This window comes from Xenopus tropicalis, chromosome 7 (genome assembly GCF_000004195.4).
Source record: "Xenopus tropicalis strain Nigerian chromosome 7, UCB_Xtro_10.0, whole genome shotgun sequence".
NCBI lineage: Eukaryota > Metazoa > Chordata > Amphibia > Anura > Pipidae > Xenopus > Xenopus tropicalis.
The window spans coordinates 461,132-601,831 of NC_030683.2; the positions used below are offsets into that span (position 1 = coordinate 461,132).

The 140,700-nt window shown below is 46.5% G+C and overlaps 10 protein-coding genes and 1 gene segment (V, D, J or C); 1 reads left to right on the plus strand and 10 right to left on the minus strand.

Annotated features, from left to right (window-relative positions):
* Positions 1–301, minus strand: part of LOC116406450 (trypsin-like) — a 1,914-nt gene extending 1,613 nt beyond the window's left edge. Inside the window, exon 1 of the mRNA XM_004919930.4 lies at positions 202–301. Within this exon, the coding sequence (XP_004919987.1) occupies positions 202–241 (40 nt within the window). The 5' untranslated portion in view covers positions 242–301. The remainder of the gene's footprint in view (positions 1–201) is intronic.
* A 6,091-nt stretch (positions 302–6,392) lies between these two features.
* LOC116412106 (trypsin-like) lies at positions 6,393–9,155 on the minus strand. Its single transcript, XM_031905657.1, has 5 exons — positions 9,050–9,155; positions 8,205–8,355; positions 7,728–7,981; positions 7,506–7,642; positions 6,393–6,626 (listed from the first exon to the last, which is right to left on the minus strand). Exons 1-5 carry the CDS (start codon positions 9,087–9,089, stop codon positions 6,477–6,479), a joined length of 732 nt encoding a protein of 243 aa, XP_031761517.1. The 5' UTR covers positions 9,090–9,155; the 3' UTR covers positions 6,393–6,476.
* A 7,362-nt stretch (positions 9,156–16,517) lies between these two features.
* Positions 16,518–60,213, minus strand: LOC496623 (uncharacterized). 3 transcript variants are annotated; one of them, XM_031905032.1, is made up of 5 exons: positions 59,719–59,893; positions 18,230–18,380; positions 17,649–17,902; positions 17,427–17,563; positions 16,518–16,706 (listed from the first exon to the last, which is right to left on the minus strand). In XM_031905032.1, exons 1-5 carry the CDS (start codon positions 59,756–59,758, stop codon positions 16,557–16,559), a joined length of 732 nt encoding a protein of 243 aa, XP_031760892.1. In that variant the 5' UTR covers positions 59,759–59,893; the 3' UTR covers positions 16,518–16,556.
* try10 (trypsin 10) lies at positions 25,049–29,202 on the minus strand. Its single transcript, NM_001011209.1, is given in 5 exon segments — positions 25,049–25,252; positions 26,558–26,694; positions 28,121–28,374; positions 28,514–28,664; positions 29,142–29,202. Coding segments are annotated over 5 exon segments (732 nt in total). The 5' UTR covers positions 29,182–29,202; the 3' UTR covers positions 25,049–25,102.
* On the minus strand, positions 37,693–40,419 carry prss1 (serine protease 1). The gene is made up of 5 exons (NM_001015792.1): positions 40,376–40,419; positions 39,551–39,704; positions 39,148–39,401; positions 38,569–38,705; positions 37,693–37,954 (listed from the first exon to the last, which is right to left on the minus strand). Exons 1-5 carry the CDS (start codon positions 40,413–40,415, stop codon positions 37,805–37,807), a joined length of 735 nt encoding a protein of 244 aa, NP_001015792.1. The 5' UTR covers positions 40,416–40,419; the 3' UTR covers positions 37,693–37,804.
* On the minus strand, positions 48,426–54,314 carry LOC105945797 (trypsin). Its single transcript, XM_031905658.1, has 5 exons — positions 54,229–54,314; positions 52,374–52,524; positions 50,032–50,285; positions 49,571–49,707; positions 48,426–48,657 (listed from the first exon to the last, which is right to left on the minus strand). The coding sequence occupies exons 1-5, from the start codon at positions 54,266–54,268 to the stop codon at positions 48,508–48,510; spliced, it is 732 nt and encodes a 243-aa protein (XP_031761518.1). The 5' UTR covers positions 54,269–54,314; the 3' UTR covers positions 48,426–48,507.
* Positions 60,214–77,161: 16,948 nt separating the features above from the next.
* Positions 77,162–79,450, minus strand: LOC100498083 (trypsin). Its single transcript, XM_012954619.2, has 5 exons — positions 79,351–79,450; positions 79,011–79,161; positions 78,561–78,814; positions 77,592–77,728; positions 77,162–77,405 (listed from the first exon to the last, which is right to left on the minus strand). The coding sequence occupies exons 1-5, from the start codon at positions 79,388–79,390 to the stop codon at positions 77,256–77,258; spliced, it is 732 nt and encodes a 243-aa protein (XP_012810073.2). The 5' UTR covers positions 79,391–79,450; the 3' UTR covers positions 77,162–77,255.
* A 5,867-nt stretch (positions 79,451–85,317) lies between these two features.
* Positions 85,318–120,421, minus strand: LOC101730988 (trypsin). Of its 4 annotated transcripts, none has more exons than XM_018090273.2 (5): positions 120,339–120,392; positions 87,202–87,352; positions 86,837–87,090; positions 85,739–85,875; positions 85,318–85,558 (listed from the first exon to the last, which is right to left on the minus strand). In XM_018090273.2, exons 1-5 carry the CDS (start codon positions 120,376–120,378, stop codon positions 85,409–85,411), a joined length of 732 nt encoding a protein of 243 aa, XP_017945762.1. In that variant the 5' UTR covers positions 120,379–120,392; the 3' UTR covers positions 85,318–85,408. The 4 variants fall into 4 exon arrangements, with proteins under 4 accessions (XP_017945762.1, XP_031761514.1, XP_012810074.1 ...); XM_031905654.1 differs by lacking the exons at positions 87,202–87,352; positions 120,339–120,392 and adding exons at positions 106,351–106,501; positions 106,717–106,793; XM_012954620.3 differs by lacking the exon at positions 120,339–120,392 and adding an exon at positions 87,542–87,636.
* LOC116412105 (trypsin-like) lies at positions 99,692–101,567 on the plus strand. The gene is made up of 5 exons (XM_031905656.1): positions 99,692–99,783; positions 99,999–100,149; positions 100,308–100,561; positions 101,091–101,227; positions 101,336–101,567. Exons 1-5 carry the CDS (start codon positions 99,744–99,746, stop codon positions 101,483–101,485), a joined length of 732 nt encoding a protein of 243 aa, XP_031761516.1. The 5' UTR covers positions 99,692–99,743; the 3' UTR covers positions 101,486–101,567.
* A 10,518-nt stretch (positions 120,422–130,939) lies between the features above and the next one.
* Positions 130,940–134,038, minus strand: LOC101730924 (trypsin). Its single transcript, XM_031905653.1, has 5 exons — positions 133,933–134,038; positions 132,496–132,646; positions 132,023–132,276; positions 131,801–131,937; positions 130,940–131,117 (listed from the first exon to the last, which is right to left on the minus strand). The coding sequence occupies exons 1-5, from the start codon at positions 133,970–133,972 to the stop codon at positions 130,968–130,970; spliced, it is 732 nt and encodes a 243-aa protein (XP_031761513.1). The 5' UTR covers positions 133,973–134,038; the 3' UTR covers positions 130,940–130,967.
* Positions 134,039–136,544: 2,506 nt separating this feature from the next.
* The window catches only part of LOC116412121, a 27,680-nt gene continuing 23,524 nt past the window's right edge, over positions 136,545–140,700 (minus strand). Inside the window, 1 exon segment of the V gene segment in view lies at positions 136,545–136,614. Within this exon segment, the coding sequence occupies positions 136,545–136,614 (70 nt within the window).

Genomic DNA, 140,700 nt, shown 5'->3' on the forward strand with positions numbered 1-140,700 from the left:
GGACATTCATTCAGACTCCCAGTAGGAAATCAAATGGTGCAAGAGTGGGTAAGATACATGTTTGCATCAACAGGCGGCTAAAAGCTCTGACCTGATGTAAGGACTTTCCCCCTAAGATACAACAGGAAAGAGCTGTACCATATAATATAAAGAAGAGAGAAGAGACTCATTAAGGAGGAGGCACTTGGCAAGAGGACTCACCGGCGGCTCCCAGGAGCACACAGATCAGGAGAAGTTTCATGGTGGAGATGTGTCCAAAGTAGATGTTCTGCAGTAGGAACTCCTGGTATTTATACCCAAACCTACAGAGCGGCCCTCACCTCTCACCTATTTATATATATATATAGCAGTGCAGAGTATGAAGTATGAATATGAGTGGCCTTGGGGAGTGATGGGAATTACACAGAGGGGCCACAATCTTGCATTTTCCAGACAGTTTCAGGCTTATCAGGACTCTGTGATGAAATTCCTTTTCCATACAAGGAACAGATTGCACAAGGGCCGTTACACCCCTCTCACTGTTTTTCTCATTAAATATATTTCACTATTCTGTTCCATTTTGCACAGGGGCTCAGTATAAGAGATACAAATATTTGACTTTATTCTTATTTTACCAGATAAGCTCTGTACCTGAGAATTTGATGCTTGTAGAAGAAAGAAGAAAAAGTTCCAATTTCTCCTAAATAACTTGCTTGGGATTATTATCATTAAATAGGGAAATTGTTTGATTATATTATATCTCGTGGATCGTAGGTGCTTGGGCTGAGGGTTTTGGGTGAGTGGGAGCACATTGAGCCCATTGGGTTCCATTAGTTACAAAAGAAGAAGCTGATTAGTAGCCTTGTTGTATATTCACTTGAAGGAAGGGATTCCATGTATCCCATAGAGAGTTCTGTGCAATTCCTTCTCTGGACCAAAGACAGAAGCAGTGAAGGTGATCGCTCACCCCGTAATCTCATTGGGCTCTATACCCCCCATTTGGCTAAGAGAATCCAGTATGTAGGAAGCGTTAGCAAAGTGTCTACTGAAACTCATTATTCCCAGCCAACAACCAAAACATGGATATTTCCCTCCAAGCTCAGCTAAGTGCTGGGTTGTTCTGATAAATGTGTTGGGACCTCACAAGAAAGGACTTAGAAGAAGCAAAACTACAGTATAATTGCCCCACCACAGCCTGAGATCCATGATGATTTCAATGATGGCAAAGGGGAAGCTCAATACAAAGTAGAAGTAAGATCCAGAAAATGAGGAAAAAGTCTCTTTATGATTCTTCTTGTGGCCAAGTCTCATGCAACTGCTGAATCCCATGCCTGGGACCCTCCTCTTCCTCTCTGTGCCCCCTTCCCCCCTCCTCTTCCTCTCTCTGTGTCCCCTTCCCCCCACCCACTTCCTCTCTCTGTGTCCCCTTCCCCCCTCCTCTTCCTCTCTCTGTGTCCCCTTCCCCCCTCCTCTTCCTCTCTGTGCCCCTTCCCCCCTCCTCTTCCTCTCTCTGTGTCCCCTTCCCCCCTCCTCTTCCTCTCTGCGCCCCCTTCCCCCCTCCTCTTCCTCTCTGTGCCCCCTTCCCTCCTCCTCTTCCTCTCTGTGCCCCCTTCCCTCCTCCTCTTCCTCTCCGTGCCCCCTTCCCTCCTCCTCTTCCTCTCCGTGCCCCCTTTCCTCCTCCTCTTCCTCTCTGTGCCCCCTTCCCTCCTCCTCTTCCTCTCCGTGCCCCCTTCCCTCCTCCTCTTCCTCTCCGTGCCCCCTTCCCCCCTCCTCTTCCTCTTTGTGCCCCCTTCCCTCCTCCTCTTCCTCTCTGTGCCTCCTTCCCCCCTCCTCTTCCTCTCTGTGCCCCTTCCCCCCTCCTCTTCCTCTCTGTGCCCCCTTCCCCCCTCCTCTTCCTCTCTGTGCCCCCTTCCCCCCCTCCTCTTCCTCTCTGTGCCCCCTTCCCCCCTCCTCTTCCTCTCTGTGCCCCCTTCCCCCCCTCCTCTTCCTCTCTGTGCCCCTTCCCCCCTCCTCTTCCTCTCTCTGTGTCCCCTTCCCCCCACCCACTTCCTCTCTCTGTGTCCCCTTCCCCCCTCCTCTTCCTCTCTCTGTGTCCCCTTCCCCCCTCCTCTTCCTCTCTGTGCCCCCTTCCCCCCTCCTCTTCCTCTCTCTGTGTCCCCTTCCCCCTCCTCTTCCTCTCTGCGCCCCCTTCCCCCCTCCTCTTCCTCTCTGTGCCCCCTTCCCTCCTCCTCTTCCTCTCTGTGCCCCCTTCCCTCCTCCTCTTCCTCTCCGTGCCCCCTTCCCTCCTCCTCTTCCTCTCCGTGCCCCCTTCCCTCCTCCTCTTCCTCTCTGTGCCCCCTTCCCTCCTCCTCTTCCTCTCCGTGCCCCCTTCCCTCCTCCTCTTCCTCTCCGTGCCCCCTTCCCCCTCCTCTTCCTCTTGTGCCCCTTCCCTCCTCCTCTTCCTCTCTGTGCCTCCTTCCCCCTCCTCTTCCTCTCTGTGCCCCCTTCCCCCCTCCTCTTCCTCTCTGTGCCCCCTTCCCCCCTCCTCTTTCTCTCTGTGCCCCCTTCCCCCCCTCCTCTTCCTCTCTGTGCCCCCTTCCCCCCTCCTCTTCCTCTCTGTGCCCCCTTCCCTGGTTGAGTATCAATGGCTGAAGCATCTCTAGAGGAACATGGCTTCATGCTGGTTCTTCCCATCACTTGCACTTCTTATTTCTTGGTTCCTCGTTACTCCATTGGGTTGGGCACCAATCCATTACATGACGTCCCTTATTGAGTTTAAGCTGCACAGACACCCAGTTATATTCTGCCTTTATTTCCTGCCATGATTGGTTATGGCTCGTTAGTTAACCCCTGAGAGACTTTTCCTTGGTAATAAACAAAATACGGTGAAAACGTTCACTTTTATGAAGTAACTGGATGCGAAGTTATAATCTGTGGAATTTATTTGCTTTGAATTCAAGGGTAAATGTGACTATAAAATGTTAAAAACAATTTGCCATTTTATTTTAACCTGGAATTGAAACTGCGTGAACAAGAAACTGTCTCAAACCAACATCATCTGGTTACTAAGGTCACAGACCCTAACAACTGGCCACCTATCAATACCAAGCTATAACAAATACATAAAGAACCCATTTTTTCAGTGAAATCTATTCATAAACTGTTTGTAGAAAAGGGGTAAAGGGCACAAAAAGCAAGGAACCGTGCCTGGGGTAATACACATGATACAATGAGGGATGCTCAACGCAGAGAGGGACCTTGATTGGTGTATATTATATGAAGGATAAAGATATGTTTACCCTAATAAACTGACCCAATAGTGTAGGTAGGTAATCACTATATACCATCTCATAGCTTGTAACATATATAGTGAATAATGTACCCCCTATTGTAAAACATAAGGATTGTATATTGAAAAAGATAAATCACGAGGAGTTCCATGACCATATAGGCACAAGGTGCAATCCTGAATGGGGCAGTTGGGGGTTTAGTAGCTACTCAAGTAAAGAATCGTAAAGATCTTCTTAAGAATCAGTCATCTCAAGTATTCCTTACTCTCCAGGGCCCCATACACCGGGCACATAATGATAATCAAGAGCATGTTTGTACCTTTTATTACTCTACCCCCAAAATGGGAAAATGCAAAAAGATCATCAGAATGCCCCACGCTGCCCTGCAATAATGCCCCAAGCTGGATGGATTCAGTAGTTTTGTGCCATTAGGGAACACACATTCATTCCTGTCACTGCCCCCCCAGGTCATTAATGAGCAGGTTAAATAAAAGTGCCACAAACACAGAACCCAGCAGAACCACTAAGAACTATTTTTAGTCCAAAATCATTTAGAATCATTTCTTTTGAAGGACAGTTATTTGGTTTTGATCAATGACATTTCTAAGGCATTCGATGCTGTAGAAGATTGCAAGGGTCTTCATTTTATGGCAATTCCATGTATAATACCCCCAGAACTCATAGCAGGATAGCCCTGTGATTGCCAAACCTCTTCCCTTAATTTCCCAGGATTCATTGGGGTTTGGCATGGTGCCGAGAGACTGGCGGATTGCTAATGTGGTTCCACTGTTCAAAAGGGGATCCTGGTCTCAGCCTGAGAACTATAGGCCTGTTAGTCTGACATCAGGGGTAGGAAAGCTTTAGGGAGGGGTAATAAGGGATAGGGTACTTGAATACATTGCAGGTCACAATACTATAAGTTGGTGCCACATTGGTTTTTTGGGTAACAGATCCTGCCGCTTTGCAGAGCGATCCGACTAAATTGGAAAACTGGGCAACAAACGAGCAAGGTTATGCATTTGGGTAGAAATAACATAAATTAAAGTTATACACTTAATGGGAGTGTGTTGGGGGCATCCTTAACTGGAAGGGATTGGGGGGTTTTTATTGATAACAAGTTGTCTAATTCCAGGCAGTGTCATTCTGTGGCTACTAAAGCAAATAAAGTGCTGTCTTGTATAAACAGGGCATTGACTCAAGGGATGAGAACATAATGTAGATGTAGAACTGTCTCATTATACAGAATGGGAGGAAAGTGGAACATTTTCAAATTGGTCCCAGGTAAGGCTTCACCTTGACTATGGGGGGCAGTTTTGGGCCCCAGTCAGTAAGAAGGAGATTAATGAGCTGAAGAGCTTAACTGGGAAAAGGGAGAGAACAATGAAACTATAAGGGGAGACTGTCAAGGTTAGGGTTGCTTCTCTGGAGAAAGGTGCATATAAGGGACAAGTCCTAACTGGTAATCTGTAGGTTCTGGCAAGTTCCAGCCAGTCATTACTTTTGGGCTTGTGGGGGTCTGCTTGGGCCTCTATGTACTTGAGATACCAAGGTCTACTTGGAATCTCATTCCAGATTTGGTGAGCAGACAAAACACTCTTTACAAGGGCTTTTAGCCTTATGAAATTTAACTTTCTTTTGAAGCACTGTAAATGGTTCACAGAGAAGGCAGTGAGGTTGGAGAATGCCCTGCTGGGGGGTGTTGGGTAGGGGGTTCCTCACGGTGAGGGGGTTGGGGAATGCCCTGCCAGGGGATGTTGGGTAGGGGGTTCCTCACGGTGAGGGCAGTGAGGGGGTTGGGGGAATGCCCTGCCGGGGGATGTTGGTGGGGGTTCCTCACGGTGAGGGCAGTGAGGGGGTTGGGGAATGCCCTGCCGGGGGATGTTTGGGTTTCCTCACGGTGAGGCAGTGAGCGGGGTTGGGGAATGCGCCTGCCCGGGGGATTGTTGGGTAGGGGGTACCTCACGGTGAGGGCAGTGAGGGGGGTTGGGGAATGCCCTGCCGGGGGATGTTGGGTAGGGGGTTCCTCACGGTGAGGGCAGTGAGGGGGTTGGGGAATGCCCTGCCGGGGGATTGTTGGGTAGGGGGTTCCTCACGGTGAGGGCAGTGAGGGAGTTGGGGAAGGCCCGCCGGGGATGTTGGCGTAGGGGGTTCCTCACGGTGAGGGCAGTGAGGGGTTGGGGAATGCCCTGCCGGGGGATATTGGGTAGGGGGTTCCCTCACGGTGAGGCAGTGAGGGGTGGGAATGCCCTGCCGGGGGATGTTGGGTAGGGGGTTCCTCACGGTGAGGGCAGTGAGGGGGTTGGGGAAATGCCCTGCCGGGGGATGTTGGGTAGGGGGGTTTCTCACGGTGAGGGCAGTGAGGGGGTTGGGGAAATGCCCTGCCGGGGATGTTGGGTAAGGGGTTTCCTCACGGTGAGGGGCAGTGAGGAGGTTGGGGAATGCCCTGCCGGGGGATGTTGGGTAGGGGGTTCTTCACCGGTGAGGGCAGTGAGGAGGTTGGGATGCCCTGCCGGGGGATGTTGGGTAGGGGGTTCCTCACGGTGAGGGCAGTGAGGGGGTTTGGGGAATGCCCTGCTGGGGGATGTTGGGTAGGGGGTTCCTCACAGTGAGGGCAGTGAGGGGATTGGGGAATGCCCTGCCGGGGATGTTGGGTAGGGGGTTCCTCACGGTGAGGGCAGTGAGGGGGTTTGGGGAATGCCCGCCGGGGAATGTTGGGTAGGGGGTTCCTCACGGTGAGGGCAGTGAGGAGGTTGGGGAATGCCCTGCCGGGGGATGTTGGGTAGGGGGTTCCTCACGGTGAGGGCAGTGAGGGGGTTGGGGAATGCCCTGCCGGGGGATGTTGGGTAGGGGGTTCCTCACGGTGAGGGCAGTGAGGGGGTTGGGGAATGCCCTGCTGGGGGATGAGGATAATATCACCTAATCAGCACCTATTAAAGGAACATTAAGAGAATACGGTTGGTGGGAAAGTGTGTGGTGCCTCGTGGCTTTTTTGTGCCCCCGGCTACAGCTCCAACCAGAAGAGAGATACAGAAATGAACATGACTTGTCCCCATTAATGTCAGTACAAATGGACATTCCTGGAGGCTCTGGGTGATGCCCCCGATTATCTAGCAAAGACCCAACAGTAAAGGAGATGACACTCACTTATATAAATAAAATATTTATTTGCAAGTTCTATTTGTTCCACAGAAACAGAAACAAAACGAGAGTTTCCAAACAGTAAAAGGATTAGTTGGCAGCAATGGTGCTCTGGATCCAGGAGTTGTAGTTGCAGACCTTGGTGTAGACTCCGGGGTAGTTCCTCTGGGCACAGCCATAGCCCCAGGACACCACTCCCTGCAGTTGCCCATTGCACACCACGGGGCCACCAGAGTCACCCTGAGGGAATAAGAGAGGTTGTTATGGATAATGAAATGCTGTCAATAAAGCACACAGATCCTTTCATTGCTTTACAAGATGGAGGGATTACATCCAGGATGAACATGTGATGTGCAGTAGTAACAGGATTTGGTTGAGAGAGCATTAATATTTCTCACATGGGTGTTTGTTAGGGTTAGGGTTATTAGAGCGAGGGTTAGGGTTATTAGAGCGAGGGTTAGGGTTATTAGGGCTAGGGTTATTAGAGCAAGGGTTAGGGTTATTAGGGCTAGGGTTATGGTTAGGGTTATGGTTAGGGTTATTAGGGCTAGAGTTATGGTTATGGTTATTAGGGCTAGGGTTATGGTTAGGGTTATTAGGGCTAGGGTTATGGTTATGGTTATTAGGGCTAGGGTTATGGTTAGGGTTATTAGGGCTAGGGTTATGGTTATGGTTATTAGGGCTAGGGTTATGGTTAGGGTTATTAGGGCTAGGGTTATGGTTAGGGTTATTAGGGCTAGGGTTATGATTAGGGTTAGAGTTATTAGAGGTAGAGTTAGGGTTATGGTTAGGGTTATAAGGGTTAGGGTTATAAGGGTTATGGTGAGGGTTATTAGGGCTAGAGTTAGGGTTATGGTTAGGGTTACAAGGGTTCGGGTTAGGATTATAAAGGTTAGGGTTAGGGTTATTAGGGCTAGAGTTAGGGTTATGGTTAGGGTTATTAGGGCTAGAGTTAGGGTTATAAGGGTTAGGGTTACAAGGGTTCAGGTTAGGATTATAAGGGTTATGGTTATTAGGGTTAGGGAACATCAGCCTTAGGAGAGCAGGACCTGCAATAGTTTGGTGCATTTTGTGAAGGGTCCTATGTTAAAAGCTGATATTCCTAACACCATCATTTACCTGGCAGGAATCCTTGCCGCCTTCCAGGTAGCCAAGACAGATCATGTTATTGGTGATCTCCCCAGGGTAGGCATTGTTACACTGGGCATCAGTCAGGATTGGGGCATACAGGCACTGCAGGAGGTCGGGGTAGTTGCCTAAATGTAGGACAGATTTATTAGAAGATGCAGCTCTTTAATTTTACTGCTTCCCCGTTGACTTACCCCTTCCCCGGTGACTTACTGCCACTGCTGAGGGTGTTGCCCCAGCCAGAGATCAGGCAGCTGGTACCAGCGGCGGCACAACCAGAGGGCAGTGCCACGGCATTGACGGCAGCATTGAGGGAGGCAGCAGAGGAGAGCTTGATCAGCATGATATCATTGTCCAGGGTCCGGGAGTTGTAGCCAGAATGTCTAATGACCTTGGAAGAGCTGATAAACTGCTCGGTTCCCTCACTGAGAGCGATGTTGTGTTCCCCCAGCCTGACCTGGATGCTCCTACAGGAAAGAGTTAATAGATTGTTACAGATATTTATCAATCAACTCCATAGAAACCCAAAAATTCCCAATAGGATGTGGCCCCATCAGAGCTGAGCCAGAGAGGGATGAGTAGAAGAATCCACTCCTCCCAATAATGTTCTGAGGAACATTTCAATCTAGAACATTTCTAAAGGGCTCCAGTCTCAAAAGGAATCTGATGTCCATGATGTCTATGACTTACGCCTTGTAGCAGTGAGCGGCAGACACAACCCACTGGTTGGAGATCAGGGACCCCCCACAGAAATGGTAGCCAGAGTTCAGGGAGACGATGTAGGGCACAGAGTTCCTGGCACAGGTGGCACCTCCAATGATCTTATCATCATCAAAGGCAGCTGGGAAGGGAAAGCAAAGTCTATGAATGGCACATAGGGCACAGGGTACTTAGGGTCAGTGAAGTCAATAAAGAACCCCTTCCTATGCTGATGGTGAGATCTCCTTTCTTCTCCACCATTGAATCACTTATTCCCCCTCTCTTGGTAGGGAATCCCATAACCTGACTGCCCTTACAGTAAGGAACCCCTTCCTATGCTGATAGTGAGATCCCCTTTCCTCCCCACCCCCAATGTATCACTCATTCCCCCTCTCTTGGTAGGGAATACCATAATCTGACTGCCCTTACAGTAAGGAACCCCTTCCTATGCTGATGGTGAGATCCCCTTTCCTCCCCACCCCCAATGAATCACTTATTCCCCCTCTCTTGGTAGGGAATCCCATAACCTGACTGCCCTTACAGTAAGGAACCCCTTCCTATGCTGATGGTGAGATCCCCTTTTCCTCCCACCCCCAATGTATCACTCATTCCCCCTCTCTTGGTAGGGAACCCCATAACCTGACTGCCCTTACAGTAAGGAACCCCTCCCTATGCTGATGGTGAGATCTCCTTTCCTCCCCACGTCCAATGAATTATTCATTCCCCCTCTCTGGGTAGGGAATCCCATTACCTGACTGCCCTTACAGTAAAGACCCCCTTCCTATGCTCCACCACCATCCCCACCAGTCAATTCACTCAATGGACTGAGAACTCACCAGCTGCCCCCAGCAGGACACAGAGCAGAAAGAGCTTCATGGTGGAGATCTGTAGCAGAAGTGAGTGCTACGGCAGAGAAACGTCGGCTATTTATACCTGAACCTGAGCAGATCTATTGATCCAATCACCTTTCACCTCTATCATTTCCCAACATGCTGCCACATTTAAAACATAAATATGTATTAGCCAATCAGTGACCATCTGGTCATGGAACCTGCACAGATAAAGTCGGCTCTTTGCCAGCTGCTAATTATCCCGTCCATTCTACAGAATTTCCGTATGTTTTTATCTATGTGAATTCATGGAGGCAAACGTTGTCCTTGCTGATCTTATTTTTAGCCTTTGGGAAGTTCTCATATCCTTCCATTAAACTGAGAAAAATGTGAAAGAGACGAGAATTTCTGCCCCATATTGTTATTGCGATGGTGTAGTAATGTGGTTCTGCTGCTGTACCCCCACTTATATACTGTACCCCTTAGGGGCATTGCCAGCATTGGGCAATTAATGTCTCTGGGGCTGAACCTGTACCATAAAGGGCCCCAGAAGTCACCCAAGGCCGGGAGTGGCAGGGGCTGTTCTCTGTTGCCTCATGTACCCAGGTGTTGGCTTTCCAAGTAGAGAGGATAATGGACCTCAATGAACCCGGTTGCATGAGAGAGCAAAGGGGATGTGTCAGGTGTTTTTCAAGTAAAAAAGTAAAGAGGAAAGAAATAGGAGTCTGGGAGTTTCTGCAAAGAGGTTGTAAAGACCAGCGCCCCATAATGGCAACCAGAAAGGGGTCAGCGGCCCCAGTGGAGGATTCAGGTCATGAGCTTTGAAATGAGCAAATAAAGTTGGTTTTGTTCCCCAAACTCACTGCCCTCACCATGAGGAACCCCCTACCCAACATCCCCCGGCAGGGCATTCCCCAACCCCCTCACTGCCCTCACCATGAGGAACCCCTACCCAACATCCCCCGGCAGGGCATTCCCCAACCCCCTCACTGCCCTCACCATGAGGAACCCCCTACCCAACATCCCCCAGCAGGGCATTCCCAAACCCCCTCACTGCCCTCACCGTGAGGAACCCCCTACCCAACACCCCCCGGCAGGGCATTCCCCAACCCTTCACTGCCCTCACCATGAGGAACCCCCTACCCAACATCCCCCGGCAGGGCATTCCCCAACCCTCACTGCCCTCACCGTGAGGAACCCCCTACCCAACACCCCCCAGCAGGGCATTCCCCAACCTCACTGCCCTCACCGTGAGGAACCCCCTACCCAACATCCCCCGGCAGGGCATTCCCCAACCCCCTCACTGCCCTCACCGTGAGGAACCCCCTACCCAACATCCCCCGGCAGGGCATTTCCCAACCCCCTCACTGTGAGGAATTCCCTACCCAACATCCCCAGGCCAGGGCATTCCCCAACCCCCTCACTGTGAGGAACCCCCTACCCAACATCCCCCAGCAGGGCATTCCCAACCTCCTCACTGCCCTCACCGTGAGGAACCCCCCTACCCAAACACCCCCGCGGCAGGGCATTCCCAACCCCCTCACTGCCCTCACCGTGAGGAACCCCCTACCCAACATCCCCCGGCAGGGCATTCCCCAACCTCACTGCCTCACCGTGAGGAACCCCCTACCCAACATCCCCCGGCAGGGCATTCCCCAACCCCCTCACTGCCCTCACCGTGAGGAACCCCTACCCAACATCCCCGGCAGGGCATTCCCCAACCCCCTCACTGCCCTCACCGTGAGGAACCCCCTACCCAACATCCCCCCCGGCAGGGCATTCCCCAACCCCCTCACTGCCCTCACCGTGAGGAACCCCCTACCCAACACCCCCCCGGCAGGGCATTCCCCCAACCCCCTCACTGCCCTCACCGTGAGGAACCCCCCTACCCAACATCCCCGGCAGGGCATTCCCCAACCCCCTCACTGTCCTCACCGTGAGGAACCCCCTACCCAACACCCCCCGGCAGGGCATTCCCCAACCTCACTGCCCTCACCGTGAGGAACCCCCTACCCAACATCCCCGGCAGGGCATTCCCCAACCCCCTCACTGCCCTCACCGTGAGGAACCCCCTACCCAACACCCCCCCGGCAGGGCATTCCCCAACCTCCTCACTGCCCTCACCGTGAGGAACCCCCTACCCAACATCCCCCAGCAGGGCATTCCCCAGCCCAGTCTGCTAATACCCCCAGAAAGCTGGTCCCAGCTACCTAACCCCTGACATATGGTGGAGGATGCGGGTACAAAATAAGGCAACAAAAGGCAGTATTCATTTTGTTTTGAGAGACTGTGCATTAAAGGGGCGGTGATCCTTTAAGACGTTTGCAGCATGGATGAAATTGTGAAACAGTTAATTCTCTCTAATGCTGAACAGAAAGCAACAAATGCCGCCCAGCAACAGTAACAGCAGCAGACGGTGGCCGTGTTTCAAAAGCTGGCTGAAGCTGCAGAGGCAGACCGGCAGGTACTAATGGGTTTGGTCCAACAATTGGCAGAGAGACTCCGGAAGCCACCCGCAGTCACCCATAGCAACAGGACCAAAATCAACGTGAGCTGTTTCCTCCAAAAGATGACATCAGATGATGACCCGGAGGCATATCTCACTACTTTTAGGCCAAGAGAGAAGAATGGCCTAAAGAGCAGTGGGCAGGATTGTTAACAGGTGATGTGCAAAGAGCATATTTTGATCTTGATCCTGTGGCTGCCAAAGAGTATGAGAATCTAAAAAAAAAGATTCTGGTTCGACTTGGTGTTACCCTGGCTCTTCGTGCCCAGCGGGGGTATCACTGGCCTTATTACCCAGACAAGCCTCCATGCTCTCAAATGTTTGACCTGATTCACCTGGTGAGAAAGTGGCTGCAGCCTGAGTCCCTGACTGGCCCTGAGATGGTGGAGAGGGTCGTGCTGGATCATTACCTAAGGTCCCTTCCTGTTGCCATTCGGAAGTGGGTGACCCATTCGGACCCCAAAACAGCCGACCAGCTTGTGGAGATGGTGGAAAGATACTTTACAGCAGGGAACTTCACCTCTCCCTCGTCCCTCCGGGCTCCACCCTTGAAAGGGAAATACACCCTGGCACCCATGTCTTGGGGACGTGGGTGGTAATAAAATGAAGTCACCCTTAAGGGGAGAGAATTTTGGCCCAAAGCCAGGAGGCTGGCAATTTAAGACTGGAAAGTGTGAGACTCTTAAGGGTAATTCAGAGACTGTAAAATGTTTCCGTTTCCATAGTTTTGTTCGTATTGCTGCAAATTGCCCTTTACGTCATGAGGCCATGCAATGTGATTTCTCCTCCGGGAATAGACGCAAGTCTTTGTTTGCAACTGTTGCATGCACGGCAGGAAAAACAAATGTGTAATGTGAGTGTGAATGGGAAACAAATGCTGGCTTTGCTCGACTCAGGTAGTCTAGTCACTTTGGTGAAATTAGATTCAATAGGCCAAAAAAGGTTGCTATGGTTTGTATCCATGGTGATACGCGGGAGTATCCCGTAGCAACCTTGAAGTTTAGAACGGACCTGGGGACACGTTCACACTCTGCAGGGGGGGTACAACACTTGCTGCATGATGCTATAATTGGAAGGGATTTTCCCCAATTTTGGGATCTCTGGAATCAATCCGTTTCTCTCCACTCTAAAGGTCCCCATACACGGGCCAATTCTAGCTGCTGATATGGGTCCCTTAGACTGATTCGGCGGATAATCGGCCTGCCTGACCCATATTTGGCCTGAAATCGGGCAGATATTGATAGGGCAGGTTAAAAAATCTAGTCGGATCGGGGATCACATTGGCTCGTAGATGCGGTCCCCGGACCGACTTTGCCTATACCCGTCGTTATAATTCAATCATTTGGCCCCAGGGCTAAGCAATTGAATTAGCCTGCATTCTCCCAATATCACCCACCCATAGGTGGGGATATCGGGAGAAGATCCGCTCACTTTGCAACATCGCCAAGCGAGCGGATCTGAAGGTGTATGGCCACCTTTACTCAGTGGTAGAAGCTCAGGTACCTATAGAAAGTTCTGAGGTACCAGGTTCAGAGGATCCTCCCCAGGAAACCCCAGCTTTCCCTTTCTCTGTGTTGGCGGAAGAGTTCTTTGGGCCTGAAGATGTTCCTCCCCCTAGTGGGGAAAACCATGAGTCAGCCCTTAGTGAGAATGTGGTGGACTTGCAGGTACACAAAGGAAATTGTGGTACAGAACAGTTAAAGGACAATACCCTCATCAAAGCCAGAGAAAACACAAAAGTGGTTAATGGACAACCTGTTGAACCAGGACTCAGGGCAATCCTCATATGGCTTAAAGGGGGATCTGTAGTACCAAGTGTCAAAAATGTCAGATGAGGTGATTGAACAGTTAGTGGTCCCTAAACCCTACAGGAAAATGGTGTTGGATCTTGCCCATAGTCATGTAATGGGGGGACACCTGGGTGTTGAGAAAACTACTGAGAGAATTTTGCAGATGTTTTTCTGGCCTGGAGTGTATCGGGAGGTAAAAGATTACTGTGGGTCCTGCCCGGTCTGTCAGATTTCTGCTCCAAAGTCACATTTTCGTAGTCCTCTAATCCCATTACCCATTATTGAAGTGCCCTTTGAGAGGATAGCCATGGATCTGGTGGGCCCTTTGGTAAAGTCTGCACGGGGCCATCAATATATTTTAGTGATCATGGACTATTCCACTCGCTACCCGGAAGCTTTACCTTTGCGCAATACTTCTGCTAAAACCATTGCCAAAGAGTTGCTCCATGTCTTCAGTAGAGTTGGGATCCCCCCAAAAATACTTACAGATCAGGGAACCCCTTTAATGTCCAGAGTAACCAAGGAACTCTGTCAATTGTTTAAAATTTCACACTTGCGAACCTCTGTATATACCATCCTCAAACAGATGGGCTTGTGGAACGGTTCAACAAGACCCTAAAAAAGTAAAAAGTTAAAAAAGGTGGTGGACAAAGATGGAAAAGATTGGGATTGCCTATTGCCGTATCTTATGTTAGGGAAGTTCCCCAGTCCTCCACAGGTTATTCTCCATTTGAGTTACTCTATGGGAGACTCTTAGACGTAGCTAAGGAAACTTGGGAAGGGACAGTTACACCTCATAGGAGTGTAATTGAACACGTGTCCCAGATGCAAGATAGAATTGCTTCAGTTATGCCCTTTGTAAAAGAACACCTAGCCCAGGCCCAAGCAGCCCAACAAAGAATATCCAACCGTAATGCTAAAATACAGGTTTTCTCACCTGGAGACCGAGTGCTGGTTCTGGTCCCCACAGTGGAGAGTAAGTTCCTTGCAAAGTGGCAGGGGCCCTTTGAAGTCATTGAGCGAGTTGGGGAGGTAAATTACAAGGTACACCAACCTGGCAAAAGGAAGCCAGAACAAATATATCACGTAAATCCTAGGAAGACAGGATGTCTCTGGCTGTATTCCAGCCTTTGCTGTCTCTAATGTAAAACGTGAGACCCCTCTGGTCCCTGAAGTTACCATTGCGGAAACTTTGTCCATCTCCCAAAGGCAAGTGGTAAAAGAATTCCTTATGAGAAATAGGGATATTTTCTCTGACCTCCCAGGAAAGACCCCTATTGTTGAACATGATATTGTCACTGAGCCAGGGGTTAGAGTTAAACTCAAACCCTATAGAATTCCTGAAGCGAGATGGGAAGCTATTGCTGAGGAAGTGGAAAAAATGCTTAAGTTGGGGGTAATTGAAGAATCCAGTAGTGACTGGTCTAGCCCAATTGTCCTTGTGCCCAAACCAGATGGTAGCTGGGGGTTTTGTAATGACTTTCACAAGCTTAACTCTGTGTCGAAGTTTGATACTTACCCAATGCCTAGGGTAGATGAACTCATCGATAGGCTAGGCACTGCTTGGTATCTGACGACATTGGATTTGACTAAAGGGTATTGGCAGATGCCATTAACTGAACAAGCCAAGGAAAAAACTGCTTTTGTCGCTCCTGATGGTTCTTTCAAGAACAAAGTTAGGCCCTTTGGTTTACAGAATGCTCCAGAACCCTTTCAAAAGGCTATGGATAGAATCTTAAGGCCTCACCAACAGATGATGTAGTGATACATAGTACAGATTGGGATTCCCATCTCCCTAGAGTTCAGGCTGTGTTGGATGCCCTCAGTAAAGCTGGCCTTACTGCCAACCCCCAGAAATGTGCCATTGGGTTAGAAGAAGCTAAATATTTGGGTTACACTATCGGCAGAGGTGTGATAAAACAGCACAGGTAAACAAAACAGCAGCCATTCAACAGTGGCCGTGACCCCTTAATAAAAAGCAAGTTCAAGCCTTTTTGGGTATCACTGGGTACTACAGGAGGTTTATTCCTCATTTTGCCACAGTGGCAGCTCCCTTAACAGACTTGACAAGTGGTTCCCTGAGGCAGAAAAACCTTTCAGGTCCTTAAAGATGCATTATGTGCGCAGCCAAATCTGTATTCCCCAGATTTCTCTAAGGACTTTGTGCATCCGATGTGGGTGTAGGAGCAGTATTGTCACAGCTTCATAATGGGGAAGAGCATCCAGTGGTGTACTTAAGCAGAAAGCTAAATGATTGTGAGAGAACGTATGCTACGATTGTGTTTGGCTATAAAGTGGGCGCTAGAGGCCCTAAGATATTAACTCTTGGGGAGACACTTTGACCTTGTTACTGACCATTCACCCCTAAAGTGGATGGCCCAAAAGAAAGAGTTTACCAATGGGTAAATCATTGGTTCCTCTCACTGCAGGATACTGTTTCACACTAAGACACAGGCCTGGGTCAGAGATGGGCAATGTTGATGCCCTGTCCCGGGTTCATTCCTGCTGGGCCTCAGGTGTTCCAACCACTGGGTTAAAAAAAGGGGGGGGGTATGTGGTAAGGTCACTGTCAGGATACTGGAAAAGTCCAGGACGGAGCTTATATATGTCCCAGGTTCCTAAAAGAATGGTTCCACGACTGCTAGTCCAGCCCAGGTATTGCGGGTCTATCTGAGGCATCTCAGCTGGCTAATTATAAGGCAGCCTGGGCCAATGTAGAGGGCTACAGTCTAGGGGAAAGACACAGGGAAGCTGTCTATGTGAGTTTACTGAGAGTTTTGAAATCACTACAAGGTTTTCCTTTCTCTGTGTGGGAGACAGGCGGTAGGCCTGCTCCTGGTTAGTTAGGACAACTAACCTGTGTTAGTTAGAGACCATTAATTGGCAGGGATTTTATTTTTGAACTGTTTGTTTTGCCATTTTTGATGCCAAGTGAAAAATAAACTGCCTAAAGGAGACTGCACTCTCGTGTGTTGTGATTGTGTCACGGGCTACTTTACCCCCAGGAAGCTGGTCCCAACTACCTAACCCCTGACTGTGGCTACAAATAGCACCATGGTCCATTGCCCCTAATGCTGCTCGTTAGATTATAGATACATCGGCAATGTTCAGAAATATCTCCTTCTGCTTGTTGGTTCCTTTAAGACTCTTTAGAAAACAAACGGCATTGTGCACAAGATATGGGAAATAATGAGTTTATTTAAAAAAGGTCAAGAATTTAGTTGGCAGCAATGGTGCTCTGGATCCAGGAGTTGTAGTTGCAGACCTTGGTGTAGACTCCGGGGTAGTTCCTCTGGGCACAGCCGTAGCCCCAGGACACCACTCCCTGCAGCTCCCCATTACACACAACGGGGCCACCAGAGTCACCCTGAGGGAATAAGAGAGGTTGTTATGGATAATGAAATACTAAAAGAAAACTCCAAGAATTAAAAACAAACACCGCTCCTTCAGTTACTTTACAATATGGGGCACTTGCACCCAGGATGAGCTTTTGATGAGTTCTTGGTACCTTGGTTGATATATGTTTAAGCAAGAGTGGCACCTTCAGCTTCAGGAGAGAAGAACCTGCAATGCATTCCCTGTGCTGGGTCCTAGCTTAGAAGATAATATTCCTAACTGGATCTTTCATGGATCTTCCTTGGCTGAAGTCTACTCAACCTGAACCTGAGCTCCTCTTTGGGGCCCTAAGCTCCCCTGTAATTGCAGCACAATACTCGCTTCTGTCCGTACTAGTGAATGGGACCCTTGGCAAGATCCTGCTTTCTCTGCTCATGGTGCTATAAGTGATCAGAGATTCCCATTTGTATAACACTGGGAAAGGACCTTCTCAATATCTGCTGACCAGAGAATCCATAGCTCAATAGTTTCAGGCAAGATCCTGTGAAATCTGTTGGAATTGTTAGAAACATATGGAACAGGATACATTGAAAGGGACCCAGCACATCTTTTGGAGAAACACATTTCTGGTTCAAGTCCCTCTGCCATTTACATCCATGGGCTTCAATCAGGAGCCTCAAGAGGGGGTAACCATGTAAATCATAAATCAAGGATTATGGGCAATCAGTGCTGCAGGGATGGGGGGATTTACCTGGCAGGAATCCTTGCCGCCTTCCAGGAAGCCAAGACAGATCATGTTATTGGTGATCTCCCCGGGGTAGGCATTGTTACACTGGGCATCAGTCAGGATTGGGGCATACAGGCACTGCAGGAGGTCGGGGTAGTTGCCTAAATGTAAGACAGATTTATTAGAAGATGCAGCTCTTTAATCTTACTGTTTCCCTGATGATTTACCCCTTCCCAGGTGACTTACTGCCACTGCTGAGGGTGTTGCCCCAGCCGGAGATCAGGCAGCTGGCACCAGCGGCGGCACAACCAGAGGGCAGTGCCACAGCGTTGACGGCAGCATTGAGGGAGGCAGCAGAGGAGAGCTTGATCAGCATGATATCATTGTCCAGGGTCCAAGAGTTGTAGCCAGAATGTCTAATGACCTTGGAAGAGCTGATAAACTGCTCGGTTCCCTCGCTGAGAGCGATGTTGTGTTCCCCCAGTCTGACCTGGATGCTCCTACAGGAAAGAGTTAATAGATTGTTACAGATATTTATCAATCTATTTATAGACAAAGCAGATCAGTAGATGAACCAACAATACAGAGCATTATGGTATTTCCAGATAAAGAGTTTGTTTCCTTCAAACCCTTTGTCTACAGCCCCTGCAGTCAACTCCAACCCAAAATTCCCAATAGGACGTGGCCCCATCAGAGCTGAGCCAGAGAGGGATGAGCAGAAGAACCCACTCCTCCCAATAATGTTCTGAGGAACATTTCAATCTAGAACATTTTTAAAGGGCTCCAGTCTCAAAAGGAGTTTGATGTCCATGATGTCTATAACTTACGCCTTGTAGCAGTGAGCAGCAGACACGACCCACTGGTTATTGATCAGGGACCCCCCACAGAAATGGTAGCCAGAGTTCAGGGAGACGATGTAGGGCACAGAGTTCTTGGCGCAGGTGGCACCTCCAATGATCTTATCATCATCAAAGGCAGCTGGGAAGGGAAAGGAAAGTCTATGAATGGCACATAGGGCACAGGTACATGGCACAGTCAGTGAGGCCAATATAGAACCCCTATGTTGAGGGTGAGATCCACTTTCCTCCCCACCCCCAATGTATCACTCATTCCCACTATCTTGGTAGGGAATCCCATAACCTGACTGCCCTTACAGTAAAGACCCCCTTCCTATGCACCACCACCCTCCCCACCACTGAATTCACTCAATGGACTAAGGACTCACCAGCTGCCCCCAGCAGGACACAGAGCAGAAAGAGCTTCATGGTGGAGATCTGTAGCAGAAGTGAGTGCTACGGCAGAGAAACGTCGGCTATTTATACCTGAACCTGAGCAGATCTATTGATCCAATCACCTTTCACCTCTCTCATTTCCCAACATGCTGCCACATTTAGAACATAGATATGTATAAGCCATTCAGTGACCTTGTTCTGGTCACGGAACCTGCACCGATAAAGTTGACTCTTTGCCAGCTGCTAATTATCCCGTCCATTCTACAGAATTTCCGTATGTTTTTATCTATGTGAATTCATGGAGGCAAACGTTGTCCTTGCTGATCTTATTTTTAGCCTTTGGGAAGTTCTCATATCCTTCCATTAAACTGAGAAAAATGTGAAAGAGACGAGAATTTCTGCCCCATATTGTTATTGCGATGGTGTAGTAATGTGGTTCTGCTGCTGTACCCCCACTTATATACTGTACCCCTTAGGGCATTGCCAGCATTGGGCAATTAATGTCTCTGGGGCTGAACCTGTACCATAAAGGGCCCCCAGAAGTCACCCCAAGGCCGGGAGTGGCAGGGGCTGTTCTCTGTTGCCTCATGTACCCAGGTGTTGGCTTTCCAAGTAGAGAGGATAATGGACCTCAATGAACCCGGTTGCATGAGAGAGCAAAGGGGATGTGTCAGGTGTTTTTCAAGTAAAAAAGTAAAGAGGAAAGATATAGGAGTCTGGGAGTTTCTGCAAAGAGGTTGTAAAGACCAGCGCCCCATAATGGCAACCAGAAAGGGGTCAGCGGCCCCAGTGGAGGATTCAGGTCATGAGCTTTGAAATCAGCAAATAAAGTTGGTTTTGTTCCCCAAACTCACTGCCCTCACCGTGAGGAACCCCCTACCCAACATCCCCCGGCAGGGCATTCCCCAACCCCCTCACTGCCCTCACCGTGAGGAACCCCCTACCCAACATCCCCTGGCAGGGCATTCCCCAACCCCCTCACTGCCCTCACCGTGAGGAACCCCCTACCCAACATCCCCCGGCAGGGCATTCCCCAACCCCCTCACTGCCCTCACCGTGAGGAACCCCCTACCCAACATCCCCCGGCAGGGCATTCCCCAACCTCACTGCCCTCACCGTGAGGAACCCCCTACCCAACATCCCCCGGCAGGGTATTCCCCAACCCCCTCACTGCCCTCACCGTGAGGAACCCCCTACCCAACATCCCCGGCAGGGCATTCCCCAACCCCCTCACTGCCCTCACCGTGAGGAACCCCCTACCCAACATCCCCCAGCAGGGCATTCCCCAACCCCCTCACTGCCCTCACCGTGAGGAACCCCCTACCCAACATCCCCCAGCAGGGCATTCCCCAACCCCCTCACTGCCCTCACCGTGAGGAACCCCTACCCAACATCCCCCGGCAGGGCATTCCCCAACCCCCTCACTGCCCTCACCGTGAGGAACCCCCTACCCAACATCCCCCAGCAGGGCATTCCCCAACCCCCTCACTGCCCTCACCGTGAGGAACCCCCTACCCAACATCCCCCAGCAGGGCATTCCCCAACCCCCTCACTGCCCTCACCGTGAGGAACCCCCTACCCAACATCCCCCGGCAGGGCATTCCCCAACCCCCTCACTGCCCTCACCGTGAGGAACCCCCTACCCAACATCCCCCGGCAGGGCATTCCCCAACCCCCTCGCTGCCCTCACCGTGAGGAACCCCCTACCCAACATCCCCCGGCAGGGCATTCCCCAACCCCCTCACTGCCCTCACCCTAAGGGGTGCCTTCCAACTTTTTTCACCGAAGTCACCTGTGGCCCAAATTAACCTGGTCTGGATTGATCTGGAAAGCTAAGCAGGGCTTGCCCTGGTCAGTGCTTGGAAGGGAGACCGCTGCGTACAGCAGGTCTCTAAACATTTTGACTTTAGCTTGCCGCCTTTCTCATTTTTGATTCATTCTCCGGACTTTTGCATTTTGCTAAAGTATTTAAACTGTTTTCAAAAAAGTCACCTGTGGCCCAAGTGAGCCTGATCTCGACTTTTCTGGAAAGCTAAGCAGGGCTTGCTTGGTTTGTAGTTGGAAGGGAGACCGCGACTGGAAACAAATTGGAATACTTTAGCAAATGTAAAATTTTGGAGAAAGAATCAAAATTGAAAAAGGCGGCAAGATAAAGTCAAAGAGTTAATAGACCTGCTGTACGCAGCGGTCTCCCTTCCAAGCACTGACCAGGGCAAGCCCTGCTTAGCTTTCCAGATCTATCAAGATCAGGTTCATTTGGGCCACAGGTGACTTGGTTGAAAAAATTGAAATATAGCAGATGAGGGCGGGGTTTGTGCAATCACAGGTAAAGAGTGATGTACCAGGATTGGGGACTCACCTGACCCAACTGAGGCCCACGGAAACCTTTCCCATGGATGGGAAGCTCAGGGACTTGGTTATCAAATTTTTAAAGTTTCTATGGATCTTATAATGTGTGGGATTGCTATAGGCCTTGTGTTTAATATTAAAACATGGTGGATTTTGTTTTGCTTCAAATACAGTATTTCATCCGGAGGTTACATGGAGGGGCAGCTGAAGGGAGGCACCCATTTTGTGTTTGGCCGACCTTATCCATAGCAGGATCCCCTTCCTAAGGAAGAACCTGTTATTAAGAAGTAGGTGAGAGGAGGAGAAGTCTGGGTAAGGAGAGTATTTATGTTCAGGTTTAAACAACAGGGAGGAGATGTGAAAGAAAACAGAAACCATCTTGTTTCTTAACTCCATCTTGTTCATATCATTTAACCTTTTTACTGCCAACGACGTATGGGATATGTCGTGGCAGTAAAAGGGCTTAAAAGCCAACAACGTGTCCCATACGTCGTCGGCATTTAAAGTCTTCTAGCGATGACAGCCCCCCTGGGCAACAAGCCAGGGGGGCTGTCATGAGGGTCCTGCGAAGCGATCGTCACAGGACCCTTCTGGAAGCAGCAGACGCGATTGCATCGCATCTGCTGCTTCCTACTTCCCCCTGATGCCGCCGCCCACTGGAGCCTGGAGGACCTGGAGGCGATTGGGTGCTTCAGGACAGGTAGGTGTTTGTTTGTTTTTTTTTAACTTACACACTTACACACACTTACATACATTTACACACACTTACAGCACACAATTTAGCAGTTTTGGTTTTTTTTTCATTTTTCACACTTTTATACACTTATTTACACTCATATACACACTTACACACTGTCACACAATTTCTACACATGTACACACAAACACTTTGGTTTTTTTTTTGTTTCTTTTTTTTCAATTTACCACTTTGTTTTTAGTTTCTTTTACCTAAAAACTGTTTATTTTGACAGCGTGACTATTGGATCAGATATTCTGACCACTAATTACACTGTCATGTGACTTATTTTGTTGTTTCACTGATTTGCACAATTTTTGTGGTTTTATCGCATTTTATCCCTTTATAAGTGTTCCTGATCTGTTTTAGCTTTGCCAGGTGTAACTTTGGTGTACAAAAATAACTTTACCTATTTTGAATTCATCAGAATGTGTACTTTCCAAAAATATATGGTTTTGTGGGGGTCACTGTATGGTTAGGGGAAGTTTCGGCACATAATACGCTGACAGGGGGCTCTGTATAGTTAGGGGGGTTACGGCACATAATACACTGACAGGGGGCTCTGTATAGTTAGGGGGGTTACGGCACATAATACACTGACAGGGGTATCTGTATAGTTAGGGGGGTTACGGCACATAATACACTGACAGGGGGCTCTGTGTGCAAAAGCTGAGTTGGCAGGCGAGAAATCCATATGCGCTATTTTCATTTTGGGTTCAGTACATACTGCAGACTTTGGTATATCAATGCATATTGGGCATCAAACTGTTCAGTAGACCTTAGGTGTTCCTATTTGGGGTAACTTGCCTTTGTACGCAAGAAATTGTGTGAGATAAATGCGGCAAATTGCAACATTTTTAGGCGATTTTCTGATGTCATAAAAACCAATAAATTTAGGAAAGCTTTGCAGATAGGTACTTTGGTGTAGAAAGGACTCTTTACCCTTGTTGGATTTATCAGAATGTGTACTTTCTAAAAATATATGGTTTTGTGGGGGTCTCGGTATATTTAGGGGGGGTTACTGCACATAATACGCTGACAGGGGGCTCTGTGTGCAAAAGCTGAGTTGGCAGGCGAGAAATCCTTATGCGCTATTTTCATTTTGGGGTCAGTACATACCGCAGTCTTTGTTATATCTATGCATATTGGGCATCAAACTGTTCAGTAGGCCTCTGGTGTTCCTATTTGGGGTGACTTGCCTTTATCTGATCTTTATCAAGAAATTGTGAGAGATAAATGCGGCAAATTGCAACATTTTTATGCGATTTTCTAAATTTCATATAAATCTGCAAACTTAGGAAAGCATTACAGCTTGGTACTTTGGAGCAAAAAGAAATGTTTACCCATTATAGATTCGGGGGAATATGTACTTTCCAAAAATATATGGCTTTCTGGGGTGAGTGAACTTTTTTTTGTAGCGTTATCCCACATAAAGGATGTAAATGTGTTGATTTTGCTGGAGCTAAAATAACAGAAATGACGCATCATATGGGGGTATGATCACATTGGGGCCCCTACATGCCACATACTTAGCTAAACCTATACATATTGGGCATCAAACTGTTCAGTGGACCCCTGGCATTCATATTTAGGGGGTTTTATCTTGGTACCTAATGCTATGTGGGAGATAAGATGCTGCAAAGTGGAAGCTTTGAGGGGATTTTTGGAAATGTCATCAAAATTGCTAACTTTAGAAAAGCAGTGCGGCTTGGTACTTTGGAGTAGAAAGACATGGGTACCCATTTTAGATTCGGGGGAATGTGTACTTTCCAAAAATATATGACTTTCTGGGGTGAGCGTACTTTTTACTAGCTTTATCCCACATATAATGATGTAAATGTGTTGATTTTGCAGGAGCTGAAATGACAGAAATGACAGTACATATGGGGGTTCACATTGGGGCCCCTACATGCCACATACTTAGCTAAACCTATACATATTGGGCATCAAACTGTTCAGGGGACCCCTGGCGTTCATATTTAGGGTGTTTTATTTGGTTACTTTATGACCTGTAGGAGATAAGATACCATAGACTGGAAGCTTTGAAGCAATTTTTTTTAAAAATCACAAATTTTGATAAAAACCAATAAGTTTAGGAAAGCATTGCGACTTGGTAGTTTGGAGCAGACAGACAGTTGTGCCTATTCTGGTTTCCCCACAATCTGTTCTTTCCAAAAATGTACAATTTTCTGGGATAAACCTTCTGTTAGTGGAATTTTTGGCCTTGAAATCTAAAGTATGCAGCTTTCTGGCGCAGTGTTTTGGGAATTTGGTAGTGTCCTGCCGGGAGTTTTTGACCTATACAAGTGAGACATCTCCTTAAAACTATATATATTTGGTATTGGCTCGTTCAGGAGACATGGGACTTTCCAAGTCAGTTGTATATTCGTGCATAAAATAATTTTTGTTTCTAGTATGTGTGTTTATATTATGGAAATTTTTTTTTTTTTTGCATTTTTAGACATTTAGAAGCCTGTATCTTGTTACAGAATTGGAATTACACAAAAATTCTACCATATTTTGAAAGCTTAGGTTGTTGTGAAAAAAACGATATATTGTTTTCCTGGGTAAACTAAAAGTCCCCCTGAGGAAAGGCCCCTAAAGTGAAACAGTGCAAAATGTTCAAAAACTGTCTGGCAATACACGTTCCGCTTTGACCAAAATGGCTGGCAGTAAAAAGGTTAATATTAGAGGGTTTCGAAATATGATTAAGTTATTTTTCTGTTAAAAAGATGAGTTTTGCTGATTCCGCCTGACAGAGGGTTCTCAAATGTACTTAAGGCTCCTCCACCCTTTGTGTTTGTGCAACTGAGGGGCCTTGTTGGCCAACTGGGCCCCGCTGCCTGTTCTGCTTTAGAGACAACAGAGCTACTGTAACTACTGATAAGAGTGTTTCAGAGCAAACTGTATTAGGAGCATATCTTGTGACAGTCATCAGAGTATCATATCGGAGACAGCTCCGTTAGGACTGTCTGTATACTCTCTTAGTACGAATAAACGTATCTACAATCAAACTGGGTGTCCAACAGTCTCACTTTAACATGATAAAATAATTCCCTGTACTTTCTCTGTTTCAGTTATACCCCATGTGAGCACTGGAACCCACAACTGTACATTATATTCTATATGGGGCATAACCAGTTTATACCCTTTGTACCTTTCTGGCCCTTTCTGCCAGTTTCTCTGACTGCCATGTATATTGCTGGAGGAGCATTGATATGAGTGGGGGGGGGGAGGCAGATGATAAATGAATCAGTATTATTGTTACCTGGAACACAATACACAATGTAGAACACACAATACACAACACACAATACACAACACACAGCTCAGGTTACATTTGCCATTTATTGTGTGGGAGCAGAGCCCCCCAGTACAGATAATTAATTGTTGGCGATGGTGTCGCGGATCCAGGACAGGTAGTTACACACCTTGGTATAGACCCCCGGGTACCCCGGCAGGGCACAGCCCCTCCCCCAGGAGACGACTCCCTGTAACTCCCTGTCACACACCACCGGGCCGCCCGAGTCTCCCTTGGGGCACAAACATAATGTCATTGCATTGTACCAAGAACATGGTGGCAGCGATACCCCCAAACATGGCCGCTCCCCCTTCTATGGAAACCCAAGGGGTAAGGCAGAACATTCCCCCGGCCCAGTAGAACTCTCTGGGGCCCATTCACTTACCTACATGCAGTGAGCAAAGTGCAATTTTGAGTGTAATCAGGTGATTGAGTTACATATGTGTCCCATTCTGCCGGGCCCTAGTTCTGGGGGTATTAGGGTTTATGGGGTGACTCTGGCCCTAGGGCCAAATGATGAGATTACAACAACGGGCATCGTCGGACCAAGGATCCCATCAATAAGCCAATGGGGCCCCCGATCTTACGGAAACACAAACCTGCCCGATTTTCAGCCAGATATTCATTAGAGAGACCCATTGGGGGGCCAAATCAGCCTATAGGATCGAATCGGCAGCTAAAATCTGCCCCTCAACAGGCAGCAGCACTTCCTAGAATATATAGGGAATACTGCAGTGCATTGTGGGAGCTCTGACTCCTATAAAAGGCTGGGGGGCCGCACAAGCACAGAGGGAGGTGCCGCAGTATGTTGGGAACCAAAGTCTCTCACAAGAGGCACATTTATTTGTTTTATGGGCCAATGGGGGCCCCGGGGCAAACGCCTTAGATTTAATAGACAAGAATTCCCCTGTCACATGGTTATGGGCCAAGGGGGGCCCCGGGGCAAACGCCTTAGATTTAATAGACAAGAATTCCCCTTTAATATGGTTATGGCCCAAGGGGGGCCCCGGGGCAAACGCCTTAGATTTAATAGACAAGAATTCCCCTGTCACATGGTTATGGGCCAAGGGGGGCCCCGGGGCAAACGCCTTAGATTTAATAGACAAGAATTCCCCTGTCACATGGTTATGGGCCAAGGGGGGCCCCGGGGCAAACGCTTTAGATTTAATAGACAAGAATGCCCCTGTCACATGGTTATGGGCCAAGGGGGGCCCCGGGGCAAACGCCTTAGATTTAATAGACAAGAATGCCCCTGTCACATGGTTATGGGCCAAGGGGGGCCCTGGGGCAAACGCCTTAGATTTAATAGATAAGAATGCCCCTGTCACATGGTTATGGGCCAAGGGGGGCCCCGGGGCAAACGCCTTAAATTTAATAGACAAGAATTCGGCTCCTACTGGCCTTGGGGGAGATGGAACATCGCGGTCTGTGTGTTGGGTTGTGGGGTTTCCATAGAGTAGATTAGGGTTTCTCTCCTCACATTTAACCCTGTGGCTCCCCCCCCCATCAGTACTGAATATTAGTATAGTACCCTCACCTGGCAGGAGTCGATGCCCCCCTCCAGGTAGCCCACGCAGATCATGTTGTCGGTGATGCTCCCGGGGTAGGACTGGCGGCACTCCTGGTCGCTGAGGATCGGAGCTTCAATGCACTGCAGCAGGTCTGGATAGTTTACTGTTGGGGGAAAACCCATTAACTGGTGGAACCAATGGTAACGACTTGGTAATCAGTGACCCCCCGGCCATTGCCATAAGCAAATCCAACACATATAATATACACTTAATGTGCCAACTATGACGGTGGCACAACACTATAACAAGGTCCAAACAATATACAGTAGAACACACCAGAACCTAAAGCCATTTCCTTTGGTTCTGGTTCTTAGTTCCTACTCAAACCAACCCATTCATTGTGATTAGTGTAATTCAAATAATGCAGCAAACATCTGATTGGTTGCTCTGGATTAAGTCAGCCATATACAGAACAAGGTCAGCTGGTAGGAAGTAGAGGAGTCATCAGCAGATCATCAATAGGGTCAGATTGGTATTACTGGGACAGAGCGGCCAAACTTCTGCCCCATCGCTGTGTGTTTATGGCAACCTTTAGTGTCCTGGGGCTAACGAGGCCTCTGTACTTATATGTAGGGATATGGAAAGGGAGACCCACTAATAGAGATACAGTTGAGTAGATATTCCAGCAGATAATGATGGAGAAAGAGAAGATAGAGAAGGTACTAGGGCGAGGCACTGACCTCCATTGCTCAGGGTGTTTCCCCAGGGAGACCCACTAATAGAGATACAGTTGAGTAGATGTTCCAGCAGATAATGATGGCTGAAGAGCAGATAGAGAAGGTACTAGGGCGAGACACTGACCTCCATTGCTCAGGGTGTTTCCCCAGGGAGACCCACTAATAGAGATACAGTTGAGTAGATGTTCCAGCAGATAATGATGGCTGAAGAGCAGATAGAGAAGGTACTAGGGCGAGGCACTGACCTCCATTGCTCAGGGTGTTTCCCCAGGGAGACCCACTAATAGAGATACAGTTGAGTAGATGTTCCAGCAGATAATGATGGAGAAGGAGAAGATTAGAGAAGGTACTAGGGCGAGACACTGACCTCCATTGCTCAGGGTGTTTCCCCAGGGAGACCCACTAATAGAGATACAGTTGAGTAGATGTTCCAGCAGATAATGATGGAGAAAGAGAAGATAGAGAAGGTACTAGGGCGAGACACTGACCTCCATTGCTCAGGGTATTTCCCCAGGGAGACCCACTAATAGAGATACAGTTGAGTAGATGTTCCAGCAGATAATGATGGAGAAGGAGAAGATAGAGAAGGTACTAGGGCGAGACACTGACCTCCATTGCTCAGGGTGTTTCCCCAGGGAGACCCACTAATAGAGATACAGTTGAGTAGATGTTCCAGCAGATAATGATGGAGAAGGAGAAGATTAGAGAAGGTACTAGGGCGAGACACTGACCTCCATTGCTCAGGGTGTTTCCCCAGGGAGACCCACTAATAGAGATACAGTTGAGTAGATGTTCCAGCAGATAATGATGGAGAAGGAGAAGATAGAGAAGGTACTAGGGCGAGACACTGACCTCCATTGCTCAGGGTGTTTCCCCAGCCGGAGATGAGGCAGATGGAGCCCACAGGGGGACACTCAGTGGGGAGCGGGATGGGTTGGACCTCATTGTTCAGTTGGGCCGGTTCCTGCAGTTGAATTAACATGATGTCATTATCAATGGTCCAACTGTTATACTGGGGGTGGCGAATGATCTTGGCAGATTGGATGAATTGTTCTGTCCCCTCCAGCAGCTCAATGTTATTTTCTCCGATCCTGAGCTCCATTTTTCTGCAAGAGAAGGAAAATAATTGTATTTGCCCCGGGGTCTGTAAATCTAAATGCACCCCAGTTTGTCCTGTCCCCTGGTTCTCATGGGAGCCCAGTCCTTGGCATTTGGTGCCCCCCCATCTCCGTGGCTGGTACTTACGATTGGTAGCAGTGAGCGGCAGACACCACCCAATGTTCATTGATCAGCGACCCCCCACAGAAATGGTACCCCGCGTTCAGGGACACTTGATAGGGAACCGAGCAATGGTAACCGCCAACGATTTTATCATCATCTTCAATGGGCTGGGCCACTGCCAATAAAGAGGAAGATTTAGCCAATAATAATAATAATAGCACCCCCAGAATCCAAGGGCTGAGAAAACTGGGGATGTCACTGAATCATTCTTTCTGACCCCAGTAGCCCCAGATGTACCTACTGCCCCCTAACTTACAAACCCCCAGGCAGCCCTGAAGCCAGAACCCTTGGAGAAGACCCAATGAGATGCATCGTTAGCCGCTGTTCAGGAAAGCGATGCCAGTTATTGGCTACCAAATTGTAAAAATGGCGGATTTCAGGAATTATTTGTGTTTCTTCATCAGGAATAATGTCTGGAGGATTAGGGCAACGTGCTGACTATCAATGGCCCAATGAGCTCCCTTCATGTACAAAGCAGTTGGCCAATGGGCTCAGGTTTCTGCCCTTCCTTAATGACTAATTCTCGCTGCAATAACTAATTAGTGTGGGAAATTCATGCGCTAATTGGAGGCACAGGGAAAGGAGTCAATACCAGCGAGTCCCAGAAGGGAGAACAGCAGGAGGGTCTTCATACTGATCTGGAGATGGACAACACTGCTGTTGGTTGGTGGCCCATTTGGAGAGGGTTTTATACCCTTTTGTACTGACCCCCAAGCCAACCCTGTGGCAATTCCAAGGATTTTGTTATCAAACCCAGCAGTAATCTCATTGGGGAAGTTCAGCAGGAGGCCCAGTTGGCATTCGTTTGATGACTTTGGCTGGTGTTTTTGTTTTTCACCATGTTAATTACCCCCCTTCCCGCTCCCAGCTGTAAATTCCCTTGTGACCACCAACAGATTCCTACTTGGACCTCCCACGCTTAACCCCACGTGACTCCATGTTTACCCCTTGGGGCAGAGCTTGTAGGACCTTCACAGTTCAGGCCCCTCCCTTGGCCAGGAGACCCTTTGGCACATAACAAGGTTTATCAGTCATTCAATAACAGTAAATATATTTTCACCCCATAACTGACCTTCCAGCCTGACGTTAGGTGCAACTTGAAGAGGAAAACAGACATTTTCCCCAAGTTTCTCCCTCTGTAGCCTCCAGGCTGAGCCCCCTGCCAACGTTCTAGGACCCCCTGGGGAACCACGGCCATCATGTAACACACAGCGGGGCTTATTACTCACATGGTGTAAACTGATTAAAGCCAGAAAAATGGTGTAAAAAGCTGTTTAATTAAATGGTGAATTTACCAAGGTGTATTTTTGGATTTAGGCCCCTAATTTCCGGATTTAATGTCTGTATTTTACCCCATTACGGACTCACGGAATCCATTAGAGTCAATGGGAATTAAGTGGCAAGTAAGTTCTGCTGCTAGTACCTCTGGGAAATACACCAACCCCCCCCCCCCACGGTGGCGCATAAACTGCCCCATTGGGACTCCCAGCAGCTTCTCCCTTTACACCAGATTTACACAGAGGTGGGAAAGTGCCGGGAACCAATAGGGTGTCTTGGTCGCTTTGTTTGTTAATAATTTAAGAAGGAAAACTCATCTAAATAAAAAACTCAAATTTTTGGAATTTACAAAGTCGAAAACTCGAGAATACGGCGTGACTTTGCCTAGAACAATCCCATTGGCTCCAATAGAAACTCACAAGCTTTTACATGGTGGATTTTTACATTCGAGTTTTCGGGTTTTTTGCACTTAATAAATAACAGATATTTAAGTGTTTGAACCATAATTTACATTTTTTTTAATTGAAAAAAATGTCAACTTTAACGTTTAATTACAAAATGAAAATCACCGTATTTAATCCCATATCCATTAAAACTCGTGTAGGGTACAGAATATTCCTCCATTAGGGGAAACCAACGGAGGGGAATTGCCCGGCACAGATATTATTATTCTCACTAATTCACCTCCTTTGGTTTCCCCTAATGGAAGAATATTCTGTACCCTACACAAGTTTTAATGGATATGGGATTAAATACGGTGATTTTCATTTTAGAATTAAAAGTTAAGTCTTAATTTATATCGGGGAACTTATTTACCCATTGGGCGTTTGTGGGAATGGGGCAGATGGCTGCTAATGTTACACTAGTTGGGATCTTATTTTTCTTTTTGTATATTGCACGTTTGCCAAAGTATTTCAATTTTTTTCAGCCAAATCACCTGCGGCCTCACCATTCACTATCAGCCCATTGCAGTGAGTGTGAGTGTGAGTGTGCCTGTTTATGCTGGGTCTCTTAACTCTTTGTATTCTCTCATGGCCCTTTTGACTTTAGCTTGCCGCCTTTCTCAACTTTGATTCTCTCTCTTGAGATTTACACTTTGCCAAAGTATTTCAAACACTTTCAACCAAGTCACCTGTGGCCCAAATGAACCTGATCTTGATAGATCTGGAAAGCTAAGCAGGGCTGGCAAAGCCCAATAATTTTATATTGCTATGTTTTTGAAACAAGGACAAATTTATTATAGGATAAATACATTTAAGTTTAGAGGAGCATGTTTTTTAGATGAAAAATATTGAATACCACTTTTTTCCATTTGGTATATTCAAAGGCACAAGGCAGGGGTGCCCTCTATCACCTTTGCTATTTCATTTATCTCTATAACCTCTCATTGGAGTTTTAAATTAATCAAATTTATTTAAGGGATTAAAGGAGAAGGAAAGGTAAAAATTAAATAAGCTTTATCAGAAAGGTCTATGTATGTAAATACAGCCATAAGCACTCCCACAAACGCTGCACTGAGTCCTCTGTCAAAAGATTAGTTGTATCTGTTTTCCTCTGCCAGAGACACGCAGCTCTTTGCTTTCTGCTCTCTCCTGCTCCCCCCTCCCTCAAGAATGCTAAGAACTCACTCCCCTCCCTTAGGAATGTGGATCTGAGCCAATCAGCAAGAAGCTGACTCATAGTCTAACTGAGCATGTTCACTTGGTCTGGGTGTCAGTGCAGGAGTGAGGCATTATGGGAACTTTCTTTACACAGCTCAGTGGTTTTTTTTTCCTATGAGGCTTCTGATTATCTGAATGGGAGAAATAAGGGCACTATTGGGAGAACTGAAGGTATGTCTGCAGCTTGGGATTAACTCTTTATTAGCCTTTCCTTCTCATTTTTATGATTATCGATTCTTATATCAAAATATTGTTTTTTGTAGCTGATTTATTATTCGTTTTTAAAAATCCTAATTGTTTGTTTAATAATTTTCTTTTGTTTCTAATTTTTGGTCTCCTGGAAATATTCGGGAACGCTTCGGTTTATAAAATAAACATGCAGAAAATATTTGCAATATTTCTGATTAGTGATGAGTGAATCTGTCCCGTTTCGCTTCACCATAAAATTCGCAAAACGGCGAGAAAATTGGTCGCATTATTACTTAAAAAACAAATATTGCTTTATCTAAATTAAGATTTCCCGCTTGTAAGGGTGGTTTGGGTTTCTGGCTTCCATATTAATGAATGTGAATGGATACATGGAGGGTACAGATACATTACCCTGGATATTGGCCAACATGGCCGCACAGTATTTCATAAACAACGGTGGGACATTCCTTGTTTTTGTCCAAACACTTCCTGTTTATAGAGATTCCATTGTTTGTGAGGAAATTCCCCTTCACTAAACATTTATTCATCATTTAACTCCTCTTACTCCGTTACAAAACATGGGTAGGTTTGTTCTTCCACACAAGTATTCCCCCCCAATCCAATCAGAAAATGGGAAACATATTATTGGATCTCACAGATCTCGTAGATGGCAACGTTAATACATGGTCAGAACTGAAGGAGAAGTACAATTATTGTAGAAAGAACAACCTTTTTTAAAATAAAAGGACACAGAAGTTTATTTGGCTCATTTAAGGGGCAGATTTATCAAAGTGTGAGATTAGAGCTCAATACAGAAGAACCCGCCCACTTTCCATTTTTTCCTGATTAGGTATCAAATAGTTAACTCTAACTTTCACCCATTGATCAGTTTGCTTCTAAAAATCCTATAGGAGAGTGGGTGAGTTTCCTCTTAGCAATAAAATTAATTGTATCTCTAATAACTCTAATAAACTGTTGGATGCTTGGCCTCCAGATGGTCCAGATGCTCCAAATACTTGGTTAACCAGTAACCTTTATACTTCTTATTGGTTCTTGAAATAATGTTTTTACTGAAAAATGGAGGTTACAACACTTCCAACCTTTCCTACTCGGGAGCCACAGTCAGATGGAAAAAGACTTGGGGAGCAACACAAGCACCATAAAGGTTCATGGAGGAGCCAAATAAGGGCTGTGATTGGCTATTAGGAGCCTCTATGCACCCTATCAGCTTACAGGGGCTTTATTTGGTAGGAAATCTTGTTTTTATTCAACCAAAACTTGCCCCCAAGTCAGGAATTCAAAAATAACTCCCTGGTTTGGGGGCACTGAGAGCAACATCCAAGGGGTTGGGGGCAACATGTTACCCCAGAGCCACTGGTTGGGGATCACTGATCCAGGTTAAAACTGTTATTACAGGAAAATGGGAGAATTTGGATTCTTTTTGTCCTAAATGTAAGGGAGAAAATGACTTTTTTCATGGGTTTGGGTCGGGTCCAGTTATTTTTCAACAGTGGAATAAACTGGAGATTTTCCTTTCTTTTTTTTTTTTTAACAATTTAATTAATTGTTTATAGATTAGACAAATACAATAACCATTGGGAAACAAGCAAAATCCCAACAGGGATTAATAATGTACATAATATAAGCAGATTGGTAAAGTGAACATTTCAGAACAATTTTACAGTTGGCGATGAATGAAAAAGTAATAATGGAAAAACATAGATTAGTATTATACAATTGAGTAAGATTTATACTACATTTAGCATTTCTTTTTGTTACAATTAGACAGGCTAGTAAGAGTGTGTAAGCATTCATGGAACTATGGTTAGTACTGAGTCCCAATGAGATCTATCCTTGGGAGAAAGGGTGTTCATGGGGGATTGCCATTTAGTTAAGAATCTTGTGTGATTTTTTGTATTACTAAATTTTAAAGCAATGGCTTCATTTGTACAGAGAACTTGTAGCTCCGAGATGACCTCCACTAGTAATGGGGGATTTGGATCTATCCAAAATAATCCTCTTTGCTGCTGCCAAAATAAGGTTTAAGTAATTTATGGAGTAGGAAACGTTCCCGAATGTAGGCTGAAGTAGGCGAGACACTTGCGTTGAGTCTTCTGAAAAGTTTAATAAGGCGGATTTTGGCGTCAGGTTGTATTTAGAGTCCAATGTAGATTTTAAATGGCTCTCAATGACTTTCCAAAAACTATTAATATGAGGACAATCCCATAGTAGGGGAATTATATTTGGAAGCGCTGTGCTACATTTTGGACATTTATTGAGGAAATTTGTTTTCTTGGAGTCAAAGTTAAAACCTTTATAGGCTAGATGGGTAAGTCTATAGTTTTGCTCCCTCCAGACTTCTGTGTGAATGAGTTTGTCAAAACACTTTATACAATTGGTTAATCTTCTGTATGAAGATAGGTGGACCATTTTTTTGCAGTCGAATCCAGAGGGTGAGCTTTAAGAATCTGGTTGCTCCATACTGAAGTTTATATACTCCTGATGTTATTATGGGATTGAGAAGCCGTAAGATTATCTAGAGCAGTAGAAAGCAGTGGATTATAGACTAATAAGGAGTCTAGATGGTTGTGGTATTGAGACCAATGAGAGATTTGGAAATAATGTCATTTTTCTTTTTCTGAAATTTGATATTTACTGCTGAATTCTGACCAATCCAGAATTTTATCAGAAGATGGTGAAATAAAGTCTTTTATATATTGTATTCCTTTTTGTTTCCAAATGGTAGACAATGCTGTAAAGGGTTTCAGGGAATTCAGTGTACATTTGTAATTGTGTTCAGAATGAAATCTTACAGGGACTTTTTAAAGAACCAAATGCAACTAAAATGACATCAATTGTTTTTGTAATACAGTATTAAATGTTTTTTTTGTGATTTCTTCATTGACACAATTATTCAACCCCTTAAAGACTACCACCCTTAAGAAAAGAGGTTCATTCACGTGTTTTCCATCAGGTATTGAAAACACTTGTGGATGTCAACGAGCAGCAATCAAGCATAATAAGGACAAAATTAGGCAGATTTATAATGACTGTGATACTCAGCTCCATCTAGACATTTACTGGTGAGTTTACAAACATGGTGAAGTCAAGAGAATGGGCCAGGGAGACAAGAGAATGGGCCAGGGAGACAAGAGAATGGGCCAGGGAGACAAGAGAATGGGCCAGGGAGACAAGAGAATGGGCCAGGGAGACAAGAGAAGAGGTGATTTCTCTTCACAGGAAGGGCAATGGCTATAAGAAGATTGCAAAGATGTTAAACATACCAAGAGACACCATAGGAAGCATCATTCGCAAATTCAAGGCAAAGGGCACTGTTGAAACGCTACCTGGTCATGGCAGAAAGAAGATGCTGACTGCTGTGCGCTACCTGAAGCGCAAAGTGGAGAAAAGTCCCCGTGTGACTGCTGAGGAACTGAAAAAAGATTTGTCAGATGCGGGTACTGAAGCTTCCGCTCAGACAATAAGGCGCACACTGCGTAATGAAGGCCTCCATGCCAGAACTCCCAGGCGCACCCCTTTGCTGTCTCCAAAGAATAAGTAGAGTCGACTGCAGTATGCCAAAAGTCATGTGGACAAACCACAAAAGTTTTGGGATAGTGTTCTGTGGACTGATGAAACAAAATTAGAACTGTTTGGGCCCATGGATCAACACTATGTTTGGAGGAGGCCTATGAAGAAAAGAACACCTTGCCTACTGTGAAGCATGGTGGGGGTTCAATCATGCTTTGGGGCTGTTTTGCTTGTGCAGGTACAGGGAAGCTTCAGCGTGTGCAAGGTACCATGAATTCTCTTCAGTACCAGGAGATATTGGAAGAAAATGTGATGCAGTCCGTCACAAACCTGACGCTTGGGAGACGTTGGGCCTTTCAACAGGACAATGATCCCAAGCATACCTCCAAGTCCACTAGAGCATGGTTGCAGATTAAAGGCTGGAACATTTTGGAGTGGCCATCGCAGTCACCAGACTTAAATCCGATTGAGAACCTCTGGTGGGACTTAAAGAAAGCAGTTGCAGCGCGCAAGCCTAAGAATGTGACTGAACTGGAGGCTTTTGCCCATGAAGAATGGGCTCAGATACCCGTAGATCGATGCAAGACACTTGTGTCAAGCTATGCTTCACGTTTAAAAGCTGTTATAACTGGAAAAGGATGTTGTACTAAGTACTAAGAATGATTGTCACTGGGGGGTTGAATAAAACTGATAATGATGTGAACACAGAAAAGACACTTGTGGTTATTTCATTATAAATGTTATGTTATATTTGTCTGACTTACAAGTGCCTCTTTGATTTAATTGTAAACAAGATGACTGAAATGATCAAAATCAATGTCAAACTGGTCAAAACACTCAATTTCAGTGGGGCTTGAATAATTTTGAACACAACTGTAGCAGTAAATCATCAGCAAAAGCAGTTAATTGAACGTTTATTTTATTTATTGATAATTTGTGCAATGAATCAGCAATTTTTAGTGTTCTAATTAAAGGTTCCAAGGATGGGTCATATAATAGGGGTGATAAAGGACAACCCTGTCTAGTTCCTCTTTTCATATAGATTCGTTTTGAGAGTTCTCCTGCTGCCAATATCTGAGTAGTTGGGACTGAATATAATAAGTGAATTAAATCAATGAAAGGGCTTTGAAAACCAAAAGCTTCTAGAGAGTCTAATAGATGGTCCCAGCAAATGTTGTTGAAAGCTTTCTCTGCATCTATACCCACCAATGAGATTGGGATTTTATTAGTTTTAGCTGAGTATATGACTTTAATTAAGCTTCTTAAATTTTTAGTTCCTGATCTCCCCTTGACGAATCCACACTGTTCTGGGGAGATGGAGATTTTCCTTTCTCATAATCTAAACCCAAAATAAAACCTAAACCCATGTTTGCTTTACTGGATTTGGTAGATGAAGATCTACTTTTGGAAAACATAACATTGGCCCATAATAGAGAGTTATGAAATATATCTATTCGTGGTGTCTCTGAGAAACCTCATTCTTCTTTGGTGGATTGAGAAGGATGAGAAGGATCTCTGGAAAAAAAAAGGTTTCTTCATTCAATCAAATGAGTCTGCAGGAAGCTCTTCATTACAGTTTTAAAAATAGAAAGTCCAACCTTTTTTTTAATTCTCTCTGGTCCAAATATTTGTGATCCCTCAAAACATGAGATGTTTTAACCTTTAGGGCAGGGGTCCCCGATCTTTTTTTACCCGTGAGTAACATTTAAATATAAAAAAAGTTGGGGGCAACACAAGCATGAAAAAAGTTCCTAGAGGGACCTAGAGGGCTGAAGGGCTGTGATTGGCTATTGGGTAGCCCACGGGACTCTCATTAAAGCAGCTGAACCAGCTCAGGGGGGTACAAGTGAATGGAATGAGGTCCCTCTGCCCATTTATCTTGCTGTTTCATCATGCGCCCTGTATTTATAGCAGTTGGTCACTTCCCATTAGAGTGCAGCTACTGACTAATAATAATAGTGCCTTATAAAATAAAAGCGATTACTGGGTGAGGATTACGGATTTGTTGATGGTTTAATGGAGCCTCTATTCTGTATGATGAACCTTTACCCAAGACTACAAGGGAAACATCACCCATTCTCTGCCGAATAAGGGGTTGTGAGGTATTTTGCCCCATTTTAGCTGCAGTTCAGTCAACAGACAGCTGTCGGGTCCAATTATAAAGGAACCAGTAGTGTAATGTAACCCAACCCTATATTCTCTGCCTTCTAACCTCTGACCTCCCCCACCCAATGGAACATTTCATTAATGGATTATAACCCATGGCAATAACATCTGTAGTTCTTATAGGTTTGTGCTTTTGTATTTGCCAATATTGTTTAATCCCTAGTAAAACCCAACACAGATTTTTCATTGTGACCGACCCTCATCATCCTCAGCACAAAGGCTCTTACCATATAAATGCCTGTATAATGAGAGATATGCTCTGTTTGCGCTATAGTTAGACAACTCTATATAGGAACACAAACTACACAAACCACAATATAGTGAAATGATCACTTTATTTGCTCTTGAGAAACCTTTATTGAGTATCTAGACTCTACATCAGGACTGAAAAGGTTCCTCGGGGGAGGGAGAAAGAATAGAGGGCAGGGATTTAGTTGGCAGCAATGGTGTTCTGGATCCAAGACACATAGTTGCAGACCTTGGTGTAGACACCGGGGTAGTTCCTCTGGGCACAGCCATAGCCCCAGGACACCACTCCCTGCAGTTGCCCATTGCACACAACGGGGCCACCAGAGTCACCCTGTAAAAGAAGAGAGATGAATCAGTTGGTTTCCCATTTCCCTGAGCTCTGGGGTATGGGAGAGAGAATATGGGGTACGGGAGAGGGAATATGGGGTCGGGGAGAGGGAATATGGGGTCTGGAAGAGAGAATATGGGCTACAGGTGAGAAAATATGGGGTATGTGAGAGAGAATATGGGGTCCGGAAGAGAGAATATGGGGTACGGGAGAGAGAATATGGAGTCTTGGAGAAGAATATGGGGTCCAGGAGAGAGAATATGGGGTCCGGGAGAAGAATATGGGCTCCAGGAGAGAGAATATAATGTCCAGAAGAGAGAATATGGGCTCCAGGAGAGAGAATATAATGTCCGGAAGAGAGAATATGGGGTCCAGGAGAGAGAATATGGGGCCCAAAAGAGAGAATAAGGGGTACGGGAGAGAGAATATGGGGTCTGGGAGAAGAATATGGGGTCCAGGAGAGAGAATGTGGGGTCAGGGGGAAGATTATTGCGTCCAGGAGAGAGAATATGGGGTCCGGAAGAGAGAATATGGGGTACTAGAGAGAGAATATATGGTCCTGGAGAGAGAATATGGGGTCCAGGAGAGAGATTATGGGGTACGGGAGAGGGAAATACCTGACAAGAGTCTTTGCCACCAGCCAAGAAGCCGGCACAGAACATGTTGTTGGTGATCTCCCCGGGGTAGGAGTTACTGCACTCACTGGCAGTCAGGATGGGGGCATTCAGGCACTGCAGGAGGTCGGGGTAGTTGGCTGCATATGAAAGAAATGACATGGAATTCAAAATAAACCTCTATAAATCTATTTTTGGTTCTATAAAGTTGTTTCTGGCACCTCCCAATGTCCTCCCTCTTGAGTAGGGTTAAGAGGCCTACAATGAACATGGAACATGGACTTGTCCTGATAACAGGTATTTGTGCCTGGGGATGTGACTAGTTGCTCATCGTTGCCATATATATTGCCTTGTACTGGCCACGAATAAAGTCATGAAATAGACAACATTATATGGGACAATATGGCTATGGTTGCTATGGGTAACCATTCCCTAGTGGTACCTGTGTGAATATACAGTTCCCTGGGGTTCTTGTACCCTTTGTGCCTATATAAGTACAATGCACTTGGCTGTATGGCTGGGAGTTGTGGGAGTCTATTAATACAATGTGAGGGTTGGTCCCCAGGGGGTTGGCCGACTTACTGCCGCTGCTCAGGGTGTTCCCCCAGCCGGAGATCAGGCAGTTGGTGCCGGCAGAAGCGCAGGCCGAGGGCAGAGGCACCGATTGGATGTTGGAGCTGAGTCTGGCGGTGGTGGAAAGTTTGATCAACATAATGTCGTTGTCCAGGTTCCGGGAGTTGTAGCTCGGGTGCTTGATGACTTTCTGGGACTCAATGAATTGTTCTGTCCCTTCATTTACAGCAATGTTGTGCTCCCCGAGTCGGACCTGGATACGACTAAAGGCAACACAAAGAGTCTTACATAGAGTAAATATAGACAGCCCAGGAATAGACTGCACAGACAGCTACAGCCCTACAGCCTACTCACTGAGACCGTCCAGTAAGAACAATAGGAATTCAGCCACAGAGGGAATAGTGGGACTTACGATTTGTAGCAGTGAGCGGCAGAGACCACCCATTGGCTGTTAATCAGGGACCCCCCACAGAAATGGTATCCAGCATTCAGGGACACTTGGTAAGGAACGGCGTTCTTGGTGCAGGTGAAACCCCCTACGATCTTATCATCATCTTCAAAGGCAACTGAAGAGAGAAAAGGGACATCAAACGTCAGCAGATGGGCAGGGGCTGATGGGAATGGAATAGGGACCTTAGATTGTAAGCTCACTGGGGCAGGGAATGATGGGAATGGAATAGGGACCTTAGATTGTAAGCTCACTGGGGCAGGGGCTGATGGGAATGGGATAGGGACCTTAGAGTGTAAGCTCACTGGGGCAGGGACTGATGGGAATGGGATAGGGACCTTAGATTGTAAGCTCACTGGGGCAGGGACTGATGGGAATGGGATAGGTACCTTAGATTGTAAGCTCACTGGGGCAGGGACTGATGGGAATGGGATAGGGACCTTAGATTGTAAGCTCACTGGGGCAGGGGCTGATGGGAATGGGATAGGGACATTAGATTGTAAGCTCACTGGGGCAGGGGCTGATGGGAATGGGATAGGGACCTTAGATTGTAAGCTCACTGGGGCAGGGGCTGATGGGAATGGGATAGGGACCTTAGAGTGTAAGCTCACTGGGGCAGGGACAGATGGGAATATGATAGGGACCTTAGATTGTAAGCTCACTGGGGCAGGGACTGATGGGAATGTGATAGGGACCAATGAGTGCTTATTCTGACAAATCATGGGGTTCTGGGGATACAATGTACCCAGTATTGTCCCTTATGACCCTTGGGCCCCCCAATATACTCACCGGCTGCTCCCAACAAGACCAGGACGATGAGGAACTTCATGGTTGATCTCGTTCTGCGAGTTCTGCACTTGGGGACTTGTGGGACCCACATTTATACCGTCCCCGGGGGGGGGCAAACATTGCCCAGCCGAGGGCTCCTGAGGTCACCAAGGACAACTTCACAGGCGCCCGACAGATGGGGGAGAACTTGTTAAACAAAAAGATGGACCTCTGCCCTGACCCACAGCTGTCACCTGCCCTCGGCTTCCCACGTCCCATGATGCACCTGAGATACAGAGTCGTCTGACAGCAGAACCTTCCATTACTGGTCAGAGAGATGCAGAAAGTCATAGAAAATGTGTTTGGGTTAAATACTGACAAATGCCCCTCTGGGCAGAATAACCAGGGGTTGGTGAGGAACCCCCTACCCAACATTCCCCGGCAGGGCATTCCCCAACCCCCTCACTGGAGGAACCCCCTACCCAACATCCCCCGGCAGGGCATTCCCCAACCTTACTGCCCTCACTGTGAGGAACCCCCTACCCAACATCGCCCGGCAGGGCATTCCCCAACCCCCTCACTGCCCTCACCATGAGGAACCCCCTACCCAACATCCCCCGGCAGGGCATTCCCCAACCCCCCTCACTGCCCTCACCGTGGAGGAACCCCCTAACCCAACATCGCCCGGCAGGGGCATTCCCCAACCCCCTCACTGCCCTCACCGTGAGGAACCCCCTACCCAACATCCCCCAGGCAGGGCATTCCCCAACCCCCTCACTGCCCTCACCCGTGAGGAACCCCCTACCCAACATCCCCCGGCACGGGCATTCCCCCAACCCCCTCCACCGTGAGGAACCCCCTACCCACATCCCCCGGCACAGGGGCATTCCCCCAACCCCCTCCTGCCCTCACTGTGAGGAACCCCCTACCCAACTTCCCCGGCAGGGCAATTCCCCAACCCCCTCACGGAACCCACCCAACATCCCCGGCAGGCATCCCCAACACCTCACCGTGAGGGAACTCCCTACCCAACATCCCCCGGCAAGGGCATTCCCCCCAACCCCCTCACTGCTCTCACCGGTGAGGAACCCCCTACCCAACATCCCCCGCAGGCATTCCGCAACCCCCTCACTGGCCCTCAGCCGTGAGGAACCCCCACCCAACATCCCCGGCAGGGCATTCCCCAACCCCCTCACTGCCCTCCCGTGAGAACCCCCTACCCAACATCCCCCGGCAGGGCATTCCCCCAACCCCTCACTGCCTCCCCGTGAGGAACCCCCTACCAACATCCCCCGGCAGGGCATTCCCCAACCCCCTCACTGCCCTCCCCGTGAGGAACCCCCTACCCAACATCCCCCGGCAGGGCATTCCCCAACCCCCTCACTGCCCTCACCATGAGGAACTCCCCCTACCCAACACCCCCCGGCAGGGCATTCCCCAACCCCCTCACTGCCCTCACCGTGAGGTACCCCCTACCCAACACCCCCCGGCTAGGGCATTCCCCAACCCCCTCACTGCCCTCACCGTGAGAACCCCTACCCCAACATCCCCCAGCAGGGCATTCCCAACCCCCTCACTGCCCTCACCGTGAGGAACCCCCTACCCAACATCCCCCAGCAGGGCATTCCCCAACCCCCCTCACTGCCCTCACCGTGAGGTACCCCTACCAACACCCCCCGGCAGGGCATTCCCCAACCCCTCACTGCCCTCACCGTGAGGAACCCCTACCCAACATCCCCGGCAGGGCATTCCCCAACCCCCTCACTGCCCTCACCGTGAGGAACCCCCTACCCAACATCCCCCGGCAGGGCATTCCCCAACCCCCTCACTGCCCTCACCGTGAGGAACCCCCTACCCAACATCCCCCGGCAGGGCATTCCCCAACCCCTCACTGCCCTCACCGTGAGGAACCCCCTACCCAACATCCCCCGGCAGGGCATTCCCCAACCCCCTCACTGCCCTCACCGTGAGGAACCCCCTACCCAACATCCCCGGCAGGGCATTCCCCAACCCCCTCACTGCCCTCACCGTGAGGAACCCCCTACCCAACATCCCCCGGCAGGGCATTCCCCAACCTCACTGCCCTCACCGTGAGGAACCCCCCTACCCAACATCCCCCGGCAGGGCATTGCCCAACCCCCTCACTGCCCTCACCGTGAGGAACCCCCTACCCAACATCCCCCGGCAGGGCATTGCCCAACCCCCTCACTGCCCTCACCGTGAGGAACCCCCTACCCAACAAACCCCGGCAGGGCATTCCCCAACCCCTCACTGCCCTCACCGTGAGGTACCCCCTACCCAACACCCCCGGCAGGGCATTCCCCACCCCCTCACTGCCCTCACCGTGAGGAACCCCCTACCCAACATCCCCCGGCAGGGCATTCCCCAACCCCCTCACTGCCCTCACCGTGAGGAACCCCCTACCCAACATCCCCCGGCAGGGCATTCCCCAACCTCACTGCCCTCACCGTGAGGAACCCCCTACCCAACAACCCCCGGCAGGGCATTCCCCAACCTCACTGCCCTCACCGTGAGGAACCCCCTACCCAACATCCCCCGGCAGGGCATTGCCCAACCCCCTCACTGCCCTCACCGTGAGGAACCCCCTACCCAACATCCCCCGGCAGGGCATTGCCCAACCCCCTCACTGCCCTCTCCGTGAGGAACCCCCCACCCAACATCCCCCGGCAGGGCATTCCCCAACCCCCTCACTGCCCTAACCGTGAGGTACCCCCTACCCAACACCACCCGGCAGGGCATTCCCCAACCCCCTCACTGCCCTCACCGTGAGGAACCCCCTACCCAACATTCCCCGGCAGGGCATTCCCCAACCCCCTCACTGCCCTCACCCTGAGGAACCCCCTACCCAACATCCCCCGGCAGGGCATTGCCCAACCCCCTCACTGCCCTCACCGTGAGGAACCCCCTACCCAACATCCCCCGGCAGGGCATTGCCCAACCCCCTCACTGCCCTCACCGTGAGGAACCCCCTACCCAACAAACCCCGGCAGGGCATTCCCCAACCCCCTCACTGCCCTCACCGTGAGGTACCCCCTACCCAACACCCCCCGGCAGGGCATTCCCCAACCCCCTCACTGCCCTCACCGTGAGGAACCCCCTACCCAACATCCCCCGGCAGGGCATTCCCCAACCCCCTCACTGCCCTCACCGTGAGGAACCCCCTACCCAACATCCCCCGGCAGGGCATTCCCCAACCTCACTGCCCTCACCGTGAGGAACCCCCTACCCAACACCCCCCGGCAGGGCATTCCCCAACCCCCTCACTGCCCTCACCGTGAGGAACCCCCTACCCAACAACCCCCGGCAGGGCATTCCCCAACCTCACTGCCCTCACCGTGAGGAACCCCCTACCCAACATCCCCCGGCAGGGCATTGCCCAACCCCCTCACTGCCCTCACCGTGAGGAACCCCCTACCCAACATCCCCCGGCAGGGCATTGCCCAACCCCCTCACTGCCCTCACCGTGAGGAACCCCCTACCCAACAAACCCCGGCAGGGCATTCCCCAACCCCCTCACTGCCCTCACCGTGAGGAACCCCCTACCCAACATCCCCCGGCAGGGCATTCCCCAACCCCTCACCGTGAGGAACCCCCTACCCAACATCCCCCGGCAGGGCATTCCCCAACCCCCTCACTGCCCTCACCGTGAGGAACCCCCTACCCAACATCCCCCGGCAGGGCATTCCCCAACCCCTCACCGTGAGGAACCCCCTACCCAACATCCCCCGGCAGGGCATTCCCCAACCCCCTTCCCTTGGGGAACCCCAACCCAACACCCCCCGGCAGGGCATTCCCCAACCCCCTCACTGCCCTCACCGTGAGGAACCCCCTACCCAACACCCCCCGGCAGGGCATTCCCCAACCCCCTCACCGTGAGGAACCCCCTACCCAACACCCCCCGGCAGGGTATTCTGGGGGCATCCCGCTGGTATGTTTATGGGGCTCACTTTCTGGGGTGTCACCTCTAGTGATATAAAGTCCTACTGGCCCCTCAGTCTGGCAGTTTGCTTTGCCCCTCAACCTCTATACCAGGGACCCCCAACCAGTGACTCAGGGGGAACATGTTGCCCCCCAACCCCTTGGATGTTGCTCCCAGTGGCCTCAAATAGGGGCTCATTTTTACATTTCTGGCTTGGGGGCCAGTGATGGGTTTGTGTGCATAAAAAAAAGTAACACAAGTTAACAAAAAAGTGTCAGATTCGCTCATCCCAATTGGGGCAACACAGAGTCACAACTTTACACCTCCTACAGGCCAACGGTCACATGGCCTACCAAACAGCCAATCACAGCCCTTACTTGGCTCCCCCAAAGAAGTTTTTTCATGCTTGTGTGGCCCCCCCAAAACTGTATATCTGAGTGTGGCTCACAGGTAAAAAAGGCTGGGGATCCCTGCCCTGTATAATGTATATAGTATAAAGTCTGTACTACAGGATTTCTATTATCTTTGTAGACTTCCCTGTTGCTGGGGTTCCATCATCGATTGTGCTTCTCATTGTGGGTTTCTCCCATTCGCCCATTGCCCTCCCATTGGGGCAGAGTATACATTACAGCCATATACACTGACCAACGTTGGGATATCGGCCGTAGGTTTAACCGCAATTGAAACTCACATTCAGCCTGGAACTATAGGATAAAGCCCCAATAATAACCAATGGGAGGGGGTTCTGTACAGGAAATAGTTACAGGGACCAATCGTATGACTCCATTGTGGCCCCCAAGGGTATCGGCAGATACACAATGAGCAGGTTTTATCCTTATCCAACCGGAATTCTCTAACCCGTCCCATAGAATAAATGGCCAACCGCCATGGTATGAAAATGAGCGGGATGGTAATGTCCCCCACACACGGGGCTGTCCCATTGGTTCGTATGGGCAGCTCTACTGTGATCAACTTCCTCTCTGGGCGGAGCTCCATGTTAGTAACGCCCCCTCCCTCCCTATCCCAGTAGGAGCTCATTACAGAGACGCAGGGAGGTGGGTGGGGTTTGGTCTTTTAAAATTTGGGGAGGGGCCTTGTGACGGGAGCAGGAGGGATCCCATTGGATACACAGGGTATAGTTTGTGCCTCTAACTATAGGGGCTATATTTATATTTATAATATATTTAGTAGAATTAACCCTAAAGCAACTGGACTTTCTGAGTTTCACCCTCATCCGAGTGGCTTCTTCAGTTCAACTGAGTGGGAGGGAACCCCAACCCCCCCCCCCCCGGCATTTATACCCCCGAGGGTAGTACAGTCACAGGCATCCAATCACAATGGTTCCAGTTGGGTGTTGGCTGGAACCCACAGAGGGGTAAAAGTGAGATCCAGGCACAACGGGACCGTGATTCTCAGTGAGGAAGGGGTTAAGGTTCCAATGTACATGAGTGGGAGTGGGAATTGTTGTGAAACCGCGGGTTTGGGTGGCAAAGTGCCACTGTAAATAATGAAAAGCGGTGACGCAGCTCCCCCCTCTGTCCAGCAATGGTATATTCCAGTTTGGCATCAATGGCCCCTTTCCCTCCCCCTGTCCTCTCTGCCCAACATATGCCCATTGCTGCCCCTTTCCCTAGAGAGGTACAGAGACTGCTGAATCCTGGGGGGTTACCCCCCTATATTGGGCCATTTGGTCTCCCCAATGTACAGATCAGAGCACCCCTCACTACACTGGGGGGCACGGACCCCATTACTGCCCCTTTCCCTAGAGAGGTACAGAGACTGAGGGGTTACCCCCCTATATTGGGCCATTCCCTTACTGAGTGCTTCTTTGGTCTCCCCAATGTATGGATCAGAGCACCCCCCACTACACTGGGGGGCACAGACCCCATTACTGCCCCTTTCCCTAGAGAGGTACAGAGACTGAGGGGTTACCCCCCAATATTGGGCCATTCGCTTACTGAGTGCTTCTTTGGTCTCCCCAATGTACGGATCAGAGCACCCCTCACTACACTGGGACACTGGGGGGCATAGACCCCATTACTGCCCCTTTCCCTAGAGAGGTACAGAGACTGAGGGGTTACCCCCCTATATTGGGCCATTTGGTCTCCCCAATGTACGGATCAGAGCACCCCCCACTACACTGGGGGGCACAGACCCCATTACTGCCCCTTTCCCTAGAGAGGTACAGAGACTGAGGGGTTACCCCCCAATATTGGGCCATTCGCTTACTGAGTGCTTCTTTGGTCTCCCCAATGTACGGATCAGAGCATCCCTCACTACACTGGGGGGCACGGACCCCATTACTGCCCCTTTCCCTAGAGAGGTAGAGAGACTGAGGGGTTACCCCCCTATATTGGGCCATTCGCTTACTGAGTGCTTCTTTGGTCTCCCCAATGTACGGATCAGAGCACCCCTCACTACACTGGGGGGCACGGACCCCATTACTGCCCCTTTCCCTAGAGAGGTACAGAGACTGAGGGGTTACCCCCCTATATTGGGCCATTCACTTACTGAGTGCTTCTTTGGTCTCCCCAATGTACGGATCAGAGCACCCCTCACTACACTGGGGGGCACGGACCCCATTACTGCCCCTTTCCCTAGAGAGGTACAGAGACTGAGGGGTTACCCCCCTATATTGGGCCATTCGCTTACTGAGTGCTTCTTTGGTCTCCCCAATGTACGGATCAGAGCACCCCTCACTACACTGGGGGGCACAGACCCCATTACTGCCCTTTCCCTAGAGAGGTACAGAGACTGAGGGGTTACCCCCCTATATTGGGCCATTTGGTCTCCCCAATGTACGGATCAGAGCACCCCCCACTACACTGGGGGGCACAGACCCCATTACTGCCCCTTTCCCTAGAGAGGTACAGAGACTGAGGGGTTACCCCCCAATATTGGGCCATTCGCTTACTGAGTGCTTCTTTGGTCTCCCCAATGTACGGATCAGAGCACCCCTCACTACACTGGGGGGCACGGACCCCATTTCTGCCCCTTTCCCTAGAGAGGTACAGAGACTGAAAGGTTACCCCCCAATATTGGGCCAATCGCTTACTGAGTGCTTCTTTGGTCTCCCCAATGTACGGATCAGAGCACCCCCCACTACACTGGGGGGCACAGACCCCATTACTGCCCTTTCCCTAGAGAGGTACAGAGACTGAGGGGTTACCCCCCTATATTGGGCCATTCGCTTACTGAGTGCTTCTTTGGTCTCCCCAATGTACGGATCAGAGCACCCCTCACTACACTGGGGGGCACAGACCCCATTACTGCCCTTTCCCTAGAGAGGTACAGAGACTGAGGGGTTACCCCCCAATATTGGGCCATTCGCTTACTGAGTGCTTCTTTGGTCTCCCCAATGTACGGATCAGAGCACCCCTCACTACACTGGGGGGCACGGACCTCATTACTGCCCCTTTCCCTAGAGAGGTACAGAGACTGCTGAGTCCTGGGGGGTTACCCCCCTATATTGGGCCATTTGGACCCCATTACTGTTCTTGTGCTTTGGGGCTGGGTCTTTAAGGTTTGAAAACACAGGAATGTGACGTTTATTGAAAAGTGTTTGATGTTCCAGCCCTTATGGGATGTTGCTCCGCCTGCTAAGCTCCTCCCCTCTGTGTGTTGGGCGGGTCTTTTTGCCCTGAATTACCCCGGCGCCGTGTACACTGAAAGATTAACCCCTGCCTCACTGAGAATCACGGTACCATTGTGTATCTATAGGGAGACCCCAAGGGGCACATTATACCCCGGGGCTGCAATATTCTGATTATGATTGGTGCCTCACACTGCCATGGGATTGGTCGTTATTTGGTGATTTTCATGTATTTACCTTAAACACTCATAAATCATGTAATGTGTCTATGGCACCATAAAGCCCCCCCGGCATTCCCAGTACCCACAGATTGCCAGTCCGGCCTATAATCACTGTTCCATTACACCCAGTACATTACAGTGTATAGGGGGATGGGCTGGTTGCACTATAGATGCCAGTGGGGCAGTTACAAGGGCTCGGGCTCATTACATCCAACCTTAATAAAGCCAAGAATCCGTATCATGGCCGCCGGGCCCTTTGCCAGCAGGTATCAGTACCTCAAGGCCGCGCCGGCTGATACAACACAAGTTACACAAGTAGATATTTATTATTAATGGTATTTATTGTCCCAAAGTGTCACGTACAGAACAGTTTCTCCCCCCAATACAATGTGGATAAATCTCAGTTTGCTGCCACCGTGCTCTCGATCCAGGCATTGTAGTTGCAGACCTTGGTGTAGACCCCGGGGTAGTTCTTTTCGGCACAGCCGTAGCCCCAGGAGACAATGCCCTGCAGCTCCCCGTTACACACCACGGGGCCACCGGAGTCACCCTGAGGGGAGAGGAATTGGGTGAAATTGTTATAAATACAACCTGCAACAACCTATCAGATACACCCAGTCCCTCAGGGGCAATGTGGTCTCTGCTCATCCAGTACTGGAACCTGTGAGGGACATTTCCCTGGAGTTGTTTGTACCCACAGGGCCTTCCATGTATTGGTCTCTACAGCCTGAGCTTGATTTACTCAACTGAGCTTTGGAACATAAATATATGGTCCAGGAGCCCCTTTATTCCAGAAGCCCCTTTATTCCAGGAGCCCCTTTATTCCAGAAGCCCCTTTATTCCAGGAGCCCCTTTATTCCAGGAGCCCCTTTATTCCAGGAGCCCCTTTATTCCAGAAGCCCCTTTATTCCAGAAGCCCCTTTATTCCAGGAGCCCCTTTATTCCAGGGCCCCCTTTATTCCAGGAGCCCCTTTAGATTCATATTTATATATTTACTGTGTCCCTTTGCTGCTCACCATCCCACCCAACTCTCCCATTGTCGGCCATTCTCTGCTGCTGGACTTTCCTCCTTCTCCCCCCAGAACCAAACCAGCTTTAGCCTCCGTGTATTCCAGAACTACAGCTCTAATTGGGTCAGTGAGTGGCCTGAGCAGCCGGTTGGGAGGCTAAAGGTACCTAAAGAACATCCATAAACACCTCTTGGTATCCAGCAGGGATAAGTCTAAATGAACTGGACTTGCTGACCCTTCTCAGGTTCTGCTTGAGTTGTGGTTTGTGCCTCAGCAAGTCCAGTTGCATTAGACTTATAAATACTAAATATCAGGGTGAATGGAACCTTGGGATCAGAATCCCATTAGCGGCACAACTGGAGGCCACTGGGCCCCCCAGCTCAATGTATCCCAGACAGTATGAGAGTTCTTGCCTCTATGTCCAACGCTCAAAGCTTGGGCAGCAGCCCTTACCTGACAGGAGTCTTTTCCTCCCTCTAGGAACCCCACGCAGATCATGTTCTGTGTAATCTCCCCCGGGTAGGCCTTGTTGCACTCATCTGCCGTCAGGACAGGGGCACTTACACACTGGAGCAGGTTGGGGTAGTTTGCTGGAAACAGAATGGAGATATGAGAGAATATCATGTAAGAGAAGTGCTGCCTGCAGGCCCCACGGGGATATGGTTGGAATAAATGATTATCTAAGAGTTATTTACCCTTTAGTGCTAAATGAGCACAGGGGGCACCTACGTTTCCTATGGCTGCCAGGCTCAACCTTCTACAGGGGAAATAGCAGAAATATCCATAACCGGGGGGCTCACACCCTCATTAGCTCCGGGCTACTAACAGCCATTCCCACCCAATACTCTGGGCTGATCCCCATCAGAATGAACCTGTATTTATTATAGTGACACCTATGACATAATGAGACTTACAGCCGCTGCTGAGAGTGTTGCCCCAGCCGGAGATGAGACAGTTGGCGCGGGGCTCTATGCAGCCGGAGGGCAGTGGGACGGGGCTGACGTACTGATTGAGAATGGCGGGGGTGGCCAGTTTGATCAACATGATATCGTTGTCCAATGTCCTGGGGCTGTAGCCCTTGTTCTTGATCACCTTGGCCGAGTTAATGAACTGCTCTGTCCCCTCGGTGGCTTTGATGTCGTGTTCCCCCAGGCGCACCTCGATTTTACTGAGAGCAAAGGGTTAATATCAGTCACACATGGAAATGGCGCCAAATAAGAAATAACAAGATAGTGAAAATGAGTTCGAGAACATGGTGGCCGGACTGAAGGTTCCATACGGTACATATAAATGTTCTGTTCCGTAGTGAGACCCCCCGTTGGGCTGTGCCAGGATTCTATACCCTGGGTGTATGGGAAACTCCTCCCAACTCTTTCTATAAAACACATTGGGCCTGATTCACTAAAGGGCGAAAAAACGTGCGCTATTTATAACGTGCGCTAAAAATTTTATCGCGTCTTAATTTTCGCGATTTTTCGCACGATTCACTATAAGCATACTTGCGCTTTTTTAGGCGCGATATTGCATGCGTTATTTAACTCGCAAAGACTATTTCAATGCGGTATTTGCCGGTACATTCACTAAATTACGCCAGCGAATAGTCGCCGCATATGAATGGTAGCATAGAAATAGTGTATAAAAATTGTCGCCGCATATAAATGGTGTATATAAATATTAGCCACATATAAATGGTATCATATAAATAGTAGCATATAAAAGTAGCATATAAATGGTATCATATAAATAGTAGCATATAAATAGTAGCATATAAATAGTAGCTTATAAATAGTAGCATATAAATAGTAGCATATAAATGGTAGCATATAAATAGTAGCATATAAATAGTAGCATATAAATGGTAGCATATAAATAGTAGCATATAAATAGTAGCATATAAATAGTAGCATATAAATAGTAGCATATAAATGGTAGCATATAAATGGTAGCATATAAATGGTAGCATATAAATAGTAGCATATAAATAGTAGCATATAAATGGTAGCATATAAATAGTAGCATATAAATAGTAGCATATAAATAGTAGCATATAAATTGTAGCATATAAATAGTAGCATATAAATAGTAGCCACTAGTGATGAGCAAATGTGTCCTGGTTTCTTTAGTGAAAAATTAGCAAATCTTTCGAAAGATCCACGAAACGGCAAAAATGTTGTGCGGGCAAAAAAATTGTTGCTGTGACTATTATTTTTTGACACTTGTATCAATTTTTGGATGTGCGGTGAATTTTTGCGTGGCGAATTTTTCCATGCGTTTTGCCATTGGCGGATTGTTTTGCGAAACGCATGAAAAAATCCGCCACGAAAAAATTCAACGCACGTCATAAAATTTGCTGCGAATCCATGCCTGGCGAAACATTTCATCACTTGTAGCCAAATAGAAATAGTCGCGCAAATGAACGCACGCCATGTTAGCCATACACGCCAATACTTGCAGAAAATTACTGTATTAAAAATGCCCATTTCGCTGCAAACTGGCGGCTGCGTCACTCTGGGGGAAACACAGACTGAATAAATAACACTGTAAGTCCATATTTTATTGCAAAAAATCATTTACTGTACTTTTCTATAATTATCGCCTGCCTGTAGTAGGTGTTAATTTTCGCATAGCCGAATGCGATATTTAGCGCGCAAAAGTTATAGTGAATCATGCGATCGTATTCTTTTCAGCACGGAAATGAACGTATGCGGTAAAACTAGTGCGAGAAATACTGCATGCGAAAATAGCAATTTATCGCGCGATAATGCTATGGTGAATCGCAAAAAAGCGTGCGATAATTTTTATCGCACTTTAGTGAATCAGGCCCCTTGTGCCGTAAATACACAGATGATTTCTACTCTAACCCCCAACTAATATACACTTACCCTTTAGTATTATGGTTTATATCATGGCTAACCGGGGTAATTTCGCTGGTAGTGATGAGCGAATCTGCCCCAGTGGAAAATGAGCGAAACGTGGGTACCGTGTGTCCTTTTTGACAAAAATTTTGCGGAAGCATAAAGTACAAGTGATATTGGGGGGTCTATGGGGGGAGCCGTTACTGACAGGCAAAGGGCACAAATAGGAGACGGAGGAACAAAACGATGGGGCTGCACATACAGTAAATGAAGGAGTAGCCCGACCCATTAGGGAGCGCTGGGAGGAGCAAATGGAACATCGTACTGTATGCTGTATATATAATACATGTATGTTTGTTGATTATTATATGTTTGCGCTGGTCATGTTACCGTGTTCTTACTTCATAAAGCAGTGAGCGGCAGAGACGACCCATTGGCTGCTGATCAGGGACCCCCCACAGAAATGGTATCCGGCATTCAGGGAGACGATGTAGGGCACGGAGTTGGGGGCGCAAGTGTAACCTCCGACGATCTTATCATCATCAAAGGCAGCTGGGAAGGGAGAGAGAGAGAGTAGTCACTCCCCTGAGAGACACCTACATCTCATTATACGCTGTGTAAGTGGGAATGGAATAAAGACTGAGTGGGAATGGAATAAAGACTGAGTGGGAATGGAATAAAGACTGAGTGGGAATGGAATAAAGACTGAGTGGGAATGGAATAAAGACTGAGTGGGAATGGAATAAAGACTGAGTGGGAATGGGATAGAGACTGAGTGGGAATGGAATAAAGACTGAGTGGGAATGGGATAAAGACTGAGTGGGAATGGGATAGAGACTGAGTGGGAATGGGATAAAGACTGAGTGGGAATGGGATAGAGACTGAGTGGGAATGGGATAGAGACTGAGTGGGAATGGGATAGAGACTGAGTGGGAATGGAATAAAGACTGAGTGGGAATGGGATAGAGACTGAGTGGGAATGGAATAAAGACTGAGTGGGAATGGAATAAAGACTGAGTGGGAATGGGATAAAGACTGAGTGGGAATGGGATAGAGACTGAGTGGGAATGGGATAGAGACTGAGTGGGAATGGAATAAAGACTGAGTGGGAATGGGATAAAGACTGAGTGGGAATGGGACAGAGACTGAGTGGGAATGGGATAGAGACTGAGTGCGAATGGGATAGAGACTGAGTGGGAAATAAATAAAGACTGAGTGGATATGGGGGGACATGTGGGGGATATAGGAATAAAGACTGAGTGGGAATGGGGGGACACAGGGGATATAGGAATAAAGACTGAGTGGGAATGGGGGGACACGGGAGATATAGGAATAAAGACTGAGTGGGAATGGGATAAAGACTGAGTTGGAATGGGACAGAGACTGAGTGGGAATGGGGGAACATGGAGGGAATATACGAATAAAGACTGAGTGGGAATGGGGGGACACGGGGGGATATAGGGATAAAGACTGAGTGGGGACTAGAAAGCTGGGATGGAAGGGGGAACGGGGGGATATAGGAATAAAGACTGAGTGGGAATGGGGGGACAGCAGGGGGGATATAGGAATAAAGACTGAGTGGGGAATGGGGGGAACGGGGGGGATAGGAATAAGACTGAGTGGGATGGGGGGACACGGCGGGGATAATAGGAATAAAGAACTGAGTGGGGAATGGGGGCATGGGGGGGATATAGGAATAAAGACTGAGTGGGGAATGTGGGGACACGGCGGGGATCATAGGAATAAGACCTGAGTGGGACATGGGGGGACACAGGGGATATAGGGGATAAAGACTGAGTGGGAATGGGGGGAGACCAGGGGATATAGGGATAAAGACTGAGTGGGAATGGGGGGACACGGGGGATATAGAAATAAAGACTGAGTGGGAATGGGGGGACACGGGGGATATAGAAATAAAGACTGAGTGAGAATGGGGGGACACGGGGGAATAGGAATAAAGACTGAGTGGGAATGGGGGGGACACGGGGGGATATAGGAATAAAGACTGAGTGGGAATGGGGGGACACGGGGGGTAATAGGAATTAAGACTGAGTCGGAATGGGGGGACACGGGGGATATAGGAATAAAGACTGAGTGGGAATGGGGGGACCATGGGGGGATATAGGGATAAAGACCTGCAGTGGGAATGGGGGGGCACGTGGGAATAGGGGGACACGTGGGAATGGGGGGGACACGTGGGAATGGGGGGACACGTGGGAATGGGGGGACACGGGGGGTATAGGGATAAAGACTCACCCGCTGCCCCCAGCAGGACACACAGAAGGAGAAGCTTCATGGTGGATTTTCAGCAAAAATACCGTTTCCTACACTACAAAACCGATATTTATATTCAGGGACTGGAACTTTCTGTTTCCCTCGTTCCCCAGATAAATGTATATAAATAACTAATTGTACAGGTTCCGTATCAGCGACCTTGTGTGGGGCTATTCCTGTCCCGTAGCAACTGCCACATATAGACATTCCTATCTGTCATATCATAAAGCTTTCTGCATATTTACTGGGAAACTGATAAATAACATTGTAGTTCCCTAGTCAGGGGCACCGATATATATATATACTGACTGTACTGGTAATGGCTGGGGGTATTAGCTAGGGTAGGCAGGTAGGCAAACTTAGCTTCTGGCAAAAACACAGGTTAATTTAGGGCAAATTCTTCCCAACATAAAGCTCTCAGGAACCCAATTCATTAACAAACAGTTCAGCAAACTTATCCCCCCTGGGACTCCCCCCTTCCCGGGTAACTGCCCCACTCTCTCAGCCCTGCTGTCTCTTCTCAGCTCTCATACACCTCTCATAGTGACAGGCAGCCCCCCAGCCCCTCTGGGAGTTCCTCACACAGGGGGGCCAGTGGGGTCCCTGACTGATGTACAATATATGTGTGAGATACAGATCATTATCCCCAAGGTTTGGGGGTGCAGGAGTATAGGGGGGCCAGTGGGGTCCCTGACTGATGTACAATATATGTGTGAGATACAGATCATTATCCCCAAGGTTTGGGGGTGCAGGAGTATAGGGGGGCCAGTGGGGTCCCTGACTGATGTACAATATATGTGTGAGATACAGATCATTATCCCCAAGGTTTGGGGGTGCAGGAGTATAGGGGGGCCAGTGGGGTCCCTGACTGATGTACAATATATGTGTGAGATACAGATCATTATCCCCAAGGTTTGGGGGTGCAGGAGTATGGGGGGCCAGTGGGGTTAATGACTGATGTACGCTAGTTGGACAGTGGGGGGGCAGTAGTCAGACAATGGGGGTGCAGTAGTATGACAGTGGGGGTGTAGTAGTCAGACAGTGGGGGTGCAGTAGTCAGACAGTTGGGGTGCAGTAGTTAGACAGTGGGGGGTGCAGTAGTCAGACAGTGGGGGTGCAGTAGTCAGACAGTGGGGGTGCAGTAGTCAGACAGTGGGGTGCAGTAGTCAGACAGTGGGGTGCAGTAGTGGGACATTGGGGGTGCAGTAGTGAGACAGTTGGGGTGCAGTAGTCAGACAGTGGGGGTGCAGTAGTCAGACAGTTGGGGTGCAGTAGTCAGACAGTGGGGGTGTAGTAGTCAGACAGTGGGGGTGCAGTAGTGAGACAGTTGGGGTGTAGTAGTCAGACAGTGGGGGCGTAGTAGTCAGACAGTGGGGGTGCAGTAGTCAGACAGTGGGGGTGCAGTAGTCAGACAGTTGGGGTGCAGTAGTCAGACAGTGGGGGTGCAGTAGTCAGACAGTGGGGGTGCAGTAGTCAGACAGTGAGGGTGTAGTAGTCAGACAGTGGGGGTGCAGTATTCAGACAGTGGGGGTGCAGTAGTCAGACAGTTGGGGTGCAGTAGTCAGACAGTTGGGGTGCAGTAGTCAGACAGTGGGGGTGCAGTAGTGAGACGGTGGGGGTGCAGTAGTCAGACAGTGGGGGTGCAGTATTCGGACAGTTGGGGTGCAGTAGTGAGACAGTGGGGATGCAGTAGTGAGACAGTTGGGGTTCAGTAGTCAGACAGTGGGGGTGCAGTAGTCAGACAGTGGGGGTGCAGTAGTCAGACAGTGGGGGTGCAGTAGTCAGACAGTGGGGGTGCAGTAGTCAGACAGTGGGGGTGCAGTAGTCAGACAGTGAGGATGCAGTAGTCAGACATTGGGGGTGCAGTAGTCAGACAGTGGGGGTGCAGTAGTCAGACAGTGGGGGTGTAGTAGTCAGACAGTGGGGGTGCAGTAGTCAGACAGTGAGGATGCAGTAGTCAGACATTGGGGGTGCAGTAGTCAGACAGTGGGGGGGCAGTAGGGGGGATCTATTTGGATTTTGCCAAAGCATGTGCTACTGTGCCCCACAAATGACTACTCTCTAAATTAAGTGCATTTGGTCTTTTCTATTGTTTGTAGAGTAGAAACTGGCACAGGGTGGGGTACAGATGGGGGGGTCACTGGTACATTCTCTACTGGGAGTAAGATCCTTAGTGGGTCCTGCAGGGTTCTGTATTGGGGCCACTTTTGTTTAACTTGTTCATTAATGACTTGGGGGGGTACAGTAAGTAATGTATCAGTGTTTGGCACAGAACTCTGCAGCCCAATTCTTCCCCCCCAGGGTGGGGCACCTTGCAGCAGGGTCTGGGCAACCTGGCACTCTGGGGGCTAAGGGGCAGATGGTATTCAGTGTGGGTAAATGTAAGGTCATGCACCTGGGGGGTAACAATCTGCCCCCACTTATACCCTTAATGGGACTTAACTGGGCAAATCCATCATGCCTTTTTAGATTGATTTGCATGAATCCAAGTGCCTGTTAGGGAATGTTAAATGGAGAGAGGGGGCCATGCTTTGGTGGGATTACGAGCAGTTCAGTCTTATTCAGGGTGGGGGGGGCAGCTATCGTAGATCATATCAGGGCAGGAAAGGTTCATCTCTGTGTCATAGAATAAAGGTGATTGGAGGAACAGAAGGAACGTGATGAGGCCACCAAGAGGGAGAATGTAAAGAGGGAATATAAGACAGACCCTTGAGGCACCCCAACAGAGAGGGGAACAGGAGAAGAAGTCCTGTTAGAGACTGTTAGACTGAAGGGTCCTTTAAAGAGCGATAGGATGAGACCCAGGATGGAGCAGAACCACTGGTACCACGAATACCAAGCATTTGCAGGTTATTTAATGTTCCTGGTCACCGAGATCACTAATGTCCTTAGTTAGAGTCATTTCAGTAGAGCGACCTGTGTGGAAACCTGACACTAACGCTTTGAGGAGATGGTTGGTGGCAGGAAGTTCTGCAAACCATAGAGATGGTCCATCCTTGGAGCTCTGAGGGGAAGGAGAGCCATTGGGTTCACTGCCTGCTATCCCAGTCTGTGTGTGGAACTAGTGACCCTAAAGGAGCCACATTGGCCTTTAGTAGAGGTGTTTTTGCTCCAGTGGATGTTTGTTTTCTTCTGAAGTGTTTTTTGTTTTTAAAGATCACTCATGTAACACAGCTTTCCCACCATTTCCCACCATTTCCATTTACCCTCTAAACATGACATTGCCTTCTATATTTACTGGCTATTTATAAGCCTGACTTCTGCTCCCTCCAATATCTGGGCCAACAATCCCATCAATCCATGTGATTATGGATTTTTGCGTTGTTTAGGAATTGGGCTACGCAATAACGGGTATGTGGGCCTATAACTCTACTAACTTTTCTTATCATCACCGAGTTGTATCCAGTGTAAGTTATACAGGTACATAAGAGTTGGGAAGAGTCCAATAACCACTTATGGTTGGTTTGGTTGGTGGGAAAGGAACACTTGATGGCTTTTTTCTTTGCCTCCGGCTACAGCTCCAACCAGAAGAGAGATACAGAAATAAACATGACTTGTCCCCCTTTAATGTCAGTACAAATGGACATTCCTGGAGGCTCTGGGTGATTATCAAGCAAAGACCCAACAGTAAATGTGCAGACTTAATAAACCATTTATTTATTTCAGTCTTTTACAAGTTCTATTTGTTCCACAGAATCAGAACCAAAACTGAGACTTCCCAATAAGTTAAAGGATTAGTTGGCAGCAATGGTGCTCTGGACCCAGGAGTTGTAGTTGCAGACCTTGGTGTAGACTCCGGGGTAGTTCCTCTGGGCACAGCCGATACCCCAGGACACAATACCCTGCAGCTGTCCATTGCACACAACGGGGCCACCAGAGTCACCCTAAAACAAAAAAGAAAGATTGTTATTGGACAGATCTCAGATGGAGTTTCAATACTTCTTATGGAAGATGAACCCTCAAGCAGATGGAGAATTATTGGGGTGATGACCCTAAAAACAACATTCAGCTACAACATTACCCAGCTAGAAGAATTTACTGTTGGGGCATCAGGGGGATGGGGTGAGTTACCTGGCAGGAGTCCTTGCCACCCTCCAGGAATCCGGCACAGAACATGTTGTTGGTGATCTGCCCGGGGTAGGCGCCTGAACACTGGGCGGTGGTCAGGATGGGGGCATTCAGGCACTGCAGGAGGTTGGGGTAATTGGCTGAAAAAAAAGTGTGGATATTAAATGATGAGATATTGGCAACAATTATCTGTTATTCACATTTACCAAACATGTTTTTTTCCCCATACTGAGCTGTAGATGAAGACACAGCACCCGACACTACTGGATCAGCGATTAGGGCACCAGAACCTGTTCTGACCAGGGACATATACAGTATTTGTGAGCAGAGTTTAAATGGTTCTGCCAGGGGAGCCTTCATTCTTCCTCTCAACCAATCATTGAAATAAGGAGGTGGAGATTATATCCCTGTGTGGTCTGTGGGGGATTCATTTTGTTCCAACAGAATTGCCCAACTGTGAGTTAAAGACAATGTTGCTGCTACTCATTGAGATGGGTTTGTTGTTGTGGTTAAAAAGTCCCCAAGACAAAGCAAATAAACCTATTTCTAACCAGCTACAATGATCAGCTACTAATTGCCTTGCATTTACATGTTGCTTTACTAGCAGTTGTGTTGGTAACAAAGAAATTAGTATTTGTTGATACAGAACCTTTGTACAGAACCTACATTACTTGTTCTGGTAACTTACAGCCAGTGGTGGAAGTGTTGCCCCAGCCAGAGATCAGGCAGCTGGTACCGGCGGCGGCACAACTAGAAGGCAGAGCCACGGTGTTTACGGCAGAATTGAGGGAGGCGGGAGAGGCAAGTTTGATCAACATGATGTCATTGTCTATGGTCCTGGAGTTGTAGCTTGGGTGCCTGATGACCTTGGCAGAGTTGATGAATTGCTCGGTTCCTTCACTTACGGCGATGTTGTGTTCCCCCAGCCTGACCTGGACGCTCCTTCAGGAAAAAAGAATTGAACAAGAAAATGGAATATTGAGAAAGTTCAACAAACACTGGAAAAGAAATTCTATTTGGAGAACCATGGAGATGGTCATGTTGTGTAGGACCATTTACTTACGCTTGGTAGCAGTGAGCGGCAGACACGACCCACTGGTTATTGAGCAGAGACCCCCCACAGAAATGGTAGCCAGCGTTCAGGGAGACGATGTAGGGCACAGAGTTCTTGGCACAGGTGGCACCTCCAATGATCTTATCATCATCAAAGGCAGCTGGGAAGGGAAGGAACATGAACTCATGTTGTCTAAATATTATCTACACAGCCATATAGTCATTGGCGCTAATTGTCAGTAGATGTAAGGACTTTCCCCCTAAGATACAACAAGAAAGAGCTGTACCATATAATATAAAGAAGAGGAGAAGAGACTCATTAAGGAGGAGGCATTGGGCAAGAGGACTCACCGGCGGCTCCCAGGAGCACACAGATCAGGAGAAGTTTCATGGTGGAGATGTGGCCAAAGTGGATGTTCTGCAGTAGGAACTTCTAGTATTTATACCTGAACGACCAATTAGCCCTCACCTCTCACCTCTATGTATATATAAATATAGAACGACAAACATGAATATCAGTGGCCTTGGTGGAGCGATGGGACTAACACAGGACAACACATAATCTTGTATTTTCCAGTAGATTTCAGGCTTATCGTATATGTTTAGATTCTGTGAAATTCTTTTTTTATACACTAAGCAGATTGCACAGCTGTCATTACACTCGCTCTCGTTTATTTCTTGCAGTTCGTTCCTATTTTTACCTTTATTCAGGGGCAGCGGATGAGAAAACACAGGGTTAAATTTCTTTCTGATTCCTCCCCACCGAGCTCAAACAGGCACTGAGACCTTCCATTCAAATTCTTGGATAAAAATAGTTCTTTTACCTCCTTTTTTTCAAAAATATTTTCATTAAGCATTTCACAAAAAAAGCTTAAACACATCCCTTTTGACAATAATATGTCCAGTAACAGAAAGTAACAGAAAGCAAAATATATATTAAAATGAATGAAATTGATTAAATTGAATGAATGGGAATTGGTGGAACAATAGAAAATGGATTGGGTGTTCCATAGTTTCCAATTGGCCAAAAATCTAGCACAGTTCCTTGAGTTAATAGTTCAATAAGAAGTGGCTTCCATTACACATAGATTTCAGCAATGGGTTCAAGATTTGTAGGAGGGGAAGTTTGAACCCAATTTCTGAGTTTGACCCGTCTAGCGGCAGCTAATAATACACTGAGATATCTTAAATGTTGAGAGTTGTTGGACTTGCTTGAAAATTTAGATGGATCCAGTGGGTTAGTCATTGTAGGCAAGAAAGACGTTAGTAGATTGAAAACAATTTGTAGAAGGCTAGTGGAATAAAAATGGTCTTCAACAGCTTTCCAAAACACATTTATGAAAGGCCAGTCCCATAAATTGTGAAATAAGTTGGGTTGTAAGACACCACATTTAGGGCAATTGGTAAGCAAGCTGTTGGTCTAATTGAATCCTTTATAGCTGAGATGTTTTAGTCAATTATGTTGGCCCCTCCATGTTTCAGTGAGTAGCAGTTTATCAAAATGTTTGAGGCTACTAAATTCTCTGGAAAGATGCATAAAAAACAGCACAGAAATGGTCTTCTTATCTCAACGCTGGTTGAGATATGAAGACCATTTCTGTGCTGTTTTTTTCCATAGGATGTGGATTGAGAGAAGGATTTAGCCATCGGTTCTGTTGAATTGTTCTAATTCTATTGGTAGTGAGAGATTTGGAAATACTATAGTTTTTCTTTGTTGAGAATTTGTCCAAAAAATCTTCCCAAGTTAATATTGTAGCCGTCACTCGGTAAAACATATCTTGGAGGAGCCTTATACCTTTTTGTTTCCAGGTAGTTGAGAAGAAAGAATGATGAATATGGAAGATTTATGATATTTAGGGTAGGGAAGTAAGGTGTTATCTGATAATTAGATTTATACAGTTTATAAAGGGATTTCCAAACTGTGAAGGTGTCTCTGTAGATAGGGTTCAGTTTAATTTCAGATGGTTGATGGTTCCATGGACGGTGCAGTAGTACTAATACATTGTCTTGGGTTTCTGTTGTCAATTCCAATAATGGATTGGTGTATTTGCTGGACATAGAGAGCCATTCAATAATATATCGAGTTAGGGTGATAAATTGAACAATCAATAATTAGGGACCCCCAGACCACCCCTAGATTTTGGACTTCTGAGTTTTGATAAAGCAATTTTAGGAGACTTGTCATTCCATAGGAATTTTGTGAGAGCAGAGTCTAATAATATGATGTCCTTGTGTTTCAAAAGCAAAGGCAGGTTTATCATATAGTATTTTGTTTGGATGTTAATTGTGTATCCTGAAATTGATTCATATTGAACAAGAATGGTAAATAAGCCTTGAAGGTTCTCATTTGGTTCTTTAACTATCAGGAGGATATCATCCGCAAAAGCAGTTAGCTTATTTGATGTGTTGTTTATTTCCAGTCCAGGTAAGTATTTGGAGTTTTTTAAGGTTCTAATTAAAGGTTCCAAGGCCAGATTTAATAGTAAAGGTGTGAGAGGGCAACCCGGTCTTGTTTCTCTTCTCAAATGGAGTAGTTGAGATAGCTCATCTGCTGCAATATCTTGTGTTGTGGGGGAAGAGTAGAGTAAAGCAGATGTATAAGATCTACAAAAATACCTCTAAACCCAGAAACTGTGAGAGATTCCTATAAGGGATTCCAGTTGATTCTGTCAAAGGCTTTTTTAGTGTCTATTCGAACTAAGGCAACTGGAGCTCTGTTAGATTTGGGAGCATGTATGACTTTGATCAATGATCTAATGTTTTCATTGCCTGTCTGACCTTTAATAAAACCACCTTGTTCAGAAGAAATTGTCGATTATCTGTTCCAAATTATTATTGTGAGGATTTTGATATCTTGATTAATTAATTCTATTGGTCTATAAGAACTAACAAGAGTGGGGTATTTCCCTTGTTTGCGTATAAGTTTAGTTAGGCTGAAAGGAAGAGCTTGTTTACTAAATATAATATTATTAAACATCTGTGTCAAAAATGGAGTAAATGTGTTAATCATACTTTTGTAGAATGGGCCCATAAGACCCTCCTAGTTTGTACTGTTTTAAAGGGGAAATGACTAGTCCAACCTCATCTTCAGAGTTGGGTAAATTCAAAACTTCCAGTTTTTCAATCAATAGCTTAGGGAAATCTACATTCTGAAAGAATTCAGTCCTGTCCTTTTTGTTATTGGGAATAAAGGTCTTCATAGTAGCGTTGAAATAGTTCAGTTATATCCACCGGATTATGTATGGAAACTCGTATGTATGGAAACCCCTGACTCGTTCTTGATAGCTGAAACTTGGTTATGATTAGTTCAGGATTCAGTGAGGTTACTTAAAAGTGTATTGGCCTTGTTGCCCAGATCGAAATACTTGGATTTATGATATTCTTGGTTTATTTTATCCCGCCATGTTTTCATTTCCTTCAATGAGTCCTCAAATTAAAGGTGAGAAGTTTGAAGGAAATATTGGCTTCATTTTGGATTTTGCTTAATTCCAATAAACGTTCATCTAACGTCTTTGCACAGCCACATTAAGAAATCAAAAAATCCCATATAATTGGGGCTTTCCCACTAAGCTCATCATCTGCAGATCTGGCACTGTCTCAGTGATCAAAACACCTAAGGAAGGCTTGGACTTGTTATCCCAGTGGAACATGCAGGCGATAAATCCCAAGGATAAAGGCTCAAGTGCAAACATGGAGTGGTCCACTGCAAAAGAAGCAGAAGATAAAGACAAAGGCAAAGAGAAAAATAAAGCTTCTACTGCATCAGGAGGTTCTTGAAGGAACTAAATCTTCAAGTGTTTCTACACCACAAACTTTCTCCCCCTACTGAACTTTTCTCCCCTGGAATATTTTGCTGAGGAGAATTGTTCTTGTTCGCAGCCGTGAACTGAGGCCTAAGGGCCCTGACCTTTCATTTGGTCACTAACCATTTTATTTTTGTTCTTTTTCAGTTTACCTGATTAGTGATGTCAAAGGTTATGATACCACTTTTTTTATTGTTCTTTTTTTCTTGTTTACTAATTTTTTTCTTCCTAAACAGTGCTGAGCGTTGTGGACATTATAGTCTTTCTTCATTTGGTATAACTGGGGCTGAAAATCTCCAGGAAATCCTTTGCAGAGTTCTAAAGGTGATATCAAATATATGGTCTATCAGAATGTTTTTGTTACATGTCTCAAAATTCTTAATATTATGTCTCTAAATGTGAGAGGCCTCAACTCTCACAGGAAAAGATATATGCTACAAAGGTTAGTTAAAGAAGATAGTGTAAGATTTTGACTATATATAATAATAATAATATTAATAATAATATTAATCACCCCTCTTACTAGGGTTTCGGTTCTTTTGAGAAGCAGACAAATGACCCACACCAATAAGTGTATATTAAAATGAATATATTGAGTAGCAAATCAATGGATTGTTACACTTAAATGATTAGTTAACAAAAAACAATATTTATACATTATTTACATTTACAGATTAATGACAAAATCTACATTATAGCTACCGATAAACAAAAAACATGGTGATCTCGTTCCTTTTCTCTAGCCATGGCCTCTTCTCTCTCCGGTCTGTCTCACATCCTGCCCAGTCACTTCTGATCCAGTCCCCAGGTGCTCCTCCCAGGTTGCTCTCCCAGGTTGCTCTTCCCAGGTTGCTCTCCCCCGGTTCTCCCTTGACCACCGTCCAGCCCACATTTATGCACCTTTCAGCCACTGCCCCCACATACCAACTGATCAGATGGGGGTTGATAAAAACCACACCTTGCCCCTTGTTGAGTAACTGTTGAGTTTTATGGCTTCTCGGAGACGTACTGTCCCACCATCCACAGAAAAACCCTTTGATATGGAGATTTACTTGAACAACTGGTTTATAGTAATCAGTTTAGTAATCAGTAGAGCTCCCCCCATACTCAGTGTATAACACAATAGAGCCACAAACACACATATATATATATTTATATATATCACAAATAATGGCACCCAAATACACGATTTCTTACAATAGTATTGATTTGGTTTGTCTCCAAGAGACTCATTTAAATGAGGAAGGATTTGCTAAATTTAAATTGTACCAGTTTTCTTCTATTTATCACTCTACGCTAATAAGAAAAAAAGAGGCCGGTGTATGTGTGGCAGTCAGAGACTCTTCTGGGATAGAAGTATTAGACTCATATAGTAGTAATGATGGGAGATCGGTAATCATTTCTATAAAAATCAACTCACAAATCTATACAATCGTTAATCTTTATGCTCCTATTAGAAATCAAATCAGGTTCCTGAACAAAAATATAAAAAAGAGTGAAAATTTTTCAAAAGGACATCAAATTATTATAGGAGACTTGAATGCAGCTGTGGGTCCCATCATTGACTGTTCCTCAGTAAGGAAGAGTCCTCCGGCTGTTATACGACCCACCCTATTAACATTAATGAATTATACGATGCATGGAGATGTCTACACCCTGGGGAAAAGGACTTTACTTATTATTCTCCTCTGCATAAATCCTATACGAGAATTGATCATTGCCTTGTAGATACATTTACATGACCCCTTTTAACAAGTGTAGAAATTGGTACAAGGACTTGGTCAGACCATGCACCCATCAAAATTAGACTCCAAATCCAAGATTTTCCCTCTACTACCTACCTTTGGAAGATGAACAAAACAATACTACATTCAATACAACAGTTAACCCCCCTGATTAAGGAACATTTCAATAATTATTTTACTTTAAATGATAAGAAGGAAACTTCTAGATCCACTTTATGGAATGCCCATAAGGCCTATATGAGAGGAGTATCCATTAAGCAGAGCTCTATTGTCAAAAGAAAAAGGAAAGAAAAAACAAATTCACTTTTAAAAGAGATTAAAGTATTGGAAAAGGAAATTTATGACAGAAAGAAAACAGAATTAATTCCTCAAGTAGAAGGGCTTAGACAGGAACTAAGGGAGATATTGTTCCAGCAGTATGATAAATGGCACATCATTTTGAAAGAAAACTGGTACAATGACAGGAATAAAGCTGTCTTACCCTAATCTAGCTTAGCAATACCCTGTGCCCCACCTCTCACAACTCTGGTCATGCCCATTCCCACACCTTGTGTCTCAACCCTTTCTCCTTGTAGAGTGTAAGCTCTTTTGGGCAGGGCTCCCTTCCCCTCCTGTATCGGTTACTGATTGCTTTATATGTTACTCCTTGTAGATTGTAAGCTCTTTGGGGCAGGGCTCCCTTCACCTCTTGTATCGGTTACTGATTGCTTTATATGTTACTCCTTGTAGAGTGTAAGCTCTTTTGGGCAGGGCTCTCTTCCCCTCTTGTATCGGTTACTGATTGCTTTATATGTTACTCCTTGTAGAGTGTAAGCTCTTTGGGGCAGGGCTCTCTTCCCCTCCTGTATCTTTTACTGATTGCTTTATATGTTACTCCTTGTAGAGTGTAAGCTCTTTGGGGCAGGGCTCCCTTCCCCTCCTGTATCGGTTACTGATTGCTTTATATGTTACTCCTTGTAGATTGTAAGCTCTTTGGAGCAGGGCTCCCTTCCCCTCCTGTATCGGTTACTGATTGCTTTATATGTTACTCCTTGTAGAGTGTAAGCTCTTTTGGGCAGGGCTCTCTTCCCCTCTTGTATCGGTTACTGATTGCTTTATATGTTACTCCTTGTAGAGTGTAAGCTCTTTGGGGCAGGGCTCTCTTCCCCTCCTGTATCTTTTACTGATTGCTTTATATGTTACTCCTTGTAGAGTGTAAGCTCTTTGGGGCAGGGCTCCCTTCCCCTCCTGTATCGGTTACTGATTGCTTTATATGTTACTCCTTGTAGAGTGTAAGCTCTTTTGGGCAGGGCTCTCTTCCCCTCCTGTATCGGTTACTGATTGCTTTATATGTTACTCCTTGTAGAGTGTAAGCTCTTTTGGGCAGGACCCTCTTCCCCTCCTGTATCGGTTACAGATTGCTTTATATGTTACTCTGTATGTCCAATGTATGTAACCCACTTATTGTACAGCGCTGCGGAATATGTTGGCGCTTTATAAATAAATGTTAATGTAATGTAATGTAATGGGAAAGTTATGGCTCAGAAGATAAAGGGCCGCAGGATAATCCAGAGAATTTTTAAGGTGAAAGATCCACACACAGGTGTAACTACACAACATCCTACTGAAATTGTTAATGCCTTGGCAAAATACTATGAAGACCTATATAATTTACGTCAGCACTCTGATACTCGCGAACCCACTTGTGAGGAAATTGACCAGTACTTGGAAAGTATAAATCTCCCCTCATTAGATGATTTGAACAGAAACAAATTAATATCCCTTTTGTCATCATGAAATAGAAATTGCAATAAAAACACTTAAGAGAGACAAGGCCCCAAGGCCCCACTACTACATTACATTTATGAATATTCTTTCTAAACCATTGACAGATATGTTTAATGAAGTAGCAACCCTTGGTACTTTTCCTAGAGAATCACTATCTGCAATCATTACTACTATCCCCAAAGAAAACAAAGACCCAACTGACCGTAGTAGTTACAGGCCCATATCTCTTTTAAATACAGATTTAAAAATTGATGCTAAAGTTATAGCTAACAGACTAGCCCCCTTAATTCCACAACTGGTCCATTCTGATCAGGTCGGCTTTGTGAAAGGAAGAGGTACTAATGATGCCACAAGGAAGGTGCTGGCTCTTTTACACAGGATTGAGCTCGGTCGGACGCCTTCTCTGCTTGTCTCTTTGGACACGGAGAAGGCGTTCGACAGGGTCAACTGGACCTACTTGTCAAGGGTACTGGGAAAGTTTGGTTGTACTGGTTACCTGTATAAGGCTATAATGGCACTCTACTCCCAGCCATCAGCAATGGTATTGTCCTCTGGTTCTTTGTCTTCTCCTTTCAATATTACTAATGGAACACGTCAGGGATGCCCACTCTCCCCTTTAATTTTTATACTTACCCTTGAACCTCTTGCAGAAAAGATTAGCAACAATCAATTGATCCATGGTATCCAAGTTGGCGATGCAGAAACAAAACTAGGCATGTATGCCGATGATATTTTGCTATATTTGCAAGATCCCTTAATATCACTACCAAATTTAGAAATACAATTAAATAACTTTTCAAAAATCTCCTATTATAAACTCAATAAAAATAAAGCAGTGATTCTACCCTGTAATTTGGACTCAGATACAATCCAGTCGCTCAAAAAGTCTTCCCCTTACTCTTGGTCTGAAAAGTCAATCAAATACTTAGGAATTTCTCTAATTTCTCAGATATACAAGGAAAATTACGAGCCATGGATTTCCAGGCTCAAAACCAAGCTAGAGGCTCTCTCCAAGCTCGAGTTTTCTTGGTTAGGTAGGACTGCTGCCTTCAAAATGATGGTATTGTATCTCTTCAGAAATCTCCCAGTAAAAGTTCCCAAAAAATTCTTTACTTCCCTACAAAAACTTCTCAATAAATTTGTCTTAATGAATAAATCACCAAGATTTTCCAATAGAATACTAACACTACATGCATCAAACCTAGGTTTTGGCGTACCTGACATTGAGCTTTATTACAGTTTTAGATCAGTCTAGAGTAATCTGGACGGAGGATGGAACTAAACACTGGATAGAGTTGGAACAAAATCAAACAATTTTCTCCTCATATAAAAACCTATTAGAAACCAAATTAATATGGAAAACTTACAGATCAATACCCAATATGATGATAACAAATACCCTGAAATTATGGAAAGATCTAATTAAATCAAGCTCTAGCAATCCATTAGCTATCACTCAACCTGTCCCCTTAGCTACGTTAGCTAATGTAATTAAAGAACTCTCTTTAGGTAATTGGATAGACCTAGGCTTAGATACAGTAGATAAATTGTTTCAAAATACAGAACTAAAATCTTTTGAACAATTAATCCCTAAATCTGAAGAATACAAATATTTCAAAATCCGGAAATCTTTACAAACCCATACTTCAACCCCACTACTCCTACCCTCCCAAGTTACTAAACTTTTACTACCAGAAAATACATTTCAAAAAGGACTATCCGTGTTCTATAAGACATTATTATCGGATAGAGTAGAACCTCCTAGGTGTCAGTTGACAAGATGGCAGGAATATTTACAGTTAGATTTAGACCAAGAGGAATGGGAGCTAGCAGTCAAATCGCTGAGAAAGTCCACACACTGTGTGTCTCATCATGAGAATCTCTTAAAAATGATATGGAGATGGTACCTCACTCCAGTAAAAATCGCCAAATTTGATACCAAAGTTACTCCACTTTGTTGGAGAGACTGTAAACAAGCAGGTTCTTTGGAACATATCTTTTGGGAATGTCCTAAAATCCAAGGATTGTGGAAGGAAATAGAGGTTTTTCTTATGAAATTACCTGTGAATTTGAAGTGTATTCCTCCCAGTATGGCCCTTCTCCACATAAAGACCATGGACTTGCCTCCCAAGGAGAGACTGATTTTTCATCACATTTTTGTGGTTACCAGGTGTAAGCAGAAAATTGGAAATCTAAAATAATTCCCAAAATTGAAGATATTCTTAAAACTGTAGAGTTTAATCTCAATGCAGAAAAAACCTGGGCAATCAGATCAGGAAATTTACAGTCCTTTCTGGTGAGATCAAGTTTATGGCATTCGATTTATCCAGATACTAAACTGAATGATCTTAATTAGAGGTTATAAATCCCATAAATCTTATAAATCCAATACATCCTATAAACCCTCTCTCAGAGATGGAGACTTTTCCAGTTGTGTACTCTGCATAACACAATAACTTATGAGGAGAGCGTACTGCTCGTAACTCTTAGCAACTGAATACAACTTCATTAGTTGTAGTATTAGGTGTAGTTATCGTTTTTACTGTATGTACACTTCCTTATTGGGATATATCAATTTATTATAGTAAAAATATTGCTCTATCTTTTTGGTGAAGCAAAATTTCTTAATGATACAGCTTGACCATGTTCAATCAATCCTTAGATGGATGGGACCCCTAGGATCTCAGTAGGGCGGTTTTAGTCCCCCATTTCCTAGGAGGCTCAGCTCCACATTGACAGCAGTCCATTTGGATTAAGTAGTCCAAAATACGCTTTAGTGATGTTTTGTTTTTTTTATTTTTTTTTTATAGTTAGAGATGTGTCAGTTTATACGCGTTTTGCACGTTTGAACTTACGCGTTTTCAACGCGTCATTAGTATACGCGTATAAATATACATGTACATGTATATGTATTGAAACTATCTAACGTCTTTGAAATCTCTTTTAAAGGCAGTGATCTCTCCTCTTATAAAAGCTTTCCGTGTGTCCCATTGTAGTAACGGGCTTTCATTGTGGATAGGGGGCGTCAGTGAGAAAAGTTTTCCACTTTTCCTTCAACATTTGAGTAAAACCTGGTCTAGATGCCAAAGAGAATGGGAATTTCCACAGGATGAAGGATTTGGGAGGAACAAGGGTTGGAATAGAAACATCAATAGGGGTCGGAGTAGGAGAAATTCCCGATGTTTGCACTTTGAACTTGACTAATCAGATTGAGCGAGGTAAGAACGTAATCAGTCTGTTCCGGTACCATGAGAATGAGAAGGTGAAATCCTTTTGTGATGGATGTAAATTTCTCCCGACACCTTTAAGAATGGAATGTTGTAGTAAGTCGGCTAACCATTTGGATTTCCTAGAACATGAGGTAAAACTGCGGCAGTTAACTGCCAATATTTCCTCCCATTAGTTCTCATGTTTGTGAGCTTTCTATGAACAAACCCTTTGGCTTTATAAAAAGTTTAAAGTAAATTCAGATTCACTCTATTTGGTCGAATAAAAAGCCGTGGCCCGAGGATGAAATAGGGCGGATTAGTTGTACCTAATATTAGAAATGATTATTTTGATAAATTAATGGTACAATATATCAGAGTGGCTGAGATGGGCTGTACTAGGGTGGTACTAGGGCAGTACAATGGTGGTACTAGGGTGGTACTAGGGCAGTACAAGGGCAGTACAATGGTGGTACTAGGGTGGCACTAGGGCGGTACAAGGGCAGTACAATGGTGGTACTAGGGTGGCACTATGGTGGTACAAGGGTGGTACAAGGGTGGCACAAGGGTGGTACTAGGGCAGTACAATGGTGGTACTAGGGTGGCACTGGGGTGGTTTTAGGGCGGTACTAGGGTGGCACTAGGGCAGTACTAGGGCAGTACAATGGGTGGTACTAGAGTGGTACTAGGGTGGTACTAGGGCAGTACAAGGGTGGAACAAGGGTGGAACAAGGGTGGCACTAGGGTGGCACTAGGGCGGTACTAGGGCGGTACAATGGTGGTACTAGGGCGGTACTAGGGCAGTACAAGGGAGGTACTAGGGTGGCACTAGGGCAGTACAATGGTGGTACTAGGGTGGCACTAGGGCAGTACAATGGTGGTACTAGGGTGGTACTAGGACGGTACTAGGGCAGTACTAGGGCGGTCGAGGGCAGTACTATGGTGGTACTAGTGCGGTACAATGGTGATACTAGGGTGGTACTAGGGAAGTACTAGGGCAGTACTAGGGCGGTGCTAGGGCAGTACTAAGGCGGTACTAGGGCAGTACTAGGGCGGTACTAGGGTGGTACTAGGGCGGTACAATGGTGATACTAGGGTGGTACTAGGGCGGTACTAGGGCAGTACTAGGGCAGTACTAGGGCAGTACTAGGGTGGTACTAGTAGGGGTTACTGTATTGCTATTCTCTCTCCATGGCAATTGCTCAGCCCACTAACACTTTCCTGCTTCGGTTGGAGCTAATTTGCAATTAGTTAATTAACTACCAGAGAACACTGTACGTTGGGACACGGAAGTATCATGTCATTAACAGCTCAGTTGCTAATTACACCGGGTACAGAGCTGACCACTTGGCACCAACGAGATTCCCTGAAATCAAATCAAAAAAACTTTTATCCAACTTTGCAGAGAATTTAGTCTGACCGGGAATGAGCAATATCATTATTTGTTATTTATTATTATATCATTATTTGTGTATATCACATTATCTTAGCCCAATGTTGTTGCCGCTCTTTATCTATTAAATATAAAGTGACCTGTTGTTCTGCCCCGGGGGCACCCGAAATGGTGTCAGTGGTTTATTCTTTTTGGCTAATTTGGGAGAGTTTCAAAAAAGTAAGAATATGTTAAAGTGGGAGGAAGATTTGGGGCAAATGTACACGACTGTACAGGGGCAATAAGCACTCAATCTGTGTCAGGATGGGCCAATCATTGTGCTGGAGTGTCTGTATCGCTGGTACCGGTGCCAATCATTGTGCTGGAGTGTCTGTATCGCTGGTACCGGTGCCAATCATTGTGCTGGAGCGTCTGTATCGCTGGTACCGGTGCCAATCATTTTGCTGGAGCGTCTGTATCGCTGGTACCGGTGCCAGTCATTGTGCTGGAGTGTCTGTATCGCTGGTACCGGTGCCAGTCATTGTGCTGGAGTGTCTGTATCGCTGGTACCGGTGCCAGTCATTGTGCTGGAGTGTCTGTATCGCTGGTACCGGTGCCAATCATTGTGCTGGAGTGTCTGTATTGCTGGTACCGGTGCCAGTCATTGTGCTGGAGTGTCTGTATCGCTGGTACCGGTGCCAATCATTGTGCTGGAGTGTCTGTATCGCTGGTACCGGTGCCAATCATTGTGCTGGAGCGTCTGTATCGCTGGTACCGGTGCCAGTCATTGTGCTGGAGTGTCTGTATCGCTGGTACCGGTACCAGTCATTGTGCTGGAGCGTCTGTATCCCTGGTACCGGTGCCAGTCATTGTGCTGGAGCGTCTGTATAGCTGGTACCGGTGCCAGTCATTGTGCTGGAGCGTCTGTATCGCTGGTACCGGTGCCAATCATTGTGCTGGAGTGTCTGTATCGCTGGTACCGGTGCCAGTCATTGTGCTGGAGCGTCTGTATCGCTGGTACCGGTGCCAGTCATTGTGCTGGAGCGTCTGTATCGCTGGTACCGGTGCCAGTCATTGTGCTGGAGCGTCTGTGTCCCTGGTACCGGTGCCAGTCATTGTGCTGGAGTGTCTGTATCTCTGGTACCGGTGCCAGTCATTGTGCTGGAGCGTCTGTATCGCTGGTACCGGTGCCAGTCATTGTGCTGGAGTGTCTGTATCGCTGGTACCGGTGCCAGTCATTGTGCTGGAGTGTCTGTATCGCTGGTACCGGTGCCAGTCATTGTGCTGGAGCGTCTGTATCGCTGGTACTGGTGCCAGTCATTGTGCTGGAGTGTCTGTATCGCTGGTACCGGTGCCAATCATTGTGCTGGAGCGTCTGTATCGCTGGTACTGGTGCCAGTCATTGTGCTGGAGCGTCTGTATCGCTGGTACTGGTGCCAGTCATTGTGCTGGAGTGTCTGTATCGCTGGTACGGTGCCAGTCATTGTGCTTGAGCGTCAGTATCGCTGGTACTGGTGCCAGTCATTGTGCTGGAGCGTCTGTATCACTGGTACCGGTGCCAGTCATTGTGCTGGAGCGTCTGTATCGCTGGTACCAGTGCCAGTCATTGTGCTGGAGTGTCTGTATCACTGGTACCGGTGCCAATCATTGTGCTGGAGCGTCTGTATCGCTGGTACTGGTGCCAGTCATTGTGCTGGAGTGTCTGTATCGCTGGTACCGGTGCCAATCATTGTGCTGGAGCGTCTGTATCGCTGGTACCGGTGCCAGTCATTGTGCTGGAGCGTCTGTATCATTGGTACTGGTGCCAGTCATTGTGTTGGAGCGTCTGTATCGCTGGTACCGGTGCCAGTCATTGTGCTGGAGCGTCTGTATCGCTGGTACTGGTGCCAGTCATTGTGCTGGAGCGTCTGTATCGCTGGTACCGGTGCCAGTCATTGTGCTGGAGCGTCTGTATCGCTGGTACCGGTGCCAGTCATTGTGCTGGAGCGTCTGTATCGCTGGTACCGGTGCCAGTCATTGTGCTGGAGTGTCTGTATCGCTGGTACCGGTGCCAGTCATTGTGCGGGACCGTTTGTATCGCTGGTACCAGTGCCAATCATTGTGCTGGAGCGTCTGTATTGCTGGTACCGGTGCCAATCATTGTGCTGGAGTGACTGTATCACTGGTACCGGTGCCAATCATTGTGCTGGAGCGTCTGTATCGCTGGTACTGGTGCCAGTCATTGTGCTGGAGCGTCTGTATCGCTGGTACCGGTGCCAGTCATTGTGCTGGAGTGTCTGTATCACTGGTACCGGTGCCAGTCATTGTGCTGGAGTGTCTGTATCACTGGTACCGGTGCCAGTCATTGTGCTGGAGTGTCTGTATCACTGGTACCGGTGCCAGTCATTGTGCTGGACCGTTTGTATCGCTGGTACCAGTGCCAATCATTGTGCTGGAGCGTCTGTATTGCTGGTACCGGTGCCAATCATTGTGCTGGAGTGACTGTATCACTGGTACCGGTACCAGTCATTGTGCTGGAGCGTCTGTATCGCTGGTACTGGTGCCAGTCATTGTGCTGGAGTGTCTGTATCACTGGTACCGGTGCCAGTCATTGTGCTGGAGTGTCTGTATCGCTGGTACCGGTGCCAGTCATTGTGCTGGAGCGTCTGTATTGCTGGTACCGGTGCCAGTCATTGTGCTGGAGTGTCTGTATCGCTGGTACCGGTGCCAGTCATTGTGCTGGAGTGTCTGTATCACTGGTACCGGTACCAGTCATTGTGCTGGAGCGTCTGTATCGCTGGTACTGGTGCCAGTCATTGTGCTGGAGTGTCTGTATTGCTGGTACCGGTGCCAGTCATTGTGCTGGAGTGTCTGTATCGCTGGTACCGGTGCCAGTCATTGTGCTGGAGCGTCTGTATTGCTGGTACCAGTGCCAGTCATTGTGCTGGAGTGTCTGTATCACTGGTACCGGTGCCAGTCATTGTGCTGGAGTGTCTGTATCACTGGTACCGGTGCCAGTCATTGTGCTGGAGTGTCTGTATCGCTGGTACCGGTGCCAGTCATTGTGCTGGAGCGTCTGTATTGCTGGTACCAGTGCCAGTCATTGTGCTGGAGCGTCTGTATCACTGGTACCGGTGCCAGTCATTGTGCTGGAGTGTCTGTATCACTGGTACCGGTGCCAGTCATTGTGCTGGAGCGTCTGTATCACTGGTACCGGTGCCAAATACATACATTTTACTCTTCATCCCCCCCACTGTGTTACAGAGGGTCAATATAAGGGGTAATTATTTGCCTATGTGGGGGTTATATCCAGTAATAAAACCACTTGGGATGAAGGTGTTTCATAGAATGTCAGAGTTATCCGGTTGCCTGACCCATCGTTGGCCCTATTGTACCTGAATTTGGCACCTTGGTCCAATGATTCATTAACTAACAGCAGTGAGAGTCGTTAGGGCTCAGCGGTGGGAATGTCAGGAGATACCAACATATCGAAAGGTAATAACGTTGGCATCCAATTATATTCTGTCTCTTCAGTCCTTGTGTTGCCTCCAGCCCTGTTTGATTGTTTGATTGCGCCACCTACTGGTTTGTTTAATGATAGTGTTTAGTGTTTAGACCAGAGGTTCCCAACCTCCCTAATGTCCCGGTCCTTTAATACAGTTCCTCACATTGTGGTGACCCCCAACCATAACATTATTCCTAAAGCCATTGGAAATATGTGTTTTCCGATGGTCTTAGACCCCTGTGAAAGGGTTGTTTGACCCCCAAAGGTTGAGAACCGCTGGTTCTATGTCTATTTTGGGTCCCCATACTTTATCATGTGACCATATGTAATCCAGCCAATGATAAGCATAGCCGCCATCTTTATACTGCTGGCAGCTAGACATATCTGCAATGTCGGTAGGTAGAATCCCTCCCTCGCTCTGGGGTAACAATATAAATCGTTATTTGGATGTTTTATTCTTTCATGAAGTTTATAGCTAATGATTTGCCACCTCAGTAATTGCCCAGTCATTTAGGCCTTATGCCATGTCTCCAGCATAACCTTCCATGTTGCTAACTTACTGCCCTGGGCTACTCACTGCCCCGGGTAACCCGCTGCCCCAGGCTACTTACCACCCCAGGCTACTCACCACCCCGGGCCCTATATTTGAGGGAGTAGCTGTAGGTCTCTGTTCTCCAAAATGGAGCCCTGTGGTTTGTGGCTATTCTGCAACAGCAGGGGGCAGTGTGCAAGGTACAAAGAATTGGCATTTGTGACTTTTTTACACTTAAAGTTCAAATATTTGTGATCACCGACCCTCCTTGGAAAGCAGTTTGTTTGTGTTCATGATTTTCAAGAAACACTCAATTGTTTTGTGGTTTTGGGGAGCTGCACCTGCATTTCAGGCCCTGACAATTTGGCTTCTGTGGATTAATGACAGTTACAGGAACTGAGTGTCAGATCCCTTTATAGCTGATATATTCTACTAACAACCCTACCAGCGAGACTTTCGTAGCACCTGGAATGGGGCTTCTGAGGGTCTTGTTGCATGTGGTTCATCTCACTTTGTCCAGCCCGGTAAGGGTAGGGAATGGGACATCTAGGTGCCTCCTCTACATTCTACAGCCAACAACTGTCAAAATGTAGGAGACCCTATCTCTAAGAAAGAAAAGGCTGACCCCCCAGCCCCATATTAGGTGAAGAATGCAATGGAAGGCAATATATCACAAACATGGATGCCGAGGGGCAGGTACAGTAGTAGAAGAAGAAGCAGTTTATTTAGCAGTGTGATTGTGCTATTACGTTTCTTGATGTTTTATACTGCAAGCACTTTGGAGATGACACAGTTGCTTATTGGAAAAGTGCATTTAATCAGATATGGGGCCTTAAACACAATCCTCATAATGATTTATTTGGGCAACAAACCTTAAAATGGGAGTATTGGTTGGAAAGTTAATAAAATGCTTGGTTAGAGGGGTAAAGATACCTGCTGGAGGTTCTACAGCCAACAGGAGAGGCTGAATATGATGTGGTGGTTCCATTGTGCAAACATCTCAACTGATACAGGATCTACAAATATCACCAGAATCGATCACAACCCACACAAAATAAACATTTGGGAAGGACCATGATCTGCTTCTCACACTAACTGTCTCCTAACTTGGGAGTCATTCAAACACAAGAGAATAAGGTTAGAAGAATAACATTCGGGAGCTTCTCCGATGCAAGGTGGAAGAGCATTGCCGATGTGTGGGGAAATCAGGGAAGATGGTTTTATGTTATATGGTTTTACTCAGCTCTTGCAATAAACTCTGTGGGCTGAGCTGAGTGTAGGAACCAGAAGGGTGTATATTGGGGCAGATACATGGGAAGGAGCTGAGGAATTCATGGCTTCATCTGTGACCAAGCTCTACTGACTATGGACAATATATTTTGCTGAGATAAGCATAAGGACCGGTGTAATGGATCCATCAAAAACATTGATCAGAATTATTTCTTAAACCTCAGTCAAAAGGGTTAAGGACATATTCAAGGTGTGTCTGTATCGGCAATAGGAACCGAATATGTACTGAGACCCCCAGAGGTTCCAACAAGTGTGTGCCTGGCCGAATAGGAACAATAGGCAGAGCCAGCAGGGGGAAATGATCCAGTTACCTGGGCTCCAATACATTTCCCCGCACCTTACCTTAGTAAGAGCCAAACCCCAATTTTACTCATTCATAAGTGTTAATAATAAATTAATCAAAAATGAGTCCAAAAATAAGTCCAATAACAAAATATGGTTCTTGGGAAACTGTGTGGCTACTGGTGGCTTCTTTGTTTCCCTGGCTACAGCGCCAAACACAAGGGAGGTAAAGGTATGATTGGTACCTGAGATAGAAAGATCATGCACCTCAAAGTCTTATCAAGCAACAATGAAAGACCCAACAGTAAATGTGTAGACTTAATAAATCATTTATTTCATCCTTATTCAAGTTCTATTTGTTCCACAGAATCAGAACCAAAACTGAGACTTCCCAATAAGTTAAAGGATTAGTTGGCAGCAATGGTGCTCTGGATCCAGGAGTTGTAGTTGCAGACCTTGGTGTACACACCGGGGTAGTTCCTCTGGGCACAGCCGATACCCCAGGACACAATACCCTGCAGCTGTCCATTGCACACAACGGGGCCACCAGAGTCACCCTAAAAAAGGAGGGGAGATTGTTATTGGGCAGATATCAAATGGAGATGCAATACTTCTTATAAAAGATGGATCCTCAAGTAGATGGAGAATTATTGGGGGGTTGACCCTAAAAACAACATTCAGCTACAACATTACCCAGCTAGGAGAATTCAGTGTTGGGGCATCAGGGGGATGGGGTGAGTTACCTGGCAGGAGTCCTTGCCACCCTCCAGGAATCCGGCACAGAACATGTTGTTGGTGATCTGCCCGGGGTAGGCTCCTGAGCACTGGGCGGTGGTCAGGATGGGGGCATTCAGGCACTGCAGGAGGTTGGGGTAATTGGCTGAAAATAAAAATGTGGATATTAAATGATGGGATATTGGCAACAATTATCTGTTATTCACACATTTGCCAAACATGTTTTTTTCCCCATACTGAGCTGCACACTAGACCCGACACTACTGGATCAGCACTTGAAAAATGTATAATTACAGGTGATTCTGGCAGGGAAGTCTTAATTCTTCCTTTAAAGAGGAAATATTAGGCACCCCCCAGTGATTATATTCACTTACCTCATACATACATGGTCTGGGGTATTTCTGGAGGAGCACCACAGAGCAATCTTCTTGTGCTTCTTTCTTCTGGTTTCTATTCACCAGACATGTGTATTAGAGTGAAAAGCTGAACAAAAAGCCAACTATTTCACCCTACCATGCATGCAACTGCCCCAGCAACCAAGGAACAAAGAAGCAGAAGAAGAAGATTGCTCCTCCAGAAGTACCCAGTCATTTTCTGCTAACAGGAGAACATGCCTGGGGTATCAGGTTAGCCAATGTTCCAACTGTGAGGTAAAGACAATGTCATCCAAAGAGATTCGTAGTTACTACTCTTAGAGATAGGTTTGTATGTTGTTTTATGTGGGTAAGTAGCCAATTATTGCCCTAAAGAAAGGGAGGAACCCTATTTCTAGGTAGCTGCAAGGAGCAGCTACTGATCCCCCTGCATGGAGGTGTCTCATCACTGGCACTTGGGCAGTTGTGTTGGACAAAGAAATGGATCTTCTGTAGAAAAACCTATGTATGTTGAAATTTTATTCACTTTGTACTACACTTACACTCCAAAAATACAAGTATTTGTTGATTACAGAACCTACATTACTTGTTCTGGTAACTTACAGCCACTGGCGGAAGTGTTCCCCCAGCCAGAGATCAGGCAGCTGGTACCGGCGGCGGCACAACTAGAAGGCAGAGCCACGGCGTTGACGGCAGAATTGAGGGAGGCAGCAGAGGAGAGCTTGATCAGCATGATATCATTGTCTAAGGTCCTGGAGTTGTAGCCAGAATGTCTGATGACCTTGGCAGAGTTGATAAACTGCTCGGTTCCTTCACTTACGGCGATGTTGTGTTCCCCCAGCCTGACCTGGACGCTCCTACAAGTAGAAAAAAGGCAAAATGTACATTGAGAAGGTTCAACAAACACTGGAAAAGAGATTCTAATTGGAGAATACGTTTGGGGTTTAATATGGCAAAGGAATAATGAGTATAATGTGATCTGGGTCTGTAAGTAAGTGACTATACTGTGGAACCCCAAGGTGATGGTCATGTTATGTAGAACCCTTTACTTACGCTTGGTAGCAGTGAGCGGCAGACACGACCCACTGGTTATTGATCAGGGACCCACCACAGAAATGGTAGCCAGCGTTCAGGGAGACGATGTAGGGCACAGAGTTCTTGGCGCAGGTGGCACCTCCAATGATCTTATCATCATCAAAGGCAGCTGGGAAGGGAAGGAACATGAATTCATGTAGTCTAAATATTATCTACACAGCCATATAGTCATTGGTGCTAATTGTCAGTAGATGTAAAGACTTTCCCCCTAAGATACAACGGGAAAGAGCTGTACCATATAATATAAAAAAGAGAGAAGAGACTCATTAAGGAGGAGGCACTTGGCAAGAGGACTCACCGGCGGCTCCCAGGAGCACACAGATCAGGAGAAGTTTCATGGTTGAGATGTGGCCAAAGTGGATGTTCTACAGTAGGAACCTCTGGTATTTATACCCAAACCTACAGAGCAGCCCATCAATCCTTATCTCTATCTATATATATATATATAAATAACTGCAAACATGTATATCAGTAGCCTTGGTGGAGCGATGGGAATGACGCAGAACATCCCACAATCTTATATTTCCAGTAGATTTCAGGCTTATCACAACTGTTTAACTGGGAAATTCTTTTTTTATACACTAAGCAGATTGCACAGCTGCCATTACACTTGGTCTCGTTCTTCATCTCATCCTAAATATCACAGTTTTTCGTTTTGCACGGGGGCAGCGGATGAGAAAACAATTATTTAATGTAGTTAAATCCCTTTCTGGTTCCCCACGGAGCTCAAATAGGCAGAAAAGCAAAGAAACTTTTCTTTTAACCTTTTTACTGCCAGATGTTTTGGTCAAAGCGGAACTTGTATTGTCAGACAGTTTTTGAACATTTTGCACTGTTTCACTTTAGGGGCCTTTCCTCAGGGGGACTTTTAGTTTACCCAGGAAAACAATATAATGTTTTTTTCAGGACAATCTATGCTTTCAAAATATGGTACAATTTTTGTGTAATTCCAGTTCTGTAACAAGATATAGGCTTCTAAATGTCTAAAAATGAAAAAAAAAAAATCTAATTTTCCATAATATAAACACACATACTAGAAACAAAAATTATTTTATGCATGAAAATAAAACTGATTTAGAAAATCCCATATCTCCTGAATGTGCCAATACCAAATATATATAGTTTTATGGAGATTTGTCACTTGTATAGGTCAAAAACTCCCGGCAGGACACTACCAAATTTACAAAGCACTGCTCCAGAAAGCTGCATACTTTAGATTTCAAGGCCAAAAATTCCACTAACAGAAGGTTTATCCCAGAAAATTATACATTTTTGGAAAGAACAGATTGTGGGGAATCCAGAATAGGCACAACTGTCTGTCTGCTCCAAACTACCAAGTCGCAATGCTTTCCTAAAGCTATTGGTTTTTATCAAAATTTGTGAATTTTTTTAAAAATTGCTTCAAAGCTTCCAGTCTATAGTATCTTATCTCCTACAGGTCATAAAGTAACCAAATAAAACACCCTAAATATGAATGCCAGGGGTCCACTGAACAGTTTGATGCCCAATATGTATAGGTTTAGCTAAGTATGTGGCATGTAGGGGCCCCAATGTGAACATACCCCCATATGATCTATCATTTCAGCTCCTGCAAAATCAACACATTTACATCATTATATGTGGGATAAAGCTAGTAAAAAGTACGCTCACCCCAGAAAGTCATATATTTTTAGAAAGTACACATTCCCCCGAATCTAAAATGGGTACCCATGTCTTTCTACTCCAAAGTACCAAGCCACAAATGTTTTCTAAATTTGGCAATTTTGAAGATATTTCCAAAAATCCCCTCAAAGCTTCCACTTTTCAGCATCTTATCTCCCACATAGCATTAGGTACCAAGATAAAACACCATAAATCTGAATGCCAGGGGTCCACTGAACAGTTTGATGCCCAATATGTATAGGTTTACCTAAGTATGTGGCATGTAGGGGCCCCAATGTGAACATACCCCCATATGATCTATCATTTCAGCTCCTGCAAAATCAACACATTTACTTCCTTTATGTGGGATAATGCTGCAAAAAAGTACACTCACCCCAGAAAGCCATATATTTTTGGAAAGTACACATCCCCCCGAATCTATAATGGGTAAACATTTCTTTTTGCTCCAAAGTACCAATCTGCAGAGCTTTCCTAAGTTTGACATTTCAGAAAATCGCCTAAAAATGTTGCAATTTGCCGCATTTATCTCACACAATTTCTTGCGTACAAAGGCAAATCACCCCAAATAGGAACACCTATGGTCTACTGAACAGTTTGATGCCCAATATGCATAGATATACCAAAGTCTGTGGTATGCACTGACCCCAAAATGAAAATAGCGCATATGAATTTCTCGCCTGCCAGCTCAGCTTTTGCATACAGAGCCCCCTGACAGCATATTATGTGCCACAACACCCCCTAACTATACAGAGCCCCCTGTCAGCGTATTATGTGCCGTAACCCCCCCTAACTATACAGAGCCCCCTGACAGCATATTATGTGCCATAACACCCCCTAACTATACAGAGCCCCCCTGACAGCATATTATGTGCCACAACACCCCCTAACTATACAGAGCCCCCTGTCAGCGTATTATGTGCCGTAACCCCCCCTAACTATACAGAGCCCCCTGACAGCATATTATATGCCATAACACCCCCTAACTATACAGAGCCCCCTGTCAGCGTATTATGTGCCGTAAGCCCCCCTAACTATACAGAGCCCCCTGACAGCATATTATGTGCTGTAACCCCCCTAACTATACAGAGCCCCCTGTCAGCATATTATGTGCTGTAACCCCCCTAACTATACAGAGACCCCTGTCACTGTATTATGTGCCGTAACCCCCCCTAACTATACAGATACCCCTGTCAGTATATTATGTGCCGTAACCCCCCCTAACTATACAGAGCCCCCTGACAGTATATTATGTGCCGTAACACCCCCCCAACTATACAGAGACCCCCAGAAAACCATATACTTTTGCAAAGTACACATTCTGACAAATCCAACATGGGTAAAGAGTCCTTTCTACACCAAAGTACCAACCTGCAAAGCTTTCCTAAATTTAGTGGTTTTTATGACATTTTAGAAAATTGCCTAAAAATGTTGCAATTTGGCGCATTTATCTCACACAGTTTCTTGCATACAAAGGCAAATCACCCCAAATAAGAACACCAAAGGTCTACTGAACAGTTTGATGCCCAATATGCATAGATATACAAAAGTCTGCGGTATGTACTGACCCCAAAATGAAAATATGGATTTCTCGCCCGCTTTTCCACACAGAGCCCCCTGACAGCATATTATATGCCGTAAGACCCCCAAACTATACAGAGACCCCCCAGAAAACCATATATTTTTGTAAGGTACACATTTTGATGAATTGAAAATAGGTAAAGTTATTTTTGTACATTGCAAAGCTATGCTAAACACAGATCAGGAACACTAATACAGGGATAAAAAATGCAATAAAACCACAAAAATTGTGCAACAAAATAAGTCAAACAACAGCGTAATTAGTGGTCAGGATATCTGATCCAATAATAATGCTGTCAAAATAAACAGTTTTTAGGGAAAAGAAACTAAAAATAACGTGGTAAAATGAAAAAAAAGTTTGTGTATACATGTGTGTACATATGTAAAGGTTGTGTGACAGTGTGTAAGTGTGTATATGAGTGTATATGATTGTGCAAAATGAAAACAAAAAAACTACTAAATTGTGTGCTGTATGTGTGTGTAAATTTATGTGTGTGTGTAAATGTGTATAAGTGTGTGTAAGTGTGTAAATGCAAAAAAAAAACTCTCACCTGTCCTGAGGCACGGATCACATGCCTGGTCCTCCTGCTGCAGTCCGGGAGTCAGTGGGCTGGAAGCAGGAAGTGGGACCAAGCATGCGATCGCATATGCTGCTTGGAGGTCGGTCCTGTGATGATCACATCGCAGGGCCGACATGACAGCCCCCCTGGCTCGTGGCCAGGGGGCTGTCATCGCTAAAAACCCTCTGCAGAAGCGGCATGTGCCTTTTTCTGCAATGATGTGCCAAGCACGTTGTTGCCAGTTAAAGGGTTAAATTCATGGATACAAATAAAAGCGTTTTCTAAAAACAAATTGGAAATCTGTTTCAGAGATGATAAAATTCCTTCAAATAAGTAGAAACATCAGAAAGTGAATATTCCAGAGATCCTCTAAACAATTGGCCTCAAACAACTGCGGCATTTCCTATTTCTGCTCTTTGTGGGGTTGGAGAAGAGACACTTCTGCTTCATGTGAGGAACCTTCAGGCTAAGGCTGATGTCCCACAAAGAGATTTAGGCACCAACGTTGGATCCCTGCTACCATGGGCAACTAATCTCTCTGAAACGCCTTTCCACCAGTAACAAACGGAATCGCTGGTGGAAAGTCTTGAACTTTTCCTATTCTGTCTGGTTGGTGTCATGTAGTCTCTTGTCTATAGAATGTCAGGCTCTGCTGTAGGAACAAACCTCTACCCTGTAACTCTCAGCTCTACTCAGTGGCACACATGTCCCCCGGCTGTTAATTAGAGACCCCCCATAGAACTAGACAATGAAAGATGTTCTTCTTAACCTTCCATGATCATCATCATCATCAAATGCGGAAGGGAAGAGGACAATAACAGGTTTAACCAAGAGAAAGGGTTAGATAAAAGTCAATGGATGCCGGCCTGGACATTTCCAGGGAAATGTATATGGTGTATTTTATCACATTAAAGGACACAAAGATGGGAATGTTATAGAGTAACAGAAATAATATTAGTCAAAAGATCCCAAAGTGTATCCAATCAGGCCTTTGGAATTATTACTATGTCAGACAAAACAAAGACAGCTGGAGTCACTAAAACAATCAAAGAAGAGAGTCACCTTCCCAGAAATACCTACAGGAACTTGGAAAACCCATGGGACAGTGACACCAATGGATGCCATCCAGTATAGCAGGTGACTGAAGATGAATGGAGACCTATGGGATTGGAGATATTCATTGGTCTTCAGTCACAGCTACTGGAGTATGTTTCATCCTGGTTATGGGATCTTTAGAAAACAAACTTTAAGGGACTAGGGTCTGTCTTCATGGAGGGCCAATGGATATAAGGGAAAGCCCTTGCAGTTGCTGTAGCAGCAGAAGAAAAAAGGAAGGAACAGATGATGTATCTGGAAGAGACACCTTTAAGGATAAGTGTATAGACTTTGCAAAAGATTCCCCCCAAATGTTGCCTTAATTATAGTGACATTATCTCTTGGTGGGGAGTGTGAGAATTGAGCTGAGACGTCATGCTCTAACATAGCCATAACCGTTTAGCCTCAGGGCTTATTGTGTAGTAGCTGAGAGTTCTTCATTTTGTCTCCATGGGCAAAGAGGTCTAGAAATCATGTACCTCAAGCTGGGCATATTGCGAAAAGATCCACTTGTTTGGCGACCTTTTAAACAAGTTTATCTTTCCATGTATGGCCATTGGCTAGCCAGAAATACACCCTTTGACTCAATGAATTATCAGCAATAACATAATGCAGCCAAAAATGACTTCAATGCATTTGCAAGGAGCTGATGGAAGAATAAAGTTCAGGAGCTTCTCTGATGCAAGGTGGAGAGCACACATGTGGGGCAATCAGGGAAGATGCATTTATGTTATATGGTTTTACTCAGCTCTTGTGATAAACTCTATGGACTACAGATTGTCCTGAGCTGAGTGTAGGAACCAGAAGGGTATATATGGGGCAGATATATGGGAAGGAGCAGAGGAATTCATGGCTTCATCTGTGACTAAGCTCTACTGACTATGGACAATAGATTTTGCTGAGCAAAGCATAAGGACTGGTGTGACGATCTATCAAAAACATTGATCTGATTTATTTCTTAAACCTCAGTTAAGGACATATTCAATGTGTGTCTGTATCGGCAATAGGAACCAGACAAGTTCTGATACCCCCAGAGGTTCCAACAGGTGTGTGCCTGGCCCAATAGGAACAATAGGCAGAACCAGCAGGTAAAAGACATTTCAGTAGAGGGACCTGTGTGAACACGTGACTAAAGGGGGTCAGCAACAAGGTTAGTGGGCAGCAAATTGTTAGAGATGTCCCAGTCTAGGAGTCTGAGGGGCAGAAATGGTTCAACTTATCTTTTTATTCCAGTTTGTGAGCTGAACCCTAGTTTTATATAAGCCTCGATACATTCACCTCTCAGTGTCTATAAAGGATATTAATTCCAATAATAAAACACGGTTCTTGGGAAACTTATCTAGTAAAAAGGCCAGACAGTAAATGTGCAGACTTAATGAATCTTTTATTTCTTCCTTATGCAAGTTCTATTTGTTCCACAGAATCAGAACCAAAACTGAGACTTCCCAATAAGTTAAAGGATTAGTTGGCAGCAATGGTGCTCTGGATCCAGGAGTTGTAGTTGCAGACCTTGGCGTAGACTCCGGGGTAGTTCCTCTGGGCACAGCCGATACCCCAGGACACAATACCCTGCAGCTGTCCATTGCACACAACGGGGCCACCAGAGTCACCCTAAAAAGGAAGGGAGATTGTTATTGGACAGATCTCAAATGAAGTTACAATACTTCTTATAAAAGATGAACCCTCAAGCAGATGGAGAATTATTGGGGTGATGACCCTAAAAACAACATTCAGCTACAACATTACCCAGCTAGGACAATTCAGAGTTGGGGCATCAGGGTGATGAGTTACCTGGCAGGAGTCCTTGCCACCCTCCAGGAATCCGGCACAGAACATGTTGTTGGTGATCTGCCCGGGGTAGGCGCTTGAACACTGGGCGGTGGTCAGGATAGGGGCATTCAGGCACTGCAGGAGGTTGGGGTAATTGGCTGAAAATAAAAGTGTGGATATTAAATGATGGGATATTGGCAACAATTATCTGTTATTCACACATTTGCCAAACATGCCCATACTGAGCTGCACTAGACCCGGCACTACTGGGTCAGCACTTGAAACATGTATAATTACAGGTGATTCTGGCAGGGAAGTCTTAATTCTTCCTTTAAAGAGAAGGAAAGTTAAAATCTCTGGGGGGTGCCAAATGTTAGGCACCCCCCAGGGATTATATTCACTTCGGAGCAATCTTCTTGCGCTTCTTTCTTCTTTCTGCTTCTTCTTCTGGTTTCTATTCACCAGACATGTGTAGTAGAGTGAAAAGCTGAACTTTAACAAAAAGCCAACTATTTCACCCTACCATGCACGCAACTGCCCCCGGCAACCAAGGAACAAAGAAGCAGAAGAAGAAGATTGCTCTATGGTGCTCTTCCATAAGTACCCAGGGCCATTGTGGTTTCTGCTAACAGGAGCACCTGCCTGGGGTATCAGGTTAGTGAATATATTCAATGTAAGTGCTAATATTTGGCACATCCCCTTGATTTAAGCTTTTCTTTTCCATTAACCCACAATCCCTGTGTGGTCTGTGGGAGACCAATTGTCCATCTGTGAGTTAAAGACAATGTCGTTCAGGGAGATTAGTAGCTGCAACTCTTAGAGATAGGTTTGTAGGTTGTTTTATGTGGGTAAGTAGCCAATTATTGCCCCACAGAAAAGAAGGAACCCAATTTCTATGCTACAACGAGCAGCTACTGATCCCCCTGCATGGACGTGTCCCAGCACTTGGGCAGTTGTGTTGGTAACAAAGAAATGGATCTTCTGTAGAAGTCACAACTATGAATGTTGGGTGCAACAGGGAAATCTTCAGGTAGATTAAAAGGCCTCACAAAGAATATATCCTTCATAAATGGGTATTTGTTGATTACAGAACCTACATTACTTGTTCTGGTAACTTACAGCCACTGGCGGAAGTGTTTCCCCAGCCAGAGACCAGGCAGCTGGTACCGGCGGCGGCACAACTAGAAGGCAGAGACACGGCTTTCACATAGGAGTTGAGGGAGGCAGGAGAGGCAAGTTTGATCAACATAATGTCATTGTCTGTGGTCCTGGAGTTGTAGCTGGGGTGCCTGATGACCTTTGCAGAGTTGATGAATTGCTCTGTTCCTTCACTTAGGGCGATGTTGTGTTCCCCCAGCCTGACCTGGATGCTCCTTCAAGTAGAAATGAAAAATCAAAAGGAACATTGAGAAGGTTCAACAAACACTAGAAAAGAGATCCTATTTGGTGACATCCATTCATGTTATGTAGGACCCTTTACTTACGCTTGGTAGCAGTGAGCGGCAGACACAACCCACTGGTTATTGAGCAGAGACCCCCCACAGAAATGGTAGCCAGCGTTCAGGGAGACAATGTAGGGCACAGAGTTCTTGGCGCAGGTGGCACCTCCAATGATCTTATCATCATCAAAGGCAGCTGGGAAGGGAAGGAACATGAACTCATATTGTCTAAATATTATCTACACAGCCATATAGTCATTGGTGCTAATTGTCAGTAGATGTAAGGACTTTCCCCCTAAGATACAACAGGAAAGAGCTGTACCATAGAATACAAAGAAGAGAAAAGAAACTCATTAAGGAGGAGGCATTTGGCAAGAGGACTCACCGGCGGCTCCCAGGAGCACACAGATCAGGAGAAGTTTCATGGTGGAGATTTGGTCAAGTAGATGTTCTGTATTAGTAATACTCCTGGTATTTATACCCAAACCTACAGAGCAGCCCTTCAATCCTCTTCTCTATCTATACATCTGTATATATAAATAATGGCAAACATGAATATCAGTGGCCTTGGTGGAGGGATGGGAATGACGCAGGACAACACATAATCTTACAATTTCAGTAGATTTCAGGCTTATCACAACTGTTTAAAGTCTGTGAAATTCTAATGTTATACACTAAGCAGTTTGCACACCTGCCATTAAACTCGCTCTCGTTCGTTATCTCATCATAAATGTCACATTTTTTAGTTTTGCGCGGGGGGCAGCGGACAAGAAAGCAAAAATTATTTAATGCCTTTCCACCGGCAATGAAGGGAATCGCTGGTGAAAAGGTCTACGCATCGATTTGGCTTTCTGAAGTCGCCCAAACTTGCCTGCAGGAGGAAACTTTGTGCTATTTTGGAAAGCCGAAGCCGGTGGAAAAGCATTTCGGGGAGATTAGTTGCCTGTGATAGTAAAGATCTATCACGGGCAAGTAAATTTTTCTGTGGGACATCAGCCTTAAACTTCCTATTCTGTCTGGTTGAGGTAATGTTCTCTACCCCTTCACTCTCAGCTCCACTCAGTGGCAGACATGTCCCCCTCGCTGTTAATTAGAGACCCCCATAGAACTAGTACTCAATTGGCCAGATGATGAAGGATGTTCTTCTTAACCTTCCATGATCATCATCAAATTCAGGAGGGAAGAGGACAACATGCAGGTTTAACCAAGAGAAAGGTTTAGATAAAACTCAATGGATAACCCATGGGACAGATGACTGGAGATGAATGAAGACCTATGGGATTGGAGATATTCATTGGTCTTCAGTGACAGTTACTGGAGTATGTTTCATGCTGGTTATGGGATGTTTGGAAAGGCAAATGAAGTTTCTCATGAAACTGTACCAGAAGCCTAGGAGAATGTAGATTGAAGGAAGGTTCTCAGGAGTTTTCTTCAGGACTGTAGCCCTGATTATGAATGAATGTGCCAAGAACTTGGTAGCCTTAATAGAAAAGAGACTGGATTGATTTAGAGAATAATAGGGAAAGGCCCCAGAAAGTGTTGACCCAGTTTTTTACTTGGGCAGGATAACTTGAGATTGATAGTAGACAACCAAGCTTGATTCCCAATCTTAAAGTCTGGGTCCTTCTTCTGTTTTTGATCTGAATCATGAATAACTATTAATGCCTCAAGATAGAAATTCTCATGAGCAAAGATTCTATATCGATGGATATAGAATCAAGTCCATCCTTGTAAGTTAAATATGTAGAAGAGGGAGAACGCAAAGGATCCTTGGAGGCTACTTTAAGATGACAAAAGAGGTGGTCGAAAGAAGTTCTTAGGTCCCAGTATGGTTTCTGGAGGTCTTTCAATATCAGGTTGGGGGGAAAACACCCAAAAAAGAGCATCTGCTTTAATATTTGAGGGGTTTGAGAGTGAAAAGAAGTTTAAAATGTCCATGAAGGAGCAAAAAGTCCTGAAAATGCTTGGGGAGGTGAAACTTAGGTTCTGGTTGCTCTGGGTGCAAAGCAGAAATAGCTGGAACATTAGAGAAGAAAGCTGCTGTGGTACTCAAAGCTGAGGTCCCAGGAGGAGTCTGACCTGACCTCGGTTGTACTTGCATCTGATTGTAGCCTCCCTAGCCTTCATGGACTGCTTGTGTCAATTGTTGGGTCCGAAACTTAAGCAGGGAGGATCCGACGGATTGATCCATTTCTCCTGGCTTACCAGGAGTTTCCAGCGCAGAGAGGATACAACAAGCAGAATGTGTCTCACAACAAACACAACATGATACCCACCCCAGGGCTTAAACAGGGAGAAGTGTGAGTGGAGAGAATCCAGTGAGGCAAACCAAGTGAAGTACCAGGGAACCAAAGCCTAGTCGGCAAATCCAGGTAGGAGGCAGGCAGCTCAGGTTTAGAGTCAGGAGTCAGGCCGGGGTAAGGGCGGTCAGTAAGGATTCAGGGTCAAAAACCAGGCACGGCTAGGCTTCATGAGTAACCATGAGAACCAGGCACACATCCGAGTAACAAACTGTTTTAAATAGTTGTAGCTTTGGTGCCAGTTCTCCTGCTACATGGCGTGCTGTGTTGTGTTGCACCGTATTGTGATGTACAATGTCACAACACATGCGCACAGAACGTGTGGGCGGCAGAGCGTGTGAGTGGCAGAGCGTGTGAGTGGCAGAGCGTGTGAGTGGCAGAGCGTGTGAGTGGCAGAACGTGTGAGTGGCAGAACGTGTGAGTGGCAGAGGGTGTGAGTGGCAGAGGGTGTGAGTGGCAGAACGTGTGGGCGGCAGAGCGTGTGAGTGGCAGAGCGTGTGAGTGGCAGAGCGTGTGAGTGGCAGAGGGTGTGAGTGGCAGAACGTGTGAGTGGCAGAACGTGTGAGTGGCAGAGCGTGTGAGTGGCAGAGCGTGTGAGTGGCAGAGCGTGTGAGTGGCAGAGCGTGTGAGTGGCAGAGCGTGTGAGTGGCAGAGCGTGTGAGTGGCAGAACGTGTGAGTGGCAGAGCGTGTGAGTGGCAGAACGTGTGAGTGGCAGAGCGTGTGAGTGGCAGAGCGTGTGAGTGGCAGAACGTGTGAGTGGCAGAGCGTGTGAGTGGCAGAGCGTGTGAGTGGCAGAGCGTGTGAGAGGCAGAACGTGTGAGTGGCAGAGCGTGTGAGTGGCAGAGCGTGTGAGTGGCAGAGCGTGTGAGTGGCAGAACGTGTGAGAGGCAGAGCGTGTGAGTGGCAGAGCGTGTGAGTGGCAGAGCGTGTGAGAGGCAGAACGTGTGAGAGGCAGAACGTGTGAGAGGCAGAGCGTGTGAGAGGCAGAGCGTGTGAGTGGCAGAGCGTGTGAGAGGCAGAGCGTGTGAGTGGCAGAACGTGTGAGTGGCAGAGCGTGTGAGAGGCAGAACGTGTGAGCGGCAGAACGTGTGAGCGGCAGAGCGTGTGAGTGGCAGAGCGTGTGAGAGGCAGAACGTGTGAGTGGCAGAGCGTGTGAGAGGCAGAGCGTGTGAGTGGCAGAGCGTGTGAGAGGCAGAGCGTGTGAGCGGCAGAACGTGTGAGAGGCAGAACGTGTGAGAGGCAGAGCGTGTGAGTGGCAGAGCGTGTGAGCGCAGAGCGTGTGAGCGCAGAGCGTGTGAGAGGCAGAGCGTGTGAGAGGCAGAACGTGTGAGAGGCAGAGCGTGTGAGTGGCAGAGCGTGTGAGTGGCAGAGCGTGTGAGAGGCAGAGCGTGTGAGAGGCAGAGCGTGTGAGTGGCAGAGCGTGTGAGAGGCAGAACGTGTGAGAGGCAGAGCGTGTGAGCGGCAGAACGTGTGAGAGGCAGAACGTGTGAGAGGCAGAACGTGTGAGAGGCAGAACGTGTGAGAGGCAGAGCGTGTGAGAGGCAGAGCGTGTGAGTGGCAGAACGTGTGAGTGGCAGAACGTGTGAGTGGCAGAGGTGTGAGTGGCAGAACGTGTGAGTGGCAGAGCGTGTGAGTGGCAGAGCGTGTGAGTGGCAGAACGTGTGAGTGGCAGAGCGTGTGAGTGCAGAGCGTGTGAGTGGCAGAACGTGTGAGTGGCAGAACGCGTGAGTGGCAGAACGCGTGAGTGGCAGAACGCGTGAGTGGCAGAGCGCGTGAGTGGCAGAGCGCGTGAGTGGCAGAACGCGTGAGTGGCAGAACGCGTGAGAGGCAGAACGCTGAGTGGCAGAGGGTGTGAGTGGCAGAGCGTGTGAGTGGCAGAACGTGTGAGTGGCAGAACGTGTGAGTGGCAGAGGGTGTGAGCAAGGTGGTGCAGAGCGTGTGAGTGGCAGAGCGTGTGAGTGGCAGAACGTGTGAGTGGCAGAACGTGTGAGTGGCAGAGGGTGTGAGTGGCAGAACGTGTGAGCGGCAGAGCGTGTGAGAGGCAGAACGTGTGAGCGGCAGAGCGTGTGAGTGGCAGAGCGTGTGAGTGGCAGAGCGTGTGAGAGGCAGAACGTGTGAGCGGCAGAGCGTGTGAGAGCAGAACGTGTGAGTGGCAGAGCGTGTGAGAGGCAGAGCGTGTGAGAGGCAGAACGTGTGAGCGGCAGAGCGTGTGAGTGGCAGAGCGTGTGAGAGGCAGAACGTGTGAGCGGCAGAGCGTGTGAGAGGCAGAACGTGTGAGTGGCAGAGCGTGTGAGAGGCAGAGCGTGTGAGAGGCAGAACGTGTGAGTGGCAGAGCGTGTGAGTGGCAGAGCGTGTGAGAGGCAGAACGTGTGAGCGGCAGAACGTGTGAGCGGCAGAACGTGTGAGTGGCAGAGCGTGTGAGTGGCAGAGCGTGTGAGTGGCAGAGCGTGTGAGCGGCAGAACGTGTGAGAGGCAGAGGGTGTGAGAGGCAGAGCGTGTGAGTGGCAGAGCGTGTGAGTGGCAGAACGTGTGAGTGGCAGAGCGTGTGAGTGGCAGAGCGTGTGAGTGGCAGAACGTGTGAGTGGCAGAGCGTGTGAGTGGCAGAGCGTGTGAGTGGCAGAACGTGTGAGTGGCAGAACGCGTGAGTGGCAGAACGCGTGAGTGGCAGAACGCGTGAGTGGCAGAGCGCGTGAGTGGCAGAGCGTGTGAGTGGCAGAACGTGTGAGTGGCAGAACGCGTGAGAGGCAGAACGCGTGAGTGGCAGAACGCGTGAGTGGCAGAGGGTGTGAGTGGCAGAGCGTGTGAGTGGCAGAACGTGTGAGTGGCAGAGCGTGTGAGTGGCAGAGCGTGTGAGTGGCAGAGCGTGTGAGTGGCAGAGCGTGTGAGTGGCAGAGCGTGTGAGTGGCAGAACGTGTGAGTGGCAGAACGTGTGAGTGGCAGAGCGTGTGAGTGGCAGAGCGTGTGAGTGGCAGAGCGTGTGAGTGGCAGAGCGTGTGAGTGGCAGAGCGTGTGAGTGGCAGAGCGTGTGAGTGGCAGAGCGTGTGAGCGGCAGAGCGTGTGAGCGGCAGAGCGTGTGAGCGGCAGAGGGTGTGAGCGGCAGAACGTGTGAGCGGCAGAGCGTGTGAGCGGCAGAACGTGTGAGAGGCAGAGGGTGTGAGTGGCAGAGCGTGTGAGTGGCAGAGCGTGTGAGTGGCAGAACGTGTGAGTGGCAGAGCGTGTGAGTGGCAGAACGTGTGAGTGGCAGAGCGTGTGAGTGGCAGAGCGTGTGAGTGGCAGAACGTGTGAGTGGCAGAGCGTGTGAGTGGCAGAGCGTGTGAGTGGCAGAACGTGTGAGTGGCAGAACGTGTGAGTGGCAGAACGCGTGAGTGGCAGAACGCGTGAGTGGCAGAGCGCGTGAGTGGCAGAGCGCGTGAGTGGCAGAACGTGTGAGTGGCAGAACGCGTGAGAGGCAGAACGCGTGAGTGGCAGAACGCGTGAGTGGCAGAGGGTGTGAGTGGCAGAGCGTGTGAGTGGCAGAACGTGTGAGTGGCAGAACGTGTGAGTGGCAGAGGGTGTGAGTGGCAGAGCGTGTGAGTGGCAGAGCGTGTGAGTGGCAGAGCGTGTGAGTGGCAGAACGTGTGAGTGGCAGAACGTGTGAGTGGCAGAGCGTGTGAGTGGCAGAGCGTGTGAGTGGCAGAGCGTGTGAGTGGCAGAGCGTGTGAGTGGCAGAGCGTGTGAGTGGCAGAGCGTGTGAGTGGCAGAGCGTGTGAGCGGCAGAGCGTGTGAGCGGCAGAGCGTGTGAGCGGCAGAGGGTGTGAGCGGCAGAGCGTGTGAGCGGCAGAGCGTGTGAGCGGCAGAACGTGTGAGCGGCAGAGCGTGTGAGTGGCAGAGCGTGTGAGTGGCAGAGCGTGTGAGTGGCAGAGCGTGTGAGTGGCAGAGGGTGTGAGTGGCAGAGCGTGTGAGTGGCAGAGCGTGTGAGTGGCAGAGCATGTGAGTGCTGTATGTGCCATGATGGACCCATGACCTACGTGCTTCAGGAACACGGTTGCGGCACAGAGGTGTAAAGTCCAGAAGGCTGATAAAGGGCCACTTACACCACTTGCGGCTGACGCCCTATATATGTCACCTTCTGCGTTCCCTTAGCGCCCGGCATCCATAGGCATAGCGGCCTGGCAGCGACAGAATAGGGCGCACGTGTAACACAGCAAACAGCGGAAATGATGCCGGGCCGACTGAGAATATATAAGTGCACGCTCAGTTCATTCTGGCAAATCGAATGCGACTCACTGACACCAGAATTCTGGGAAAACATGGCGGTTACGCTCAATGTCGCACTTTGCACTCTGTATCTAGGTACATAAATGCCATCCTGGTTGCTATGCTGTAACGTTGCCTGGACACATCCTATGGATCACGCACAGCAACAAAAATATCATGAGCTTCTTTGGTGATGAAAGAACGTTTCCCTCTCACCAACTCCAGTCTTTAAGTTGCATTCGGCTCTCACGCTTTCTATCAGCATCTCGGCATTTAGCCTTGGTCTCATTAGTCTCATTGGTCTCATTGGTCTCATTGGTCTCATTGGTCTCATTGGTCTCATTGGTCTCATTGATATGTCCCAGAAATCAATTTCTGTATGTGAAACAACTAAATTATCAGCCACATATGTATTTAAAGTTATACAAATGGAAAAATGATTTCTTCGATATCAGGTGGGAATCTTATTATCACGGGGGGTCAGTTGGTTGATGAGAACGGGGAAAAAGCAGAAATTTTGAAGAAGCAGAATGTCCAAGCCTATTGTGATTTGTGGTTGTATATATATAGTTTATGTATGTGAGTGTATAGATTGGTAAGTATAGGGTGTGTGGGTGCTGGGTTTACTTGGAAGGGTTAAACTTATTGGACTCAGGTCTTTTTTCAACCCTATGTAACTATGTAACAGCCTGAGTTTGTCCTTTTTCTGGCCCCCACAAATTATTATTATTTTTTAAAATCACCAGCAATGGTTACTTATCTGTGTTCAAAGTAATATTCTTGTCAACTGTTAGCGGTGGGACCAGCAGCAGCAAGTGTAGAGGATGATGGGAGGAGACAGGAACTGAAGCGGATGTAAGAGTTAATAGACCTGCTGTACGCAGGGGTCTCCCTTCCAAGCACTGACCAGGGCAAGCCCTGCTTAGCTTCCAAGACCTATCAAGATCAGGTTCATTCAGGCCACAGGTGACTTGGTTGAGTGGCCCTTAGCAGCAGGGGCTTCTCAAGTTGAGTGCACTGAGCCATGGAAGTCTCTGGCACGGAAGGGACTACAGACTTACAGGTGCATGAATTTTCTGATTGCTTCAACTTAATTCTGGTGTTGATGTGAATGACCAGGAATACATGTTCCTCAAACCAAGTAGGCAAATCCTTAGCTGCCAGATTATCTCTTACATCATTGTTAAGACCTTGTCAAAAAGCTGCGAGTAAAGATGTAGCAAACTGTTTGCCGGCGAACTAATTCGCACGAACATCGGGTGTTCGCAAGTTTCGCGAACTTTTTGCGTATGTTCGCAATTTGGGTTCACGTGGCGTTTTTCCGCTGCATTTTTTCTCGGCCTAAAAACGCCGCACAAGCCACACATGGCGTTTTTCAGCAAATCCCATTTCCATGGTGCTAATAGTGCGAAATAGCAAAAAATGCTGCGTATTTCCGCTAGGTCTGCCAGCTGCCTTTGGGTATACATAGGAATAGCTTGCGGTTTTGCGCAACGCTGTGTCAACAACATATTTTTCAGAGAATTTTTTGCCCTTGATCCCCCTCCGGCATGTCCCTGTCCAGGTCGTGGCACCCTTTAAACAACTTTAAAATCAGTTTTCTGGCCAGAAATGGCTTTTCTAGGTTTTAAAGTTCGCCTTCCCATTGAAGTCTATGGGGTTTGCGAACTTTCGCACTTTTTGGCGTAAGTTCGCGAACGCGTTCGCAAACTTTTTTTTGAGGTTCGCTACATCCCTATTCAAACAACCTTAAGTAATTAAAGCATTAAACATCTCGAGGAACGTGTGGAAATGGAGGCCGATGAATTGTGAACAAGGGGATCATCTTGTTCCCAAAGTGGTGATGCCTAGGCAAGAGCATTACAGTAAAGCATGGCAATAATGAAAGTCACCTTGGGTTCCTCTGTGGGAAACTGAGGGGGGAACTTAAACTGATTGACACTTTGTTCAGGAATTCCCAGCAGACCTCAGGATCCCCCACATAACTGATGGGTGCAGGAATGTTGGGTTCCAAAGACTGCACAGGAGGAGAAACAACTGGGGTTGGGAAGGGGGCTAGGGCTAATAGTGCGGTACAAAAGGGGTCAAAGCAGTAGATTCAATTAACAAGTCAAGTAATATTTCTGGTCTCTTTGCCTTATATCTGAATAATACTATTAATGTTTTATAAACTATATCCAATGAGTTAGCTAAAATGTGTGTTGCTTTCATGGGGGGCAGCTGTGCGCCTGCGTCGGAAGGTTTGGGGGACCAGATCTGTAAATACCCAGTAAGGGTAAGGGTGGCCCTATAATTGCGAAGGCTTCGGGCTATTCACAGTTATTTACTGTATAAATGCGTTTCCCCTTCCCTTGGGATTTCCTTGCTACCTGCAGTGATGAGACTGCTGTTTGCTGCTGATACATTTTTGTGAGAGATCCCTAATGCTCCCTATGGCCAGCGGGGGGCAGCATAAGCCAAACTTAGTCAGAACATGTCATTGACTTGCACAAAAGCACAGTACATTAACCCTTTAAGCGCCGGCAGAATTTGACATTTCGGTTCCCCTCAGTGCCAGACGTTTTGTAAATATTCAGTGCTCTCTCATTTTTGGCCCATTTACTGGCGGCAGGGTTAAGTTTAGGTAGGCAAACTATATATTGTTTTTTTCAGGAGAACCTGAGCTTTCCAAATCCCTGAGTTCTTGTGTATTTCCACTTCTGGAACAAGATTTAGAGCATGAAATACAAAAAAAAAAAGAAAAATTTATATTTTTCATGATATAGGGATTTATACCAGAAACATTTTATTTTATGGACAAAAATTTAAAAAAAAATGGAAAGCCTCATGTCTCCTGAGCGTGCCAATACCTGATATGTATAGTTTAATGGAGATTTCTGACTTCTGTAGATCAAAAACTCCCAGCAGTAAATTACCAAATTTTCAGCATTACAGCAGAATACGACATACTTTAGATTCCAAAGCCAAAAATCCAAGAACATTAGGTTTACCCCAGGAAACCATATATTTTTGAAAGGTACACATTCTGCCGAATCCAAAATGGGTAACTATGTCTTCCAACTCCTAAGTACCAAACGGCAATGCTTTCCTGAATTTAGCAGTTTCTATAAAACATTATGAAAATTCTTACAAATCACCTCAAACCTTCCACTTTAAAGCACCTTATCTCCCACATAACATTAGGTACCAAGAAAACACATCCTAAATATGAAAGCCAAGGGTCTACTGAACAGTTTGATGCCCATTATGCATAGGATCACCAAAGTATCTGGTATTTAGAGACCCCAAAAGGAAGTTAGTGCATACAAAGGGCATACACTGCAATATAAGCTTCAGGCATGTGCATTATGTGACATATGACCCCCTAACAGTGCGGAGAACCTAGAAAACCATATATTTTCCAAAAGTACACATTCTGACAAAACAAAAATGGGTAAATACATCTTTCTACTGAAAACTACCAAACTACAAACAGAACGGTTTTTATGACATTTCTGAAAATCGTCACAAAGCTTGCATTTTACCCCATTATGTACCCCCACATTTTGTAATGTATCAACATAAAACACTCTAAATATGAACGCCAGGGGTCTACTGAACAGTTTGATGCCCTATCTGCATAGATTTACCAAACTATGTGGGGTACAGGGGCACCCAAGTAAAAATAGTGCATATGAATTTTCACATATGACACTCCGGCTCGTGCAGTTTTTGCACCCGGTATGTGTATTATGTGTCATAAGACCCCCTAACAGTATGGAGACCCTAGAAAACCATATATTTTCTGAAAGTACACATTCTGACAAAACAAAAATGGGTAAATACGTCTTTCTACTGCAAACTACCAAACTACAAAGCTATGTTAAACATAATGGGTTTATTTCTGAAAAATGTCACAAAGCTTGCATTTTGCCCCATTATTTACCCCACATTTTGTAACGTAAGTCCAGTCCCTGCTGTTTGTCATCTTTAATGTACTAAAATCATTATAATACACATTTTGGTGCAAATTTATGCAATTCCATTTCTGTCCCAAGATACAAGTTTGTAAATGTCTAAAATATTTAAAAACATATTTCTTATATAAACAGATAAATCAGAAATATAATTTATTTAATGCACAAAAATACAGCTGATCAGTAAAGTCCCATGTCCCCCGAATGCGTAGTATGAGATTTATATCATTTTATGAAGATTTCTATGTTCCCAGCAGTAGCGCTACGGAATTTCCAAGCACCAGAAACCTGTGTAGTTCCACTTATCAGCCAAAGATTTCGATAACAGGTAGGTTTTTCCCAAGGAAATAATTCATTCTGACAAATCCAATCGAGGTCAATACTCTCATTTTACTTCAAACTGCAAAGCTGGTAAAGGGGATGGAAGGGTTAAACTATGAGGTTAGACTGTCAGGGTTGGGGTTGTTTTCTCTGGAAAAGAGGCGCTTGCGAGGGGACATGATTACTCTGTACAAGTACATTAGGGGGGATTATAGGCAGTTGGGGGATGTTCTTTTTTCCCATAAAAACAATCAGCGCACCAGAGGCCCCCCCTTTAGATTAGAGGAAAGGAGCTTCCATTTGAAGCAGCGTAGGGGGTTCCTCACGGTGAGGGCAGTGAGGTTGGGGAATGCCCTGCCGGGGGATGTTGGGTAGGGGGTTCCTCACGGTGAGGGCAGTGAGGTTGGGGAATGCCCTGCCGGGGGATGTTGGGTAGGGGGTTCCTCACGGTGAGGGCAGTGAGGTTGGGGAATGCCCTGCCGGGGGATGTTGGGTAGGGGGTTCCTCACGGTGAGGGCAGTGAGGTTGGGGAATGCCCTGCCGGGGGATGTTGGGTAGGAGGTTCCTCACAGTGAGGGCAGTGAGGGGGTTGGGGAATGCCCTGCCGGGGGATGTTGGGTAGGGGGTTCCTCACGGTGAGGGCAGTGAGGTTGGGGAATGCCCTGCCGGGGGATGTTGGGTAGGGGGTTCCTCACGGTGAGGGCAGTGAGGGGGTTAGGGAATGCCCTGCCGGGGGGTGTTGGGTAGGGGGTTCCTCACGGTGAGGGCAGTGAGGGGGTTGGGGAATGCCCTGCCGGGGGATGTTGGGTAGGGGGTTCCTCACGGTGAGGGCAGTGAGGGGGTTGGGGAATGCCCTACCGGGGGATGTTGGGTAGGGGGTTCCTCACGGTGAGGGCAGTGAGGGGGTTAGGGAATGCCCTGCCGGGGGATGTTGGGTAGGGGGTTCCTCACGGTGAGGGCAGTGAGGGGGTTGTGGAATGCCCTGCCGGGGGATGTTGGGTAGGGGGTTCCTCACGGTGAGGGCAGTGAGGGGGTTGGGGAATGCCCTGCCGGGGGATGTTGGGTAGGGGGTTCCTCACAGTGAGGGCAGTAATTTTGGGGAATGCCCTGCCGGGGGATTTTGGGAGGGCAGATTCTATTAATGATCTCTCAACCTACATCTTTTTATTATGTTTACTATTTTTACTATTCGTTTTCTTTTTAATAACCTTTTTGGGGGTTAATCTTTGCCTCTGAAACAATCAGTTCCTCATTTTCTGTATTTACCTTCCTGATTGCTGATTTACAACATTTATTATAGTTTATTTTCATTGAACACAGCTTCTGTCCTGTCTTTTTTTCCTTCCTTGTCTTTCCTATTAACGTCTTTCCTTCTGAATTAAGCTACATACGGGGATCCTTAATGCTCCTACATTAAAGTCAAATATTTGTATCTCTTATACTGAGCCCCTCGTGAAAAACGGAACAAAATAGTGAAATATAATGAGAAGAACAGTGAGACAGGTGTAACGGCCCTTGTGCAATCTGCTCCTTGTATGGAAAAGGAATTTCACAAACACAGTCCTGATAAGCCTGAAACTGTCTGGAAAATGCAAGATTGTGGCCCCTCTGTGTAATTCCCATCACTCCCCAAGGTCACTCATATTCATACTTCATACTCTGCACTGCTATATATATATATAAGTAGGTGAGAGGTGAGGGCCGCTCTGTAGGTTTGGGTATAAATACTAGGAGTTCCTACTGCAGAACATTCACTTTGGCCACATCTCCACCATGAAACTTCTCCTGATCTGTGTGCTCCTGGGAGCCGCTGGTGAGTCCTCTTGCCCAATGCCTCCTCCTTAATGAGTCTCTTCTCCTCTTCTTTATATTATATGGTACAGCTCTTTCCTGTTGTATCTTAGGGGGAAAGTCCTTACATCAGGTCAGAGGTTTAAGCCGCCTGTTGATGCAAACATGTATCTTACCCACTCTTGTACCATTTGCTTTCCTACTGGGAGTCTGAATGATTGTCCTTTCCCTTCCCAGCTGCCTTTGATGATGATAAGATCATTGGAGGTGCCACCTGTGCCAGGAACTCTGTGCCTTACATCGTCTCCCTGAACTCTGGCTACCATTTCTGTGGGGGGTCCCTGATCAGTAACCAGTGGGTCGTGTCTGCCGCTCACTGCTACAAGGCGTAAGTAAAGGAGTTTTATAAGTTTTATAATGTTTTATAAACATTTAATGACTTCAGTCCCAAGCTCATTCCCCAAGCAGAACCTCTTGCTCCAATGAAACATCTCCTTCTCCATTACTTTTGCCTTTTCATTTCCGTGCATTTACTTTCCCTTGAAGGAGCGTCCAGGTCAGGCTGGGGGAACACAACATCGCCCTAAGTGAGGGAACCGAGCAATTCATCAACTCTGCCAAGGTCATCAGGCACCCCAGCTACAACTCCAGGACCATAGACAATGACATCATGTTGATCAAACTTGCCTCTCCCGCCTCCCTCAACTCAGCCGTCAACACCGTGGCTCTGCCTTCTAGTTGTGCCGCCGCCGGTACCAGCTGCCTGGTCTCTGGCTGGGGCAACCTTTCCACCACTACCTGTAAGTTACCAGAACAAGTAATGTAGGTTCTGTAATTAACAAATACCCATTTCTGAAGGTAATTATACTGCAGTGCAAGCTTCTGCCCCCCGAGCCCCCAGATCTGAGTCCACTATAAAGTCACAAACACAGAAAATATTCAGCCCTAAGTAGATAATTCTGTATCAGTTATTTATTGTGTGACTGAGAGGGGAAAGTGCAAGTTCCAGTAAGTGAATTTGCTTTTTGCAGTTGCCTGTAGCTCCCCCTGTGGCACCGGGGGCACAAACTATGAGTTCTACAGAAGATCCATTTCTTTGTTACCAACACAACTGCCCAAGTGCCAGTGATGGGACACGTCCATGAAAGGAGATCAGTAGCTGCTCCTTGTAGCCACCTAGAAATAGGGTCCCTTCCTTTCTGTGGGGCAATAATTGGCTACTTACCCACATAACCCACCCAAACCTCTCCTTTTGAAGAGCAGCTACTAATCTCCCTGAGTGACATTACCTTTAACTCAGTCATTTAATATCTTCACCTTTATTTTCAGCCAATTACCCCGACCTCCTGCAGTGCCTGAATGCCCCCATCCTGACCACCGCCCAGTGTTCAGGCGCCTACCCCGGGCAGATCACCAACAACATGTTCTGTGCCGGATTCCTGGAGGGTGGCAAGGACTCCTGCCAGGTAACTCACCCCATCCCCTCAGCTTTCTGCTTGAGGATCCATCTTTTATAAGAAGTACTGCATCTCCATTTTATATCTGTCCAATAACAACCTCCCCTCCTTTTTCAGGGTGACTCTGGTGGCCCCGTTGTGTGTAATGGGGAGCTGCAGGGTATTGTGTCCTGGGGTATCGGCTGTGCCCAGAGGAACTACCCCGGTGTCTACGCCAAGGTCTGCAACTACAACTCCTGGATCCAGAGCACCATTGCTGCCAACTAATCCTTTTACTGTTTGGAAACTCTCGGTTTTGGTTCTGATTCTGTGGAACAAATAGAACTTGCAAATAAATATTTTATTTATATAAGTGAGTGTCAGCTCCTTTACTGTTGGGTCTTTGCTAGATCATGAGGGGCATCACCCAGAGCCTCCAGGAATGTCCATTTGTACTGACATTAATGGGGACATGTTCATTTCTGTATCTCTCTTCTGGTTGGAGCTGTAGCCGGGGGGCACAAAAAAGCCACGAGGCACCAAACACTTTCCCACCAACCGTATTCTCTTAATGTTCCTTTAATAGGTGCTGATTAGGGGATATTTCTTCTGAATATATATTTATATATGTAGACTTTCTACCCCCCCAAGAAGACTGGAGAAATGGCAGCCTGAATGCCAGTTAGGGGGGGGAATGTGGCTCTGCTCACCTAAAGTCCAGCTGGCTGAAATTTGGGTGGAAAATACATTTGCTTCCCTAGGTATTTTTGGAATTGTGGGTTAATGACCCTCAAGTCAATGTGTTTCTGTATCTGTACACTGGGTACGAGCTAAGCAGAGCCCTGAGCAAAGGCTGAACCTCTGCAGGGCGTCTGGACTAAAAAAGTCAGAGAACTACTCCTTTAGGGTGACAGTTAGTTAGTAAATAAGGGGGTGTGGCTATAAATTCATTCTCCAAGCTCTGACAACACAGAATGCATTATATTTAGGAACTTTAATGACTTTTTCTAATAGTTAATTTCAAGAATCATTTTAATTAATTTTGCAATAGTTCCCCTTTAAATAAGCAATTTTCCATATTATTTACATTTGTAAACATATTAACTGCCCTTTTTAATAACAGCCCCACATGGATGAAGGCATCACTCGGCTGCTGGCTTAGGCCCTGGAGGGACAACCTTTAAGGTTGGTTGATGAGGATGTTTTTATGCAATGGGACTAGTAGTTTGGTGCTCATTCCCATCAGATCATGTAGCAGAATGTACCCTGAAGAGAAGCATTTGGTAAATTTGTGCCCACAGAGGAATTGGGTCAAGAGGTATTGGCCAGCAGGGACACAGATTGGACACCTACTTGCTCTTTTTTTTGCCCACAGTCAGGGTCAGAACCTCTTCCCCATACCCCCCTGCCCGAGTCAATTGGGCATGACTTGTATGAGTTGAGGTGCAGAAGAGAGCCAGAGTGTGAGGTTCCAGCACCCCAATGTGGCTGTACCTCAGCCCACCCATTTCCTTCTTCAGTGCCCCCACTAATTGCCTTAACGCTCCCACTTCCTGCTTCAGGTCAACCAGGTGGCAATTGGACCAACTCATCCATCCATCCCAACCATCCATCAATCCATCCATTCATTCATCCATCCCATCAATCCCAACCATCCACCTATCCATAAATACCAATTATCCATCAATCCATCCATTCATTCAGCCATCCCATCAATCCCAACTAACCATCCATCAATCCATCCATTCCTTCATTCATCCATCCCAACCATCAATCCCATCCATCCCAACCATCCATCCATCCCAACCATCCATCCATCTAAACCATTCATCCATTCCATTTATCCCAACCATCAATCCCATCCCAACCATCCATCCATCCATCCCAACCATCCATCCATCCATCCCAACCATCAATCCCATCCATCCCAACCATCCATCCATCCATCCCAACCATCAATCCCATCCATCCCAACCATCAATCCCATCCATCCCAACCATCAATCCCATCCATCCCAACCATCCATCCATCCCATCCCAACCATCCATCCATCCATCCCAACCATCCATCCATCCATCCCAACCATCCATCCATCCATCCCAACCATCAATCCCATCCATCCCAACCATCCATCCATCCATCCCAACCATCCATCCATCTAAACCATTCATCCATTCCATTTATCCCAACCATCCATCCCATTAATCCCAACCATCCCATGTTTTTTTTTTGTTTTTTTTTTCTAACAATTCTTTTATTGAACATTTCGTAAGCATTACATAAAGTTGTGTTACATGCATTATTAAAATTGCATTTTTTCTGTGTTTAATTACATGTAATAGAACAAAGTAATAGTATTATACATGCCATGTTTAACATTGAAAATAAAAGATAAAGTAAATAAAAATAAAAATTTTTTTAACCAATTTAACCTTGATGGTGTCTTATTCTTACTATTTCCTTTAATGTCTATAGTTAGGGGGAGGTACCTTCAGTGTGTGTTTTGTTTTGTTCTATTTGGTTATGTCTTGTAGGGGTTTAGTCTAGTACTGGGTCTGCATCTAACCAGGGTTCCCATGCGTTATAAAATTTGTCTGGGCAACCTCTTCTCATATAGGTGAGTTTATAAAGCGGAATGGCCTTTTCTATTAACTGTTCCCAAGAGTGTATAGAAGGGGCTCCACTGGATTTCCAGTGCGTCGCTATTGATTTTTTTGCATACATACATAGTATTGACAAAAATGTTCTTTGTGCTCTTCTTGGTGATATTTCTTCTACTTGGTTGAGTAGTGTAACTTTGGGATCCATTGGAAGTGTTATGTCTGTTTTTTCTTTTATGCACTGTATTACCTTTCCCCAGAAATGTTTAACTTTAGGGCATTCCCATGTCGTATGGATAAAACTTGCTGGGGCATATTGGCATCTAGGGCAGTTCTGGGATCATTTGGGATTCATATTGTGTAGCCTCTGTGGGGTAAGATAGGTTCTATGTAGGTAGTTTAGTTGAGTCATCTTGTCTTTACTGCTAATGACTCCTTCAAAGGCAGAGTCTAAAGTGTCCTCCCATTGCTCTGTTGTGAAATGGGGGATATCTTTCTGCCATTTCGTATACAACCTAATCAGAGATGTGCTACCAGCTGCCAGTAATTGTGCATAAAAACTCGATAGCGGTTTCTTAAGGGTTTCCGCATGTGTTTTTATTTCTGTTTGTCTTGGGGTTGTTTCAATTGGCGTGCGGCCGAATTGGGCCTCTGCAGCGTGTCTTAGTTGTAGGTATCTAAAAAGCATCTTGTTAGGGAGCAAGAATTTTTGTTTTAGTTGATAAGTAAGTATTGTACCATTTTCTAAGATATCTGCCAGGTATTTTATGTTATATTGTGCCCATAGCTGTGGGTCTGGTATTGATCTGAAGTGTTTTAGGTGAGGATTGTGCCATATTGGCGTAAATAAGGAGTAATGCTGTTGGGGCTTGGGGTAAAAGCTATTTGCGGTTTGCCAAGCTCTCACAGTTGCTTTCATTAGCGGAGAAGCTTTTTTTGTATATTTAGTGCCTCTGTATAAGAGGTTTTTTAATTCCTCCAGTGAACCTATTACTTGGGCTTCTAGGATAGTTGCAGCATTGGTTAGAGTGGGTACTGTCCAGTTTCTAGCTGTTGTGAGTTGCGCTGCCAAATAATATAAAAATAGGTTTGGAGCCGCTAGTCCACCTTTATTTGTAGGGAGTTGCAGAGTTGTAAGAGCTATTCTCGGGGGTGAGTGGTTCCAGTATAATATGGTCATTGGGCTTTTTAGTTTGGCAAAGATGGATTTGTGGAGGACTATTGGGGCTTGTCTAAAGATATAGGTCAGCTTGGGGAGAATTATCATTTTAAACAGGTTTATATGACCTATTAGTGACAGGGGTAGTTTTGCCTATTGTTCAGTTTTTTTTCTATTAGCTTAAGAACTGGGTGTATGTTGAGTTCCTCGAATTTATTTAGGTTAGCGTGTATCCAAATTCCCAGACATTTAAAGGACTCTACCCATTGCAGACCTCTAGTCTGTGTGGGGGCGTCTGGTGGTCGAGGGTCTATTGAGAATAGCACTGATTTTTCCCAATTGATTTTTAGACCAGAGTAAGTAGTATGAGAGTTAATTACCTGCAGTACCGTTTCTAATGCTTGTTCTGAGTTAGGTAAGTAAATGAGGGTATCATCTGCATACATCGAGATGATTTCTCTATTGGGGCCCAGTTTCAGTCCTTCTATGTTGTTTTGGGCTTTTATACGACAGGCCATGGGTTCCATAGCAAGTGCGAATAAAAGCGGGGAGAGGGGGCATCCCTGTCTGGTGCCCCTGCTTATAGTGAGGGGTGTGGATAATTTAGTGTTAGTTCTTACTTTGGCTACTGGGAGGTGATATAGCGCTTTTACCCAGTTGATGTATATAGGATGTATTCGGACGCGTTTCATCGTGGCCCATAAGTAGTCCCGTTCCACTGAATCGAAAGCCTTCATTTTGTCTAAGGAGGCAACCAACCTACTACCTGGGTTATCGTGTTTTGCCGATATGTTTGTGAACAGCCTTCTAATATTGATATCTGTTGTGCGTCCTGGCATAAAGCCTGTTTGGTCTGGGGAAATTACCTTAGAGAGATTTTGAGCTATTCTGGTGGCTAGAATCTTTGCTAGGATTTTAGCGTCTGCGTTGATGAGTGAGATTGGCCTATAGGAGGAGCAATCTAAGGGGTCTTTGCCTGGTTTTAGAATTAATATAATGAGAGTCTCCTTCATTGAGTTAGGTAGGGGTTTCCCTTCATTTACTCCATTATACAACTTCACTAGTAATGGTGCAAGAAGTTTGGAGTGCTGTTTATACCACTCCATTGGTATACCGTCTGTACCTGGAGTTTTACCAATCGGGGAAGCTCCTATGGCTGCTTCTACTTCAGCTGCCGTTATTTCCGTAGCTAGATATTGGGAGGTTTGTATGTCTAGTTTAGGGATATCTACGTCTCTGAAAAAGCTTTGTATCTCTGCAGGTGAGACTTGCAATTTGGAAGTATATAGATCTGAGTAAAATTCCGTAAACCTTTTATTTATTTCCTCTGGGGAGGAAGTTGGAATGAGCTTGGGACTGAAGTCATTAAATGTTTATAAAACTCTTTTACTTACGCCTTGTAGCAGTGAGCGGCAGACACGACCCACTGGTTACTGATCAGGGACCCCCCACAGAAATGGTAGCCAGAGTTCAGGGAGACGATGTAGGGCACAGAGTTCCTGGCACAGGTGGCACCTCCAATGATCTTATCATCATCAAAGGCAGCTGGGAAGGGAAAGGACAATCATTCAGACTCCCAGTAGGAAAGCAAATGGTGCAAGAGTGGGTAAGATACATGTTTGCATCAACAGGCAGCTAAAACCTCTGACCTGATGTAAGGACTTTCCCCCTAAGATACAAGAGGAAAGAGCTGTACCATATAATATAAAGAAGAGGAGAAGAGACTCATTAAGGAGGAGGCATTGGGCAAGAGGACTCACCGGCAGCTCCCAGGAGCACACAGATCAGGAGAAGTTTCATGGTGGAGATGTGGCCAAAGTGAATGTTCTGCAGTAGGAACTCCTAGTATTTATACCCAAACCTACAGAGCGGCCCTCACCTCTCACCTCTATGTATATATATATAGCAGTGCAGAGTATGAATATGAGTGGCCTTGGGGGAGTGATGGGAATTACACAGAGGGGCCACAATCTTGCATTTTCCAGACAGTTTCAGGCTTATCAGGACTCTGTGATGAAATTCCTTTTCCATACAAGGAGCAGATTGCACAAGGGCCGTTACACCCGTCTCACTGTTTTTCTCATTAAATGTATTTCCCTATTCTGTTCCATTTTGCACGGAGGGCTCAGGATACAAATATTTGACTTTATTCTTATTTTACACAAAGGAACCAACAGGAGGCAGGCACTTCTGGTATCCAAAAATATGTCAAAAAGTCATAGGAGGCAGCTAGTAGTATTCATAAAAAAGTCATTTTTTATTTAATCCATTAAAAACAAACAATTAGCCTTACACGTTTCGTACCTAGGGGTACTTAATCATAGGCTGTTTTCCAACAAAAAATACATGCTATTTAAAGGCAAGATGGCCAATAGAAAGATTCCAGAGATTTGACCAATCGCATTATGCAGATCGTTAGTCTAAATGGCCAGTTTGAGGAGGGTAATTATAAGCCAATCGTGTTACACATAGGCCTTCTCATCTTCATTGTAAAGGAATCTCTATGGGCCAGTCACCTTAGATTATATATAACATTAAATGAACAATTGTAAAAAGCTAGAAAAAAGTTCACATAGGATTAAAGGTATGATCTCTAAAGTGGAAAGGTATATCTATCATTAAGCTTGAATATCAGAACAACATTATTGTATAGAAAGTGTATTATTAGACGTAGCAGTTCTGTAGTGTGGGGATATACACATTTGTTATGCGCTGGGCTCAGGGAATCTGCACCCGAGTCACTAACTGATATTGGTGAGACTGGTGGGAAATTGCTACTTTTGAAAAATATATTTCCTTAAATATGATTCCCAGAGGTCTCAGGATTAAAAAAATACCCCCACCACTCTCTCCCATGATACAGAATTCATGGAGCAATGGAATAAAGTTCCGTCCGACTGCTCTTTGAGACTTATGGATCTCTTGGTTAATAAGAAACAACATATATATGAAAAACTAAAAACTGAAATTTCTGAACTTAAAAAGAACCACATAGAACTCCAAGAGCACTCGGACTACCAAAAATTTTCAGTAAATTTAACTAAACGGAGAGAAAAGTTGGAACATAAAATTATCGATAATAAGACGAATAAATTTAAACGAGACAAAAAAGACTATGATCAAAATACGGTTTATAACTGGGCTTTATACATTAGAAAAAATAAAGAAAGACCTTTTACTAGGAATAAGAACTTTACACATAGATCTATTTTGAAATCATCTAGAGATAAAAGAGTCAGCTTCTCTCCCCAACCTTTTTTTACCTGTGAGCAACAGTCAAATGTAAAAAGAGTTGGGGAGCAACACAAGCATGAAAAAAGTAACTGGAGGTGCCATATAAGGGCTATAATTGGCTATTTGGTAGCCCCTATGTTGACTTGCAGCCTACAGAAGGCTCTGTTTGGCTTTACACTGGGTTTTATGCATCCAAAACTTGCCTCCAAGCCAAGTATTTAAAAAATGAGCCCCTACTTTGAGGCCACTGGGAGCCGCATCCAAGGGGTTGGGGAGCAACATGTTGCTCGCGAGCTACTGGTTGAGGATCACAGGCTTAGAGAGTAATAATGAATCAGATTTCGGTGGCTGCTCCTCCTCTTTCTTCTCAGGTACTCAGAGAAACACGAGCTAAAGAGATCTTCTCCGGAGATGACACAAGGAAAATGTCAACTACCTCTTCATCATCAAAAAACGGACGACGTTCTGGTCCAAATGGAAGAACAGAACAAGTTACCGCTCAAGCGAATCAGAAGAGGAGGAAGAGGACACCAGGACCTCGAAATACCCCCTTCGAGAAAGAAGGAAGAGACAGTTCTAAATCTCTCAAAAAGGACACTTAGCCCTGAAGAAACCAGCGTCTTGGAAAAAGGTCTAACATTTTGCCCTAACAAAGACTTTGATTTATTTGATCCAATTACAGATTTGTACGTAAATTACTTCTGAAAAAACATTTCTTTACTGATGATATTAACTCTACCGAAAAGGAAAAAGATGGAGTCAAAGGATTTGACCCCACCTTTTTACAATCTAATGTATCTAAGAAAAGAGAATGATTTTACAGCTTGAAAATTTGCAGAGAGAATCTAGTCCAGAAATAGGAAGAGTTGGAGCTTACCATGCCCCCAACCATTGGAAAATGTAAAAGTAAATCTAACTTTTACCCTGTACACTTAAGGGATGCTACTATAAATATGTTATAGAACTCGAATTATCCTTACTAAATGATGATACAAAAAAACAACATGGATCTCTCTCTGCAAAAAAGAAAGGCAACCTCACTTATGAAGAAATGCAAGCCCTAAAAAACCTTGAACAAGATGAGAGTATAGTTATAAGGAGAGCTGATAAGGGTGGTCAAATTGTTTTCCCTGGTCGTACTCCATATCAGCACTATCTGGGATATCCCCGCCCCCATGCCCCATCACAAGGATCCTCCCCAAAGCTTTAAAAGCCACCCCCACCCCCTCTATGACGTCTTTTTTTCCTTCTACTTTCCTTGCTCCATTGGAAGCAACATTTTTGCTTTTTAGCCTTGGGATCTTCGGCTCTGTTCTGCTTGATACAGTAGGACAATGCTGTTTGGTATATTTGATCCCATGTGACTTTCTGGTTTGTCATAATGGCATCCAATGGCAAGTGCTAGTCCCCCCATCCGTATGCCCCCCCCAGGCCATGAGTGTCTGGTGGCAATGGTGTGTGGCCCAACACAATTAATATTTTTGCGGATGGGCGAGGGAGGTGGAAGGTAGCAGTCCTCAGCATTTAGTTAATGGCCTGAGTCTGGTGATCTCCATATTCCTTTTTGTTCTACTGTGTGGAGAGATTTATTTATTTTTTTGAATGGACCCAGAGTTCGAAGCCTACTGCCTCCCTCACAAAGTCTTTCCTAAGGTTTTGTATTAAGAGGTGTTTAAAAAAAAAAAAAAAGGGGGCCTGACACCCCACTGTCTTTAAACATTGGGCTGCATTATGTACTACAGATGGGTTAGTTTGCCTGCTAGTTGTTACATACCTGGATAGATTTAGTTGAATGTAACCAGTCAGATATTATGGTTACTTGCAGACAGATTGGGTGATTCATTGAACCTTTCAGTTGCTCTGGATTGTGTTACAGTTGCTAGGGCAGAGCCATGTAGTAACCTTGGGAACTGCCTAATGAAATGCATTCCTGAGTAGCCTCAGGTGAATGGGATTATGTGCTAAGCTACACTCTACCTGAGCTTTCCAGAGATTGCAGCAGTCCTGTGTTATGGCTACTTGCTGATACATGGGGTAATGCGTCAACTCCTTTCAGCTGCCCGCATTGTGCTATGGTTACTAGGGCACTGTTGTGTAGTTACTACTAAGAACTGGCTAATTAGATGCATACCTGAGTAGCCTCAGGTGAATGTGATTATGTGATCAGCTACACTCCAGCTGAGCTTCCCGGAGAGTTGCACCAGTTCTGTGTTATGGCTACTGGTAATGCACTAACATTCACTTACTGGGGAAGGTGTTTATAGCAGTCAGGGCATTATAGAGTTAAAGTACCTCTGAGATCTGTATCTGCATTAGCTGGGTATAATTATGTGTATGCACATGGATCCAGTACTGTGCCATCACGATTGTAGCCAGATTGTATTGCTGCATTAGGGCTGAAGTTGTTCAGGGGCCTGGCTAGTAGTAGCCTGGCTATTTATGTTTAAAACTCTGTATAAGGGTCTGTAGTATAACCCTACTGGCTAATTGGGGTGTAACCAGAGTACCTCTGCTGAAGGTAATTATGTAATTAGCCAAAGGTGTTGTGGCTCTCATTCCAACCCTGAGTATAGCCCCACGGGCTGGGAAGGGAAGGTTCTGTATACTGATTTTGTTTGCTGGTTTCCTATAATCAGTCCTCCTTTAGGAACCTCTAAGGTCGGCCATAACTGTTGGCTTAGAGAGCTATAGTATTATAGAAACTGAGAGCCCTTTATTCTGATCACTTAAAGGTGTTTGTAGCTCCCTGCAGGGGGCTGTAATCCTACCTTGTCAGCCAGCAGCAATTATTGGCCATGCTTTGGGGTCCCCAGGCTTGTGTTGCTACCAGTAAACTAACACAATTATTTGATTTGTGATTAGCATTCATCCGCATATGTGTTATAGTGTATTGCCATGTAGTTTTCATTCAGGCTATGCATGGGCACATGGCCATTAAGTGTTCCTATACTTATGCTGTATGTTTCTCTGTACAATAATCACCAGCAGATTTTTTTTCACTTTTCTAAGATTTAGAACCCTGTATTATGTATGCTTAAACTGCAAATGTCTGGGTACCAGATAATAATCATTAGTTCTTCAGCAACCATTGGCTGGTACCAGTTTGGGCAGTAAGCATACCTAGAGCTTTAGCTGACTGAATGTTTGCTGTACTGGGCAATGTGCATGTTTATGAATCTGCAGCCCAAACAGAGTACTATCTCCAGCATTTCTTTTATCTGTGCTATTAGCCTGCCTAAAGCTGCAGCACAATTCATGGTTCACTGTGTCCTATTATTGATAAGCTTCATAAGCTGTTGCCAGTCAGGGTTTTGTAGGCCTTTTTTGCAGTACTTCTAAGACCAGGTAGTATGTATGGGCCAAGCTGCAAGTTTCATTGGGCCCTGTGGGTATGCAAGCTGAATGCATTATGGTTATAACTACAGCTGAACCAATAGAGTTATGCTCACATGCTGTAGTTCAACTGTGGCGCCACTGGGCCTGTAGTAATCATTGAGCCTGGCAAAAACCAGGATCCATAATATGCTGCCAGATGAACATTCCTCTGAGTTTGCAGTTATTCTAGAGCCCAGCAACATGCGTTCCTCTGTGCCGCAGGGAGGCATCACTTTAGTAGTATATACACTTGGTGAACAGCATCTGATTTCTACAGGGCTCTCTCATGAGTTTGATCTACATGGTAAGTCAGTACGAAAACATTTGAGTTAAATAGGGGCTCCATGACTGGTTTGAAGCAAACCCATCAGTGTGTTCATGAATCTCCGCATTGCTAGTGTATAACACCAGCCTTTTTTGAAAGGTGCCATTACACTGGTTGGTATTGTCTCTTGGGACCTAAAGGCTGGCAGGTTGCAGCCAATCTCATGGCATCTGCTGGATCGCAGTAGCTCAAGCAGGGATTTGCTTGCTTCTCATGTACAATAATCAATGAGAAGCAAGCAAATCCCAAACGGGATTAATAAGGTACATAAGTAGATCAGAAAAATAAACAATTCAAACAATTTTACAGTTGACTATGAATGAAAAGGTAATGACGGAAAAACAAGGATTATTATAATACAATTTGATAAGATTAATACTACATTAAACAATTCTTATTGATACAATTAAACAGGCTAGTAGAGTTTGGAAATATTCATGGAACTATGGATAGTAAGGAAATGAGTCCAAATGAGAACTATCATTGGGAGAAAGGGTATGCATGAGGAATCTCCATTTAGATAAGAATCTTGTGCGGGTTTTTGTATTACTAAATTTGAAAGCAATGGCTTCATTTGTACAGAGAATTTGTAACTCCGAAATGACCTCCAATAATAATGGGGAGTTTGGATCGATCCACTTTTTGAAAATAATCCTCTTTGCTGCTGCCAAAATAAGGTTCAGGTAATTTATGGAGTAGGAAATGTTCCCAAATTTAGGCTGAATTAGGCGAGACACTTGTATAATGTCTTCTGAAAAATTTAATAAGGCAGATTTTGGAGTCAGATTATGTTTAAAGTCCAATGTAGATTTGAAATGGCTCTCAATGACTTGCCAAAAACTTTTAATATGAGGGCAATCCCAAAGTAGATGAATAATGTTTGGAAGCGGTGTATTACATTTGGGATAATTTTTAAGGAAATTTGTTTTTTTTGCAATCAAAGTTAAAACCTTTATAGGCTAGATGGATTAGTCTAAAGTTTTGCTCCCTCCAGATTTCTGTATGGATGAGTTTATCAAAACGCTTTATGCAATTTGTTAAGGTTTCTGGGGAAATTTCTGTATGTAGATAGATGGACCATGTTTTTAGAGATACAAAATTAGTTAAAGCATCAGAGTGTAATTGTAACTGTTGGGGAGACAAACATTCAGCGCTGCGGAATATGTTGGCGCTTTATAAATAAATGTTGATAATAATAATAATTGTAACACCTTAATCTGGGAACCGACCCAAACAAAATGTTGAAGAAAGACAGTTTACAATTTCTTTCTTTCCTTTTTATCTGATATTCCTTCCCCTCTCTGACTGCCATCAGCTCACATACTGAGATCCCTCCCTCCACCTTACTATTGGTTTGATCCCTGGAACCCAGTAGAGAGAGATATCCAGGGTCCTAAATTTCTAACTCAGTTTTGCTCATCTTATTCACACTCTAACATCCCTTCTGTAATACCAAAGAAAAGTTCAAATACACAATTATGACACAACATAGCTTTCCCGCACACTGTACTAGGTTAACCCATCAAAGCTATGACACCCCCCACACACAATCGCAGTGATTATCCCCTTTCCAACATGTACACCTCTCAGCTGGAATGTAACCATTAACCCCTCTTATCCCTGCACATAAGAATCCTCCTGCTACTGAACTTCATAGACACAACCTTAGACTGTTAACAGAGACCAATTATAGGGAGGCAAAAGAAAACATAGAAAAACAGAACATCAGGTTATAAATACCATGTGCAGGTTCCGTTAAAATGGGCTGCAGGCCAGAGGAACCTTTGCTGGCTGCCAGGAAGCCACTGGGAATTACAGACTAATTCACAATAGGATATGGGGATGACACGGTAAAGAAACTAAAACCTAGGTTCCTATCATGTCCCGGAGGTGATCAGTCTCCGTCCCATTCCGTGTCAACTGTCCGGAATTCTTATATTTGGCTTAAAGGCAGACAAAACCTGCAGTCTCACATTGGGCTCAAATTGTTAAAGACATAATCAGTCCTCACGGTATTTATTCCTGTCCAAATTAGTTCAACAAAGCATGTGGGTGCGCACCGAAAGAATCATACTGACACCAGGTTCAGTATTCCTTGCAAGTTTATCACGAATGAGTAATAGTAATTTCTTAGCACTTTTATTTCCTTTATTTTCAATTTCATATAATGAAAATTAATTGCAACAATTCCAAAAAAGCAAACAGGCTGTACTGGGATTAAGGTCCCTACAAAACCTTAGCTCAGTCAGAGGTATTCCTTAATGTTGTAATAAATTTTAGATGACCGGTTTAAAAATATAACATTTACTTCTAAAGAAAATAACAAAGACACAACACAGACAAACAGTTATTCATCCAACAGTATCACAACAAGAGACCCGTACCTACCTAATGCCCCTCCTTTAGAGGTTTACCTTTGATTTTCTCTCGTGATCAAATCTTAATACCATAAATTTACAAAATTAAAAATATAAACACATTTGGCAAAGCAAAGTCGTTAGGGCTGAACTGAGATCAAGGTCCCAACAAGACCCACAATGACTTGCGATCACTCTTAATACCAGGTGTGCTTATATGAGCAGATCCATAAAATACAGTTACAGGTACATATAACAAAGACAGGACAACACAGGAATACACATGCAGAGACGAATCAGTCAGTAAATAATGTTTCCCACACACGTCCTGAGAATCCCTAATTCTCTTTTTATCTCTGTATCTCTGTATCTTGTATCTCTGTATCTCTATTTATCTCTGTATCTCTATTAGACTGCTAACTGTACCCTTTTTAGATCGGCCTGTAGGGAAGAGCCAGAGGTAAAAGGAAAACCATCAATTAAGATGTAAATTCTACTTACCGCTGGATTCTCCTGCCGATCCCACTTTTCTGACACCAAACTGTAAGGGTTAATCTCTTTAACTCTGTCTGTGCTTCTCTGCACTGTATCTAAGCAGTCACGAACCAGTTCGATTTAATCTGTGCGTCGGCGAAACATCTGATATCGTCTGCGCATGTGCGCTGATCAGGGAACTTGTACAAACGATACAACCAGTATGTGTATTGCAAACAAGTACAACTTTATTTTGTTTTGATATTACTTATATAGTAGATATAAAAACACATCCCATTATGCTTACGTATCATGGGTGGGTACATTGCAATTATTAGTAGAAATACAGAAATTATTTAATTAGCTGCTGAAGCTTTATTATGATCTCTTAGCCTTGAATATTAGCTGAGATAATCAAGGCCGGAGCAACTTGTACAGACAAGATAGTGAGGATAATCATAACAATTGAAGTAACACATACACAGGCCTTCGTGATTCAAAACAAAATTGTGTAAATTCAGCATTTAGCAATTTAAACCCTATCAGTCTCCTTACTGTTAGGGGGTCTTATGGTACATAATACACATACCGGGTGCAAATGCATGAGCCGAAGCATCCTATGTGAAAATTCATATGCACTATTTTTACTTGGGTGCCCCTGTACCCCACATAGTTTGGTAAATCTATGCATATAGGGCATCAAACTGTTCAGTAGGCCCCTGACGTTCATATTTAGAATGTTTTATGTTGATACATTACAAAATGTGGGGGTACATAATGGGGTAAAATGCAAGCTTTGTGACGATTTTCAGAAATGTCAAAAAAACCGTTCTGTTTAGCATAGCTTTGTAGTTTGGTAGTTTTCAGTAGAAAGATGTATTTACCCACTTTTGTTTTGTCAGAATGTGTACTTTCGGAAAATGTATAGTTTTCTAGGGTCTCCTTACTGTTAGGGGGTCTTATGCCGCATAATGCACATGCCGGTAGCTTATATTGCAGTGTATACACTTTGTATGCACTAACTTCCTTTTTGGGTCTCTAAATGCCAGATACATCAGTGATCCTATGCACAATGGGCATCAAACTGTTCAGTGGACCCCTGGCTTTCATATTTAGGATGTGTTTTCTTGGTACCTAATGTTATGTGGGAGATAAGGTGCTTGAAAGTGGAAGATTTGATGTGATTTTCAGGTATTTCATCAAAACCAACAATTTTGGGAAAGCACTGCGACTCTGTAGTTTGGAGTAGAAAGACATGGGTACCAATTTTGAATTCGCCCGAATGTGTACTTTCCAAAAATATATGGTTTTGGGGGGTCAATGTATTTTTTTGTGTTTTTACCCCACAGAAAATGCAGTAAACATGCTGAATTTTCAGTAGCTAGAGACCTCTGGGGCAATCTCTATGCACTAACATCCTTATGGGGTCTCTAAATGCCAGATACAGTGCTGATCCTATGCACAATGGGCATCAAACTGTTCAGCGGACCCTTGGCTTTCATATTTAGGGTGTGTTTTCTTGGTACCTAATGTTATGTGGGAGATATGGTGCTTGAAAGTGGAAGATTTGATGTGATATTCAGGTATTTCACCAAAACTGGCAATTTTTGGAAAGCACTGGGACTCTGTAGTTTGGAGTAGAAAGACATGGGTACCAATTTTGAATTCCCCCGAATGTGTACTTTCCAAAAATATATGGTTTTGGGGGGGGTCAATGTATTTTTTTGTGTTTTTACCCCACAGAAAATGCAGTAAATGTGTTGAATTTTCAGTAGCTAAAATAGATCTCCGGGGCAATTTGTATGTACTAACTTCCTTTGGGGGTTTTTAAATTCCAGATACATCAGTGATCCTATGCACAATGGGCATCAAACCGTTCAGTGGACCCTTGGCTTTCATATTTAGGGTGTGTTTTCTTGGTACCTAATACTATGTGGGAGATATGATGCTTGAAATTGGAAGATTTGAGGCGATTTTTTTGAATTTTCATAATTTTTTTATAGAAAATGCTAAATTCAGTAAAGCATTGCCGTTTGGTACTTAGGAGTTGGAAGACATAGTTACCCATTTCGGATTCATCAGAATGTGTAGTTTTCAAAAATGTATGGTTTCCTGGGGTAAACTTAATGTTTCAGGATTTTTGGCTTTGGAATGTAAAGTATGCCATATTCTGCTGTAATGCTTTGAAAATTTAGTAATTTACTGCTGGGAGTTTTTGATCTATAAAAGTCAGAAATCTCAATAAAACTATACATATCAGGTATTGGCACGTTCGGGAGACATGAGGCTTTCCAAATCAGTTGAATTTTTGTCCATAAAATAAAATATGTTTCTGGTATAAATCCCCATATCATGAAAAATAGCATTTTTTCTTTTTTTTTTTTTTATTTCAAGCTCTAAATCTTGTTCCAGAAGTGGAAATACACAAAAACTCAGGCATATTTGGAAAGTTCAGGTTCTCCTGAAAAAAACAATATATAGTTTGCCTACCTAAACTTAACCCTGCCCCCAGTAAAAGCCTCTAAACTGAGAGAGCACAGAATGTTTACAAAACGTCTGTCACTGAGGGGAACTGAAATGTCAAATTCTGCTGGCACTTAAAGGGTTAAAGGGTCAAACTTAATGGGCTGTTGCCTTTTTAAAACCAAATTCCTTATGTGTCACTTTTGCCTTCACTAGAGGACAATAAACCGAGGAAAATCCCAAAACATGAAAGATCCCCAACCGGGACCTCCTCTGGGGCATTCCCAGAATATTCAGCAGTTTGATATGAAACACTGGGTTTGTTTTAAAGATATTTTAGAATATGAATCAACGACACAATATATGGGAAATAATGAGTTTATTAAGAATTTAGTTGGCAGCAATGGTGCTCTGGATCCAGGAGTTGTAGTTGCAGACCTTGGTGTAGACTCCGGGGTAGTTCCTCTGGGCACAGCCGTAGCCCCAGGACACCACTCCCTGCAGTTGCCCATTGCACACCACGGGGCCACCAGAGTCACCCTGAGGGAATAAGAGAGGTTGTTATGGATAATGAAATGCTGTCAATAAAGCACATAGATCCTTTCATTGCTTTACAAGATAGAGGGATTATTAGGGTTATGGTTAGGGTTATTAGGGCTAGTTTTAGGGTTATTAGGGTTATGGTTAGGGTTATTAGGGCTAGTTTTAGGGTTATTAGGGTTAGGGCTAGGGTTATTAGGGTTATGGTTAGGGTTATTAGGGCTAGTTTTAGGGTTATTAGGGTTAGGGCTAGGGTTATTAGGGTTATGGTTATTAGGGCTTGTGTTATTAGGGTTATGGCTATTAGGGCTAGAGTTAGGGTTATGGTTAGGGTTATAGTTAGGGTTATTAGGGCTAGAGTTAGGGTTATGGTTAGGGTTATAGTTAGGGTTATTAGGGCTAGAGTTAGGGTTATTAGGGCTAGGGTTATTAGGGTTATGGTTATTAGGGCTAGTGTTATTAGGGTTATGGTTAGGGTTATTAGGGCTAGTGTTATTAGGTTTAGGGTTATTAGGGCTAGAGTTAGGGTTATGGTTAGGGTTATTAGGGCTAGAGTTAGGGTTATGGTTAGGGTTATTTGGGCTAGTGTTATTAGGGCTATAGTTAGGGTTATGGTTAGGTTTATGGTTAGGGTTATTAGGGCTAGGGTTAGGGTTATTAGGGCTAGTGTTATTAGGGCTAGAGTTAGGGTTATGGTTAGGGTTATTAGGGCTAGTGTCATTAGGGCTAGAGTTAGGGTTATGGTTAGGGTTATTAGGGCTAGCTTTAGGGTTATTAGGGCTAGTGTTATTAGGGCTAGAGTTAGGGTTATGGTTAGGGTTATTAGGGTCAGGGTTACAAGGGTTCAGGTTAGGATTATAAGGGTTATGGTTATTAGGGTTAGGGAACGTCAGCTTTAGGAGAGCAGGACCAGCAATAGTTTGGTGCATTATGAGCAGGGTCTTATGCTAAAAGCTGATATTCCTAACGCCATCATTTACCTGGCAGGAATCCTTGCCGCCTTCCAGGTAGCCAAGACAGATCATGTTATTGGTGATCTCCCCGGGGTAGGCATTGTTACACTGGGCATCAGTCAGGATTGGGGCATACAGGCACTGCAGGAGGTCGGGGTAATTGCCTAAATGTAAGACAGATTTATTAGAAGATGCAGCCCTTTAATCTTCCCCATTGACTTACCCCCCACCCCCTGGTGACTTACTGCCACTGCTGAGGGTGTTGCCCCAGCCAGAGATCAGGCAGCTGGTACCAGCGGCGGCACAACCAGAGGGCAGTGCCACGGCATTGACGGCAGCATTGAGGGAGGCAGCAGAGGAGAGCTTGATCAGCATGATATCATTGTCCAGGGTCCGGGAGTTGTAGCCAGAATGTCTAATGACCTTGGAAGAGCTGATAAACTGCTCGGTTCCCTCACTGAGAGCGATGTTGTGTTCCCCCAGTCTGACCTGGATGTTCCTACAGGAAAGAGTTAATAGATTGTTACAGATATTATCAATCAACTCCATAGAAACCCAAATATTCCCAATAGGACGTGGCCCCATCAGAGCTGAGCCAGAGAGGGATGAGCAGAAGAATCCACTCCTCCCAATAATGTTCTGAGGAACATTTCAATCTAGAACATTCCAGTCTTAAAAGGAATCTGATGTCCATGATGTTTATGACTTACACCTTGTAGCAGTGAGCGGCAGACACAACCCACTGGTTACTGATCAGGGACCCCCCACAGAAATGGTAGCCAGAGTTCAGGGAGACGATGTAGGGCACAGAGTTCTTGGCGCAGGTGGCACCTCCTATGATCTTATCATCATCAAAGGCAGCTGGGAAGGGAAGGAAAGTCTATGAATGGTGCGTAGGGCACAGGTACATGGCACAGTTATTGAAGCCAATAAATAACCTCTTCCTATGTTGATCTTCTTTCCTCCCCACCCCCAATGTATCACTCATTTCCCCTCTACAGGTAGGGAAGCCCATAACCTGACTGTCCTTACAGTAAGGAACCCCTTCCTATGCTGATGGTGAGATCCCCTTTCCTCCCCACCCCCAATGTATCACTCATTCCCCCTCTCTTGGTAGGGAAGCCCATAACCTGACTGCCCTTACAGTAAGGAGCCCCTTCCTATGCTGATGGTGAGATCCCCTTTCCTCCCCACCCCCAATGTATCACTCATTCCCCCTCTCTGGGTAGGGAACCCCAATTCCTGACGGGCCTTACAGTAAGGAACCCCTTCCTATGCTCATGGTGAGATCCCCTTTCCCTCCCCCAATGAATCACTCATTCTCCCTGTCCTGGTAGGGAACCCCATAACCTGACTGCCCTTACAGTAAGGAACCCCCTTCCTATGTTGATGGTGAGATCCCCTTTCCCCCCCCCACCCCCAATGTATCACTCATTCCCCCTCTCTTTGTAGGGAATTCCATAATCTGACTGCCCTTACAGTAAGGAACCCCTTCCTATGCTGATGGTGAGATCCCCTTTCCTCCCCACCCCCAATGTATCACTCATTCCCCCTCTCTTGGTAGGGAACCCCATAACCTGACTGCCCTTACAGTAAAGACCCCCTTCCTATGCTCCACCACCCTCCCCCAAGTGAATTCACTCATTGGACTGAGGACTCACCAGCTGCCCCCAGCAGGACACAGAGCAGAAAGAGCTTCATGGTGGAGATCTGTAGCAGAAGTGAGTGCTACGGCAGAGAAACATCACCTACTTATACTCGAACCTGAGCAGATCTATTGATCCAATCACCTTTCACCTCTATCATTTCCCAACATGCTGCCACATTTAGAACATAAATATGTTTAAGCCAATCAGTGACCTTGTTGTGGTCACGGAACCTGCACAGATAAAGTTGACTCTTTGCCAGCTGCTAATTATCCCGTCCATTCTACAGAATTTCCGTATGTTTTAATCTGTGAATTCATGGAGGCAAACGTTGTCCTTGCTGATCTTATTTTTAGCCTTTGGGAAGTTCTCATATCCTTCCATTAATATATAATAGGAAAATGTGAAAGAGAAAAGAATGTCTGCCCCATATTGTTATTGTGATGGTGTAGTAATGTGGTTCTGCTGCTGTACCCCCATTTATATACTGTACCCCTTAGGGCATTGCCAGCATTAGGCAGTTTATGTCTCTGAGGCTGAACCTGTACCATAAAGGGCCCCCAGAAGTCCCCCCAAGGCCGGGAGTGGCAGGGGCTGTTCTCTGTTGCCTCATGTACCCAGGTGTTGGCTTTCCAAGTAGAGAGGATAATGGACCTCAATGAACCCGGTTGCATGAGAGAGCAAAGGGGATGTGTCAGGTGTTTTTCAAGTAAAAAAATAAAGCGGAAAGAAATAGGAGTCTGGGAGTTTCTGCAAAGAGGTAGTAAAGATTAGGGTGCCATAGTGGCAACCAGAAAAGGTAAATCAGCAAATAAAGTTGGTTTTGTTCACCAATCTCAGTGCCCTCACCGTGAGGAACCCCCTACCCAACATCCCCCGGCAGGGCATTCCCCAACCCCCTCACTGCCCTCACCGTGAGGAACCCCCTACCCAACATCCCCCACCCGGCAGGGCATTCCCCAACCCCTCACTGCCCTCACCGTGAGGAACCCCCTACCCAACATCCCCCGGCAGGGCATTCCCCAACCGCCTCACTGCCCTCACCGTGAGAACCCCCTAACCCAACATTCCCCCGGCAGGGCATTCCCCAACCCCCTCACTGCCACTCACCGTGAGGAACCCCCTACCCAACATCCCCAGGCAGGGCATTCCCCAACCCCCTCACTGCCCTCACCGTGAGGAACCCCCCTACCCAACATCCCCCGGCAGGGCATTCCCCAAACCCCCTCACTGCCCTCACCGTGAGGAACCCCCTACCCAACATCCCCCGGCCAGGGCATTCCCAACCCCCTCACTGCCCTCACCGTGAGGAAACCCCCTACCCCAACATCCCCCGGCAGGGCATTCCCCAACCCCCCTCACTGCCCAGGAGGAACCCCCTACCCAACATTCCCCGGCAGGGCATCCCAACCCCTCACTGCCCTCACCTGAGGAACCCCCTACCCAACATCCCCCGGCAGGGCATCCCCAACCCCCTCACTGCCCTCACCGTGAGGAACCCCCTACCCAACATCCCCCGGCAGGGCATTCCCCCAACCCCCTCACTGCCCTCACCGTGAGGAACCCCCTACCCAACATCCCCCGGCAGGGCATTCCCCAACCCCCTCACTGCCCTCACCGTGAGGAACCCCCTACCCAACATCCCCCGGCCAGGGCATTCCCCAACCCCCTCACTGCCCTCACCGTGAGGAACCCCCTACCCAACATCCCCCGGCAGGGCATTCCCCAACCCCTCACTGCCCTCACCGTGAGGAACCCCCCTACCCAAACATCCCCCGGCAGGGCATTCCCCAACCCCCTCACTGCCCTCACCGTGAGGAACCCCCTACCCCAACATCCCCCGGCAGGGCATTCCCCAACCCCCTCACTGCCCTCACCGTGAGGAACCCCCTCCCACATCCCCCGGCAGGCATCCCCAACCCCTCACTGCCCCACCGTGAGGAACCCCACCACATCCCCCGGCAGGGCATCCCCAACCCCCTCACTGCCTCACCGTGAGGAACCCCCTACCCAACATCCCCCGGCAGGGCATCCCCAACCCCCTCACTGCCCTCACCGTGAGGAACCCCCTACCCAACATCCCCCGGCAGGGCATTCCCCAACCCCCTCACTGCCCTCACCGTGAGGAACCCCCTACCCAACATCCCCGGCAGGGCATTCCCCAACCCCCTCACTGCCCTCACCGTGAGGAACCCCCTACCCAACATCCCCCGGCAGGGCATTCCCCAACCCCCTCACTGCCCTCACCGTGAGGAACCCCCTACCCAACATCCCCCGCAGTAGGGAATCCCCCATCCTCCTCACTGCCCTCACCGTGAGGAACCCCCTACCCAACATCCCCCGGCAGGGCATTCCCCAACCCCCTCACTGCCCTCACCGTGAGGAACCCCCTACCCAACATCCCCCGGCAGGGCATTCCCCAACCCCCTCACTGCCCTCACCGTGAGGAACCCCCTACCCAACATCCCCCGGCAGGGCATTCCCCAACCCTCACTGCCCTCACCGTGAGGAACCCCCTACCCAACATCCCCCGGCAGGGCATTCCCCAACCCCCTCACTGCCCTCACCGTGAGGAACCCCCTACCCAACATCCCCCGGCAGGGCATTCCCCAACCCCCTCACTGCCCTCACCGTGAGGAACCCCCTACCCAACATCCCCGGCAGGGCATCCACCAACCCCCTCACTGCCCTCACCGTGAGGAACCCCCTACCCAACATCCCCCGGCAGGGCATTCCCCAACCCCCTCACTGCCCTCACCGTGAGGAACCCCCTACCCAACATCCCCCGGCAGGGCATTCCCCAACCCCCTCACTGCCCTCACCGTGAGGAACCCCCTACCCAACATCCCCCGGCAGGGCATTCCCCAACCCCCTCACTGCCCTCACCGTGAGGAACCCCCTACCCAACATCCCCCGGCAGGGGCATTCCCCGACCCCCTCACTGCCCTCACCGTGAGGAACCCCTACCCAACATCCCCCGGCAGGGCATTCCCCAACCCCCTCACTGCCCTCACCGTGAGGAACCCCCTACCCAACATCCCCCAGTAGGGAATCCCCAACCCCCTCACTGCCCTCACCGTGAGGAACCCCCTACCCAACATCCCCCGGCAGGGCATTCCCCAACCCCCTCACTGCCCTCACCGTGAGGAACCCCCTACCCAACATCCCCCGGCAGGGCATTCCCCAACCCCCTCACTGCCCTCACCGTGAGGAACCCCCTACCCAACATCCCCCGGCAGGGCATTCCCCAACCCCCTCACCGTGAGGAACCCCCTACCCAACATCCCCCGGCAGGGCATTCCCCAACCCCCTCACTGCCCTCACCGTGAGGAACCCCCTACCCAACATCCCCCGGCAGGGCATTCCCCGACCCCCTCACTGCCCTCACCGTGAGGAACCCCCTACCCAACATCCCCCGGCAGGGCATTCCCCAACCCCCTCACTGCCCTCACCGTGAGGAACCCCCTACCCAACATCCCCCGGCAGGGCATTCCCCAACCCCCTCACCGTGAGGAACCCCCTACCCAACATCCCCCGGCAGGGCATTCCCCAACCCCCTCACTGCCCTCACCGTGAGGAACCCCCTACCCAACATCCCCCGGCAGGGCATTCCCCGACCCCCTCACTGCCCTCACCGTGAGGAACCCCCTACCCAACATCCCCCGGCAGGGCATTCCCCAACCCCCTCACTGCCCTCACCGTGAGGAACCCCCTACCCAACATCCCCCGGCAGGGCATTCCCCAACCCCCTCACTGCCCTCACCGTGAGGAACCCCCTACCCAACATCCCCCAGTAGGGAATCCCCCAACCCCCTCACTGCCCTCACCGTGAGGAACCCCCTACCCAACATCCCCCAGTAGGGAATCCCCCAACCCCCTCACTGCCCTCACCCTTATTTCTTTGAATTTTGTCATGGCCCTTCTGAAACCAAGTCACCTGTGGCCAGAATGAACCTGCTATTTATAGATCTGGAAAGCTAAGCAGGATTTAACCTGGTCAGTGCTTGGAAGGGAGACCTCTGCGTACAACAGGTCTCTTGACTTTTTGAATTCTGTCATGGCCCTTTTGACTTTAGCTTCCCGCCTTTTTCAACTTTGATTCTCTCTCTTGACTTTTATACTTTTCCAAAGTATTTCAAAATTTTTCTACCAAGTTTGATGTGACCCGAATGAGCCTGATCTTGATAGATCTGGAAAGCTAAGCAGGGCTTGACCTGGTCAGTACATGGAATGGAGACTGCTGCGTATACCAGGTTTCTGCACAGCAAATATGAGAAAGGTGGCAAGAGTTAAGAGACCTGGGGCCTGATTCACTAAAGGGCGATAAAAATTATCGCACGCTTTTTCGCGTTAAAAAACGCAAAATAATTTGCGCGCGATTCACCATAGTATTATCACGTGCGAAAAATCGCCATTTTCGCATGGGGTATTTCTCACACTAGTTTTACCGTTTTGCGTTAATTTCCGCGCTGAAAAGAATACGATCGCATGATTCACTATAACTTTTGCGCGCTAAATATCGCATTCGGCTATGCGAAAATTAACCCCTACTACAGGCAGGCGATAATTATACAAAAGTACAGTAAATGATTTTTTGCAATAAAATATGGACTTACAGTGTTATTTATTCAGTGTGTGTTTCCCTCAGAGTGACGCAGCCGCCAGTTTGCAGCGAAATGGTCATTTTTAATACAGTAATTTTCTGCAAGTATTGGCGTGTATGGCTAACATGGCGTGCGTTCATTTGCGCAACTTTTTCTATTTGGCTACAAGTGATGAAATGTTTCGCCAGACATGGATTCGCAGCGAATTTTTGGACGTGCGTTGAATTTTTTCGCGGCGGATTTTTTCATGCGTTTCGCAAAACAATCCGCCAATGGCAAAACGCATGAAAAAATTCGCCACACAAAAATTCACCGCACATCCAAAAATTGATACAAGTGTCAAAAAATAATAGTCACGGGCAACAATTTTTTTGCCCGCACAACATTTTTGCCGTTTCGGGGATCTTTCGAAAGATTTGCTAATTTTTCACTAAAGAAACCAGAACACATTTGCTCATCACTAGTGGCTACTATTTATATGCATCTACTATTTATATGCTACTATTTATATGCTACTATTTATATGCTACCATTTATATGCTACTATTTATATGATACTATTTATATGCTACTATTTATATGCATCTACTATTTATATGCATCTACTATTTATATGCTACCATTTATATGCTACCATTTATATGCTACTATTTATATGCTACTATTTATATGCATCTACTATTTATATGCATCTACTATTTATATGCTACCATTTATATGCTACTATTTATATGCTACTATTTATATGCATCTACTATTTATATGCATCTACTATTTATATGCTACTATTTATATGCATCTACTATTTATATGCTACCATTTATATGCTACTATTTATATGCTACTATTTATATGCATCTACTATTTATATGCATCTACTATTTATATGCTACCATTTATATGCTACCATTTATATGCTACCATTTATATGCTACCATTTATATGTGGCTAATATTTATATACACCATTTATATGCTTCGACAATTTTTATACACTATTTCTATGCTACCATTCATATGCGGCGATTATTCGCGTAATTTAGCGCATGTACCGGCAAATACCACATTGAAATAGTCTTTCGCGAGTAAAATAACGCATGCAATAAAAAAGTGCGAGTATGCTTATAGTGAATCGTGCGAAAAATCGCCAAAATTAAGCCGCGGTAAAAATTTTAGCGCACAATAAGAATAGCGCACGTTTTATCGCCCTTTAGTGAATCAGGCCCCTGCTGTCTACCTTCCATATACTTGGATTGAATTACATATGTAGTTGGGGAGATGGGGAGTAAGTGAATGAAATACATATTTCTGTGCTTTATCTTTATATATTGAGTAATCTTTAAATAAGGTTACAATTGTCCATTGATTGTTTTAATTTTGATTTGGATTTTTTGGTTTAGTTTATTTCAGCCTGACTAAGGAAAGGGTTAATGTGCTAATGACTGTTTTCGGTCTGGGTTCCTTGGTTTAGTGTATTTTAGCCTAATATTTGAGTCCAATCAGGAAAGGGTTAATGTGCCTTAATCAATGTGGAGGGAGAAGTATAAATGAGAGAGGGAGAGCCTAGCGATCATGTTGTTCAGATTGTTTTTTTAATTCCTATGAGTTTAAATTATAGGTTTGTTAACTGTTTCATAATTTATCCAATAATCAATTCGATTTAGTATACTTGTAATGATCAATGAATTCCTGTCGGTACTGCTAATTATTTTTAATTGTATATATTCTCATCTCCTTTTTAATTATTGTGTATTAATATATGGGAATGAATTATTGTAATTTTATTACTTATCTCATTTTCTCTGTCACTGTCTGCACTTTTTGTTTTTGATCCACTGATTATTGTAACATTTCTTAATAAAGATTAATTGATTAACTTTATCTGACACGGGTGTTTTGTGAGCGCCAACTCTGTTGTTATTTACTGTTTGAAACACTAGGGGATTCGTTGGAGGATGGCTGCTCTGTGATATATTGAATCACTAATTAAATCACATTCTGGTGGTGTTTTTTTTTTTCTCCTCTCTTGAATTTATCTATTTAGCGCGGGTACGGATTCAATACATTACCTTCCATATACTAACCAGGTTCAGTCCTGGTAAGCTTTTCAGATCTATCAAGATCAGGTTCATTTGGGCCACAGGTGACTTGGTTGAAATGTTTTGAAATACTTTGGCAAAGTGTAAATCTCAAGAGAGAGAATCAAAGTTGAGAAAGGCGGCAAGCTAAAACCAAAAGGGCCATTACAGAATTCAAAGAGTTAAGAGACCTAGCATACACAGGCACACTCACTTCAATGGACTGATTGTGAATGGTGAGGCCGCAGGTGATTTGGCTGAAAAAAATTGAAATACTTTGGCAAATGTAAAAGTCCGGAGAAAGAATCAAAGTTCAGAAAGGCAGCAAGCTAAATTTAATGTTAGAAGACCTTTGTTATGCAACTGTGTCCCTTCCAAGCACTGACCAGGGCAAGTCCTGCTTAGCTTTCCAGATCTATCAAGATCAGGCTCATTCGGGCCACAGGTGACTTGGTTGTAAGTGCTTGAAAACTTTGGCAAAGTGTAAAAATCCAGAGAAAGAATCAAAGCTGAGAAAGGCAGCAAGCTAAAGTCAAAAGGGCCATGACAGAATTCAAAAAGTTAAGAGACATGTTGTACGCAGAGGTCTCCCTTCCAAGCACTGACCAAAGCAAGCCCTGCTTAGCGTTCTAGATCTATCAAGATCAGGTTCATTCGGGCAACAGGTGACTTGGCTGAAAAAGTATGAAATACTTTGGCAATGTGTCAAAGTCCGGAGAAAGAATTAAAGTTGGAAAGGCGGCAAGCTAAAGTCAAAAGGGCCATGACAGAATTCATAGAGTTAAGAGACATGTTGTACACAGCGGTCTCCCTTCAAAGCACTGGCCAGGGTCAGCCCTGCTTAGCTTTTCAGATCTATCAACATCAGGCTCATTGAGGCCACAGAAGACTTTGGTAAAAAAGTTTGAAATACTTTGGCAAAGAGTTAAAGGCCGGAGAAAGAATCAAAGTTGAGAAAGGCGGCAAGCTAAAGTCAAAATTTAAAGAGTTAAGAGACTTACTGTACACAGTGGTCTCCCTTCCAAGCACTGACCAGGGCAAGCCCTGCTTAGCTTTCCAGATCTACCAAGATCAGGTTCATTTGGGCCCCAGGTGACTTGGTCAAAGGTGTTTGAAATACTTTGGAAAAGTGTAAAAGTGAAGAGAGAGAATCAAAGTAGAGAAAGGCGGCAAGCTAAAGCCAAAAGGGCCATGACAGAATCCAAAGAGTTACGAGACCTGCTGTACGCAGCGGTCTCCCTTCAAATACTAACCAAGGTCAGCCCTGCTTCGCTTTCGAGTTCAATCAAGACCAGGCTCATTTGGGCCACATGTGATTTGGTTTAAGAAAATTGAAATATAGCAGATGAGGGCGGGGTTTGTGCAATCACAGGTAAAGAGTGATGTACCAGGATTGGGGACTCACCTGACCCAACTGAGGCCCACGGAAACCTTTCTCATGGATAGGGATGTAGCGAACCCGCGCAAAAATGTTCGCGAACCCGTTCGCGGACTTTCGCCAAAACTCGCGAATATTCGCGAACTTTGCGAACCCCATAGACTTCAATGAGAAGGCGAACTTTAAAACCTAGAAAAGCCATTTCTGGCCAGAAAAATGATTTTAAAGTTGTTTAAAGGGTGCCACGACCTGGGCAGTGGCATGCAGGAGGGGGATCAAGGGCAAAAACTTCTCAGAAAAATACTTGTAAAAAAAAACGCCAAAAAAAAGCGCCAAAAAAAAAACGCAAAAAAAAAAAAAACGCAAAAAAATAACGCCAAAAAAAAAACGCAAGCTATTCCTATGTATATGCATAGGCGATAAAACGCGGCGGAAAAACGCGGCGGGAAAACCAAGGCAAAAAAACGCGGCGCCAAAAAAAAACGCGGCGAAACCAAAGTGGCGAACATCGGCAAAAGTCCGCGAATTTTCGCGAACGCGAACACCCGATGTTCGCGCGAATTAGTTCGCCGGCGAACAGTTCGCTACATCTCTACTCATGGATGGGAAGCTCAGGGACCTGGTTATCAAATTTTGAAAGTTTCTATGGATCTTATAATGTGTGGGATTGCTATAGGCCTTGTGTTTAATATTATAACAAGGTGGATTTTGTTTTGCTTCAAATACAGTATTTCATCCAGAGGTTACATGGAGGGGCAGCTGAAGGGAGGCGCTCACCCATTTAGCTCCTGGATCAAATATACAACAGCCTCTCCTGATCAGCAGCCTTCTGTGTTTGGCCTTATCCATAGCAGGATCCCATTCCTGTATGAGCAGGGTAAGGAAGAACTTGCTGATTTAGATGGGAACCCAGAGAGGCAACTCTGTACTGCCACTGAACCTGTTATTAAGAAGCTGGTGAGCGGAGGAGATGTCTGGGTAAGGAGAGTGAGTATTTATGTTTGGGTATGAATAACAGGGAGGAAATGTGAAAGAAATTAGAAACCATCTTGTTTCCTTTACTCCATCTTGTTCATATTATTTAATATTCAAGGGTTTCGAAATATGATTAAGTTAATTTTCTGTTAAAAAGATGAGTTTTTCTGATTCCGCCTGACAGAGGGTCCTCAAATGTCCTTAAGGCTCCTCCACCCTTTGTATTTGTACAACTGAGGGGCCTTGTTGTGTTGGCCAACTGGGCCCCGCTGCCTGTTCTGCTTTAGAGACAACAGAGATAACTACTGATAAGAGTGTTTCAGAGCAAACTGTATTAGGGGCATGTCTTGTGACAGTCGTCAGAGTCTCAAATTGGAGACAGCTCCGTCATTCTATCCGTCATACTCTCTTCCTATGAATAAACGTATCTACAATCAAACTGGCCTCTCCAAAAGCCTCACTTTAACATGATAGAGAAACACATGGAAATATCAAGCCTTATAGGTCCTCACTGAGCTGAATGTAGTGTGACTGAGAGAGAGTGTGGGGATGTTAATGTTCACTTAGACTGCAAGCTCTGCAGGCAAGGACCTCTTTTTTACCACATGGTATGTGAGTGAGACACACAAAATTATATTGGTGAGGATTTCATTCTCTTTGTAGTGTTTGATCCAACTGCCCTCCATTGGGCATTTACTCACCTCAGTGCCCATATTATGCCCATACACACACGCAGGCTCCTTATACCAATGGGAACTCATTTACTGAAACTTTGTTGCCAGCCATTACCCATAATTAGCCATATAGCACTGCTTTAGATTTCCTCAAACACTGGGAAAGCTGAGAGACCTTAGGGGTCAGTAACACAAGCCCAGTTGCAGTTGGGCAACTTTAGGCGCAGTCGTGGTGCAATATAATGCCTTTCATTAAAGCTACTTGGGTATAAAGCAAATTTGTGCCCTCCCGCATTGTTGTGTTCAGCTCCACTGGTTCTGTAGAACTTTCTCCTGCGAATCACATGTAGTGCCCCCATAGAAACAAGGGAACCCTTCAGCTCCCCAACCACAAAGGGTCCCACCATGGGATTTGTCAATCTACGCAGTGAACTTGTGCCTAGAGAATTGGGCACAGAGGTACCTAAACCCGTTTCTTGCATTTTGTGTGTATTTGTGCCAACTGTACTGGCACCCACCGAGTCTTTCTGCTGTGCCACAAGCCCTGCCCCCCCTGACCTGTTGGTTCCTCAGCTTCCCTTGATGAAACGGTGCCAGTATTTCTGCCCAATCAGAGAAGCAGCAGCTTTTCCCTGAAGCTAAAGTTCTATTGTGTCCCTTGGGATGGTGGGTATGTTGGGCCAGTCGGAGAAGCCCTAGATGCCCCCAAATCTCACTTCACCCAATTGTGAGCCTGGGGGTGACAATCATGTACCTAGGAGCTGGATGTACCTTTTGTATCTCTAAATAATGATCTGTGAGCCAGGAGTCAGCTCATTTAATACTGAATAGTGATTGGGTTGATGCTCACTTGTGCTTGTTGGTTCCTTTAAAACTCTTTAGAAAAAAAAATGGAATCGTGCACAAGATATGGGAAATAATGAGTTTATTAAGAATTTAGTTGGCAGCAATGGTGCTCTGGATCCAGGAGTTGTAGTTGCAGACCTTGGTGTAGACTCCGGGGTAGTTCCTCTGGGCACAGCCGTAGCCCCAGGACACCACTCCCTGCAGTTGCCCATTGCACACCACGGGGCCACCAGAGTCACCCTGAGGGAATAAGAGAGGTTGTTATGGATAATGAAATACTAAACAAAACTCCAAGAATTAAAAACAAACAGGATGAGCTTTTGATGAGTTCTTGGTACCTTGGTTGATATATGTTTAAGCAAGAGTGGCACCTTCAGCTTCAGGAGAGAAGAACCTGCAATGCATTCCCTGTGCTGGGTCCTAGCTTAGAATATAATATTCCTAACTGGATCATTCATGGATCTTCCTTGGCTGAAGTCTACTCAACCTGAACCTGAGCTCCTCTTTGGGGCCCTAAGCTCCCCTGTAATTGCAGCACAATACTTGCTTCTGCCTGTACTAGTGAATGGGACCCTTGGCAAGACCCTGCTTGCTCTGCTCATGGTGCTATAAGTGATCAGAGATTCCTTCACCCATTTGTATAACACTGGGAAAGGACCTTCTCAATATCTGCTGACCAGAGAATCCATAGCTCAATAGTTTCAGGCAAGATCCTGTGAAATCTGTTGGAATTGTTAGAAACATACGGAACAGGATACATTCAAAGGGACCCAGCACATCTTTTGGAGAAAGCCATTTCTGGTCCAAGTCCCTCTTCCATTTACCTCCATGGGCTTCAATCAGGAGCCTCAAGAGGGGGTAACCATGTAAATCATAAATCAAGGCTTATGGGCAATCAGTGCTGCAGGGATGGGGGGATTTACCTGGCAGGAATCCTTGCCGCCTTCCAGGAAGCCAAGACAGATCATGTTATTGGTGATCTCCCCGGGGTAGGCATTGTTACACTGGGCATCAGTCAGGATTGGGGCATACAGGCACTGCAGGAGGTCGGGGTAGTTGCCTAAATGTAAGACAGATTTATTAGAAGATGCAGCTCTTTAATCTTACTGTTTCCCTGATGATTTACCCCTTCCCTGGTGACTTACTGCCACTGCTGAGGGTGTTGCCCCAGCCGGAGATCAGGCAGCTGGTACCAGCGGCGGCACAACCAGAGGGCAGTGCCACGGCGTTGACGGCAGCATTGAGGGAGGCAGCAGAGGAGAGCTTGATCAGCATGATATCATTGTCCAGGGTCCAAGAGTTGTAGCCAGAATGTCTAATGACCTTGGAAGAGCTGATAAACTGCTCGGTTCCCTCGCTGAGAGCGATGTTGTGTTCCCCCAGCCTGACCTGGATGCTCCTACAGGAAAGAGTTAATAGATTGTTACAGATATTATCATTCAACTCCATAGAAACCCAAATATTCTCAATAGGATGTGGCCCCATCAGAGCTGAGCCAGAGAGGGATGAGCAGAAGAATCCACTCCTCCCAATAATGTTCTGAGGAACATTTCAATCTAGAACATTTCTAAAGGGCTCCAGTCTCAAAAGGAATCTGTCCATGATGTCTATGACTTACGCCTTGTAGCAGTGAGCGGCAGACACGACCCACTGGTTATTGATCAGGGACCCCCCACAGAAATGGTAGCCAGAGTTCAGGGAGACGATGTAGGGCACAGAGTTCTTGGCGCAGGTGGCACCTCCAATGATCTTATCATCATCAAAGGCAGCTGGGAAGGGAAAGGAAAGTCTATGAATGGTGTGTAGGGCACAGGTACCCGCTGAACCCACTGGTTGGCACAAATTCCCACGTTTGTAGTCACCTTAATGATCTACTGTATTACAAATCTTAAGCCGACCATATACTGTCAGATCTGCTCATCTGGCAAAGGTTCGATTGGCCACCAATGTGCTGTGCCTACTGGAGCTGATCCAACAATCACATGACCATTGAACGAGGACCAAATGAACACACCAATGCGTTTCTTGTCCACCAAGATTTTCAAACCTTCCTGACTGATATCTAGTTAATTTTTGGTCAGATATGAGTCAGGCAGGCTTCTAGGTGGATCCTATACAGAGGCCAATAAGCGGCCAACTCAGTCTGGAGGGGCTCAGTTAGCAGTTTGTGTGTATGGCCTTTATTCAAAAATGTAACCCTCCCTTATCTCATTTATTACTATTTCCTACCTCCCCTGGTAAGGAAACTCATAACCTGACTGTCCTTACAGTTAAGAACCCCTCCCTATGCTGATGGTGAGATCCCCTTTCCTCCCCACCCCCAATGTATCACTCATTCCCCCTCTCTGGGTAGGGAATCCCATAACCTGACTGTCCTTACAGTTAAGAACCCCTCCCTATGCTGATGGTGAGATCCCCTTTCCTCCCCACCCCCAATGTATCACTCATTCCCCCTCTCTGGGTAGGGAACCCCATAACCTGATTGCCCTTACAGTAAGGAACCCCTTCCTATGCTGATGGTGAGATCCCCTTTCCTCCCCACCCCCAATGTATCACTCATTCCCCCTCTCTGGGTAGGGAACCCCATAACCTGACTGCCCTTACAGTAAGGAACCCCTCCCTATGCTGATGGTGAGATCCCCTTTCCTCCCCACCCCCAATGTATCACTCATTCCCCCTCTCTGGGTAGGGAACCCCATAACCTGACTGCCCTTACAGTAAGGAGCCCCTTCCTATGCTGATGGTGAGATCTCCTTTCCTCCCCACCCCCAATGTATCACTCATTCCCCCTCTCTTGGTAGGGAATCCCATAACCTGACTGCCCTTACAGTAAGGAGCCCCTTCCTATGCTGATGGTGAGATCCCCTTTCCTCCCCACCCCCAATGAATCACCTGCCTGCCCTTACAGTAAAGAAACTTTTTCTGTGCAAATAAGGAAATCTCTTTTATACCCCTACCAATAAGTTACCCATTGTCTCTAAGAGTAAGGATACAATTTGCAGGTTGATTATCTGCCAGTATAAAGCTCTTTGTTCCTAGTAGGTTGAGGACTCACCGGCTGCTCCCAGCAGGACACAGAGTAGAAGAAGCTTCATGGTGGAGATGTACCAGAAGTATGTGGTGGTGATGATGGTGGAAGTATGTTGTATTTATATGAGTCTGAGCGGATCGATATTTCCTATAACTTATCGTCTATGTTGTTCCCCAAGATGGAAACATGTCCCAGCTGCCATATATAGAAAATAAACATCCAGCAGCCTATCAGTGACCTTGGTCTGGTTATGGAAACTGCATGAACAATATCTGCTCGTTGCCATATGGCCAATAATCAATTCCTCGGAGGTTATTTATGTTTTGAACTCACTGACTTACAGGATCCCACAAAACTCACTGGAACTGATTTAACTCGTGGCCATTGGAAGGTTTCTATACGTCTCCATTTAACGTGATTAAAATAAATTTAACTGATACTAAATAGGTTTTTTTTCACAAAAAATGATTTTTTTGGCGAAAAAAAGAAATACCTTTTGGGTTAATCTAAAGCAACTGGACTTTCTGAGTAATCAATGAAGATGTTTCACTCCTCATCTGAGCAGCTTCTTCAGTCCCACTGGTACGGGAAGCCCTCGGCATATAAGCTCCTCCGGTGCAACTCATAGAGACAGCGGTTACTTGCGAAAGTTGCATGAATGGATGTGTGAAGTGTTCCGAGACCCCCGGGGTACAGATGTTAGAACAGCATTGTATGGAGCAGACGGGGTGTCGGAGGACCCCTGTTTAGGGATGGTTTCCCCACCTTAATATGAATGCCCTCTTTTACCTCTGCTTTCCTGGATAGTATTGGATGGTGTGTTGGATGGTGTGTTGGATGGTGTGTTGGATGGTGTGTTGGATGGTGTGTTGGATGGTATGTTGGATGGTGTATTGGATGGTGTGTAGGATGGTGTGTTGGATGGTGTGTTGGATGGTGTGTAGGATGGTGTATTGGATGGTGTGTTGCATAGTGTGTTGGATAGTGTGTTGGATGGTGTATTGGATGGTGTGTTGGATGGTGTGTAGGATGGTGTGTTGGATGGTGTGTAGGATGGTGTGTTGGATAGTGTATTGGATGGTGTGTTGGATGGTGTGTTGGATGGTGTGTTGGATGGTGTGTTGGATGGTGTGTTGGGTGGTGTATTGGATGGTGTGTTGGATGGTGTGTAGGATGGTGTGTTGGATGGTGTGTAGGATGGTGTGTTGGATAGTGTATTGGATGGTGTGTTGGATGGTGTGTTGGATGGTGTGTTGGATGGTGTGTTGGATGGTGTGTTGGATAGTGTATTGGATGGTGTGTTGGATGGTGTGTTGGATGGTGTGTTGGATGGTGTGTTGGATGGTGTGTAGGAATGGTGTGTAGGATGGTGTGTTGGATGGTGTGTTGGATGGTGTGTTGGATGGTGTGTAGGATGGTGTGTAGGATGGTGTGTAGGATAGTGGTTGGATGGTGTGTAGGATGGTGTGTAGGATGGTGTGTAGGATGGTGTGTTGGATGGTGTGTAGGATGGTGTGTTGGATGGTGTGTAGGATGGTGTGTTGGATGGTGTGTTGGATGGTGTGTAGGATGGTGTGTAGGATGGTGTGTAGGATGGTGTGTTGGATGGTGTGTTGGATGGTGTGTTGGATGGTGTGTTGGATGGTGTGTAGGATGGTGTGTTGGATGGTGTGTAGGATGGTGTGTTGGATGGTGTGTTGGATGGTGTGTTGGATGGTGTGTTGGATGGTGTGTTGGATGGTGTGTAGGATGGTGTGTAGGATGGTGTGTAGGATGGTGTGTTGGATGGTGTGTAGGATGGTGTGTAGGATGGTGTGTAGGATGGTGTGTTGGATGGTGTGTAGGATGGTGTGTTGGATGGTGTGTAGGATGGTGTGTTGGATGGTGTGTTGGATGGTGTGTAGGATGGTGTGTAGGATGGTGTGTTGGATGGTGTGTTGGATGGTGTGTTGGATGGTGTGTTGGATGGTGTGTTGGATGGTGTGTAGGATGGTGTGTTGGATGGTGTGTAGGATGGTGTGTTGGATGGTGTGTTGGATGGTGTGTAGGATGGTGTGTTGGATGGTGTGTAGGATGGTGTGTTGGATGGTGTGTTGGATGGTGTGTTGGATGGTGTGTAGGATGGTGTGTTGGATGGTGTGTAGGATGGTGTGTTGGATGGTGTGTTGGATGGTGTGTTGGATGGTGTGTTGGATGGTGTGTAGGATGGTGTGTTGGATGGTGTGTTGGACACATTATTGTAGGGTTTTGTATGACTGCTGTAGCCACGTTTAGTAAAAAACTGAAGCTTGAGAAAGGGTCCGAAAGGTCCTGAAACGTTGCCCTTTGCTTGTTTATATGCACTGGGGCAAATAAAATACAATTTTTTCACGGCTTGCATCTTCAGTGGCTACTGGATATTTTTGCTGTTGGATATTGCCCCCCATGCAAGGTGAGGTTCTTCCAGTATTTGCACCTGATACCCGTTTGGGTAAGTTAACAGAGGGTTGAGCTCCCCAATACTGCTATTGTAGCCACATTTAGTGGCCCCTACAGAGAAGGTGGTGCCAGGGCAAAATAATTCATGTTTCTCATGTGACAAAGGGGGGTCGGTTATTCCCCTTAAGGTTGGGAGTGGGAGGGATCCTGTTTGGCCGCTATGTAGCCAGGAGGCGGGGTCTAACGGCCCTCGGATCATGGAGTGTAATGAGGATCAGGGTTTCAAAACTGATAAAATATGGAGGGAAAACACTGGAGAAACAAAGATCCTCGGCTGCCAAAATCCCCAAATGATCTCCTGATTGGCTGAAACTGGCGAGTTACTCTGCTTTGCGCCACTGGGTAACCAATCACAGGGGTCTCACAGGAACAGAGAGGGAATTTGGGAGGAATTTATGTTTCATGGAAACAGGGAGGAGGCAGAGGTTTTGAACCAAATCTTTTCCGTAAACACCAGGGAGGAAGCAGTTAATTCCTTACAATGACCCAGTTCTGGTGCAGAAGTAACGGGGCAAATAAGTCCCTTACTGACCATACATTGGTTACCATGGAGAATGGTTTAAAGCCCCTGCTAGGGGCAAAGGTACCCCCCACTCAGCACCTGTGTTATTAACTCTGCCCTGTGAGGGAGGGCTCGGGGCTGTCTCTGGGCCCTTTGTGTCTCTCTCTGTCTCTGGGCCCTTTGTGTCTCTCTCTGTCTCTGGGCCCTTTGTGTCTCTCTCTGTCTCTGGGCCCTCTGTGTCTCTCTCTGTCTCTGGGCCCTTTGTGTCTCTCTCTGTCTCTGGGCCCTCTGTGTCTCTCTCTGTCTCTGGGCCCTTTGTGTCTCTCTCTCTGTCTCTGGGGCCCCTTGTGTCTCTCTCTCTGTCTCTGGGCCCTTGTGTTTCTCTCTCTGTCTCTGGGCCCTTGTGTTTCTCTCTCTGTCTCTGGGGCCCCTTGTGTTTCCCTCTCTGTCTCTGGGCCCCTTGTGTTTCCCTCTCTGTCTCTGGGCCCTTTGTGTCTCTCTCTGTCTCTGGGGCCCTTGTGTTTCTCTCTCTGTCTCTGGGGCCCCTTGTGTTCTCTCTCTGTCTCTGGGCCCCTTGTGTTTCCCTCTCTGTCTCTGGGGCCCTTGTGTTTCCCTCTCTGTCTCTGGGCCCTTGTGTTTTCTCTCTCTGTCTCTGGAGCCCCTTGTGTTTCTCTCTCTGTCTCTGGGCCCCTTGTGTTTCCCTCTCTGTCTCTGGGGCCCCTTGTGTTTCCCTCTCTGTCTCTGGGGCCCTTGTGTTTCTCTCTCTGTCTCTGGGGCCCTTGTGTTTCTCTCTCTGTCTCTGGGCCCTTGTGTTTCTCCTCTCTGTCTCTGGGCCCTCTGGTGTCTCTCTCTGTCTCTGGGCCCTTTGTGTCTCTCTCTCTGTCTCTGGGCCCTTGTGTTTCTCTCTCTGTCTCTGGGCCCTTGTGTTTCTCTCTCTGTCTCTGGGGCCCCTTGTGTTTCCCTCTCTGTCTCTGGGCCCCTTGTGTTTCCCTCTCTGTCTCTGGGCCCTTTGTGTCTCTCTCTGTCTCTGGGGCCCTTGTGTTTCTCTCTCTGTCTCTGGAGCCCCTTGTGTTTCTCTCTCTGTCTCTGGGCCCCTTGTGTTTCCCTCTCTGTCTCTGGGGCCCCTTGTGTTTCCCTCTCTGTCTCTGGGGCCCTTGTGTTTCTCTCTCTGTCTCTGGGCCCCTTGTGTTTCCCTCTCTGTCTCTGGGGCCCTTGTGTTTCTCTCTCTGTCTCTGGGCCCTTGTGTTTCTCTCTCTGTCTCTGGGGCCCTTGTGTTTCTCTCTCTGTCTCTGGGGCCCTTGTGTTTCTCTCTCTGTCTCTGGGGCCCCTTGTGTTTCCCTCTCTGTCTCTGGGGCCCCTTGTGTTTCTCTCTCTGTCTCTGGGCCCCTTGTGTTTCTCTCTCTGTCTCTGGGCCCCTTGTGTTTCCCTCTCTGTCTCTGGGGCCCTTGTGTTTCCCTCTCTGTCTCTGGGGCCCTTGTGTTTCCCTCTCTGTCTCTGGGCCCCTTGGTGTTTCCCCTCCTGTCTCTGGGCCCTTTGTGTCTCTCTCTGTCTCTGGGCCCTTTGTGTCTCTCTCTGTCTCTGGGCCTTTGTGTCTCTCTCTGTCTCTGGGCCCTCTGTGTCTCTCTCTGTCTCTGGGCCCTTTGTGTCTCTCTCTCTGTCTCTGGGCCCTTGTGTTTCTCTCTCTGTCTCTGGGGCCCTTGTGTTTCTCTCTCTGTCTCTGGGGCCCTTGTGTTTCTCTCTCTGTCTCTGGGCCCCTTGTGTTTCCCTCTCTGTCTCTGGGGCCCTTGTGTTTCTCTCTCTGTCTCTGGGCCCCTTGTGTTTCCCTCTCTGTCTCTGGGGCCCTTGTGTTTCCCTCTCTGTCTCTGGGCCCCCTTGTGTTTCTCTCTCTGTCTCTGGGGCCCCTTGTGTTCTCTCTCTGTCTCTGGGCCCTGTGTTTCCTCTCTGTCCTGGGGCCCTTGTGTTTCTCTCTCTGTCTCTGGGGCCCCTTGTGTTTCTCTCTCTGTCTCTGGGGCCCCTTGTGTTCTCTCTCTGTCTCTGGGGCCCCTTGTGTTTCTCCTCTCTTGTCCTCTGGGGCCCTTGTGTTTCCCTCTCTGTCTCTGGGCCCCTTGTGGTTCCCTCTCTGTCTCTGGGCCCTTGTGTTTCTCCTCTCTGTCTTCTGGAGCCCCTTGTGTTTCTCTCTCTGTCTCTGGCCCCTTGTGTTTCCCTCTCTGTCTCTGGGCCCTTGTGTTCCTCTCTGTCTCTGGGGCCCTTGTGTTTCTCTCTCTGTCTCTGGAGCCCCTTGTGTTTCTCTCTCTGTTCCTGGGCCCCTTGTGTTTCTCTCTCTGTCTCTGGGCCCCTTGTGTTTCCCTCTCTGTCTCTGGCCCTTTTGTGTCTCTCTCTGTCTCTGGGTCCCTTTGTGTCTCTCTCTGTCTCTGGGCCCTTTGTGTCTCTCTCTGTCTCTGGGCCCTCTGTGTCTCTCTCTGTCTCTGGCCCTTTGTGTCTCTCTCTCTGTCTCTGGGCCCTTGTGTTTCTCTCTCTGTCTCTGGGGCCCTTGTGTTTCTCTCTCTGTCTCTGGGGCCCTTGTGTTTCTCTCTCTGTCTCTGGGCCCTTGTGTTTCCCTCTCTGTCTCTGGGGCCCTTGTGTTTCTCTCTCTGTCTCTGGGGGCCCTTGTGTTTCTCTCTCTGTCTCTGGGCCCTTGTGTTTCTTCTCTCTGTCTCTGGGCCCTTGTGTTTCTCTCTCTGTCTCTGGGCCCCTTGTGTTTCCCTCTCTGTCTCTGGCCTTGTGTTTCTCTCTCTGTCTCTGGGCCCCTTGTGTTTCCCTCTCTGTCTCTGGGCCCCTTGTGTTTCCCTCTCTGTCTCTGGGCCCCTTGTGTTTCACTCTCTGTCTCTGGGCCCCTTGTGTTTCTCTCTCTGTCTCTGGGGGTTTTCCCTCTGTCTCTGGGCCCTTGTGTTTCTCTCTCTGTCTCTGGGGCCCCTTGTGTTTCTCTCTCTGTCTCTGGGGCCCCTTGTGTTTCTCTCTCTGTCTCTGGGGCCCTTGTGTTTCTCTCTCTGTCTCTGGGGCCCTTGTGTTTCCCTCTCTGTCTCTGGGCCCTTGTGTTTCCCTCTCTGTCTCTGGGGCCCTTGTGTTTCTCTCTCTGTCTCTGGGGCCCTTGTGTGTCTCTCTCTGTCTCTCTGTCTCTGGGGCCCTTGTGTTCCCTCTCTGTCTCTGGCCTTGTGTTTCTCTCTCCTTTCTCTGGGCCCCTTGTGTTTCTCTCTCTGTCTCTGGGGCCCTTGTGTTTCTCTCTCTGTCTCTGGGGCCCTTGTGTTTCTCTCTCTGTCTCTGGGGCCCTTGTGTTTCTCTCTCTGTCTCTGGGGCCCCTTGTGTTTCTCTCTCTGTCTCTGGGGCCCCTTGTGTTTCTCTCTCTGTCTCTGGGCCTTGTGTGTCTCTCTCTGTCTCTGGGCCCTTTGTGTCTCTCTCTCTCTGGGCCCTTGTGTTTCCTTCTCTGTCTCTGGGCCCTTTGTGTCTCTCTCTGTCTCTGGGGCCTTGTGTTCTCTCTGTCTCTGGGGCCCCCTTGTGTTTCTCTCTCTGTCTCTGGGGCCCCTTGTGTTTCCCTCTCTGTCTCTGGGCCCTTTGTGTCTCTCTCTGTCTCTGGGCCCTTGTGTTTCTCTCTCTGTCTCTGGGGCCCTTGTGTTTCTCTCTCTGTCTCTGGGGCCCTTGTGTTTCTCTCTCTGTCTCTGGCCCCTTGTGTTTCCCTCTCTGTCTCTGGGCCCTTGTGTTTTCTCTCTCTGTCTTCCTGGGGCCCTTGTGTTTCTCTCTCTGTCTCTGGGGCCCCTTGTGTTTCTCTCTCTGTCTCT

Coding starts and splice junctions, on each gene's coding strand:
- LOC116412106 (XM_031905657.1), bottom strand. CDS start 9,089: ATGAAGCTCTTTCTGCTCTGTGTCCTGCTGGGGGCAGCTG. Junction 7,643..7,727: donor CAACACCCTCAGCAGTGGCA/GTAAGTCACCGG, acceptor TCCTACATTTAG/GCAACTACCCCGACCTCCTG. Junction 6,627..7,505: donor GCGGCAAGGATTCCTGCCAG/GTAAATGATGGT, acceptor TTATTCCCTCAG/GGTGACTCTGGTGGCCCCGT.
- prss1 (NM_001015792.1), bottom strand. CDS start 40,415: ATGAAGTTCCTCATCGTCCTGGTCTTGTTGGGAGCAGCCG. Junction 39,705..40,375: donor GGTCTTGTTGGGAGCAGCCG/GTGAGTATATTG, acceptor TTCTCTCTTCAG/TTGCCTTTGAAGATGATGAT. Junction 37,955..38,568: donor GTGGCAAAGACTCTTGTCAG/GTATTTCCCTCT, acceptor CTTCTTTTACAG/GGTGACTCTGGTGGCCCCGT.
- LOC105945797 (XM_031905658.1), bottom strand. CDS start 54,268: ATGAAGCTTCTCCTTCTGTGTGTCCTGCTGGGGGCAGCGG. Junction 49,708..50,031: donor CAACACTCTCAGCAGCGGCT/GTAAGTCTCATT, acceptor TTCTGTTTCCAG/CAAACTACCCCAACCTGCTC. Junction 48,658..49,570: donor GAGGAAAAGACTCCTGTCAG/GTAAGGGCTGCT, acceptor CTCTCCCCTCAG/GGTGACTCCGGTGGCCCCGT.
- LOC496623 (XM_031905032.1), bottom strand. CDS start 59,758: ATGAAACTTCTCCTGATCTGTGTGCTCCTGGGAGCCGCCG. Junction 18,381..59,718: donor TGTGCTCCTGGGAGCCGCCG/GTGAGTCCTCTT, acceptor TTCCCTTCCCAG/CTGCCTTTGATGATGATAAG. Junction 17,564..17,648: donor CAACACCCTCAGCAGTGGCA/GTAAGTCACCTG, acceptor TCTTACATTTAG/GCAACTACCCCGACCTCCTG.
- LOC100498083 (XM_012954619.2), bottom strand. CDS start 79,390: ATGAAACTTCTCCTGATCTGTGTGCTCCTGGGAGCCGCCG. Junction 78,815..79,010: donor GCCGCTCACTGCTACCAAGC/GTAAGTAAAGGG, acceptor TTCTACTTGTAG/GAGCGTCCAGGTCAGGCTGG. Junction 77,406..77,591: donor GTGGCAAGGACTCCTGCCAG/GTAACTCACCCC, acceptor CTCCTTTTTTAG/GGTGACTCTGGTGGCCCCGT.
- LOC116412105 (XM_031905656.1), top strand. CDS start 99,744: ATGAAACTTCTCCTGATCTGTGTGCTCCTGGGAGCCGCTG. Junction 99,784..99,998: donor TGTGCTCCTGGGAGCCGCTG/GTGAGTCCTCTT, acceptor TTCCCTTCCCAG/CTGCCTTTGATGATGATAAG. Junction 100,562..101,090: donor CAACCTTTCCACCACTACCT/GTAAGTTACCAG, acceptor CTTTATTTTCAG/CCAATTACCCCGACCTCCTG.
- LOC101730988 (XM_018090273.2), bottom strand. CDS start 120,378: ATGAAGCTCTTTCTGCTCTGTGTCCTGCTGGGGGCAGCTG. Junction 85,876..86,836: donor AAACACTTCCGCCAGTGGCT/GTAAGTTACCAG, acceptor TTTTATTTTCAG/CCAATTACCCCAACCTCCTG. Junction 85,559..85,738: donor GTGGCAAGGACTCCTGCCAG/GTAACTCATCAC, acceptor CTTCCTTTTTAG/GGTGACTCTGGTGGCCCCGT.
- LOC101730924 (XM_031905653.1), bottom strand. CDS start 133,972: ATGAAGCTTCTTCTACTCTGTGTCCTGCTGGGAGCAGCCG. Junction 132,277..132,495: donor GCCGCTCACTGCTACAAGGC/GTAAGTCATAGA, acceptor TCTTTCCTGTAG/GAGCATCCAGGTCAGGCTGG. Junction 131,938..132,022: donor CAACACCCTCAGCAGTGGCA/GTAAGTCACCAG, acceptor TCTTACATTTAG/GCAACTACCCCGACCTCCTG.